This window comes from Phoca vitulina, unplaced genomic scaffold, assembly GCF_004348235.1.
Source record: "Phoca vitulina isolate PV1807 unplaced genomic scaffold, GSC_HSeal_1.0 scaffold62, whole genome shotgun sequence".
In the NCBI taxonomy this organism is placed as follows: domain Eukaryota; kingdom Metazoa; phylum Chordata; class Mammalia; order Carnivora; family Phocidae; genus Phoca; species Phoca vitulina.
In genome coordinates, this window is record NW_022589765.1 from 7,486,637 (window position 1) to 7,630,815 (window position 144,179).

At 39.6% G+C, this 144,179-nt stretch overlaps 1 protein-coding gene across 1 annotated transcript; it reads right to left on the minus strand.

The window, feature by feature from the left end:
- Positions 1 to 11,265: 11,265 nt before the first annotated feature.
- WDR44 (WD repeat domain 44) lies at positions 11,266 to 86,715 on the minus strand. The gene is made up of 20 exons (XM_032391394.1): positions 86,247 to 86,715; positions 58,067 to 58,100; positions 51,711 to 51,785; positions 45,983 to 46,619; positions 45,375 to 45,505; positions 44,155 to 44,250; positions 42,084 to 42,220; positions 41,180 to 41,263; positions 40,779 to 40,885; positions 39,867 to 40,018; positions 35,666 to 35,804; positions 34,341 to 34,405; positions 21,950 to 22,063; positions 20,074 to 20,196; positions 15,690 to 15,881; positions 15,407 to 15,508; positions 15,079 to 15,194; positions 13,829 to 13,956; positions 13,143 to 13,277; positions 11,266 to 11,982 (listed from the first exon to the last, which is right to left on the minus strand). The coding sequence occupies exons 1-20, from the start codon at positions 86,321 to 86,323 to the stop codon at positions 11,888 to 11,890; spliced, it is 2,739 nt and encodes a 912-aa protein (XP_032247285.1). The 5' UTR covers positions 86,324 to 86,715; the 3' UTR covers positions 11,266 to 11,887.
- Between the last annotated feature and the right edge of the window lie 57,464 nt (positions 86,716 to 144,179).

Genomic DNA, 144,179 nt, shown 5'->3' on the forward strand with positions numbered 1-144,179 from the left:
CTAAAATATATGTGAAATTTGTTTTGGGGTTCAGCAGATTAATACAGTTCCTTCCTGTATTTTTGGTTCCCTCTGTTTGGTCTGGTCCCAGGAGAAGCAAAGTACTGCCATCTGCCGCAATATTCCTCCCCACTCCCCCCGACTAGGGATGGTGAAAATCTAAGCCTTTGTTCTTCTAGGAATTTTAAGTCATGCTTTTGGTCTTCTTATCCAGATAATGAATAATATACACTGCAATGCTGAGTACCACCTAGGGAGACAATATTTATTGATCCTGCTGATGCACATGTTCGGGGAAAAAACATTAGAGAAAATGCTTCTCAATATCCTGATGTGGAGCACCATCAGTTGTAATTAGGAATTCTAGGGCTAGAACTCAGTCCCTGATTGGGCCATCCTGGTGCCCCAGGCCAGAAGTTACCATGTCAGCAGCAACATAAGGACATTAAGAACAAAAACAAATGAATAAACAAACAAACAAAAAGCAGAACCAGACCTATTAATACAGAGAACAAACTGATGGTTGCCAGAGGGGAGGGTTGGGCAAAATGGGTGAAAGGGGTGTGGGAGACACGGGCTTCCAGTTACGGAATGAATAAATCATGGGGACAGTAGGCACAGCATAAAGAATACAGTCAATGATATTGTTATAATGATGTAATGGGACAGATGGGAGCTACGCTTGTGGTGAGCAGAACATAAGGTGTAAATTTGTCAAATCACTAAGTTGTACTCCCGAAACTAATGGAACGTTGTGTATCACGTATATTAAAAAAAAAAAAAAAGACATTAATAGCACAATATAGCCTGACCTGTCCTGGCAGCTGGATGAGACAGGGGATGGCCTTGGCTCAGTTGGGGTTCCTAGTTGCTATGGGCCCGGCACAGCCAGCCCCAGAAGCAATTCCTATCTCCCAGAGCTGCTTCCCTTTCTTTCTTTTTTCTTTTTTTTTTTTGAAGATTTTATTTATTTATTTGACAGAGAGAGAGAGTGAGCGAGAGAGCACAAGCAGGGGGAGTGGGAGAGGGAGAGGGAGAAGCAGACTCCCTGCTGAGCCGAGCAGGGAGCCCGATGTGGGGCTCGATCCCAGAACCCTAGGATCATGACCGGAGCCGAAGGCAGACTCTTAACCGACGGAGCCACCCAGGCGCCCCTGTTTCCCTTTCTTTCTCTAATTAGAAATTCTGACAAAGATATTTATGTCTCTATCTCTCATTGTTACTCATAGTAATAAAATACAGGTGCATCCTGAATGTTCAATAGGTTGCTTAAACTGTGTCCACATGATGGAACTTTTATACACCATAAAAAAATATGGAAACTGCCCATATGTAGCATATTATTCAAATTACCTTGTATAACTGTATAAGATCTTAAAAATATATATGCATGAAGTTAAATACGCTAAAATATTAGTACTGGTTATCTCTGAATACGGTATTACGGGTGATTATTTATACTGTTTGGTATATGTCAGGTTTTCTATGATGAGCAACTATTAAAGTAAAATAAATAAAATCTCAAGTTAAAAGGGATTTCTTATGAATTTGTGTCGGCTTATAGATCTGGTATGCCAGCAACCGATGTCTCTAATGTCTAAGCCTTGCTACTAGTCCCAGCCAGCAATCAGCACACATAACTTTGCTCCCACAAATGCTGCCCCAAGTGTAATATTTTGCATGTAAATAATCCTTTTTTTTTTTTTTAAAGATTTTATTTATTTATTTGAGAGAGAGAGAATGAGAGAGAGAGAACACCTGAGAGGGGATAGGGTCAGAGGACGAAGCAGACTCCCTGCCGAGCAGGAAGCCCGATGCGGGACTCGATCCCGGGACTCCAGGATCATGACCTGAGCCGAAGGCAGTCGCTTAACCAACTGAGCCACCCAGGCGCCCTTGCATGTAAATAATCCTTAAAACATGGCTTCCCTATAGATTTTTACCAAATCCTCTTAAGATTTAGGTTTCTCACAAAACCGAAAGTTGAGTATACGTGTCACAGATCTTCATGTTGTTTATGTCCTTGCATTAATCTGAAGAGGCTTTATTACCAATTCTAATAGTGGGAAAGCTCTCTATTAATGAAGGGTATTCTGACTTTTGAAGGAAAGGGCGGTGCTTTATTATCTTTCTATCCTTTACAGTACCTAATAGAGTAGGAACTCAGAAAATATGCAATAAAATGATTGAAATAGTAATTGTAACTCTTTCATGAGTATCTAAGATCCAAAGCATACATATTATAAATGGTTCAAGGCAACCTAGGTGATTATCTGAAAATTATTTGCTTTGAAATTTTTCCTGTGTTGTTTTAGCCCCAACCAGCTGCTTCAAACTTGGTTCACACAGAGTTTTGAAATTCTGATGAGCTCTTCAGAAGTACATTAAAAATATATTTTGTCAGAGAAATTAGGGTTACTTTTCCCATTAAATACCAAAAGTTTTTGCAGAAATTGCTAAGCTGATCTTCAAATTCACATGGAAATGCAAGTGACCCAGAACAGCTAAAACAATTTTGAAAAGGAGAAACAAAGATGGAAGACTCATAGTTCCCAATTTCAAAAGTTATTACACAGGTGGAGTAATCAAGACAGTTTGGTACTGGAATATGGATAGGCATATAGATCAATGGAATAGAATTGAGACTCCAGAAATAAACCCTTACATTATGGTCAAGTGACTTTCAACAAGGATGCCAAAACAATTCAATAGGGAAAGAATCTTTTCAAGAAATGATGCCAGAACAATTGGATATCCACATGCAAAAGAATAAAGTTGGACCTGTTCCTTGCAACATACATAAAAATTAACTCAAAACGGATCATAGACCTAAATGTAAGAGGTAAAACCATAACTTTTATAAGAAAACTTTGGAATAAATCTCTAATTGAATTCCGCAGTGGTTTGCTAGATATGACATCAAAAGCAAAAATAACAAAAGAAAAAAATCAATAATAATGAAAATTAAAGACTTGTGCTTCAAAGGACACATCATGGTACATATATTTTCAAATCATATATCTGATAAGGGATTTGTATCCAGAATATATAAAGTACTCTTACAAGTCAATAAAAAAAGAAAAATAACTCAATTTAAAAATGGGCAAAAGATTTGAATAGACATTTTTCCAAAGACATACAAATGCTGAGCAAGCACATGAAAAGATGCTCAACATCATTAGTCATTAGAGAAATGCAGACCAAAACCATAATGAAAATGGATTTCACATTCACTAGGATACCTGTAATTAAAAAAATGGACGATAACCAGTGTTGATGAGGATGTGGAGAAACTGGAACCCTCACACACTGCTAGTGGAAGTGCAAAATGGTGTAGCCATTGAAGAAAACAGCTTGGCAGGCCCTCAAAAATTAAATGAAAAGTTACCATATGACCAGCAATTCTATTCCTAGGTTCATACCCAAGAGAATTGAAAACAAAAGTCTACACAGAAAGCTGTACACCAACGTTCAAAACGTTATTGCTCATAGTAGCCCAAGACAGGTAACAAGACAAATGTACAATGGAGTATTATTTGGAAATGAAATGGAATACTGATATATGATACAACATGGATGAAAATATTAACTAAGAAAAGCCAGAGACAAAAGAACACATATTTAATGATTCCATTTATATGAAATGTCCACAATAAGCAAATCCATGGAGACAGAAGTAGATTGGTGGGGTTGGGGCTGGATGAATGGAACTGGGAAGTGGAAAATGATTGCTATGGGTACAGGATTTCTTCTTGGGGTGATGAAAATATTCTAAACTCGGTGGTGATGGTTGCACAACCAAGACTTTTGAGTTGTACACTACATGGGTAAATTTTATGGTATGTGAATTATATATCAATAAAGATGTTTAAAAGTGCATGAGAAGGAATGACTTTGGATTTTAGACATTTGTTTTAGTATCTGCATCTGTCTAAACACCACACACACACACACACACACACACACACACACACACACAGTTGACCCTTCAACGATGCAGGGGTTAGCGGTGCTGACCCCTATGCAGTCAAAAATCCACTTATAACTTTGGACTCCCTAAAAACTTAACTACTAATAGCCTACTGTTGGCTGGAAGCCTTACTAATAACATAAACAGTTGATTAACATATATTTTCAATGTTACATGTATTATATACTGTATTGTTACAGTGACGTGAGCTAGGAAAAAGAAAACGTTAAGAAAATCATAAGGAAAATACATATATAGTACTGCATTTACTGGAAAAAAAGTCTTCTTACAGGGGCACCTGGCTGGTTTGGTTGGTAAAGTATGTGACTCTTGATCTCAGGGTTGTGAGTTTAAGCCCTACACTGGGTGTAGAGATTATGTAAAAAACAAAACAAAACACCTTTTAAGAAAAAAAAAAATCTGCTTATAAGTGGATCTACACAGTTCAAACTTGTGTTCCTATGTTGTTCAAGGGCCAACTGTGTGTGTGTGTATATATAAACTTGACATTCTATTTTACACTGTCACTTTCATATTTGAGATTTTTGTTTTAGATGGATTTCAAGTATAACTCTGAGTTCAGGGCCTGAAAAAACAGCCAGAGGCTGAGTAATTATTATTTCTAATTTCCTTGTGTTTCCTCTTCATTTTTTTAGATTCATTTTAAATAAAATGACTGTTGGGGCAGTGTTACGGACTGATTTATGTTGCCCCCCAAATTCATATGTTGAAGCCCTAATCCCTAAAACCTTAGAATGTGACTCTATTATATGGAGATAGGGCCTTTAAAGAGGTGATTAAGTTCAAGTGAGGCCTTCAGGTGAGACTTAATCCAATTTTACTCGTGTCCTTTTAAGAAGTGGAGATTAGGACATAAAGAGAGGCAGCAGGGCACACGTGCACAGAGGGATGGCCATGGGAAGAGGCAGCATGAGGGCGGCCATCTGCAAGCCAAGGAGAGAGGCCTCCGAAGAAACCAAAGCTGCCGGCATCTTGATCTTAAGACTTCTCACCTCCAGAACCGTGAGAAAACAAATTTGCGTTGTTTTTTTTTTTTTTATAAAGATTTTATTTATTTATTTGACAGAGAGAGAGATAGCGAGAGCAGGAACACAAGCAGGGGGTGTCGGAGAGGGAGAAGCAGGCTTCCCGCCGAGCAGGAAGCTCGATCCCAGGGCTCGGTGCGGGGCTCGATCCCAGGACCCTGGGATCATGACCTGAGCAGAAGGCAGATGCTTAACGACTGAGCCACCCAGGCGCTCCCAAATTTGCGTTGTTTAAGCCACTCAGGCTGTGATATTTTGTTATGACAGAACTAGCAAATGAATGCAGGCAACTCATCTGCAACTGAGTTACGGGCTGTCAGGCGAGCCTCCAGGAAGATCCACAGCATGAATCCCAACAACCGATGTACTCAACTTTAGAATGGCTGCACTTCAATGCCTTTTCATCAAGAGAGAGGATTAAGTTATGCATAACTAAGTTAGAAAGGACTTTCTTTGAAAGAATGGCTTTCCTATCTTCTAATGCATTACTAATTCTTCGTGTCACTAAATCGTGTATTCTCAAATGTTTGCTTTTTGACAACTCAGAATACTGCTTATATATAAGCAAAGTGTAATCAATACCTGCTTGCATGTTGAGTTAGAGAAGCGGGTTTCTAGTAACCTGACATTCTTTATACATATATAGAGACTTATATATTCTTTATAAATTCTTTTCTTTACATATAAATTATTTATATACACGAATATACACATATATATTCCCCTCTCCCCCCATAAATGGTTTGGCATTGAGGTAAGAAAACCAGAGATGACCCCTTTAATCATGCAAACCCAGTCTTACCAGAATTACACTCTAGTCTGTTTCTCCTATTCGACTCCCTCAAGATCCTGACACAGACTAAGCACTTGATGTTTGCTGAATGCGTGAAACCTCAGTGCAGTAACAGGACAGAACTGTAAAACTGCTTTAGGAAAATGCTAAGCATCTGAAAGCAAGGCAGGAAGTGCTCTACAGAAAAATGTCACAGCTGACATATTAAATAAGGATGGCTATGTACGTCATCAAATTCCAAATGATTTTATAAAGGGACAGATAACTTAATCTAATGATCGTGTGGGTGGGGAGAAAGGTGCTCACCTAAGTAACTTTAGAAAACAGTGCTGTGACCAGGAACTATGACACCAAAGATAAAGGACTGTATGTAAAAACTGTACTCCTGTTGGTAAAGTTGTTTCTCATGGGGGTCCTGATTACCAATTCTGAAACTGCCGAATGTGTTATGCTGGGATTGAATAAGTAAATGGACAGTAAATGGTGGGAGCCAGGTTTCTCACTGTTGGAGAAGGAGGTTACTGATAAGCAAGAAGAGGAAACTAGAATGATCTATGTATTAATGGATTAGTCCATTGGATTAGTCAGAGACATCGATAACTCATATTTAATTAAGTATCGATAGTTACAGATAAATATTTATAATTTGTATGTACAGATATTAGCATATACACATTTATTTCTTTGCTCTGCCAGCTGAGAAAGCCTAAGAGAAATGACACCTGGTAGCAATGAGCACATCTACCACCCAGATCGTGGTTTCTAATACCCTTCTCCAATAGAAGGAACCAGGGTTCCTTGATTAAATGGTTGGGGCAGAAAATATATAAGATGAGCCTGGAGCATCTTGGAGTTATAGAAGTAAAGAAATGCTCAAAAAAAAAAAAAAAAAAAGGGATGTCAACTGGACACAGAAGCCACCTTGAAAGATTCTTCATCGTTAGGGGCTGGAACAAATTGAACAACAAAATAATAGAGTATTGGTTTAAAACTCAAAGCATAAAATAAATACAAGCCCATGGTAACATAAATAAAGGGTTGAGTTAATAAATAAATGAGGGAGAAGACACCTATCTCCCGCACATAACAATGCCAAATAAGTTGCATAGCTACTTGCCCCTTGAGGAGGTGGGCCTTAACTCCTCTCCACCCTTTGAGTTTGGGCTGTGCTTAGTGATTCATTTCCAAAGAGCAGATTTATAGAAAGAAAGAAAAAAAATAACTCTATAGTGGAGAAACCTGACAAACACTAGATAGTACGTATCCTTAATGTGATGTAATGAAAAGAGCAATTCACCTCTGTGGTCTTTCTCCCAAAGTCCATAAACCCAGTCAAATCATGAGGAAAAACATCATCAGACAAACTCAAACCCAGGAACATTCAACAAAATACTTGACCAGTACTTCTCAAAACTATTGTGGTTATCAAAAGCATGAAAAATCTGAAAAACCGTAATGACTAAGAGGAGCCTAAGGAGACCTGACAACCACATGTAATATCATATCCTGGATGAGATCCCAGAACAGAAAAAGGACATTAGGTTAAAAACTAGTGAAATCTGAATAAAGTATACAGTTTAGTTAGTAGTAATGTACCAATGTTGGTTTTTTAATGTGAAAAATGTACCACAGTAATGTAAGACGTTAACAACAGAGAAAGTGGTACAGGAGATAGATGACCTCTTTGCAAAGTTTCCTGAAAATCTTAAACTATTCTTTTTCTTTAAAAAAGATTTATTTATTTGAGGGTGGGGAGAAGGGGCAGAGAGAGAATCTCTAGCAGACTCCACTCCAAGCACAGCGGAGCCCGATGGAAGGCTCGATCCCACGACCCCAAGATCATGACCTGAGCCAAAATCAAGTCAGGCGCTTAACCGACTGAGCCACCCAGGCGCCCCTTAATGTTCTAAAATAAAATGTTTATTTAAATTAAGAAAGCATAATATGACTAAATGCAATATGATATTCTGTATTGGATCTTAGAACTGAAAAAGGACACTAGTGGAAAAACTGGTGCAGTTTGAATAGTCTGGACTTTACTTAATAGTAATGTACCAGGGTTCGTTTCTTAGTTTTGACTAATGCACCAAGGTAATCTGTTAACATTAGGGGAAACTGAGAAAGGAGTATATGGGAATTCTGTATTATCTTGCAACTTTTTTGTAAATCTAAAGTTATTCCAAAATAAAAATTTTATTTAAAAGAAAGTAATGCAGGGTAGCCGGATTTATGAGCAAACTACCTGCTTGGACCACCCTAGGTAACTTACATGATGGCATTTGGGACTCTGCGATAGATCTTTCCCTTCATGTTTACACTTCCACCTCCCTCGACCCTGCTGCATCAACCTGAATGTATTTCATGTGCATAAATCTATGCCAGAAAAGTGCCTGTGGTTAACAAGGGGAGCCTGGGTTCCCCAGGAGCACAGATGACTCAAATCTAGAGAACAAAACAGAACAAAACAAAACAGGCAAAGCTTCAGAACCGAAGGGGAGAGGAGAGCAGTTGAGGGGAGGGGTCTATTAAGCTGGAGTTAGCTCAAAGCAAAAGACAGTTAAGATTTTGGGGGGAAATAAGACAAAGATTTCAGGCTGGGAGGAGAGGACCAGAGGCCAGGGAAAATGTTGCCACGGAGGGTACTCCATTTTCTCTGCCTTACCTCTGGCTTACTTATAAACTCTGCTGCCCATATTATGCTTGCTGCTGGTAATATCAGATGAACAAAGGTTGGCCTGAGATCAAGTGGCTGCCACGAGTTACTAGGAAGGGTGGAGCAGACAGGGGTTAGGGTGAGAAGGGGCATTTCTAGGGCCACAGCCACAAGACAGTTCCAAGCCTCTTACTTGTTTCTGTGAGCATCTTTCTCCGCCAGACTGTGAGCTCTTCTAGCACAGGAATGTTGCCTTATTCTTCTCTAGTCCCAGCAGCGCTCTGTATATAGTAGGTGTTCAATAAACATCTGCTTAATGAGTAAGTCAGAGAGCTAGAAACCAGTAAAACTGGAAAGGCTTTTCTTTTGAGAAGTTATGGGGAAACATTAAATCCCAAATAGGTCTTTACCTTGAATCCCCATAGTAATTGAAGTTATTTAAAAATATTCTAACCCTTGGAAAAGACTGTTTTTCTTTAATTAAAAATAACTGAAATGCTTAAAAAAATATTCTGATGATTTTTTTCCACGAGTGGGGATATCTGCCCTCTGATTCTCAAAATTACACAACTGAAATCGGGATCTGAGGGATAATATATTGTTAAACATATATTTCAAAGAATAAAAAGTCACTGCCCAGCTGTACCATTTGAAGATCAGAGAAAGTGGCATGATAAATTATGTTGAGTGATTAATATTTTAATTCCAGTTAAGGTAAATGAGAGGGAAAAAAAAGCTCAAAATGACTTTTCAAAGAGCTTTTAATACACAGAAGGAAAAATTGGAAAATAAGAGAATATGGTAATTTTTTTTTCAAAAGCTAGGTTTATTCACTTTGATTGTTCACTGCTCTAAGATGGTAAGATTGTACTTAACTTTTTTTTTTAACTATTAAAATGTTCTCTTTTCTGAAGAGGTGATGGTAGATGGTTTAAAGTGTCAAGTTGGCAAAAAAAAAAAAAAGGTTGGGGCCTTATGTCAATCCCTAAAAGGCTATTCATCCATGAAATCTCAGATGTCTAGAAAGCACTTCTATATACTTTTTTATGGGGGAAGAGGGTCTAGAGGACACCCAGGGATTTGGGAAAGGCAGTGAGAAATGTACATTTGTTGAGAACACCTACCTGCTAGGCACCAAGCTTTATACATACATGATTTCTCAGTAAATCTTTATAATTTCAGTTAGGTGTTCTCATATTATACATAAGGAAATGGAAATTAATATAGGATAAATAACTTATCCAAGGAATGTACTAATAGAGGGAGCGAAATCTAAGTTTATCTGATTCTACAATCTGTGCTTTTTTCCACACCACTTATTATAGTGAGTTTCTAATACTCATTTTAGGGAGAAATATTAATCAGTTTTTCTTAGTATACACCTTGATTCTATGTTTTCAAATTCACCTTCGGACTTGTAAATCTGCGTGATAGCAAACATTTTAAAAACTAAACTTAGAGGGGCGCCTGGGTGGCTCAGTTGGTTAAGCAACTGCCTTCGGCTCAGGTCATGATCCTGGAGTCCCGGGATCGAGTCCCACATCAGGCTCCCTGCTCAGCGGGGAGTCTGCTTCTCCCTCTGACCCTCCTCCCTCTCATGCTCTCTGTCTCTCATTCCCTCTCTCGCAAATAAATAAAAAATCTTAAAAAAAAAAAAAAAACAAACTAAACTTAGAAATGTTAGTATTATTCTCTCAAACTTGCATCCCAACTATTTTTTGCCTTTTGGTTCCAGAAAGCGCATAAAACCTATCAGGAAATATTCATATGGCAATGCCCCAATTATCCGCAATTGAAATGATTAGCACCACAGCAGACTGTAAGTCTTCAGGCAGAAGTCATTGAAAGCCAAGCTGCCTCAAAAAGTTGAAGACATCAAATTCTCTGAAACACTAGATCAATCCATTTGCCAGCCAGATCTTGAGACTAAAGAAACGGACTGGTTACAGAGCCAATGGCTTAACAACTCCATGTGTCAGGTAGAGTACAGAAGAGCGAACAGAGAGGGGGGAGAGCACAGCACTGGCAAGAGGAGGAAAGCAGCATAGGGGTGAAACCAAGGCAAACAATACGTAATGAACTAGAATATCCAGAACACTCCAAGACCATGCTGATTAATAAGGATATGATCATGGCTTCCCAGCTTCTCACTCAGATACCGAAAACAAATGCAGTAAAGAACACATAAGCACACAGATGAACTCTTAGCAGTGTTCATTTTAGAATTAGAAAAAAATTTTTTCTTAAAGGCATGTGGCTAATGCATTATAACTTAGGGGTCCAAAATCTGGTCTTCTGCTTGCTAAAAATCAAAGTATGAAACAAGACTTTGTTTTTCTTACATTCTTCAGTTTACCAAAGTCATGTGAAAATAAAGTCACATATTTAACAAGTGTTTGGCGACCAACTTTTAATAATACATATTCAATTTTCAGAAACATATGCTAACCATCAACAACATGATCAGGGTTCCATTGCCCCTGACGTTATTTCATTGGTACATTATATCAATATTTACAAAGGCTTTCAAATTCAACAACACAAAACAAAACAGCTTAATTTTTAAAACTACAATGCTTTAAAAAAATGTAAACAGTTCATTTTTACATTGTTGTAAAAAAGAAGACTCACTCCTTAATGTGGCTTAATTTTTTTAAGTGAGCAAAGCCTGGTGCTCATGGATAAAGAATGAAAAGAATTCTTTACATAGAAACATTGTGCTCCAGTGTGGCAAAAAAAAAAAAAAAAGAAAAAAAAGAAAAAAGAAAAGAAAAAAAAGAAAAGGGAGAAAGAAAAGAAAGAAAGAAAGATTATATATATACATACAAAGAAAAGAATCTTAAGTCCACAATTTAGACTACAAAAAAAAAAATCTTGTCCCCAAATTGAGAAATTTATAAAAACCATTTACACATGGTTGTTGACCTATTGAAAACCTGTATAACATTTTCAAAACAGTAACTCAGTCAATACCACTTTTCTGAAAAATGAAGTTTTGTGCAAAAGAAATCGTTTAAGCTAGAAACAAGACTCCCCCCCTCCCTGTAAGAGGCCAAAAGGGCCACTGAAATAATTTAACTCTGTTAGATTTAGTGCATGTAACCAAAAGGCACACACATGTGATTAATATATTAATATATTTTCATGCAGAAACCTGTGCATGTTCACAATTACATAACAAAAACACAAATATAACAAAACATAAAGCCTAACGTTTGGCAATGTTATTCTAGCCACATTTCTGTCTATCAGTCCAGGGTTTATAGATCATTAACACTGCCGCTCAAAAAATATATTATATTTGAACAATTTCCAGTAAAAATTAAAAAAAAAAAAAAAGGATGTTAGCCTGAAACACTATACTTTTTTCAGTTCTAATACATATAGAAACTTACTGATATTTTTATTTTAAATGTCATTTCAAATTAAGATACATTTTTCCTTTTGTTAATAAACACTTTGATTGCTCCAGTGAAGTCAGCAGAAAGAAGAACTTCTGTATTATCTGTCTTCATAATACCTTAAAAGCATAAAAAAAAGTTTTTAAGTTGAATAGAAAGCCTGCTGTTGTGTCACATGCCAATGATCCTACACCTTTTCCCCAGTTTTCAGTCCCCCCCCCAAGATTTTTTGTTTTTCTAAGTAATCTCTACACCCAAAGTGGGGCTCAAACTCACAACCCCAAGATCAAGAGTCGCACGCTCCCCTGACCGAGGCAGCCAGGTGCCCCTCAGTTTCTTTTTTCCAGCTTGCTCCTGTAATCCTTTCATTCTCCTGTACTCTCCTCCTCTCTGAGGCTTACTTCCACTTACCGTGTCTTAGCCGGTCTTTCCCTGGCTTGGGGAGTTTGTGGCAAGAAGAAAAGGACACTACTTTCATTTGGTTTAATTCATTTGTTCAACACATGCTTATTAGGACCAACTATATGCAGGCAAGCACTGGCATTACAACAATATATAGGACATAATAAGTCTCCGTCCTCAGAATGACAGTCTATGAGAAGACAGATAATAAAGAAATTTTGTATTTGTATGTCTTGTTTGCATTTCTCCAAGGGGAACAACTGCCCATAAAAAAAAAAAATGAACTTTTGGGGCGCCTGCGTGGCTCAGTCGATTTAAGCATCTGCCTCCAGCTCAGGTCATGATGGGATCAAGTCCCGCGCTGGGCTCCCTGCTCAGTGGGAGTCTGCTTCTCCCTCTACCCTTCCTCCCCTGCTCATGATCTCTCTCTCTCAAATAAAATCTTAAAAAAATAATAATAATAATGGGGGTACCTGGGTGGCTCAGTTGGTTAAGTGTCTGCCTTCGGCTCAGGTCATGATCCCAGGGTCCTGGGATGGAGCACTCATCAGGCTCCCTGCTCAGCGGGGAGTCTGTTTCTCCCTCTGCCTCCCCCCACCCCCGCTTGTGCTCTCTCTCAAATAAATAAATAAAATCTTAAAAAAAAAAAATGAACTTTCAAAATTTTCATTTTTAATTCGAAGGTAGATTTAAATGAAGTAAAACTTGCAAGAAATAGGTTACTGAAATGTTTAGAAAGGGATACTCACAACAATTATGTTGTAAACAAGAAATATTCTTCATACACATGAAAACCTCACAATACCCAATGTAGGTCAATGAGGCTACTAAGTGCTCACTAGAAAAAATGTAGGTCAAATAAAATATGAGTACCTACCAGAGGGCATGGTATCCAAAACTTCAGCATCTTCACCTTTTTCATTCCCTTCTGATTTTTCAGATTGTACATCCAAAGACAACATCAAACTTGGGTTTGGAGCAAAGATGGCTGATGTAACAACGGCATTATGTGCTGGGGAAAAAAAATTTTACTTCAGGATAACTAATAAATTCGATTCTAAACATCAACACAGAAAGTATCATATGCAAAAAATACAATAGTGTATGCTATAAGCTAATATCCTTTAAAATTAACACATAAGTAATTAAGAACTATTTAAAATCCAAAAATTTATGCTAAAAAAAATATACTACATACAGGCATACCTCAGAGATATTGCAGGTTTTGTTCCAGATCATTGTAAAAAAGCGGATATTGCAATAAAGTCAAATGAATTTTTGTTTCCCAGTGCATGTATAAAAATTATGTCTATGCTATGCTGTAGTCAATTAGTGTGCAATAGAATTAGGTCTACAAAAACAATGTACACACCTTAATTAAAATGAGGCATGCCTGTACAAGTTCTTCCTTGGTACAGAAAAATCAAAGCCAAATACAAAGCAAGAGTGGTTATAACTGCCAAACTGTCTGTCTGAAATAATGCCTATACAAATTTACTTGTAATACATCTCCACATTAACTTTATTCACTTAGAAGACACACAGAAGTGGGCATTTACTTACCTTTAATACCTTCCCAAAAATCATTACGATCTCTCCTGACTGAAGTAAACTTGCTGAGGTCATGGTAAGTACTCCAGATATAAACATACTTATCTTCTGAGCCACTAACGAGGTAACTAAAATCATGGCTAAATTTGGGAAAGAAAGAAAGAAAAAACTCAGTTTTGGGATTTTTTTTTTTTTTTAGGTTTCCCTCTTATCAGCGCTTCCTATTTTAAAATACATAAGGAAACACCCAAGAGAGCTTGTTGACATATAGACTCCTAGTCTCACTCCAGAGGTTCTGAACATGCAGGTCTGACATGGAGCCCAGAGGCACAAGGATTTTCATTAAAGCTGTAGATAACTGTGCTGCTAGTTAACCCACACAGGGAGAAACCGCCTACTTAAGAGATTAAACAGAGAAGGAGAACACGTTACCAATTAAATTTCTCAGTAATTACTGGGTAATTCAAGAAGAAAGGAGAACCGTTAAGAAAAGGGCTGAAGAAAGAGGGTTATAAGGAAGAAGAGGCAGTTATTTCAGGAGAGCCTCCAGACCCCAAATTAAGAGTTCAAATAATAGGGCGCCTGGGTGGCTCAGTTGGTTAAGCGTCTGCCTTCGGCTCAGGTCATGATCCTGGAGTCCCTGGATCGAGTCCCGCATCGGGCTCCCTGCTCGGCAGGGAGTCTGCTTCTCCCTCTGACCCTCCCCCCTCTCATGTGCTTGCTCTCTCTCATTCTCTCTCAAATAAAAAAAAAAAAAAAAAAAAATCTTAAAAAAAAAAAATAAATTAAAAAAAAAAGAGTTCAAATAATAATGTTATGTAAAGGTGTAAATACAGGATACTGAACTTTAGGGTGTTAAAATGCTTTATTAGCTTCAGTACCTAAAAGGATAAAGACCATGGGTGGGTGGCAGGTAAGTTTCCTCTTAGAAAGCTGACATAGAAGTACAAAAGCATGAATGCCAGAGAGCCGGGAGTGAGTCTTCTAATCCCAACTCTGCAACTACCAGTGATTTTAGACAAATTACTTCATTTTCTGAGTCTTGGTTTCTTTGTCTGCAGAATAGGGGCAATTCCAACTCTGTCTACTAAACAGGTGGATAAGGTAAGGACTGCATGATGATAACATAACATGAGCAATCAGTTGTAAAAGTGCAAAGAAACGAAAAACACCCTATAAACATAAGGCATAGATCAAAGAAAATATGGGAGTAGAGGAGAAATATTCTGATCTCTTTTGGGAATTTCTCATTGCCAATTTACCTGAAACTTGCTTTGATCTGGCTGCTACTGTTGACATAACCCTTATACTTCATGGACAGTGACAAATCTCTAAGATCATATAGTCTGATTCTGGAGTCATTTGAGGTTACCAGTATCTAAAAAGAAATCAAAAGAAAAGTTAAAAATACCATCTTTTTATCTAAGTTAAGGTATAATCAGAAAGGGTATTACACACACAGAGAGAATATACCTCAAAACTAGAAGGCTGTATTCCACATGAGAGAAAATATATTCTTAAGCCAAGACAGTAAGAATTTTCGGGAGTCTATATATAGCGTAAAGAGAGATGGTTTTGAATACTTAGTACCTTATTTTCTCCGGGTAAAGGTTCAATGCCAGTAATTTTTCTTCCAACTTTGTTGCGTCCTCTGGTAGATCGGACATGTATTTGTGTGTGGTATTTCAAATGCTAAAAAGAAATCACAAATTTAAAATATGAGAATTAGAAGGAACCTCAAAGATCATCTGATCCAACTTGCAGACAGGCATAGTATTATTTGCCCCAATTTGTAATGCCCAGAGAGGATACACTAACTTATATGAAACTGCTAAGTATTCCATTATGTAATTTACACTAGATAATCATTTACCTCTGTATCATAGAAAATACATCTGCCATCGTATGTCCCAATCACGGCGTATTTGCCATTCTGACAGAAATTTGCAGCTGTGATCAATTTTGTTTGACCATCTACTTCATTCCACAAAGCGACTTTTTTGTCAGGTATGTTCCAAAGACGGAGCTTTCCATCCAATGACCCACTTAGAAAATACCTGTCATCCTAAAAATGTTGCAAAAGAGAAAGCTCTCATTTTACCAAATCAAGAAAAATTCATTAGCAAATCAAAACATAAAGCCCATTAGAAATAATGTTTAAAATATGTAGATCCCATTTATGAAATATTCTTCTTCAAGATTTTATTTTTAAGTAATGTCTATACCCACCGTGGGGCCTGAACTCACAACCCCAAGGAGATCAAGAGTCACGTGCTCTACCGATGGAGCCAGCCAGGCGCCCCCAAGCAAGCAGTATTTTATTCATGAAAAATAACAATTGGAAACTTCAGTATTCACTTTGGAAAAATGACTTTCTAATTACTTTATCATATCCTTAAACTGCTTTTCCCAAGGTATGGATGTTAATGGATAATGTGTTGGAGAATGGTTGTGTAGGAGAATGGTTCAAGTAAGTTTGAGAGATTCTGGGTTACAGAAAGTTAAAGAGGATTCTCACTTAACATGCATTCTCAATCTCCAAAAGAGGAATAAAGTAGGTAGCATTTTCCAACTTATATAACCAGGGACCTTTTTGGGGGGTGGGTGGGTGGGTGCTGTGGTTGGGAGGGAATCGGTAAGAACACTTAGCAGGGCTAGCACCTTCAAGGAACATGCTTTGGGAAAAACTATCCTGTAATGATACATTTATCCATATCTTCCTCTGGGATCCACGTAATACTTGGATAAAAGACTAATGCCGATTAGCCCGCAGAACCAGTTATTTTGTGGGAATTTTGACATCATGTCAGTAGGAAATTGCTTCAATATTCAAATTCTCAATCCCAAAGCAGGGGTTTATCAACAGGGGGCAAGTTGGCCCCACAGGGGACATCTAGCAAAGTCTGGAGACATTTTTGACTGTCACAACTGGGGGTGGGATGTTACTGGCATCTAGTGGGTAGAGAACAAGAACCCTGTTAAACATTCTGCAATGCACAGGACAGACTTTATTCTCTTTACAACAAAGAATTATCCAGCTCAAAATGTCAACAGTACAAAGGGTGAGAAACCCTGCTATACACTAAACCACGCATACCACTAAGCTGGTCTAATTTTTTTTAATTGAGATATCATTGACAATGTTATATTAGTTTCAGGTATATAACATAATGATTCAATATTTGTATATGTTGCAAAAATGATCACCTAAGCTGGTCTAATTTTTGATAACATAAGAATTAAGAGTAAGGACGCCTGGGTGGCTCAGTTGGTTAAGCGACTATCTTCGGCTCAGGTCATGATCCTGGAGTACCGGGATCGAGCCCCGGGATCGAGCCCCGGGATCGAGCCCCACATCTGAGTCCTGCATGCATCCAAGTCCTACATGTCCCACATCCCAAATCTCCTGCATCCTGAATCTCCCACAGCAGGGAGCTTGCTTCTCCCTCTGACCCTCCCCCTTCTCATGCTCTCTCTCTCTCAAATAAATAAATAAAATCTTAAAAAAAAAGAAAGAATTAAAATAATTGGGGTGCCAAAACAAGAAGTATTCTCTTCTCTGCTCAAGACTATCATTCTTCCTCACCTCTGAAGCCTGTCAAGGACAGCCTACACAGAAAGGACATTCTTATGGCTATGGTGTAGTAGGTTCTACTTAATGATTACCAGAAGAAGAGCAGAACAAGTAAAAATAACTTCATGTTGGTCTTACAATTCAGAATTTTATTTACATACATGCATACGTGTGTGTGTATGTATTATCTTCATTTTGCTATTTCTTTTGTAATTCTGCTTCCTTCCTTCCAGATAACATTATTTAATAGAGTCATGTTTCCTAAGAAAACGTTAACACCACACCATCCTTTCCTAGCCCCTCTTAAAAATCCTTCGGATCTACAGAATTTTAGAATTAGGGCTTTTCAGTTTCCAAAATAAAACCAAATATAAGTATAGAAAAACTACTGACAAAACAGGAACCTTAATAATAAAGTACTACATAGATAACTATCACAACCTAATACCTCTCTCCACCCTGACACATTATAGTTAAAATAGAGGTGAGGGAAGGATTTTGCTCACAGTTGCTGACAGGAGTAAAGCCATTCTTTTGCTGCATCCTTGGCTGACAGGATGGGAGTGTTATTCAGAAAGAAGCCTCAAAAAGCTTGATGGTCAAAACTGATAAGGTATCAGCATAGATTAAGCATTTTTAATTTGCCAAAGTTCGTAACCAAAGTCTCCTAAGGGTTCAAAATTACTGTCTATATTATAAGCCTGCCCAGGGAGGAAAATTATATTGAGGGGGGAAAAATGTCATTCTTCTCTCTTAATCTGGGGAAAAAGAGGAAGAAATGTGAATATAACTAAAATGTTGCATTAACATGGCAGTGGGTGTTTAACATACAGAGATAAGGACATGAATAGAAATAGGATTTATACAACAACATGGGGGAGGGTAAGGTAGGTCAGCTCAAGTCCTCCACTTATTTCAACCTAGCTAGTGGAGCAGCACCAGCATGGGACTTCTCTTGCGCTTATAGTTACAAAGAGCAAAAATTAATTTAGCCTTACTCATTTGGTGGCTCTATCCTACAAGAACATAAGATAGGTCAGCAATTCCAAGATGAATTTTTATCCTTTGGTTGAAATTATATGAAACACTTCCTTTTCAGAGGAAAGATATTGAGGGATTTTCTACATTGAAAACTAATTAAGATGGATCTCACGATTAACAATATTTCCAGGGGTGCCTGGCTGGTTTAGTCAGTAGAGCGTGTGACTCTTGATCTTGGGGTTGTGAGTTCAAGCCCCACATTTGGTGCAGAGCTCACTAAAACAAAACAAAAAAAACCAAAACAAAACAAATAAAAAACCCACAACACCCCCCAAAACCAAAAAAACCCCCCAAAACAGTATTTCCATTTCCAGACATTAAATAGGAATTCAGTATACCTTGTAATGAATTTTGGTCTTTGCCTCTTTCAACCTTTCCATCTTTGTCTCTTCCCACCCCAACCCTCCCACTATTCTTGCCTATATGCTTCCCTATTTATCCACCTGCTGTCTCCTCTTCTTCCATCTCCAACCTCTCATCTTTACTATGATACATTATTTTATTTATACCCTGCACATCTTATTAAAGATTTGGGATGGCTTTTCATTCTTAGAGTTAGACTATAACATTTCCAGTTCTAATACAGATTAGCAGAATATTTCCTTTTCTCTTTAAGTAGGCTACACGCCTGTAGCCCAGTGTAGGGCTTAAACTCACAAACTGGAGATCAAGACCCAAGCTGAGATCAAGAGTCAGATGCTTAAGGGGCTCCTGGGTGGCTCAGTTGGTTGAGCATCTGACTCTTGGTTTCAGCTCAGGTCACAATCTCAGGGTTGTGAGATTGAGCTGCACATTGTCCGGCTCTGTGCTCAGTGGGGAGTCTGCTGGAGAGTCTCTCTCTCCCTCTCCCCTCCCCCCATTCGCGCTCATGTACCTCTCTCTCTCAAAATAAATAAATCACTCTTAAAAAAAAAAAAATGAGGGGCACCTGGGTGGCTCAGTCAGTTAAGATTTCAACTCTTTTTTTTTTTCCTTTTTTTAAAAGATTTTATTTATTTATTTGACAGAGAGAGAGACACAGCGAGAGAGGGAACACAAGCGGGAGGGTGGGAGAGGGAGAACCAAGCTCCCCGCTGAGCAGGGAGCCCGATGCAGGGCTCGATCCTAGGACTCTAGGATCATGATCTGAGGCGAAGGCAGGCGCTTAACGACTGAGCCACCCAGGCGCCCCAAGAGTCCAACTCTTGATCTCAGCTCAGGTCTTGATCTCAGGGTCATGAGTTCAAGCCCCGCACTGGGCTCCATGCTGGGTGTGGAGCCTACTTTAAAATAAATACATACATAAATACATACATAAGTAAAGCGAAAGACTAAATTAAGTTGTTCTTTTTTTTTTTTAAAGATTTTATTTATTTATTTGAGAGAGAGAATGAGAGAGAGAGCACATGAGGGGGGGAGGGTCAGAGGGAGAAGCAGACTCCCTGCCGAGCAGGGAGCCCGATGCGGGACTTGATCCAGGGACTCCAGGATCATGACCTGAGCCGAAGGCAGTCGCTTAACGAACTGAGCCACCCAGGCACCCTAAGTTGTGCTTAACTATGTGCTGTTAATTTTTTTTCCTGTAGTCCCATGGCCCTCCAGAGAAACCAGGTTCCTTCACCTTCCTTACAGTCTAATAAAAAATATATAAACAATTACTTACTCTTGGATGGAAAGCTATGGCAGTGACAAAATCTATATGTTGAAAACAGCAAAGGCATTCTCTTCTGGAAATGTGCCATAACCTGACCGTTTTATCCATCGAAGAAGAAAGCAGGAAGTAGTTCTATAGAGAAATTGACATTGATCATTTTATCACCCAATGAAAACACACTACTTGCACAATAAAAGCAAACTTTCAGTTCTTTCAGTATCTCAACAGTTTTGTTACTATTGTTATACCTAGCATCAGAAAGAACAAAAAGATTATCCAATTCACTTGGAAGACTGCATTTTTTCCCAGTTACATACCATATTTCTTCGATTCTAAGACTTCTTTTATATTACCTGTTCTAAATTTAGGATAATCTTATGATCTAGGTCAAAAGAAATCTGCTAAGCACCAAGAGAGGACTAAGGTGTGCCTTAGTTTTTATAGTCCCCATATACTGAAACTAGGCTATGAATATAAGGCATCCATTCATTTGATTGTCACTTCAGTTCAGTTATTCTGACGTTGGCAACACTGGTGAATTTTAACTCACACAAATTCCCTAATTGTCACTTAAAATGCCTTCAGAAAGATTATCCTATAATGCAGCATGGAAGTGAAAAGTTATTGTACACCTGTCACATCCAAGGCAAGAAAATGAGAGAAGAGAAATCATCAAACATCTCAGAATACATCATAGAATTTTCAAAAGCTAGAAGAGGGTAGTGTAACTGCTTTAGGCACTGTGATGGCCCATCACCCAGGAACCAAACATCTATCTGTCAAAAGTTTCCAGCTGGCAGAAGTTCTTTAACTTTTCAGCATAATCTATTTAAGGAGAACTATGAGTTACATTGAATGAGGAAACACAAATGAGACCCCAGTATTCTTTGTTATGCCTAAAGGTGATAAACAAATCAAAGCAATGATGACAGTTATTGAGTACTTGCAATGTGCTAAAAATTGTTCTTAATTTTTTGAAACCAAGAGTCAGCCCCACTATCCTATGAGGTAGGTACATTATTATCCCCTTTTACAAATGAGAACACTGAGGCACAAAGATGTTAAATACTAAGTGCAAATATTGATTTGGGTATGTTGCTGCACTGGTAAATATATGATATTTGGGGCTAGTTGTAAAAGCATGTTTTATGTGGTATACCTGCTTTTAATTAATTAATTAATTAGAGCGAGAGGGAGCACTCGTGTGTGCTGCCTGTGTACATGGGGGGAGGAGCAGAGGGAGAGGGAAAGAATCCTCAAGCAGACTCCCAGCTGACACAGGGCTCAATCCCAGGACCCTGATTACTGAAAAATGTTGACACAAAGGCAGTGTACGGTATTATGCAGGAATTTCAAACACTGCTTCATGCTTCAAATGCCTTAAATAAAATTTAAAGTATCTCTTTAAATTTCTGCAAAACTGCTAAGATATTTGTTCGGTGGCAAAACAGAAGTATTTCTACTTCTGAAATAATTTTGCTCTAAGGGGAAAAAAAACAAAGTGATGACTTATCAAAGAGTCATATATTGTTAAACTTAATGATTTAATAAATATAGGAGATTAGCCAAAGCAGTCTTGATTATATAGATCAGACTTCAGCATTGTAGCTGAAGTCATATCCATTATGCAAGAACAGTTACTCTGCAAAATTACTTTATAAAGAAGCAAAAAGTACAAGTATATAGACAGATCCAGACAGAAGCTGTTAATATAAACATTTTATTAGTCTAACTTGATGTTGCTCCTCTTTTAACCAATTACTTTGTAGCTAACTCCCATGAAGTATATATAACCATTCAAACACTTGAAAAACAAAACATTTGTTTTTATCCTAAAGTCATAGTTACGTAGAATTAATACACTCTTCAAGTAAGAATTTCTTACTTTAGACCATGAAAGATCAAGGAGATCAGCGGTGTGTCCTTTATATTTGCAAAACGGCCGCTGCCGAAATGGTGCATTTTTATCATCAGGGTCTTCATCAGCTCCACTGCATACCTATTTAGATATAAAGACAAATGTTAAAACTAGAAAAACAAAAGCTTCATACTCTTCCCACCCCATCAATTCTCTCATCATTTTGTATGCTGCCTGACTGAAATCTTGATCTACCAAAAATAAACTCCCCTTTACGATGAATGTACAACTTATCATCACTCATTCACCTCCTTGTTGCAATAAACCAGGATCATCCCTGAAGACTGTGCGATCACAATCTTTCCCTCGCTAACAAAGCTCCTACTTTGTCCTTTTCTGAGCATTTGCTCCTTCCGGAGGGGTGGGAGCCAGCACCAGGGGGTGAATCATGATTGGTCTGAGCTAATCAAAATGAGCTCATTCCCTTTCCCAGTGATGATTGGTTTAGGCAGGGGCATGTGCTATAATTTTTTTCAATTAGACATGACGGAAAGTTTATTGGGGCGTGGGGCGTGGAGACAGGGGAGAGGCTTCCAGAAAGATTTCCTCACTCTTAAAAAGGGGCATACTACAGGGATGTTCTTCTTTCCTTCCTCTGAACATTGCTGTCTGTGTGACACCTAAGATTAGTTGCCATCTTACTACCATGAGGGGAACAAACCTAAGAACAACAGACAAAGAAGAGCAAAGCAGGAGGCTGGCAGAACCCTGTGTCCCTGATGACACTACTGAGCTGCTGAATTAACCAACCCTGGAACCGCCTTACCTCCAGACTTGCTTCCTCATTGTTTAAGCCATTTTCAGTTGGATTTCTGTTATTTGAAGTCAAAAGCATCCTGACAGAGGTAGGTAGAAAATAATGCCATACGTGTGTGCCATGCATTTAGTTTACAACATGCTTTTGTATTCATTATCTGAATGAATCCTAACAACTCTGTCAGGTAGGTAGTAACATTATGGAGATGAAGAAATTAAGAAAAACACCTGAGACTCAAAGAGATCAAAATAACATATTAAAGCTCACACAGCCACCTGTAAACAGCAGAACCAAAGCAGAAACACAACTCTAAGTCCAAAGATTGTCCCTCAAACGTTTTAGAGAATGTAGCATGAGCAAAAATACGGAGCTGTTAGCTAATAAGCCCTGCATATTTAAGGAAGGATAGGTAGGATGATGGGGACCAGGAAAAAGGTGTATGGAGATATCCAGGGGATTAGGGCGGAAAGGTACTTTGAGACCAGATAAGGGGCCTCGCATTTGTGGCTTAAAAGTTCAGATATTCTAAGGCAATGGAGAGCCAGCACAGGCTTCTGAAAAGAAAGAACAACACTACGTGACTGGTGCTTTAGAAAAAGAAAGCTAGGCAGTAAGGTAAAAGATGGCAGGGAGAAAGAGTGGAGGCAGAAGAGCAGTCAGTAAGTGTAAATAAGAATAAGGAGGGCTTGAACTAGGCCAGGAGCATGGCACAGGTAAGAAATACCACTACTATTTGCCTAAAACTTTACAGTGTAGAAAAATATCTTCATATCCACTGTGGAGGCAGAGCAGCTACAAGATGCCCTGACCTTTTGCCAAGCACTCCTAATCCTAGAGGACTACGGCTCGGGCCTCTACTTGTACTCCCAGCCTAGTGAGCACAGCTGGAACACACAAAACTAAACAGGCTTGACCTATTGCATAAAATTCAACCTTTTAATAATCATTTACATTTCATGAAGTCCTCAGCATCATTCCTCTAGCAGTGATTCCAGATCTTATTTTTCTCCTCAAACATCCATGTTCTTGTCCTTGTACTCTATATTTTGTTTCAAAATACTTAAATACATCTTTTTGATTATAAATACATGGCCAGTGTAGATAATTCAGAAAGCACAGGAAGTAGAAAAACTAAAATTAAAACAATAATCTGCTAACATTATGACTGCCTTCATCTTTCACTTTTTTTTTTTAAAGATTTTATTTATTTGACAGAGAGAGACACAGTGAGAGAGGGAACACAAGCAGGGAGAGTGGGAGAGGGAGAAGCAGACTCCCTGCTGAGCAGGGAGCCCGATGCGGGGCTTGATCCCAGGACTCTGGGATCATGACCTGAGCCGAAGGCAGACGCTTAACGACTAAGCCATCTAGGCGCCCCTTATCTTTCATTTTTTAAGAAATATTAATTTAAATCACACACGATTCAGTATCTTCCTTTCTATTATACTATGAGCATTTTCAGTAATTCACTCTCTGAAAACATTTACTAGCTGCATATCAATATGCCATAATTTAATCATTCTCCAATTGATTGGTCATTTAGACACTTCCCATTTTTTGCTAGCATAAACAGCAATTCAATGAACATCCTGGAACATGAATCTTTATGTCTATTTTATTATTTATTTATCCTAATATAAAGGGTATTATGGTCAAAAGGTTTTAAACTTGGAGTCTTTGACAGTATCTTCTGTTATTTGTTTTAATAAAAGCAGGTATGTTTACTAAAGAAAATTTTAGGGGTGCCTTAATTGGTTAAGCATCTGCCTTTGGCTCAGGTCATGATCCTGGGGTCCTGAATCGAGACCCACATCAGGCTCCCTGCTCAGCGGGGAGCCTGCTTCTCCCTCTCTCTCTGCCTGCCGCTCCCCCTGCTTGTGCTCACCCTCTCTCAATCTCTCTCTGTCAAATACATAAGTAAAAATCTTAAAAGAAAAATAAAGAAAATTTTAGAAGTACAGAGAAGAGTAAAAAAAAAAAAAAAGACCTAAAATCCCACCACCTAGAGATGACTACTAGTAATAATTTAAGTATATTTCTTTTCTTTCCCAAAGATTTTATTTTTTTAGTAATCTCTACACCCATCGTGGGGCTTGAACTCAGAACCCCAAGATCAAGAGTCACATGTTCTACTGACTGAGCCAGCCAGGCACCCCAAATTTAGTGTATTTCTTTGAAATTTTAATCTATAAATATTTAGATATTTTTAGTCAAAACTGGGATAATATTGTATTCAATTTTTCCATTCTGATTTTTTCACTTCACATTTTATTTTGAATATTTTTAATGTCATTAAATAGTCTTTGAAAACAACTTAAGGACTGCATAGTATTCTACCTCAAGAATTATACCATAGTTTTTATTTTCCAACTATTAAAAATTTTAGTTGTTTAAATTTTAGCTATCGTTAGAATACTAAGATGAAAATCTTTTTATTTACTTCCTCAAGCCTATCTGATTATTTCCTTTTTTCTTCTAAAAGATTTTATTTATTTGAGAGAGAGCGCGTGCGTGCAGGCGCGAGCACGCAGGTGCTCGTGAGCACGAGTGTGGGGAAGGGCAGAGGCAGAGGGAGCAGCAGACTCCCGGCTGAGCAAGGAGCCTGACCTGGTGCTGGATCCCAAGGACCCTGGGATCACCACCTGAGCTAAAGGCAGCCACTTAACCAACTGAGGCACCCAGGCACCAGTCCTTTTTTCTTTTTAAAGTAAGCTCTACACCTAAGGTGGGGCTTCAACTCAGGATCCTGAGATCAAGTGTCCCTTGCTCTACTGACTGAGCCAGCCAGGTACCCCTATCTGATTACTTCTTTATGATAGATTTTTAAAGGTAGAATTATTAAAGGTAGAATCACCAAAATGTTATGCATTTTATCTATATGTATACATCTCTATAAACAGATACCTACATCTAGAGAGATCTAGTTCTATATAAAAATATATATTCATGTCTCTATATAAACATATATACAACTTTATTATGACCATTTCAAATATACACAGAAGTAGAATAATGTAATAAATGGTAGAACAAACCCAATACATCCATCACCTGCTTTAATGGTTATGAGTATTTTACTCATCTTGTTTTAGCAATCCTCCCACTTTTACGTATGTGCTTATTTTTGCTGGAGCACTTAAAGCAAGATCTAAACACCATTGATTTTACCAGTAAATACTCTTTATGTATTTCTAACTAATAAGCCCTCTTTTAAATATAACTACTATGCTATTAGCACACCTAAAAAAGTCATTTTACTTATTTATTTTTTTAAGATTTTATTTATTTATTTGACAGAGAGAGGCACAGCGAGAGAGGGAACACAAGCAGGGGGAGTGGGAGAGGGAGAAGCAGGCTCCTGCTGAGCAGGGAGCCTGACGTGGGACTCGATCCCAGGACCCTGGGATCATGACCTGAGCTGAAGGCAGACGCTTAACGACTGAGCCACCCAGGCACCCCTAAAAAAAGTCATTTTAAAGTTGGACTGCTATGAAAACTTGTAAGCCTTTTGATATTTATTAGCACTGACTATATACCAGATACTGTGTTAGTTGAGATAACAAAATAAATAAGACATTTCTTAGTTTCTAATTATCTAGTCTCAGTATTTAAAAGCCAGAATGAACCTTTTAAAATATGTCAGATTATGTCATTCTCTGTTCAAAGACCCTCCACTGGCTTCCATCTCTCTCAGAGTAAAAGCTGAAGTCCTTGTAATGGCTTACACATTGTTTGCCCCATCCACACCTCTGTGACTTCATTCTTTTTTTTTAGAGAAAGATGGGGGGCAGAGGGAGAGTGAGAGAGATAATCTTAAGTAAACTCTGCACTGAGCGCGGAGCCTGACACGGGGCTTGATCTCACGACCCTGATATCATGACCTGAACCAAAATCAAGAGTGGGAGGCTTAACCAACTGAGCCACCCACGTGCCCCTGTGACTTCACTTTCTACTTTCTCCTTTGCTCACCAGCACTGGCTACTAAGGCCTCAATGCTCTCTCTCTCTCTCTTTTTTTTGGCTTTTTAAGTTTTTATTTTAATTCTAGTTAGTTAACATACAGTGTTATATTAGTTTCAGGTGCACAATATAAGGATTCAACAATTCCATATATCACCCAGTAATCATCACAAGTGCACTCCTTAATCCCCATCACCTACTTCACCCATTCCCCCCCATAATGCCATTTCTTGAACACACCAGAACTCACTTGCCATTCCCTCTACCTGGAATGCATGTCTCCCTTCAGACAGCCATATGATCACTCCTTCACTTCTTTCAGATTTTGCTCAAATGACAACCTCTGGGTAAAGCTTTGCTTATCCACCTTTACTCCCTGTTAACCCACTTTATCTGCTTTATTTTTATCCATGTAACTTATCACCTTCTAATATATTACAAAACTTACTTTGCTTCTCTCCCACTACAAAAACTTAAGCTTCATAACAACAGATATTTTTGTCGCTTTTGTTCACTACTATGTATCCTCAATTTCCTAGAACAGCGATTAATACATAGTAGGCACTCAGTTAATATTTGTGGACTAAACGAAGACACCGTGCTAGACCTTACAATGCCAACTAGTGGAGCATAATGATTAACAGCGTAAGTTTTTCCAAAGACAGATCAGAGTTGGGTTCTAATTCTGACGCTGTATTTACCAACTGTGTGAAACTGGTGAGTTGCTTGACATTCCTAAGCCTTCTTCATCTGTAAAATAGGGCTCTTAACAGTACCACCTCACAACAGTATCAGGGCTATTGTGAGGTAAAATGAGATAAGATATAAGTTGTACTTAAGCAAAGTACATGACACAGAGTAAGGGCTCATAAAATGTTAGCTGTTGTTACATAAATTGATGTAGTATACTAAGTGCCTTTAGCAGAAATATGAGCAAAATACCATGGGGGCAGTGAGGGAGCATACGAATAATTACGCACTGGGTGAAGGAAGAAATGCTTCAGTGAGGAGACTTGAGTCTTAAACCAATTGGCCAGGCAAAGGGGAATAGTATATGTAAATACATGCAATCAACAAAGGGTCTGACATTTTTATTGGGGTAACAATAAACAACTGAGTGGCTCAGAATATAAGGTTTGTGAGAGGGAAGGGTGAAAAATAACAATGAGATCTCTGCAAGACTGAGCCATGCTAAGGAATTTGGACTAAATCTATAGGAAGGGCGCCTGGGTGGCAGTCAGTTAAGCATCTGCCTTCAGTTCAGGTCATGATCCCAGGGTCCTGGGATGAAGTCCCACATCGGGCTCCCTGCTCTGATGGGACCCTGCTTTTCCCTCTACCTCTGCTGCTCCCCCTGCTTGTGCTCTCTCTCTCTAATAAATAAAATCTTTTAAAAAAAAATAAATCTATAGGAAAAAGAGAGAAACAAAAACAGTGCTTAAACAGGAAAGGAACATGATTAGATGTGTTTTATAGGAAAGTAGTTCTGTTAGCAATGAAGATGAAAGATTGGAATCTGGGAGAATAGCTATCATGGTCCAAGTAAGATACAAAGGCCCAGATTACAGCAGTGGAAATGAAAGGAATGGCCAGATTCCAAAGACATTTCTAAGATCAAGTGGGCGGGATTTTGTAAGCAAATGCTGAAGGGAGAGGAGTAAAAAGTGATCAGTTTCTAACTCCGTATATGGTATGGGTGTTAACTGACATCAAGTACACTATCAAAGGAGGGGTTATCTAGGGAAAATGATACTTAATTCTGCTTTGGACATATATTATCATCATGGATGCCTGTTTTTCCCCATGCAGAGCTCCTTGCCATGAACTGTCCATTGCATCTTTATATTTTCAGTGCCTAACACATGGTAGAAATGTTCATAATTGTTGACTGACCCAAATCTAAATCAATGCATTTTTTTTTTTTTAAAGATTTTATTTATTTATTTGACAGAGAGAGACACAGCGAGAGAGGGAACACAAGCAGGGGGAGTGGGAGAGAGAGAAGCAGGCTTCCCGCGGAGCAGGGAGCCCGATGCGGAACTCGATCCCAGGACCCTGGAATCATGACCTGAGCCGAAGGCAGACGCTTAACAACTGAGCCACCCAGGCGCCCCTCAATGCATATTTTTTAAAGATCTATTTTAGAGACAGAGACAGAGAGTGCACACATGCATGAGGGGAGTAGCAGAGGTAGAGAATCTTCAAGCAGACTCCCCTCTAAGCACAGAGCCTGATCTCACCACCCATGAGATCATGACCTGAACTAAAACCAAGAATCAGACATTTAACCGACTGAGCCACCCAGGCGCCCCTGGAAGCATATTTTTTATTTATTTTTTAAAGATTTATTTATTTGAGAGAGAGAGAGAGAGAACACGTGTGTGCATGCGTGCGGGGTGGAGGGAAGGGCAGAGGGACAGGGAGAGAATCTCAAGCAGACTCCCCGCTGAGCACAGAACCTGATGCAGGGCTCGGTCTCACGACCCTGAGATCATGATGAGCTGAAGCCAACAGTTGGACGCTTAACCAACTGAGCCACCCAGGTGCCCCTCAATGCGTTTTTAATAAAATGCTGTACATGTACAATTTCACAAAAATTACCTCTCACCCCTTATAGTTAACTCCTTTCATCCAAGTTTTAGATTCTAATAATCTTGAAGGAGATCAGACTGTGTCACCCCAAAATATTCCCTTTACATAAAGATTATTTCGAGCTGAAGGCAACTGAGAAGAAACAGAACCAAGAAAAAGTCTCTGCCCTCCCTGCTTCTTCCTAAAAGCAGAAAATGAAATTCTCTTTGTGATAGTATCTCCCTTTCAGCTCTTCCTTGCCAGGAGGGGAAAATAAATCTTACCTCTGGAGATAGTACTAAGTAATCCTTATTCTCCATTAGTTTCCCCCAATGTTTTTACCTGGTCACAATTTACTGCCCCTAAAGCCCAACCCCACTCCTTTTTTTCTTGTCACTTCTCCACAAACTTACCACTCTTTGTTAAAATCATATATAAGGGGGCGCCTGGGTGGCTCAGTCGTTAAGCGTCTGCCTTCGGCTCAGGTCATGATCCCAGGGTCCTGGGATCGAGCCCCGCATCGGGCTCCCTGCTCTGCAGGAAGCCTGCTTCTCCCTCTCCCACTCCCCCTGCTTGTGTTCCCTCTCTCGCTGTGTCTCTCTCTGTCAAATAAATAAATAAAATCTTTAAAAAAAAAATCATATATAAGCCCCTGAGTCTAATGGCTTCTTTAGGTATTCAGTATTTTTCTATGAAGGCCTCATACACACACACACACACACACACACACACATACGGAAAATACTTGGCATGACCAATGAATAAGTTAGGGATCTTGGGTGTGTCACTCTATATGTCCAACTGTACTATAGGTACTTTTAGGTACTCTATTTTACATGAATGCTAACAAGACTGAGGATGTAGTTCAAAAGAGATAAATATATCACTATCATAAGAAAAGAAAAAAAGAACACACACATCAGGAAAATAAATAAATAAACTACACTGTATACACTGCCCCTCACTATAGCTAGCACTAGGTTCAAAGGTAATACCAGATACCATAATCCAAAGGCATATGAAACAGAGGCCGCTTCTAACCATCCCCAATCAAAATGACAAAAGCAAAAGAAATACCAATCTATTCTAGAAAACAACAGATATGATACTCAACTACTACAGGAAAAAAGCTCAGTACTCCAGGGGTCACTACTTTTTGTATCAAAGAACTGCTATGCTCCTCATTTAAAAGGCCTGTATTTGGGGCACCTGGGTGATGCAGTTGGTTGAGCGTCCAACTCTTGGTTTTGGCTCACATCGTGGTCTCAGGGTTGTGAGATCGAGACCCGCGTCGGGCTCCAGGCTCAGCATTCAGTCTGCTTGAGTTTCTTTCTCCCTCTCCCTCTGCCCCTTTCCACCCCACATACTCGCACGCTCGCTCTCTCAAATAAATAAATCCTTTTTTTTAAAGATTTTATTTATTTATTTGACAGAGAGAGACACAGTAAGAGAGGGAACACAAGCAGGGGGAGTGGGAGAAGCAGACTCCCTGCTGAGCAGGAAGCCTAATGAGTGCTTCATCCCAGGACCCTGGGATCATGACCTGAGCCAAAGGCAGATGCTAAATGACTGAGCCACCCAGGTGCCCCCCAAATAAATAAATAAATCTTAATAAATACATAAATAAAAGGCCTGTATTCAAACAAGATTGGGAGTTACTTAAGTTTTTTTGGGGATGAGGTGGGGTGGATAGACGTAGTTAAGAATCTGTCAGTAGAGGGGCGCCTGCGTGGCTTAGTCAGTTGAACTTCCAACTCTTGATTTCACCTCAGGTCATGATCTCAGGGTCCTGGGATTGAGGCCCGCATCAGGCTCTGAGCTCAGCTTGGAGTTGGCTTAGTATTCTCTCTCTCCCTGTACCTCCGCTCCTCCCCACCACTCGCACTCTCTAAAATAAATAAAATCTTTAAAAAATATATAAAACAATCTGTTAGTAGGACTGTTGAAATAAGCATAATACAAGATGGTACAAATAGTTCCTGTTTTTAATAATAATTAATGCCTGGAAGCTTTATGGTGAATTAAACTAATAAAAGCAAACCCTTTTCCCCAAAGCAAAGTGGTTAAAATTTTTACCGCTACATTAGTCAATGAAGGCTTTATGGAGGAAGTGGGCCTTGAAGAATGGGCAAGCTCTGAACAGGAAGAAGGGAGATTACAGGCATCCAGATAAGGAGGATAGGAACAAAGGCCCAGAAGCAGGAATTCAACACTGATTCAGGCCCACCATAGTCAGGCATGGGGTTAGGTTCCAAGGACACTAAAATCTGTGAAGTACTGTTTTTTGCTTTAAATCAGCCCAGAGTCTAGCCAATGAGATAAATTGCCAAAGAAGACATGGTAAGTAGTATCAGTGTCAAAATACCTGTAACGTTCTGTCGGAACATAAATGAGGAACAATTCTGCCTGCCTGATTCAGGGAAAATATTAAGAGAAAATAAGATATTTGAACTGAATCTTTTTTTCTTTTTGAACTGAATCTTGAAAGATGAATAGGGCTCTGCCCAGTGAGAAAAGGGGACAGGGAGGGCCATGTGGGCAAAGCAAACAGCACAAAGGCATGGAAGTGAAAGAATGGTTAGGGTACAGACCTATGTCCAGCATGGTGAGTGGGATGCATAGGCACCAGGGAATTAGAACTGAGTTAAAAAGGTAAGATGTGGGGACTCCTGGGTGGCTCAGTCAGGTTAAGCATCTGACTTCGGCTCAAGTCATGATCTCAGGGTCCTGGTATCTAGCCCTACCTCAGGCTCCCTGCTCAGCGGGGAGTCTGCTTCTCCCTCTGCCCCTCCCCCCCAATCGTGCTCTCTCTGTCTCTCTTTCTCACTCTCAAATAGGTAATATCTTTTTAAAAAAATTTGCATTTACTATCATAAAATTTTTTTTTTAAAAAAAGGGTAAGATGAGGCAATATCAGAAAGGGCCTTATTCTATAGGTGACAAGGAGCCAGCAAAAGACTTTAAACCACAAAATGGCATCAGATCTGGATTTTGGAAAAAAGCTGGTGGCAGCATAGAAAATAAATTGGGTAGAGACTGGAGACAGAAAAAGCAATTAGGAAGCTACAGCAAACATCTCAATGAATGTTGAGGGCCTAGATAATGTGAGTGACAATGGAGAATGACGGGACAGATTCCAAGGGCATTTGTAGGTGGAGGCAAGTGGACAGAAATTTATAACTCATTTGATATGTATGTAAGGAAAAAAAGTAATGGAGTATTTTCTGACAAAGTTAAAAAAGTAACTTATGGATGGTGATGCCATTAAAGGCTCAAAGAGAGAAGCAGGGTTGTGGGTAGGTAATAAAAATATTGCCATGAGTGAACATTAACATCTAACCAGTTACTCAAGCCAGACAGCTGTGGATTGTAGTAGGCTATTCACCTGCCACCCCAGCTAGTCAGTCACCAAGTGCCAGAGACCCTACCTCTTCCACGTCTCTCAAATTCAGCTCATCATTATGGTTTCTAGACCCACTGCTTCATATTCAAAGTACCGTTTCTCTCCTGGGTTAATAACCTCTTAAGTGGTCTCCCCGTCTCTAGTCTGGAGCCCCCATCTAATCGATCGTTTACAGTGTTTACCAGAATGCTCTTCCTGAAACAAAAATCTGAAATTTTAATTAAGCTTCTGATTGAAACCCCTCAAAGCCCCCTCCCCCCTCCCCTGCAGCTTACAGGACAAAGTCCAAATGTCTTGGTTTAACACAAAAGGCCATTTAAAATCCAAATCCTGCCTACCTCTCCTCCAACTCTCACACATGCCTGCTTTGCTCCAGCCACATGGAACTTCTGGCAGCACCATTAACATGCCATGCCGTTTCAGCTTCCAGGACTTTGCACTGGCTGTTCATTCTGATGAGCTCCTTCCTTCCTTGTCTCACACAGTTAACTCCTGGCTCACACACAAAGCCTCCAGGAACATTTTCTTCACGCTCTGATTTGTTGGGATAACTCCTATACTTGTGTAGTACCTACTGTAGAATATTACCATCCAGTACTAGAATTGTGGATATATCTATTCCACCAGTCAGCATAGTCCCTGAGGGCAAAGACTATGTCTCATCTGACTTTGCAGAAGCTAGCAGTATCTGGCACATGTGACAGGCACTCAAAAAACATTTGTTGAGGGAGTTCAGTTTTAGACTATTAGCCGATGTGCTTGAATACACTGATGGAGAGATTCTATATATACTGTTATGTGAAAAGGGTAGCATGCCCAATAAGATCTTATTCTTGTTTAAAAACCATTAAGCTATTCTCAAAGGAAACAAGAATTATGAAGGTAAAGCCAATTCAGGACTGGAGGCAACGAATGAGTATGTCAAATAAGGATGGTCAAGGACACAACTCTGAAAAACAGCACCATTTAAGTGGGAGAAAGAGGAAGAGACAGCAAAGGTGTAGGAAGAGAACAGGAAAAAGAGAACCACAGAAAGCTGAGAGGAATACGTTTAGAGTAGGGAAACATTAGTGTCAAATACTATAGAGACAATGAAATTTCAGGAAAATACTGTTGAGCAGGTGGACATTTTAGGTTCTTTGTTTACATCACCACTGTCTAGATCAATACACAAAAAGCACATGGGACAGCTTAGAATTATATTCTCCAGTTTGCTTTTTAGGTGTTAAATTATTTAACCTTCCAGCTATCAGACCAAAGGAAAACCATTCAGATATTTTAAACTACCTGAAACTGTGATAAAGCATTTATTAAACCAAGAAGATGGAAAAATTAAAATATTTCTGTATCTTTTCTTTCCTTCTTCACTCCTTATTCAGTATCCAGTATTTTTTTAAATTGTAACATGGATTTGAGGGGAAGGGATTTTGTTTTATTTAAGTTTACATTAGTAGTTTGGTAGCTGGAGTAGTATCATGCACTGTATGAGAGCTTTTAAATATCACAGTTTTTCATCTACCAATTCTAATAGAAGAACCTCTTGTTTGTAATGTATCTTAATTAACTGCTTTCATGTAACTGTAATTTCTGATAGACAATAAGGTATTTCATGGTAAATAAATCAAATTATAGTACTTAACAAGAGTAACTATAAAATACTGAACATACCCCTGTATCTGTATCAGACTTTGATGAATTCAGACTTTCCTGAGAAGGTGACGGGGACACACGTCCTAAAAACAAAATAATAATTATAAAAAAAAGCATGTATGTACACACACACAAAACATCAATCAGAAATAATGACACAGGAACACCTAATTAATAGTCATACAATGTAACATTCTGAAAAAAACACATTTTCTAAATAAGTAAGGCATTAACTCTTTGGGCACCAAAATAACGGTTTTTATCATTTTTATCGTAAAATCTTTATGATAAAAATGATAAAAAATAACCATATTGTCAATTTAATAAAATATTGTTAAAATCTTCATTATTCATAGTGAATACAAACAAGATGAACAATAAAGGGTCTGGGGTGGTAGAACTCTCAAGGGCCACTGAAAATAGTCTTTCTGCTCTAGGCAGGGCAATAAAAAAAAAGTACTGTAAACATAGTTTAAGTTTTTGCCAACCCATTATCATCTTCAGTTATGTATTATAACAAAATGCAAGCAATACCCACAGGGCCACTAAAGTATACAGGGCCTCATTTGCCAGTTTAGTGGATCTCCCCAGATTTCTATGTTCCTCAAATTGGTAATTCAAATATACTCTATACTCCAGCCCATGGCCACCTATTCTTTCTCCCATCCCTTAACTTCCTGGTTTCAGCCTTAGTTGGCTAGGGTGAGGATGGGAGTGGAAGGGAGGGGTTTGTGGAGAAAATTTATTACAGTTAAATAATTATAAGAGAAGAATCCCGTAAATATAAAGCTCTTATTTTTATCAATTCCACATGCTTTTCTGGTAAGTTACCAATATACAGAAATATTTTACATAGTTGTAATCATGGTGTACATACATCACATTCTGAGGTTTCTCTTTGCCATTTAACCTTTTTTCATATACCTCTGATGCACTGACAAATCACATTTCCTTTTCATGGCTGGGTCTCCTTTTTTCTTTACTTACTGGATGGATATTATTCTCCTCATTCTTTTTCTAAATTAATCAGGTTATTTCATTTAAACCCAAGAGAGACCTAAAGGTTGTCAGGGGAAACCAAGTGACTTTGTTCTCAACAGCTGATGAATTAAACTCTACACTATACTTCAAAAGGGATAAAGTCAAAAGCTCTATGGTAGCGTTTTCCATGGGATATAGATGCTTTTTTGGTGTTGACTTCTGTCCTACTTTTAGGTTTGTGGCCATTATTAAAAATAGTGGTTGCTGCAAATGGTTGCCAGAGAAGAGGGCATCATTATACCTAAAATGTAAAAATGCCAGATGTCTCTAGAGTTTTAAAGCCCACAAGTAAATCAAAATACCTTCGGTATTGTATTTCATTCGCATATTGTTGAAATAGTCAAAAGCATTTTTTAAAGCCCATATTCTCACTACATTGTCTTGTCCAGCTGAGGCAAGTAATCGGCCACAGTGAGAAAATTTCATGGTCCAAACAGCTCCCTATGAAAACAAAGGAAGGTTCAGAGTTACTACTTTAAAAGTTGAAACATTCTTTTTTAAGATTTTTTATTTATTTTTTTGACAGGGAGAGAGACAGCGAGAGAGGGAATACAAGCAGGGGGAGTGGGAGAGGGAGAAGCAGGCTCTCCGCTGAGCAGAGAGTCTGATGTGGGGCCGATCTCAGAACCCTGGGATCATGACCTGAGCCGAAGGCAGACGCTTAACGACTGAGCCACCCAGGCGCCCCTTAAGATTTTATTTTTAAGTAATCTCCACACCCAACGTAGGCCTCGAACTTACAAGCCCAAGATCAAGAGTCGCACGCTCTACCAATTGAGCCAGCCAGGCACCCCTAAGAGTTGAAACATTATTTTAAAGCCAAAGTAAAGAATTATTCCAAATTATACATACTAAGATAATGCTCATATTACTAACACCACTGAAGGCCAACAGTTCAATGATGTCACAACAGCACAAAGAGGAATTTTTAGGATAAAGGTAGGATAAGATAGCAGCAGTTTACCTTAATCTAAACTAACAAGTTCAAAGCCCCAAGCCTTGTCTACAAATTAATGGAAATGGAGTTCCAAGGTGGCCAGAAATCATTGTAAAAAAAAAATCCTAGTTGGGGATTTCAGTCTCCTAGCTAAACACAAGAGGGAGTGACACTGGAGGAGGCAGAGCCCTCAGGATACTACTAACACCCTTGATCAAGGCTGAGGGAAACATAGGCCCATGTTAGCAGTGACCCTCATAGCACTGGGCATTTACAAGTGTTGGAATGGTGTGGTCTCATCCTGTTTTTCCCCCCCGATACAAGATTTCACAGTGTATGGTTGGAATTCCCAGATACTGCTAATAATACGGAAGTGTGTGAGTATGTGTTGGGAGGTGGGGGTGGCATGATTTAACAACATGAACCCTTAAATTGGAAAAGCCAAATGCTACTACAACAAATACTGTCATAACTACTATTACAACACATATCTATGCAGATCAAAAAGATTATCTAACTTATGCGGTGCCTGCTTAGTTGGGAGACCATGCAACTCTTGGTCTCTAGGTCGTGAGTTTGAGCCCTATGTTGGGTGTAGAGATTACTTAAAAATAAACTTCAAAAAAAAAAAGATTATCCAAGTTAGAGGCAATAGCTCATTTACTGAAATAACATTCATTTCCATAAAATTCAAGTATATTAAGAAATTTGTTATTGGGAACCTACTACAATGAGACTTTACTTAAAACTGGAAATAACGAAAGTGAATCAAAACAGTACAAGGAAGTTCATCAGTTCCTTAAGGAAGTTACTATAATCAAGTCAAATATTTTATGTGGAGATTATAAGCACCAAAGTTTAAATTCCAATCGGGCTGCCATCTGATATGTTTATGGTTGCTTCCTTCCAGTTAAGCCACATTTTGGATTTAAAATCTAAATAGATACATAGATTCCCTGATCAAAGACCCACAGCATCATCTGCCCAGTCCAGGAGTTTATTACCAGCTTCCCTGTGTTCCCAGCATTTTCAAGGGTAACTGCAATATCACTTGGGCACTTTATACCCACTTTGGTACATTTTAACTCTGGTAGAAAACTTGTACCTCTCTCTCCTAGTTTTAGCTGCCATTTTACAAAATACACTGACCTACTGTAATATTTGTGTTAATTATTTAAAATATACCCAGGGAAGGGCGCCTGGGTGGCTCAGTCGGTTAAGCATCCAACTGTTGATTTCAGCTCAGGTCATGATCTTAGGGTCATGAGATCAAGTCCCACACTGGGCTCTGCGCTCAGCATGAAATCTGCTTGTTCCTCTCACTCTGCTCCTTCCCCTTCTCGCTCACTTTCTCTCTCTCTCAAATAAATAAATAAAACCTTTTAAAAATATACCCAGGGAACATTTTAAATGTCTTCCAAAGACACACACCACCCTGTAAATTTAACTGCTTTAAAGTCTGGTACCTTTACACCGCTTTCTTAATGATACGGGCCTAGACTTCACTTATTCAATAACTTTCACTTCTTGAGGGGCACCTAGGTGGCTCAGTTAGTTATGCATCTGACTTTGGCTCAGGTCATGATCTCAGGGTCCTGGGATTAAGCCCCGCATCGGACTCCACACTCAGCACGAGTCTGCTTCTCCCTCTCTCTCTGCCCCCTTCCCCTGCTCATGCCCTCTCTCTCTCAAATAAATAAAATCTTTAAAAACAAAAACAAAAACTTTCACTTCTTGGGGCGCCTGGGTGGCTCAGTCGTTAAGCGTCTGCCTTCGGCTCAGGTCATGATCCCAGAGTCCTGGGATCGAGCCCCGCATTGGGCTCCCTGCTCAGCGGGAAGCCTGCTTCTCCCTCTCTCACTCCCCCTGCTTGTATTCCTTCTCTCGCTGTGTCTCTCTCTGTCAAATAAATAAATAAAATCTTTAAAGAAAAGAAAAGAAAACCTTTCACTTCTTGATATTTGCAAGCAACATATCCGATAAAGGGTTAGCATCCAAAATAAATAAAGAACTTATCAAACTCAACACCCAAAAAAACAACACAGTTAAGAAATGAGCAAAAGACATGAACAGACATTTTTCCATAGAAGATATCCAGATGGCTAACGACCCATGAAAAGATGCTCAACGTCACTCATCATCAGGGAAATATAAATCAAACCCACGATGACATACCACCTCACACCTGTCAGAAAGGCTAAAATTAACAAAACAAGAAACAACAGGTGTTGGCAAGGATGTGGAGAAAGAGGAACCCTCTTGCACTGTTGGTGGGAATGCAAACTGGAGCCACTCTGGAGAACAGTATGGAGGTTCCTTAAAGAACTAAAAATAAAACTACCCTACGATCCAGCAATTGTACTACTAAGTATTTATCCAAAGGATATAAAAATAGAGATTCGAAGGGGTACATGCACCCCGATGTTTACAGCAGCATTATCAACAATAGCCAAACTATGGAGAGAGCCCAAATGTCCATTGACTGATGAATGGCTAAAGAAGATGTGGTACACACACACACACACACACACACACACACACACAATGGGATACTACTCAGCGTTCAGAAAGAATGCTATCTTGCCATTTGCAATGATGTGGATAGAGCTAGAATGTATTATGCTAAGCAAAATTAAGTCAATCTGAGAAAGACAAATACCATATGATTTCACTCATATGTGGAATTTATTTTTTTTAAGATTTTATTTTTATTTATTTGAGAGGGAGAGAGAGAGAACAGGTGAGAGCACAAGAGCAGGGGAGGGAGAAGCAGACTCCCCACTGAGCAAGGAGCCTGATGTGGGGCCCAATCCCAGGACTCTAGGATCATGACCTGAGCTGAAGGCAGCCACTTAAACGACTGAGCCACCCAGGTGTCCCCATATATAGAATTTAAAAAATGAACATAAGGGAAGTAATGGGGGGGAAGGAGAGGAAAACAAACCATAAGAGACTCTTTTTTTTTTTTTAAGGATTTATCCATTCATTTTAGAGAGAGAGAGCACATGAGCGTAGGGAGGGGCTGAGGGAGAGGGAAACAGAGAATCTCAGGCAGACTCCCCGCTGAGCACAAAGCCCTGAGAGGGACTCAATCCCAAAACCCCGAGATCATGACCTGAGCTGAAATCAAGAGTCAGACGCTCAACTGACTGAGCCACCCAGGTGCCCCAAACCATAAGAGACTCTTAACGATAGAGAACAAATTGAAGGTTGATGGAGGGAGGTAGAGGGGGGATGGGCTAGATGAGTGATGGGTATTAAGGAGGGCACTTGCTGTGATGAGCACTGGGTGTTGTATATAAGTGATGAATCAATGAATTTTACTCCTGAAACCAATATTGCACAGCATCTTAAATTTAAATAAAAATTTTAAAAACCTTTCAGTTCTTGAAAAATAATCCAGAGATAGACTCTGCATTACCTAGGCATTAAATCATTATTAATATTAATTTACTCTTCTTGAGTCAGGTTAGCAAAATTATATACATAAGAGATTGGCTTTGTACAAGCCAAAGTACTTCTCTCAATGAAAACAATCAATCCTGAAAAATATAAAGGTTGCTTACCATATGCTCACCACTAAGATCTTGCACCACTTTGATCTGATCAAAATCATAAGGTCCTTTGAAACCATGTGCTGCTTTGAATTTGACTGGTCTTGTATATGGCATTCCTTCATCATCACTTGATGAAGGATCATCTTGATCAGTATGAAACACTGAACAGAAAAGCAATATAGAAATCATCACTAGCTAATGTAGATAAAGCTACTATCAGATTTTCATTCTACTATTTACCAAGAAAATTTATTAAATGGAAAAGCAATAACTATTACTAAATAGCATATTGGTTAAGAGCATGGGATCTGGTGCCAGATTGTCTGGGTCCAAATCCAGCTCTGTCATTTATTGTCTGTGTGTCCATAGCCAAAGCACTGGACCTTTTTGTGCCTTGATTTTCTCATCTATAAAATGGAGATAATAACAGTACTTACCTCATAGGGTTTTTACGAAGGTTAAATGAATGAATACGGGTCCAAGTGCTTAGAAGAGTGTCTGGCACAAAATAACTACTGTATTAGTGCTTATTAAATAAAATAAATGAGTACAATTACAACAAAGGCACAGGAAGTTAAGATCTGTAAAATTTAGAAAATCTTCCAAATTTTGAAACTATTTATAAAAACTAAATAAACTTACAAAATTAATTTGCAATTGATTAATGAACACTCATCTCTTCCAGGTTGCCACAGTTACAAAGTATGTACAAATTCATGTTTAAGATGAACAAATTTATTTCTCTTTCTGCTCATAAAATTAAGTGATACCTAGAATAACATGATTTATTGAACTGCTAAAATGTTTGCTACAAAGGTTTCTTACTTTCAATAAAACAGAATGCTTCTTATAAATCATAGGCTAAATTTGGATGATTACAAATCAATTAAATATTCATTTGCAATATTCTATTTCACTTACCTTCGTCTCTAACACTTTTAACTTTATTCACAGCACGTTCACCATATTCTTCTGCAAGGTGCTTTGCTCTCTTTACTGATTTTCCTAAGAACTTCTTTAGTTGAGTCCTTACCAAAAATACAAAAAAACAAAATTATTATTATTTTTTAAAGATTTTATTTATTCATTTATTTGACAGAAAGAGAGACAGTGAGAGAGGGAACACAAGCAGGAGGAGTGGGAGATGGAGAAGCAGGCTTCCCGTGGAGCAGGGAGCCCAATGTGGGGCTCGATCCCAGGAGCTGGGATCATGACCTGAGCTGAAGGCAGATGCTTAACGACTGAGCCACCCAGGCGCCCCGAATTCTCGTATTTTTTAAATAAAAGCTTGAAATAAAGAAAGGAGATGTACTGTAACTCACGTTTTCTGTTTTAACCTTCCACCATCAGTATCTGTTGTCTGAGACTGTAACTTCTCTTCATCATCTGACTGTGCCGCGTCATTACTACAAGAAGGGGAAGAAGTCATTTTAAAAGAAGCCATTTCCCCTACACCTCTCAACAATCCATGTATACTATATACTCAGGTACTCAGAATAAAACTATGTTAACATACTTTATATAAGTTTAATTTTAATGATGATCCTCAGAATGTAAGACTTGAGAGATCAAAGAATAGAATCTTTAAGCACGGTTTAATGTACAAAATGCAAGTGAAAGCAATTTAGGAACTTATGGAAAACCTACTACCAACAAGGCTTTTTGTTGGACAAAACGTGCTGCACAGAAATGACAAATTAACTACCTCTTCACTCTTCAGGTACATCATGTATTACACTTTATTGAGATTTGCTTTCACAATAATCATTTCTTCGATCTACATACATCTCACAGTAAAGTCAATCACCTCTCTAAAGCCATTTTCCGACCTACAAAGGTAATACGTATTATAAGTAGATAATAAGTATTATAAGATAATACTTATGAAATCTGTGGTCCTTAAAGCAAGGTTTCAGAAACCAGATCTTCATTCCACATGGCTTTTTACCCTCAATGTTTCACTAATGTCTCTAGTATTATATAAATCATTTTAAAAGAAAAACAAAATACTATGAGATTTCAGATATATACTATTTTCCCAAAATAACTGTATGGTCTTAAGAGAGAATAATGTTGAAGAATACATACATTAACTAACTCTATTTTAATTCCATATTTAAAAAAAGACTGAATGAAACCAAATTAGGGACTATTATAGTTCGTAAACAGAGAAATCTTCACCACTCTGAAATACTACAAATGATAAATAATAACAATAGGCCATACCTTACATATTCCTTAGTCCTTCTCATGATGTGTAGAGTGAGAGGATTAATACCTGTTGGCAGTTTCTCTTCCGCAAGACTCAAAGGTATTTCTTCTCCAGTATCCAGGTTCTTAATCATGACACTGGCTAAAATTTCCTGAGGTAAAAAATAACACCAAGAGGACCTATAATTTAATTAACTTTTTGAGTCTGCAAAATCCTCATTTTAAGCTAAGGACTTTCTAGACACCTTCAGTACTCTGTACAGTAATTTTTATCTTTTTTCATGACATATAATTCATACATTGCAAAATGCACTCATTTAATTCAATGATTTTGAGTAAATTCAGAGTTGTGCAACAATCACCTTTATTTAAGTTTAGAATATTTCCACTACCTCAAAAAGAAACCCCATACCCATTAAATGTCATACCTCATTCCCCTCCCCTCCCAGCCCCTGGCAACGACTATTCTACTTTTTGTCTCTATGGTTTGCCTATTACAGACATTTCATATAAATCAAATCATCCTGTATGTGGTCTTTTGTGATTGGCTTCTTTCGCTTAGCACCATGTTTTCCAGGGTCATCCACACTGCAGCATGTGTCAGAACTTCATTCCTTTTAATTGCCAAAAAACAGTCCATGTGGATTGGATATACCACATTTTATTCATCCATTCATGGGAGATGAACATTTATGTTGTTTCCACACCTGGCTATTATGAATACTCGTGTACTTTTTTTTTTTTTTAAAGATTTTATTTATTTGAGAGAGAGACAGAGAGGAGAGAGAGCACACAAGCACCGGCAGGGGGAGGGGGAAGGGCAGAGGGAGAAGCAGACTCCCTGCTGAGCAGGGAGCCCCACGCAGGATCCTGAGACCATGAATTGAGCCAAAGGCAGACGCTTAACTGACTGAGCCAGCCTGGCGCCCCACTTGTGTACGTTTTTTGTGTGGACAGATATTTTCATTTCTATTTGGTGTATACATAGGAGTAGAATTGCTGGATCATGGTAACTCAATGTCTAATGTTTTGAGGAACTGCCATACTGTTTTCCAAAGTACAATAATTTTTTAAAATGTATCATTTAAAAGAAACGAAAACTGGGGCGCCTGGCTGGCTCAGTTGGTGGAGCATGCGGCTCATGATATTGGGGTGCAGTCTGAGCACCATGTTGGATGTAGAGATTACTTAAAAAAAAAAAATCTTTAAAAAAAAGACATGAAAACTAAGATTTTGCTTCAAAACTTTATTCAGAATAAACTGGTCAATCAATGTATACTAAATTTTAATGGTAAGTAAGCACTGAGTCTGCATACACTGTACATCACCTAACAAGTATGAAAACATATAAGATCAAGTTCTTTTTAAGCCCACCTTCTATTAAGTTTGGGCTTTGTTTTCAATACATTTGTTCTACCACATAATGGTATAAAAAGGTAATTTTAAGTTAGAGTGGCAAACTCCAACATATTAAAAAAACAAAAACTGGGGCGCCCGGGTGGCTCAGTCAGTTAAGCATCTGCCTTTGACTCAGGTCATGATCCCAGGGCCCTGGGATCCAGCCCTGAGTCGGGCTCCCTGCTCAGCGGGGAGCCTGCTTCTCTCTCTCTTCCCCACTTGTGTTCTCTGTCACTATCTCTGTCTCGCAAATAAATAAATAAATAAATAAAATCTTTAAAAACAAAAAAAACAAACAAAACCAAAAAACAAACAAAAAAACCCCCAAAACTGGGATGCCTGGCTGGCTCAGTCAGTACAGCATGTAACTCTTGATTTTGAGGTTGTGAGTTCGAGCCCCACATTGGGTGTAGTGTTTACTTAAAAAAAAATTAAATAAATAAATTTTTAAAAACTAAGAAAATCATCAATTTTCATTTTTTCTTCTACATTATTTTTTTTTTTGCTTAACAGCAATAAACTTAAATTTTTTTAATCATGGTAAAATATTTTTAGTTGTATAGTTCAGTGGTATTAAGCACATTCACAATGCTGTGCAACCATTACCACCATTCATCTTGGGAGCTTCTTCATCTTCTCATTATGATTTTTATATTTTATGTTAAGAACAAAAAGAATCTAACTATACCTCATCAGTAAGCTCTCTCCCAGAGTTGGATCTAGGTCTCTGAGGGCCCATCACTTCACCTGCTATGGTCTGCCCATCAGGTGCTTTTCCATTTTCCTAAAATTACAATTTTATAAACAGAAAGTAGACGGAGTCAATTGCTATAAACACTCAATTATTCATTACCACACACAGTTCTAAAGAATCCCATAATTCACATAATGGAGCCTACTGAAAATTTAAATGAAACACTCCATTTCGGTCCTTTATTATTCCCAGCATGCTGAAAAACATTAGGTATCAAAACCATTGCTGCCCATGAAATAATGTCTTAGTCTTGAAAGCAAATAGATGTTCTACTTGAACGTGACCCAAAAGCAGTTCTCTATTAGCAGAGTGCCGGCACTAAGAGTGCCATTAATCAGGGATATACTTGTGCTTATCTCGAAGGCAGGGGTTGGCAAACTTTTACTGTAAAGAGCCAGAGAGTAAATGTTTTAGGCTTTCTGCTTCACATATATTATCTGTCACATATTCTTTTTTTTTTTTTCTTCTCCTTACACTCCTTTAAAAATGTAAAGACCATTCTTAGCTCAGGGACTCTAGAACACAGGCTACTGCCAGTCTCTGCTCTAAGAATATGACAGGACTGAAGGGCCTTATCTCCCAGTCTGCTAACCTGTCCGTACCACTGCTACTGTGTAAGTAAGCCTTGAGTCCCAGAAACTGGGCTATGGTAAAAATTCATGCTATCACGTGCTTTCTATTGCCTCATATATGGATATATAGCCTAGTATATGAAGGGTTTTTTTCATGATTAGGTAAAGGAAATTGTAAATAAAAGTCCTCAGTTTTGACCACCATAGGTAAGGTAAATGAAGACTGTAGTTGATGTTTATTAACATTATAATAATATTACAAATAGTAGCAACTTTCATTTTTTTTGATTGCCTACTGCATGCCAGGTACTTGGCATACTTTAGCTCATTTCATCCTTGCAAGATACCTTCAAGGAAGGTTTTCCCCTCATTTTATCAATGGGACATCTGAAACTTAGATATTAAATAGTTTGTTAGAATCACCTAGCTATATAGTAGCAGAGCTAAAAAAGGGATATAAGAAGGCCAGGTTTTACGGACAAGGAAATATTCTGCCTGGAGAAGAAGGTTCAACAAGCAACATACCAGACAGCTACAGAAAGTTGTTAAAGCCTCTATCAAATATAACATGAATTCACCAACCTGGGCAGTAACTACTTTATCTCCACTGGTAGCACTTGCCAAGTCAAGAGAAGGCTGAGAATCCTTGACTGTATTCTCTGAAGCCATGTTCGTACTTAGGAGAGTATCAGATGTAATATTCTCTTTGGGAACTGCAATGACGATGATGATAATAATAATGATGATGATGATAATGGCAATAACTAGTATTTATATAGGACGTTATATAGAGCTTGAAAAGTGCTTTAACCTTTGTCTGATTCTTACAACAATCCCATAAGAAAGTGGTTTTATTACTCTCATTTTACATATGGAGAAACCAGGGCTCAAACAAGTTATTTCAATTCCTCAAAGCTATACAACTTATACACGAGGAGATCTACATCTTGAATTCAGATCTTAAGTCTCCAATGGTAACAGATTTGAAAGTTTGAAGTCTACTAAAATGTTCGAACACAGTAACTTACTACCAATATAAACATTTTCACTTTTTATTACTAAAATAACTTTTATAACTTGGTCATGGTCATCGATGTGGTTGTATATAGCATAAACTGAAACAAAACCAGAAAGTCAGTTTCAACTCCAAAATCTCTCCACAAAAAGTTATTTCTCAATTAAATACTTGCCGTCTAGATCAGGCGTTTTAAGGGCCTCAAACTCCAATTCACTTTTCTTTTTTCTTGGTGGTGGAGCAGGTCGAGATGGAGGCGGGGGCCTAGGAGGTGGGAAATTAGTTGGAGGGGGAGGGCGTGCTGGAACAGGCTTCTTTGTACTAGCCACAATGTCAGGTTCTGGAGTAAGCTGTCTTGGGGGTTTGGCGGGAGCCACTTCTTCCATGGCAGCAAAATCTTTAGTAGATGAAGAGTTTGAGGACACAGGTTCTAGAACATCACTTCCTTTGACTTCCATGGCTTCTTTGTTCAATACTTCTGTTTCAGTTTCAGGCACATTATGCTGCTCAGTTGAACTTATTTCAGTTAACTTAGTGATTTCATCTACTGACTTCTCATAGGTGTCATCAGAAGGAAAACATCTTTTTGATTCTAATTCAGTTTCTTCAATTGCATTCTGACTCTCTGCCTTTTTGGAATCTTCCTGTAGTACCTGATCTATGGCTAACAGTCCAGGTATATTGCTAAGATCTGTTCCAGCTACAAGAGAACTGCCAGTAGCCTGGTCAGAGTGTCCCTTTCCTTTGGAATCCGACGAGTCATCTTCCAGCTGTAGTACTTTCTGACTCTCCTCAATAATGCTTTCAATAATCTGATGAAAGGTTAAAAAGCAGTTTTTAAAAAATGAAGCTATTTACACGAACATAACAGCTAATCATTTACATAGTACTTACTATGTGCCAGGGAATGTTCTTAACACTTTACATTTTTAATCTTTACAATAACCATATGAGACAGCACTCTTAATATCATCATTACACAAATGAAGGAACAAAGGTACAGAGGGATCAAGTGATTTGTCCAAGGACAAAGAGCCAGTAAGTGATAAGTTGGCAAAAATCCTGGGAGTTTGGCTCCAGAGTCTGAACTCTTAACCATTATAATAGGGAATCTGTTAGTATGTATAATTACGAAAGTTCAACCAACCCTGTAAAATAAAGTTCAGACCTAAATTTACATTCAGACTCTTCATGTCATTGTTCATTTACATACTTATGTCAAGTTAGTTACAGTAACAACCTACTGCTTTAGGCCTAGTTAACATAACCATGAGAATCAAAACCACCTAGCACAAGAATTCGAATTGTTTAGTTCTGAACTCAAGCCTAAAACAGAAAAAGCCAGCAGATGCAGGGAGATTAACATTCTTAAACAAACTACACCTAATACTCCACTATTCAGAGAAATGGCAGGACCGCGAAAAGAGTTCAAACACTCAGCTCACCTTGCCTTTTCCCTGTTTTATTTCTTTTCTGTAGCTGAAAAATACAGATGGGGTTTCTATATCTTCTACTAACATTTAGAAGAAAAGATATTTTCTACCTAGTACTGTCATTATTACCACATAAAATCTCCCAGTCCACTTATCTTTCCACCATGCCCAACCATGGATGACTTCTGCTTTCTCAATTCCTTGGCTCCAGAAAGTTAACAGAACGTGTCACACAGCCATCCTGATCAGGCTTACCACAAATTCATGCTGACTTGAACTGGACATGACTGCTGCTCAGGGATACTCCTCCCTGATTTCCCAGCATAGTCCACATAATGATTTTTCTCAACCTTCAAATTTTTAGCCTAGTCTTTTTTTTAAGATTTAATTTATTTGGGGCGCCTGGGTGGCTCAGTCGTTAAGCGTCTGCCTTCGGCTCAGGTCGTGATCTCTGGGTCCTGGGATCGAGGCCCACATCAGGCTCCCTGCTCAGCGGGAAGCCTGCTTCTCCCTCTCCCACTCCCCCTGCTTGTGTTCCCTCTCTCGCTGTGTGTCTCTCTGTCAAATAAATAAATAAAATCTTAAAAAAAAAAAGATTTAATTTATTTATCTGAGAAAGAGAGAGAGCATAAGCGGGAGGGAGGGGGGTGGGGGGAGTGGCAGAGGGAGAGGGAGAAGCAGGCTCCCCACTGAGCAGGGAGCCCGACATGGGGCTGGATCCCAGGACCATCTGAGTGGAAAACAGATGCTTAATCAACTGAGCCACCCAGGCACCCCTTATCTTAGTTTTAATCACACTTTTAGCACAGGAATATTAACTAGAATCCACCTACTTTGTCAATTCGGTGGTTACTGAGCACTGAGAACCTTAGTGATAACAGAAGCCAGTGGGTTTAAGAATGAGTAAGAGGTGACAACATAGAGACAGCCAGCACAATCTATGTTTTCAAAAAGCTTGGCCATAAATGGAAGACGCTGTAAGAAAGTGATCCAGCATTTTTACAAGCTGAGGGGAAGGAGCCAATAGAAAGTAAGATAACAAAGTTCTGGAGAGGAAAAGAATTAGGCCAGTACACGTATTTTCTATTTAATCATCACACAGGCCTTGAGGCACCTAGATTATCTCCCTTCTACAGAAACAAGAATCTGAGGTAAAGGCATTAAGAATTTTGTCCAAGAAAAAAAAAAATTTTTGTCCAAGGTCCCACAGCTAGTAAACTACAAAGTCAAAACTGAAATCCAGGTTTTTCTCACAAATCCAGCGTTTTGTATATTACACCATGCTACTTTGGACAGGGAAAAAAAATAATACTAAGTTCTCAGACTTGAAAAAGAGGCAAAAGATGAAAACAAATTTGCAGGTAAGGGAAGTGAGAGCAGATGAAAAGGAGTAAATACAGGCTTCTTAGTCTCTAATGTCTACGTGCAGTCAGAAACAAGGTTATCTGCTGAAAGCAAGCAGGATACATGTGGGCACAGTGAGCATGAAGTGACTGTAAAGGTCTGAAATAATCACTATGCATAATGGAAAGGCTAATACCAGAAGAGGGATTAAAATGAGGTTAAAAATCACAAGTCTTCCCCAATCCCTTATCCTTTCACTGAACTCCTATCAGTCTTACCATTCACTACAGTATGAACTATAATATAAACACAAAGTAGTATATGGGCTAGCTCTATATAATACTTTCTCCATAGCAGATAATTAGCTTTTGAAACACAAGGCCCATATTCTCTCCCTCTTGATATGCCCTCATAGCACCTACGTATAGTACCTAACCCTGTATTTTTTTTTTTTCTGGGTTTCAGGAGGTAGCAAACAGGGAAAGACCAAGAAAACAGTGCGAATCAAGACCAACATAGAGATGAACATGGTAAAGCAACTGTTAGCTTCACATCGCCTCCCTGCTTCAAAAAACTCACTGATTTTCCAGTGACTGTAAAATAGAAACCAGATGTTTGAGTATGACATAAGAGGCATTCCCATAGTTTGGCCCTAACTTTGGACTCTAGTCTGATTTGCAACCATTCTGCACATCTCTCTTCTCCATGCCTTTGGTTATGCCTTTCAACTCTCATCTTTGCCTGTCCAAATCTTACCCATTCATCAAGAACCAGCTCAGATGTTACTTCCTCCATGAGGTCTTCCCCCTTCCTATCCTCAAGCAGTAAGTCAAGTCTCCCTTTCTGTTCTTATAATAGTTTGTAAGTATATGAACACTTTACATTCAGTTTTGTGTTTAACTAATTTCCTCTACTAAAACATAAGCTCCTGGGGACAGGGACTGTGTCCTGCCTGGAGTAGTGTATATCCCCACAGGCTTTATCTCATTCATATGTGATAACTTAAATCAACTGAAAAGACTAGAATTTAAAAAGTGAGACCTAGTCTTAAGCTTCAATCAATTGCTCCATAATGTTTACTATTTTTTCAGTTTCTAAAGTCTCCTTAAAAATCATTTTTAGCCACTATTACTTACCCTAAGAAAAATGTCTTAAAAAGGAAAAGAAAAACTCTAGTGGAAAAAATAGAAACATTTCAAGTTTTCAACAATAAAAATGGCTAGATGCATTGTAATATACTTGCTTGATAGAAACTGACACATCAAATGAAAACTGAGTATTGAAATTGTATAGAAATATGATGAAAACTAATAATGGTAAGAGAAAAAAGTAAAATATAGAACTCTATCTACACTACTATTAGGCAAAGAAAACCAAAACAAAACAAAAATGCATGCAAATGGGTGAGACCCAGAAAAGAATGCTAAAAAATTAAGACAGCTGTTTGTTACAGTGTAGAACTGTGGGCAACTTCTGATTTAAAAAGAAAAAAAAATGGTATTACTTTTGTTATCTTATTTATGCTGATACACAATACCATTTCTCCCCCAAAAATTCCTTCTGAGGGAAAAAAGTTGATCAATATTAAAATATAGAGTCCAGGGGCGCCTGGGTGGCTTAGTCGGTTAAGCGTTTGCCTTCAGCTCAGGTCAGGATCCCAGAGTCCTGGGATCAAGTCCTGCATGGGGCTCCTTGCTCAGCAGGAAGCCTGCTTCTCGCTCTGCCTGCTCCTCCTTCCCGCTGGTGCTCACTCATTCACTCTTTCTTTCAAATAAATAAATAAAATCTTTAAAAACATATATATAGAGAGAGCCCATTGGGGTGCCTGGGTTCAGCATTGGACTTTTTTTTTTTTTAAGATTTTATTTATTTATTTGTCAAAGAGGGAGAGAGAGAGAGCACAGAAGGGGGAGTGGCAGGCAGAGGGAGAAGCAGGCTCCCTGCCGAGCAAGGAGCCTGACGTGGGACCCGATCTGGGATCATGACCTGAGCCGAAGGCAGACGCTTAACCAACTGAGCCACCCAGGCGTCCCTTGGCATCGGACTCTTGATTTTGGCCCAGATCATGATCTCAGGGTTGTGGAATCGGGCTCCACACTTGGCGTGGAGTCTGCTTGATTCTCTCTCTTCTCTCTGCTCCTCCCCCCTCTTTCTCCCTCCCTCTCTAATAAAATAAAATAAAATAAAATAAAATAAAATAAAATAACACTTAAAATATGGAGTCCATTAAATTTATAAATTCTGTAAGGGTAGAACAATGGATCTTTATCGAGGGCAATTTTGCCCAGCACTCCTCCCCAGACATTTGGTGATGTCTGTAAGACATTTTTAGTTGTCATGATAGGGTGCGGGTAGGGAGGAATCTATTGACATCTAGTGGGTAGAAGCCTGGGACGCTGCTAAATATCCTACAATGCACAGAAAAGTCTCTCCTTCCCTCCACAACAAAAAAATTATTTAGCCCAAAGTGTCACTATTGAGAAACTCTGGGATAGAGAAAGTGTCATGTTGCTGGTCTCCAGAAACCCACTGGCTAGAACAGGGCCAAGGGCACAGAAAATACTCACAAGTAGTGTAACTGAATGAACACACAGCATCCTTTCTCCTTGGGTTTTATCCTGATACTGTCAACTATCCATTGTCAAAATTTTTATCTTGTGCTCAGTCTCTTCTAGTAAACCAAACTCTGAAGCTTTAAAGCATCAATTCTTTAAAAGGTATCAAAGGCACTATCAGAGTAATGACTTCTTGTAACCTCTAACTCCTAAAGACATCAGAATTTGCTGCACTGAGCTTTTCAATACCTTTAACTCTTGGTAGTAACTTCAAGAATAGCTACAGCTTATTCTAACAAAAATACAAGCATAAAAAATAAAAATACATCACAAAACATTTTTTCAAAATACTGTTTCAAGGAACAATTATGGATTAGTTTGCTTATGAAATGACCTCTAAAAAGCCTGATGTGTCTTCAATCTCAAACTCAAGATTCAAGGAACATTTATTGAACATACACCAAGTACAAAGCACTATACTAAAAGAACATAGAAAATTTTTCACTTTAAATACATGATATACATGTATATGACATCTGTTAAACTAATGCTGACATTATATCTTACCAACCTTTTTAGACACATCTTGTTTCAATTCTTGTACAGGAGACTCATTTCCAACTTTGTGTGCAGTATTCTCAGTTTCCTATATTAAAAAGAAAAGAAAAAGAGATCAAATGATGACCAATCTTTTCTTTAAAATTGTTTAAGATGGGTACAAATTAGAAAACACAGCATTAATAAAGCAAAGGCCCATAAAGGGCTTAGATGTTTGTCTAAGGAAAGATGCCCAGATATTTTATGCAAAGTGGGACAATGTGATTTGTATAAGGTTACCAGTCAGCAATTTTCTATATTTCTACAGCAATAGGTTATTTTCCTATAAATGTGCTCATCTTTTTAACATTAAAAACTGTATAGGAAGATAAAAACTACCAAGTACCTCTGTAGCTTAAAAAGATGAAGGATTTAAAGCAAAGGGTTGAATCAGAATTGCTATTTTTCCCAGAGTATTGCTCCATAAATATGCATAAATATAAAAGTACATAATGCAGAAAACCACATTCAGAGAATAGTTTTCTTAAAAATGCTACATGCTTTAGATGAAAGGAATCAAGACACCAGAAGTTAAAGTCCCCCAAACAGTAACAGAAGAAATTAAGCCCACCAAAAATACATATATATCTACGTATACATTCATATACACATACGTACATATATATATATATTTGGGAGGTTAGAGAAGGTAGAAACGAATACGGCTTTTCTGCTGGAAAAAAAATTCTGGTAAAATAAGACAATTATACATTTGCAAATGTAAACATAGTATTCACCTCCATCCTAAATTGTCATTATGTTTACAGAAGTATAACAATTTAAGTGGCTCTTTTTTTTTTTTTTCAGAAGTATAACAATTTGAATGCTAGTAATGATACTGAGAAAAAAAACTTTTCATAATTTTTAGTACACATCACAGAGTTAAAGAAGGTCACAATAACCACTTTTGACAGATAAGCAACCTAAGGCACATAACGATGTATGTAAGTATCAAGGTAGCACTTATACAAATACTAGGATATGATCATGATAGGTGCTGTGATAAAATTACTCCAGATCAATATAATGCTGAAGACTTAATGTGCTAGAGAAATTTCTGTAGAACTTCCAATCTCTTCAAGCTGAAAAGTTGTTTCATGGAATTTTAAGTGTCAGGTAAAATCCAAACTCTACCACAACCCATGAGGGCCTACATCTTTGACCTCCTCTATATTTCTCACCTCCCTTGTCCATCACAACCCCACAATCACACTTTGGCTAACTGGATGGTTCTTTACCATCCTTAGGGTGATAGCTCAAGTGTTATCACATTAGAAAAACCTTCCCTGACCACCTTAAAATAGCCTTACCTGCTTAACTGTCTATCACATTATCTGTTTCTTCATTGTACTTATCTCCATCTGAAACGACCTTGTTTACTTGCTTATATTTTTGTCTCTTCCCTGCCCCACTAGAATGTAAGCTCCATGAGAGCAAGGGCTTTGTTCTGTCTACCACTATGTACCCAGTACACCTAAAAGAGTGCCAGGCAAAAGTAATCATTTCTAAATGAATGTTGAATAATGCATGGCTCTGGCTTTTCTTCAGTAAATACACATATCTTAAGTTTATATATCTTTAATCAAATCCTGGTTTTAAACCAAAAGAAAAAGGACTCTAATCAAAACCAGTAGTAAGATAATCTTGACAAGATGAAGGACAGAGAATACTTGAAAGGCTGATGGTCATTAAGTACAGTTAATGCATATTAGAGAAACACCTTCAACTATCTTATGAATTAACTATATTTATCCAATTATCCTCCAATAACTGTTCATTAGTAGAAAAATCAGAAGCACTATACAATATTAATTCCATGGGTATGTTCCCAAAATTAACCTAAGCAAAAATACACACTAATAATTCCTGTACCTCAATTTAATTTGTTTGAATTAAGTACTTACAACCATCACAGATTAACATTCTCACACTGATCAAAACTGGAAGCAGTGGTTAGGCTTCTATTTTATTTAGCTTTAACAAAACTCTCTTGGACTTTGAACCTATCAACCTCTTAAGGTAAACTGTGGTTAAGTCACAAGCTTAATGGGGCGATATGGCACCTACCAGAGGATCTAATCTCTAGAGAAGTTAATCAGAAGGTTTCTTAGTAAAACCTGATTTAGTGCATATGTAGTCATCTATGATTCTCTCTCAGTGATGTCTAAGGTCCAGGTCCTTCCCCTAGCACCTTGATCAGGCTGTGGAGGTAAAGCAATGGAAGCCAAGAATGTGCCTGCAGACAACCAACACCAACTCAGACTTCAGACACTCCTCATTTATTACCTCCTTTTGGAGATGGGCTGCCGCATTACTAAAGCACAGGGCCTACCAAATCCCAGCTTCCCACCATCAGGCCATTTCTTTAACCCATGCCTATCACAACCTCAGAAATACACTTCCTTAAGAGGTATGGTAGCGGGGGGCGCCTGGGTGGCTCAGTCAGTTCAGCGTCCGCCTTCAGCTCAGGTCATAATCTCAGTGTCCTGGGATCGAGCCGCATTGGGCTCCCTGCTCAATGGGGAGTCTGCTTCTCCCTCACCCTCTGCCCCCTCTTCCTCCCCCTCTCCCCACTGCTCATGCACTCTCTCTCTCAAATAAATAAAACCTTTTTAAAAAAGAGAGAGATGGTAGGATCATTCAATTTCTAGCAATTCACTCCACTGTTTCCCTCCATCTCTGTTGGATATTAGAGAGCTGCTTATACCCTCCTCATAGTATTCAGTTCTACAGTTTGAGCTTTTTAATTTTAATAAGCACATCCAACAAAAAAAAATCATTTTCACAAATAATTTGTACAAAAGTAATCTACACTTGGGGTGCCTGGGTGGCTCAGTTGGTTAAGTATCTGCCTTCGGCTCAGGTCATGATCCCAGGGTCCACGGATCGAGTCCCGCATCCGGCTCCCTGCTCAGCAGAGAGCATGCTTCTCCCTCTCCCTTGGCTGCTCCCCCTGCTTGTACTCTCTCTGTCAAATAAATAAATGAGATCTTCAAAAAAAAAAAAAAAAGTAATCTACACTCTAGGAAATTTTCATTATTAACTACTAAAGCTACTAAAGCTAAAAATGCAGTTATTAAAAAATTCAGATCACTTCCAGTTTTTACTAGTGAGGAAGGGAAAGCTATTAACAGTGACTAAAGTGAAATTTTATGTATTTACTTATTTACTTTTTAAAGTTTATTTATTGTTTTTATTTTTTGGTAATCTCTACCCCCAACATGGGGCTCAAACTCATGACTCTTAGATCAAATAAGCGTCGCATGCTCTTCCGACTGAAGCAGCCAGGTGCCCCAAAAGTGAAATTTTAAAAAACGTTTTAGAGATGTGACCCCTACTCTCTTTTGCTGAGAAGAGGAAAAGAAAAAACCACCAAGAAACAACTTTTAAATAGTGGTCACGTCCGTCCATTGATTCCTATCAACACAATCCCGTTGTCCAAGTCTCAAGTCTTGACATTCTAACTGCCTCTTAACAGCTCTCTCTGCACTTAGTCTTTCTTCCAAACTATCTCCCACCCTTCCACCACTTAGCTTAGTTCCCCAGCAAAAAAACTGAAGAGCACAACTGTTAAGACATATAAAAATTGACTTTTAAAATGTCTTGCTTCATGGGATGCCTGGGTGGCTCAGTCGGTTAAGCATCTGCCTTCAGCTCAGGTCATGATCCCGGGGTCCTGGGATCGAGTCCAACATCGGGCTCCTTGCTCAGCGGGGAGCCTGCTTCTCTCCTCTGCCTGCCGCTCCCCCTGCTTGTGCATGCTCGCTCTCTCTCTCTCTCTCTCTCGCTCTGACAAATAAATAAAATCTTTTAAAAAAAATAAATAAAATGTTTTGCTTCAAAATTTTAAATCCCAGAGTTTTTTAAAAACTTTTATTTATTGATTTATAGGAAAGTGGGGGGCGGGGGAGAGAGAGGGACAAGATGACTCCATGCAGAGCCCGTGGGGCTCAATCCCACGACCCTAAGATCATGACCTGAACAGAAACCAAGTGTCAGAAGCTTAACCGACTGAGCCACCCAGGTGTCCCAAAGCCCAGAGTTCTTAAGCTGACATTCGAGGTTCATCGAAATCTGGCCCCACTTTACTTTTCCATCATTTCACTGCTAAAACATTTACATAGGTCACACAAGTCTTTCAATGCTCCCAGCAAATTCTATACCTTTGCATATTAATGAGGTCATACTATTGCCTAACATACAATGCTTTCCAGATTTTTTTCTGCCTATGCAGATCTCTCCCAATTTTCAAAGCCCAACACAAGTTCTACCTCTTCCCTGAAACTTTTCTCTGCTATTCCAGGTACCTACGCTCTCCTGTTGTTCTATCTCCCCCTTCCTCCTCCAAACTCCTTGGAGCACTTAAAGTCTATTCTGTTCTACAAACACCATACACATCCCTCTTCTGTGAGACTGTAAAATCATAAAAACTCAGGACAATACCAAACTTTTCTTTGGATTGCTTAATATCAATAGATACGCTGTTATACATGATATGCACTCAGTGGTCTGAGTACAGAGTCTGAATACCATAGACTACTATTTAATAATAAAAAGGAATAAACCATTGATACATGCAACAATTTGGATCTCAATCCTTTGGGCCAGTCTCAAAAGGTCACACACTATATGACTGCATTTATAGGATATTCTCAAATGACAACATTACAGAAATGGAAAACAGCTTAGTGGCTGCCTGGGGTTAGGGATGATGTGAGGGAGGGGGTGGGTGTGACTTTATAAAAGGGTAGCACAAGGGAGACCTTTGCGGTGATGAAAAAGATCTGCATCTTGTGGTGGTAGTTACACAAATACACATATGTAATAAACTGAAGCAAAACCATAAACTCATATTGTACCAATGTCAAATTTCTGGTTCTGATATTGTACTATAATTAAGATATAACCACTGAGTGAAATGGATGACAGAGACACGGGAGTTCTCTGTACTATGTTTGCAGCTTCTTGTAATCTGTAATTATTTCAAAATAAAAAGTAAAAAAGAACAATATCCAATTTTGTGTTTATTTACTAAATATGTATATTTTCTAATTTTATTCAAGTTAAGCACAATCTTTAATTACTGAGATAAGATAAATTTCACAAATCTATTTTCTTATAACCTATAAATATCTTAGAGCTAAGTGGCTTTTAAAACCTACAGGCATAAACAGCAATTGTCTCTGGATATGGGGACTGGGAGGTGGAGGATGAGGAACGAGAGAGAAGCTACATTTTCAACCATCTACTTTTTGTACTGAGCAAATTTTAACCATGTCCATGCATTATTTTTAAAAATTGTTTTTATCAAATAGAGTAAATACGAGAACTTTTATAAAATACAAGGAATGAAGAATTATGATATAACCTTTCTTAAGCACTCAGTTTAAGAAAAAGAACATTACCATTAGCTTTCAATCTCTTGCATAGCCTTCTCCATTTTCATTACATTCTTTCTCCCTCAGAGATGACGGATACCTTGAATATTGTGTTTATCATTCCCTTGCTATTCTTTATAGTTTTACTGTGTTTCTATCTCTAAACAACATATTCTTTCCTTTTTCATGTTTTTGAACTTAATATAAATGGCATCTTACTGTATGTATCTTACTGTGACGTTTCTCCTACTCAACACTTTGGTGCTGAAATTCATCTATGTCATTGCATATAACCAATTCATTCATATCTACTGCTGTAGACTATGCCATAAGAACATACCACAATTTAACAAAGAGATCAGTATCCAATGTGTATAAATAGAAGGTAGGAACACTGGTACTAAAAAAAAAAAATACAGCACGTTTGAGATTATACATACATTATATACAGATATACTCAAACATACACACAGTGTATACTCTATTTGATGTAAATAGTTCTGTTTGGTGAAATTCTTGGACTTAAAATAGCTCTCACTGGCATAATGTCTCAATACCAAACTCCTTTGCTTGGAGCTAAGGCTGGGATTGATTTTTATATAGAGTGGATGACACCAAAGCATGTGCCCATACAAGTGTTTTGGTTATTCCACATTTTTGTCATGCAAGTATTATTTTTTCAATTAACATACACATGTATTTTATAGTATTCTTCTATTCCAAAAATTACAAAATTAGTGGAAATCTAAAAAATTTACAGTCCCTTCCTTATAGCACAATATTTGTTATTTCTAGAGTACCCAATCACACCTAGTAAGATACAGGGACAATATTATTTAGCAAAAAATAAGTAACAGCAAAGGCAAGAAAATGAAGATTTACATAAAATAGTAAAATGAATGAGAAGTGTACACAACTTGTAGAAATATAACTCTCAGAAAACACAACTTACCTTTAATGTTGAAATCCCAACCTTTCCTGGAGACCTGTACAGAAATAAAAGGAAGGTGCTGAATAGTGGAAGCAAGAAGGGAAATATTTCTATACATTTATTAAAGAGAAGCCCACATTTAAAAAAACATTTATATAGTTTGTGATTGAAAAGTATTCTGTGCATATAGAAAGTGTAGAAAACATAAAAAAGTAGAGAAGAAAATACAAGTGACCCATAATCCTACAATCTAGAGATCTGAGTAGTACCTTTTGTCTTCCCAGATACTTATGATGTATACTATAATAAGCATCCTTGTAAATAAAATTTTGTGTTCTTCCAGGATAAATTTTTTTCTAAGATTTTTTTTAAGATTTATTTGACAGACAGAGACACAGTGAGAGAGGGAACACAAGCAGGGGGAGAAGCAGGAGAGGGAGAAGTAGGCTTCCCGCCGAGCAGAGAGCCCGATGCGGGGCTCGATCCCAGAACCCTGGGATCATGACTCGAGCAAAAGGCAGACGCTTAACAACTGAGCCACCCAGGCGCCCCCATGATAAATTTCTTTAAAATAAATTTTCTAGGGGCGCCTGGGGGCTCAGTCCGTTAAGCTTCCAACTCTTGACTTCAGCTCAGGTCATGATCTCAGGTTCCTGAGATCGAGCCCCCAGTAGGGCTTCACATTGGGCGTGGAGCCTGCTTAAGATTCTCTCTCTCCCTCTCCCTTCGCCCCTCCCCTCCCAGGTCATGTGCACTCTCTCTCTCTAAAAATAAGTAAATCTTAAAAACAAAACAAACAAAAAAAAACCCAGTAGCTATATAAAATAGTGCCCACTATTTAATTGTATCACCTGGACAATATTACTTCATGTTAACAAAGGACAATTTCCAGAAATGAAAAATATATTCCCAATTATTTGACTTCCCTGGCAAACCTATACTGCTATGTAACAAAATCCTCTTTATCCAGAGGTAATTAGAACCAACGCTATTCCGATTTTTAAAAAAAGGAAAAAAGAGGGGTGCTTGGTTGGCTCAGTAGGTTAAGCCTCAGACTCTTGATTTTATCTCAGGGTGGTGAAATCAAGTCTCGCATTGGGTTCCACCCTCAGGGGGAGTCTGCCTCTCTCCTTCTCCCTCTGTCCCTCCCCCTGCTCATTCAAGCACCCTCTCTCGCAAATAAATAAATCTTAAAAAAAAAAAAAAAAGATTCCACACAAAGGATGTCTAGAACAATATAAGTGCAATCAAAACAAAAATAAAAACAAAATACCTTGAAGGGGCTTGAATTTCTATGTGGCACATATTCTGAATGCCAATTAGGGAAAAAAAAAATTACCTGCCTCAGAGGTGTAGCAGCAAGATGAAATAAGATTAAAAAAAACTTAAGCCCCATATGAGGTAAAGAAGGGAAGAAAAAGAAAATCTACCTTCCCCATGACCCTAACTTTGAGAAATCTGACCAGGTTTTTTTAACTGTCAAAGAAAAAAAAAACAGAATGGGGAGCCACATTTATCTGTTATGTAACAGATTTCATAAAGAACACTTTCTGGCCGTTGATTCACAGGATCTAAATTACAGGCCAATTGTTGACACACATGGAAATATTCCAGATTGATTCTAACAGGACTTTACATATAGCCATGTACAAACTATAAAGAGTAATTTATTACTTCCTTTTGAGAGCCATGGGGACATAGTGAAAAGACCAAGAGCTTTCAAGCATATGGGCCCTGCTTAAATAGTCTTTATACCATTTACTCTACGTGTGACCTTGATCAAATCATTTAATTTCTCCAAGCCTCAATCTCCTCTGTAAAAGGGTAAAAGCACTCTACTTCACAGAACTTCTGTAAGGATTAAGTGAGCGCCATGGGGCACGCAGAGTAAGTGGGAGTTTCTTCAGCAGCATTAAATTGCTTCATCGAAACTCAAAAATGATGAGCTTCAGCAAGTTTCTCCAAGATACTTTGGCAGTTTGTCAGCGGTGGGGAGCCTGAGACCAATTTCTGAACACAGAAAAGATACCCTACAGGCTATCAAACTCCAGCCCACTTACCAACAGGGAATGTGAAAAAAGTCATATTATATTGAGCTGGTGATTAAAACGGGATCTGGCTTACGTTTTGTGATGCCATTAAACAAAAAACTAATAACAAAAGACACTAATGTTTGAAATATATTTTAAATGTTACGAAGTTGTTATGGTCTTGGTAGGCAGTAAAACGTTTCAGACTACTATACCTTCTAGGCTAATCAAGCCTAAAATTGTCTTTACCAGGGTAGCCTGTAACACCAGAATTCTTTTGTGATTCATTTTTTGAACCATTTATAGAACATTGGCATCTAATAAAAAGTGAAAGCCCATTTGTAATTTGTGAAGTTGGCTAAAATGATTTGTATCATGTGCCAAGATGAGAAAAGAACAATTCGTTTCACCCTAAGAAACAGTAAATCATTATTTAGTATTCCCACAGGAAGTGTTCCTAATGGGGCATTGTAATAATAATAAAACAATGGCCATCATTTATTAAGCATGTGACCAAAACCTTGCTAAGACTTGACTTGTTTTAGCTTCTTTTGTCCTCACAACTTTCCTATGAGGTAGTTTTATTACCTTCCCTATTTTACACAACAAAACAATTGAGGCTTGGGTCAGATTAGATCATTTAAATTGCACTGTTAATAAATAGTAGGGCCAGAATTAGACCCCAGGCAGTCTGATGCTAAGAGTCCACTCTCTAAAATACCTTGCAATATTGCCTCCTTTCTGGGTAAGGTCTTAAAAGATGATGATTATGAAAATATCCTACCTAATCGGCGCTATGAATGAACACCAAAGTAAAGGCAATTAGTGCTGCTTCTTGGGTTGGACTAGACTGATTAAGTCAAAAGCTCTGAATCCTGATCTGCCTTTTACCACTACAATTAACACCTAATTGATTTGGCACTGCTAGGAAATAAAACAATGAAATGTTTTATATATAAAATTTCAAGAGAGATGAAGCTTCTCTTTTAGTGTCAAACTTCTGAAAGTATTTTAATTATTTTTTAATTTCCATTTCAAAAGCTTCTTGTAAGTAAATACATTATAGGCTAAGCCTTGCCATTTCAGTGATCTTTCCCTTGAAAATACCTTCTTAAACAAAAGATATAAAATTTTCCCTTTCTTACTGACTCAGAGTAATTATGCTCAAATATAACACTACATTTTAATATAGTAATGCCCTGGAGGGACATTTATTTGCAGGGAATTTATTTGTCTTCACACTACAGGACCCTAGGCTATCATGCTTGGAATGTCTGTTTTACAGTTTGAATCTCTTTCTTCAATTTAAGTGGTCATTTTAATTGGTTACTTCTTACAGTTGGCCATGTGCCTGTCTTTAAAAGCTTCTCTCCTCATCCCCTTCTAATTTTTTTTTAAAGATTTCATTTATTTATTTATTTATTTATTTGAGAGAGAGCGCACGCACACACGTGCCAGCCCAAGAACAGGGAGTGCTCCGAGGGGAGCAGGAAGCCCAACACAAAGCTTGATCCCAGGACCGTGGGATCACGAGCTGAGCCCAAGGCAGATGCTTAACTGACTGAGCCACCCAGGCGCCCCATCCCCTTCTAATTTTTGCTTCTAATCTGCATTGAGCTGGGAAACCAGGTTTTCAAAAATGGAATAGTATGCTAAAGGAAGAATCCAGAGATTCTGAGTGAGGGTCTCCCCATGAGAAGTTTTGTACACGACTTTACTGTGGACTTTGTGGCACTGTTTTTGATTGGTCAGAGACTGTTTAAGTGATTATTTTTTATTTTCAGCTGTACTGGAGAATCCATTACCAAAGAAGTGGCTGCCAGGTAAGGGAGGGGTCCCTAATCTTTGGTATCCCTGGATAACAGCTCAACTCTTCTGTTTCTAAGTCTCTAACTTCAAAGTAGAGATAATAACATTATACTATTTCAGGGTGATTATGTGCTTAAAGAAAACAACTATTCATGTTCAAGTTTGGGGACAGGAGAAATGAGTGTCTAGAGATCAAGAAAATTAAATTCTACTCTAAGTTTTCCCAACAAACTAAGCTGCATGACCCAACAAACTAAGCCCCTTTTAAGCAGGAGTTTTTTAGAGTTCCCGTAATTTTAGGAAATTTTAAGACCCTTCATTAGTTCGGGAGTTGAAGATGTTAATTTATACCATGATTAATGATCTCAATTTTATACTCTCTGATTTCCCTTAAACTTTAGATATACTGTAGGAAACACTGACATAATCTAACACACACACATCCAGAAATGTCCACTATTACTTTGATGCATCTAGTTAACTAGAAAAATATTCCTTCAAAATTTCTGCAGATACTAAATATTGTAAATTAGATTCTTTCTTTTTACAGGTTAAGGTCAGTAATTTTTTCCCAGAAAAAGTCTAAATGCCTACATAAAATAACTTTCACTGTACTCCACACCAAGTGAAATCTTTAAGAACTTCTGAAGTGGGGCGCCTGGCTGACTTGGCTAGTAGAGCAAAGGACTCAATCTCAGGGTCCTAAGTCCAAGCCCCACATTGGGTATGGAGCCTGCTTTAAAAAATCAACAAAACCCTCTGAAGTAACGGTAGACATATTTAAGTATTGGTGGTATACCCCACTTAAATAAAACCTAACCAAAATGAGAGCTTCAAAAGTTCATTTTTTCATTTGAAAAATTTTATCATAGGGTATTTTTTAAAATTTTTTTCAAAGATATTATTTATTCTTTTGACAGAGAGAGCGCAAGTAGGCAGAGTGGCAGGCAGAGGGAGAGAGAGAAGCAGACTCCCCGCTGAGCAGAGGGCCTGATGCAGGGCTCAATACCAGGACCCTGGGATCATGACCTGAGCCGAAGGCAGATGCTTAACCAACTGAGCCACCCAGGCTCCCCAATAGGGTATTTTTAAATGAAATATTTTCAACACATTTAAATATCTGATTGACAAAGCTTAATTTAAATAATCAATGTGCAAAAAATAATAAATGTGCTTCTTATGAAATTGAACAAAAATATAATTAAAAGCTCAACTTCCTTGATTACCTAATAGCATAAGAAAAACTTCCAACATACTAATACTAGTTACAAACACAGAAAATCTTTGATTTTGCAAGTTTCTGAAATTGAAGACAATATACCAATGGCACTATTAAATTTAAACAGGAAAAACAAGCAATTTCTAAGACAGCTTCATAATAAAGTCTGCTGTAAAAAAAAGTATTGGTATTCTACTAAAAAAAAAAACCCCACAGGGCTTACAGATCAAACATTAAAATTATTTTTACTGTGCTGCCACTTAGGTTTTGAATATAAATGCAATTTTCAAACTAGTACTTCAGTAACTATCAATACAGATAGAATATCTTAATTCATTTTTTTTTTTTTAGATTTTATTTATTTGAGAGAGAGTGAGATCACAGAGGGAGAGGAGGAAGGAGAAGCAGACTCACTGCTGAGCAGGGAGCCCAATGCCGGGCTCGATCCTAGGACCCCGGGATCATGACCTGAGCCGAAGGCAGATGCTTAACGTAATGAGCCACCCAGGCGCCCCTCATCATATCCTGTTTTGTATTACAAAGTTATTTTCATGTACTCGCTATGTTGAGTTTATACTAACAAAGTTCATGTTTGAATATAAAATAATGTGTGACAGATGCTTTCTCAAAGTCCCTATCCATTTAGCATTTTAATTATAGTTTTCCTTTTGCAGCTAGGGCATTTGTGTTTAGAACAATTCATTTTAATGTCTGCACAATATTATTTTTTTAATTCACATGGCTTCAAAACATTGCTTTGTTATTATGCAAGACAGTATAGGAATTCTTTTTCTTTTATAAACTCTGACTTGATCCAGCAATAGCCTTTACATACCTCCAGCACAATTTCATTAGAATAATAAGGTCACTACTCCCTGGTAGGTGCCCAGTCACTAGACTTGGATCCAATGACAATAACTGCAACTTACCTAAAAATTGCTCACCAAGTTTCCATAGGAAGCACAATGTCCAATCCTTTATAAGCTCTGACATAATAATACTGCATTCAATACAATTTCAGTGAAAGCTTAACAAATACGCAAGCAACACGAAGCTGTATTAACCCTCTTAGATAGCTTGACTTTGGAACTTGCTAAACCTGACTCTCTAGTAATTTCAAGAACAGTACTCATTTAACTTTGGAAAAACAAAATCAATCTTACAGAAAATGCACAGCAGTAGGCTATTTTTTTAAAAGACTTTATTTATTTATTTGAGAGAGAGAATGAGATAGAGAGAGAGAGCATGAGGGGGGTAGGGTCAGAGGGAGAAGCAGACTCCCTGCTGAGCAGGGAGCCCGATGCGGGACTTGATTCCAGGACTCCAGGATCATGACCTGAGCCGAAGGCAGTCGCTTAACTAACTGAGCCACCCAGGCGCCCCAGTAGGCTATTTTTAAGAGATGTGGATGCATTATAACTGTGGATTTTCTGTCACAGGTGACAGAAGTGAGTATACCTATCTATTGATGTTACCTAGTGTTAAAGAAATTTACAGTAATTCTTTTCAAAATCCTAAAAGGTAAACAGAACAAAACCAAACCCCCAAATCCTAAAAGGATTTTTTAAAAATCACTCAAAAGGGAAGAATAATTTTTTTAAAAGATTTTATTTGAGAGAGAGAGAGTGCACGTTGGTGAGCTAGCAGGGGCTGGAACATAGGAAGGGGAAGAAGCAGACTCCCCACTGAGCATGGAGCCCAACGTGGGGCTAGGTATCCCAACCCTGGTATCATGACCTGAGCCAAAATCAGATGCTTAGCCAACTGAGCCACCCAGGTACCATGGGAAAAATAATTTTTTTTAAGTGTTTGAAGGAAGCTTAAGAACCATTTAGACCAATGATTTCATTTCACATGTGAGGAAAATGAGGCTAAAGAAGGTGACATTAATCCATTTACATACTGCTTACCATATACGAGCACAGTGCTAAGCACTGGGTGTAAAACAGTGAACAAAGCCAACATGATCCCGACCCTCCCAGAGCTTAAGCTAAGATCAAAGCCCCAGTTAGGACTAGGACACGAGTCTCTTGGCTGATTCTAACAACCCATGCAGCCTGTGAACTTACCCTAATAATTCTAAAAACGCTTCATGGTTTCACATGGGTATGTAGCCAATCAAGTAAAACTGGCCACTTATTAAAGCCTTGATAATCCAAAGGATCACCACAAATTGCCCAGGGAAGACCTGGGGGGCCCAGAGACTGAAAGGGCACCATGACATCAATTTGGAAGTAGAAGGGCTAGAAGTTTAGCTACATAGTAAAATAACATAAACTGGAATCAGGAGATATGAGTTTTAGTCCTGAATCTGCTAGTAACAATGAATGTGACCATAAAAATACATTTTGGGGGAGTTTTTCCAACTTTTAATTGTGGCCATTTCAAATGTATACAAAACTGGGAGAATATCATGAACCCACATGTACAACATATTGACCATGTTCAATAATGATATCAATACTCCTCCCCCACACCCCCGCCAGATTATTTTGAAGCAAATCCCAGCAATTGTTTTATTTTTACCCATAAAAATGTTACGTATCTAAAAAAGACTTCTATTTAAAACATAACCAGGGTGCCTGGGTGGTTCAGATGGTTGAGCATCTGCCTTCGGCTCAGGTCATGATCTCCAGGTGCTAGGATCGAGCCCCATGTGGAGCCCCATATCAGGTTCCCAGCTTAGCGGGGAGTCTGCTGCTCCCTTTCCCTCTGCCTCTCCCCCTGCTTGTGCTCTGTCTGTCTCAAATGAATAAATAAAAAATCTAAAATATATATATATAAAACATAACCACAATACTATTATCAAATTTAACAATACCCTATTATACACAGTCACAAATTCATATTGCCCAGATTGTCTCAATTACTTTTTACAGCTGGTTCCTTTCAATTAATATCCAGATAAGGTCCATGTGTACAATCAGTTGATATGTCTCTCTCAATCAGTAGGTTCCCCTCCAATCTCTTATTTCTTGCAGTTCGTGTATTGAAGAAATAGGTTATTCATCCTGAAGAGGATTTTTAGGGCAGTGAAACTACTCTTTATGATACTATAATGAGGGGTACACGTCATTCATTTGTCCAAACCCATAGAATGTCCAACACCAAGAGTGAACCCTCAGGTAAACTATGGACTTTGGGTGATAATGATGTGTCAGTGTAGACTCATCAATTGTAACACGTGTACCACTCTGGTGAGGGATGCTGATATTGTGGGAGGATATGCATGTGTGAGTGGGAGGAGGTAAATGGGGAATCTCTGTACCTTCCTCTCAATTTTGCTGCAAACCTATAACTGCTCGAAAAAAAAAAATTGTCTTAAAAAACCAACCAATCAAACAACAACAAAAGAAACTAGGTTGTTCATCCTGTAGAAATTCTCATGGCCTGAATTTTGGTGATTGCATCTCCACAATGCCATATCATAAAAAATATTTTAAAGGAAAACATGCAGAAGAAATTGGAGGGATGGGGGCGCCTGGGTGGCTCAGTCATTAAGCGTCTGCCTTCGGCTCAGGTCATGATCCCAGGGTCCTGGGATCGAGCCCCACATCAGGCTCCTTGCTCGAAAGCCTGCTTCTCCCTCTACCAGTCCCCTTGCTTGTGTTCCCCTTCTCGCTATGTCTCTCTCTGTCAAATAAATAAATAAAAAATCTTAAAAAAAAATTTTAGAAATTGGAGGGATGGAATGGGCACATATCCAAAGAAAACTGCAAAAACCTATAAGAACAATATCACAAAGACTAGTGCTCAGAATGTGCTAGGATTTAAAAAAACATCAGACACAGATTTTCTTTAATTTATATTCACAACAAGAACAACAAAAGGTACAGGTCTGCTTATATGTATAGACAAATAGTATAATGTAAAAGGCTGCCTCGAGGGGCGCCTGGGTGGCTCAGTCGTTAAGCGTCTGCCTTCGGCTCAGATCATGATCCCAGGATTCTGGGATCGAGCCCCACATCGGGCTCCCTGCTTCTCCCTCTCCAACTCCCCTTGCTTGTGTTCCCTCTCTCCCTGTGTCTCTCTCTGTCAAATAAATAAATAAATCTTTAAAAAAAAAAAAAAAGGCCGCCTCGATTCTTTTTTTTTCCCCAATTAAGATTACTGATGGTCAAACCAGAAAAGGAAAAACAAATTGTAGAGTGAGGAAACTGAATCCCAAAGCATTCAAGGAGGTAAAAGTACCTAGATAATCTAAATGAGTTCAGTTCTCTTGTCCAAGACAAATTATACCCCAGCATACCCTGAGAATTTATACAGCTTACTCCCTTATCTAAAACCTTTAAAGAATCAGAGTCTGGAAGAATAAACTGAGAAAACACTCGATAGTCAACACTGGAAAGCAGGTAAATGTTAAAAACTATAAGCAGATTCAATCCTAAGCAAAATTCTTAAGCACATTGTTAAATGGTTTAAGGGCCCTAGGTGTGGGTAAAAGATAATCATTAATAGTCAGTAAGCATTCACAGAAAGCCTATCATATGAGATTAACCTAATTTCCTTTTCTGATAGGGTTACTGGCCTGGAATATAAAGGGAATACTGTACACATGCAAAAAATCTGGATTTAAGCACTAAATTTTGTAATACTCACACAATATCCTTTTTTAAAAAAAAGATTTTATTTTTAAGTAATCTCTATACCCAATGTGGGGCTCAAACCCACAACCCCGAGATCAAAAGTCACATGCTTGACCGACTGAACAAGCCACGATATCCTTATAGACAACAAAGAGATGTAGGCTAGAATATACTTAGGTAGGTTTGTAACTGGTTGAACATTACTCAAAGTATGCTGATTAATGGATCAATGAAAAACCATAAGGAACTATTAAATAATTTCTCCTGCGCTCTATCCTTCCTTTTTTTTTAAGATTTTTTTTTTTTTAATAATCTTTACACCCAACGTGTGGCTTGAACTTACAATCCTGAGATCAAGAGTCTCATGCTCTACCGACTGAACCAGCCAGGCGCCCCTATTCTACTTATTCGTATTAACATCTTGAATATGGACACTGATGGCATATCTACCAAATTTGCAGACAACAGAAAGTGGGAGGGATAGGGAATATACTAGCTGACAAGACCCAAAAATATTTTAACACGTTAGAACAATAAGCCAAATCTTAACAGAATGCAATGTAGTAGGGATAATGGTAAAATACATGATTGGGGAGACATGACTTAACAACAAACCAGGTAAAAATATTTATTTTTGTTGATTGCTTAGACTCAGTAAAGGCTGTGATATGGCTGTCGAAAAAGTTAGTGTAATCTTAGGCTGAGTTAACAGAACTATTATGCCCAGGGCAAGGGGAGTGGTAAATTCTAATCTACTTCACACTGATAAGAGTACTGTGTACCAGGGATGCCTGGGTGGCTCAGTCAGTTCAGTGTCCGACTCTTGATTTCAGCTCAGGTCACAATCTTAGGGTCATGAGATGGAGCCCGGCGTCAGGCTCTGCACTAAGTGGGGAGTCTGCTTGAGATTCTCTCTCCCTCTCCCTCTGCCCCCCCGACCCTGCTCTCTCTCTCTCTCCCTCTGTAAAAAATATAAATAAGAATATTGTGTACCACTGGGATACCACATTTTTTTTTTTTTTAAGATTTTTATTTATTTAACAGAGGGAGACACAGCGAGAGAGGGAACACAAGCAGGGGGAGTGGGAGAGGGAGAAGCAGGCTCCCCGCTGAGCAGGGAGCCCGATGTGGGGCTCGATCCGAGGACCCTGGGATCATGACCTGAGCCGAAGGCAGACGCTTAACGACTGAGCCACCCAGGCGCCCCTGGGATACCACATTTTAAGAGAAGCTCTGATGAAACAGAACATATCTGAAAAAGAGAAACCAATTTAGTGAATGTTCTAGAAACCAAGTAGAATGATATATAGAACTAAGGATGCTAACCCGGAGAAGATAAGGAAGAAATGAATGCCTCTTTACTTTTTGGATTTGGGATTTATTTTAGAAAGTACAGGAAGTGAAACTTTGCATATAGTCTAATTTTCTCATTGAACATATTTTAATGTCCAAACTGTTACTTTATATTTGATATGTACAAAAAAGTATATGTAGCATATGCATGTAATTACGAAGCATAACAAATAAAATGAACAGTGATTCACCATGTCACCTGAGAATGAGAATAGCATCAAGACCAGTACGGCTACTGTGCTGCTCTATTCCATCTGCTGCCTTCCCCTTAGAGGAAACCACTAGCCCAGATTTGATTTATTGTTCCCTTACTTTATTATTTAAAAATGTAAGGTATCAGGGCATCTGAGTGGCTCAGTCAGTGAAGTGTCTGCCTTCGGCTCAGGTCATGATCCCAGGGTCCTGGGATCGAGTCCCGCATGGGGCTCCCTGCTCAGTGGGGAGCCTGCTTCTCCCTCTCCCTCTGCCTGCTGCCCTGCCTACTTGTGATCCCTAAATAAAATCTTTAAAAAAAAAATGCAAGGTATCCCTAAACAATACATTAAGTTTCTGAGCTTTGTTTTCACTGATGCACAAAGAAAAAAGTGTTGGACTCTAAAATAAACATTGCACTAAAATAAAAATTTTAATATTCCTGTCAGAGTAAAGGCTACCTTTATCATTGCACACTCTAGTATTTAAATCTCACAACTGTGCCCATAACCACCAGTTCTCCCCTACCTAGGGCTGCCAGACTTAGCAACTACAAATATAGGCTGTCCAGTTAAATTCCAATTTCAGATAAACAACAAATACATTTTCAGTATGTTTATCTAAAATTGGAATTTCACTGGCAGTCCTGTATTTTATCTGGCAACTCTACCCCACACCCAAGTTAATTAAGTGGACAATTAATCCTATGATCTGTTAGTGTGTGATAAAGGGAAAAAGTGGGAGGAACTGAATGGCCAATATCATTGCATAAATATTCATCTAAGTATTCAATAATGTTCACTGACCAGAAAAAAAAATTTGCGCACCTGTGAATTCAGTCAAAGCTTTCCCAGACAGTGCATTTAGTGTATATGCCCAAATGCAAATACTACTGTACATATGCAGTTAAGTACATTTTTCAAAAGCGCTCAGTGAAGAGTAGGAAGGTATATTAATCGCTTAAGTATTTTGGCTTAGATTGTCCCCTCACAAAAAAAAAAAAAAAAAAAAACAAGATGGCTACTGTGACAAATTGACAAAATCTCGATACGTAAATTGACTTATAATCATTATTTAAAAATATTTATATCATTTTGAAGCTGTCCTCAGTCAACATGTTCAAAATGAGGTTAACCTATATAGGTCAAATAAACATCAACAGCCAACTTTCTAGATCAATATCAATTAAAATTATGTTGTCATTATGGGGCGCCTGGGTGGCTCAGTCGTTAAGCATCTGCCTTCAGCTCAGGTCATGATCCCAGGGTCCTGGGATCAAGCCCCGCATCGGGCTCCCTGCTCCACAGGAAGCCTGCTTCTCCCTTACCCACTCCCCCTGCTTGTGTTCCCTCTCTCGCTGTGTCTCTCTCTGTCAAATAAATAAATAAAATCTTTAAAAAAAAAATTATGTTGTCATTAAAAAGGGATTCAAGTGGCACCTAGATGGCTAAGTAGGTGGAACATGTGACTCTTGATCTTGGGGTTGTGAGTTTGAGCCCCACACTGGGTACAGAGATTACTTTAAAAAACTAAAACCTTTAAAAATAAATAAATAAGGGGCGCCTGAGTGGCTCAGTTGGTTAAGCATCCGATTCTTGATTTTGGCTCAGGTCATGATCTCAGGGTTGTGAGATCAAGCCCTGCTTGGGCTCTGTGCTGGGCATGGAGCCTGCTTAAGATTCTTTCTCTCGGGGTGCCTGGGTGGCTCAGTGGGTTAGGCATCTGCCCTCAGCTTGGGTCATGATCCTGGAGTCCTGGGATTGAACCCCACGTTGGGCTCCCGGCTCGGTGCGGAGCTTGCTTCTCCCTCTGCCCTTCCCCCTGCTTGTGTTCCCTCTCTCTTTCACTCTCTCCACTCTCTCTCTCAAATAAATAAATAAAATCTTTAAAAAAAAAAAAAGATTCTCTCTCCCTTTCCCTCTGCCCCTCCCCCATTCCTGCTCTTGTGCCAAATAAATAAATAAATAAAAAGGGATTCAATTACTATATATATAAAACCTTTTCAGGACACTCTTCATTTTATAAAAAGGATACTAGAAATATTTCAGATACATTATTTGTCAACCAAAAAACTAATGAGTCTTCTGCAATATGAAGGATTTGCTTCCCAAGTCTGTCATTACATAATCTCAAAATCCTTCCACAACCAGAAGCACTAATAGCTTCTAGATTTGAATGGCAATCAATACAAGTGTGTATTAAGAACCTTTATAGATTAAATTCCCCAAATAGAAGTTAGTTGCATGCACTGTTTTGCCTGGCTTACTGCAAAACCCACGTTTTGAAATCAGGTATTGACATGTCTGACTATAGGTAGGAGTCTTGGTTTTTCAGAGTTTCAGCAAGTGGTTTCTCTCCAGGCAATCACTGGATCACCTTTTCCAATTGTTTTTTTAAAGATTTTATTTATTTATTTATTTAGATTTTATTTTTTGACAGAGAAAGAGACAATGAGAGAACACAAGCAGGGGGAGTGGGAGAGGGAGAAGCAGGCCCCGCGCCAAGCAGGGAGCCCGACGCGGGGCTTGATCCCAGGATCCCAGGATCATGACCTCAGCCGAAGGCAGACGCTTAACCACTGAGCCACCCAGGCGCCCCACCTTTTCCAATTTTAAACTTAAATCTTCATCACTCATGTGCTATGGCTTTAGGGTAATCAGGCCTTAAAATCATGGTGGAAGCGCTTAAGTCTGCTTTTGAAAAGAACACTGCATTTCTGTGGTTTCAAAGAGCCAGATCCCTTAAACCACTCTACCTCTAGTTTCTCACCCTTTAGCTAAAGACAGATCCTTCTGCCTTTTGGGCTTGGTGTTTACCTCTTACCTGAGAGTTATCTGAAAAGCAAACAAACACAATCTGTAAGCCTTCTGAGAATAGGGAGGAAAGAGAGTGCAAACTAAACTTATATTTGCCACCTGCTTCATAGTCAACTAAACAACTAGGAACTCAAAGACCCCCCTCCTAAAATACACACAAAAAAATATTAAGAGCAATCTCACACTTAACATTCACATTTCCAGACTTTATACTATACTGGATGAAAAGAATATACCAAAACAATTTGGCAACACGAAAAATGGACGAACAAAGTCTTCTTTTTCTGTCAGTAAGAGGACATACCTTTTTCTAGGCTCTGAGAAAAAAAAAAAGGTGGTTGGCTCTGAAGAAGCCTCTTGTCAGGTTGCAAAATTCCTGACAGACTCCTAAAGAGGTAAGAAGGAGCAATGACATGGAAGGAGGAGTATAGAGTGAGTCAGCTGGAATAAAGCTGGGAAAACATTTTTCTTATAGGAAGGTGACTACCAAGGGCTTAACAGAGAATTACCCTATAGCTTGATTTTGTTTTTATCCTCCTCTTCTGGCCTTTGCCATCAGGAAAATATAAAAGTAAAATGAGCTTAAGCAGTTTGTCAGGGAACTGAATCAAGCAGAACAAAGAACAGCTTGCCTGTACAAAAGAAGGTGCTGGGATTCTAAGGTCCTTGAGGTGAATAGGATATGAGCATAGATAAGGCCTTACCAAGTCATTAAAGTAAGCAGGTAATTAAAGAGTTTTTATTTCTAAAGCCCAGTAAGCTGAAACAGGAAGATCTGATGGTAAACTAAGACCAACACGCAAATGGCTAGGTCTAAATTAGGAATCAGAGGGGTTCTGGTGATCAGAAAACCCTGACATGAAGATTTTCTCCCCACTTAGGTCAGGCAGGAAAATAACATCAAACACAAAGCCAAAAACAAAAACAAAAAAACCCTAGGGTTGAATAAAAATTGAAAATAGTTCAAATTTAGATAAGATACTGTTTTATCTTTTAAATCTTGCTCTATAAATAAAATCTTAAAAAAAAAAAAGGCGGGGGGGCGGCGCCTGGGTGGCTCAGTTGGTTAAGCATCTGTCTTCGGCTCAGGTCATGATCCCAGGATCCTGGGATGGAGTCCCACAACAGGCTCCCTGCTTAACGGGGTGTCTGCTTCTCCCTCTGCCCCTCTCTACCGCTTGTGCTCTCTCTCAAAAATAAATAAAATCTTTTTAAAAAATTAAAAATAAATAAATCTTGCTCTAAGTGTATTGTTTTTAAAATTTGGTATGCAGTATTATTCATTAGAATTGAAGTGTATATACTGATTTTATTACATTCTTCTAAGATTTTATTTATTTATTTGAAAGAGAGAGCATGCACGCAAGCATGCTCAGGGAGGAGCAGAGAGAGAGGAACAAGCAGATTCCACGTTGAGTGTGGAGCCTGATACGGGGCCCAATCCTACTACCCTGAGATCATGACCCAAGCCAAAATCAAGAGTCAGGCATCCAACCTACTGAGCCACCCAGGTGCCCCAGGTACATTCTTATGGTAAGTTTTACTAATCATATATGAAGCAATAAAATCACCCATAGAAAGTGGTAAGTCAGGGGCGCCTGGGTGGCTCAGTCGTTAAGCATCTGCCTTTGGCTCAGATCATGATCCCAGGGTCCTGGGATCGAGTCCCGCATCAGGCTCTCTGCTCAGTGGGAAGCCTGCTTCTCCCTCTCTCACTCCCCCTGCTTGTGTTCCCTCTCGCTATCTCTCTCTGTCAAATAAATAAATAAAATCTTAAAAAAAAAAAGTGGTAAGTCAAATAACACCTTCAACTAATAACAGTACTCAAATTAAAGAAATGAGATCTAAGAGAAAATCATTTGCTGGACTTCTAAAATCAAATCATTTGTAAAAATCAATCAATCAAATCATTTGTGACAGTACCACACCCATTCTCACAACTCTATTTTAAGTTGGCTGGTACCAAAAGTGACAATCCCAACTAAACCTGAAAAGTCTAGGAACAGCAGGAAAAAAAGTGTTAGGCAATCACAAATGAGTCTTATTTTCCTAGTATAACCCATAATGTCATGTTTTAACTAAGCAGTTGAAAATAGGACTCATTCATATTTCCCTAGATACATGGCAATGCTGATTTATTAACAAGATTAACAAAAAGCCAAGAATATAGTTATAATTATCAAATAAGGAATTAACTGAATCCTCAAGATGTGAATTACTACTTCGATTACTCTTTGAAAGGCCATTTTAAGTTTTAAATACTATGAAAGCCAAGAAGTAGAATATATCTAAAATACCTAATAACTATTTTATCCATGATATTAATGGGAATAGATGGTGAAGAAAATTTGGCACAATAGCTCTGTTTTTTGAAAGTAGGTTTTGTGGCAATATTTATAAATAATCTGCAATAAAATCAAAGAAAACTTCATAAAGAAATATAATTCTAGTCACATATAAAGTAATTACAAACAAAGTAGATCCTTAAGCAAGGATGTGTATTTTGTCTAAAATGATAACCGGATTTTTCAAAACTCATTTACATAATTCATGTAGTTTTATGCCATATTCCTGAAAGAACATCTTGATAATCTATTTACTGACAAAAATAACAGAAAAATATATCCGTTCCCTGGGCCTACTCAAGAATTCTAAACTAAAAACATTCTCTTTTGCATATTTACAGACTTTCAATAAATACCCACATTAAAACAATAACTCCAGGAGAGGGCATCTATCTCACAATGCCCCAATTTGTCAAAGTGGGTTAGATAAAAGTCACATCTCTTAATGATTTAAAGTAATTTTTAGTAAAATCATAAAGAAACAGGTAACTAAATTTATGACTTCCCTAGTCAATACTAATGCAGTCATGCTAAATCACTTTGTAACTTACTTTTTAAAAAGTAAACAAACAAGAGGTTGGTCTACAGGCCATATTAGAAGCTTTAGCAAGTTAATGTGCTAATATGATTTTGCAAGTTATCTAAAACATCCAATGGTGTACTAATCTTAAAAAGTAAATGCCAGGGGCCCCTCTCTGGCTCCATCGGTGGAGCATGCGACTCTTGATCCTGGGTTCTGAGTTCAAGTCCCATGTTGGGCAGAGAGCTTACTTTAAAAAAAAGGAGGGCTGCGGCGCCTGGGTGGCTCAGTCGTTAAGCGTCTGCCTTCTGCTCAGGTCATGATTGCAGGGTCCTGGGATCGAGTCCCACATCGGGCTCCCTGCTCAGCCAGGAGCCTGCTTCTCCCTCTCCCACTCCCCCTGCTTGTGTTCCCTGTCTCTCTCTCTGTGTCAAATAAATAAAATCTTCAAAAAAGAAAAAGAAAGTAAATGCCAATAACTTCTAAGGTCATCCTATATAAAAATTAGAGCTTTAAAGAATCTGTCACAACCCCCCCTTAAAAAATTTTTTTTATTTTTAAAGATTTTATTCATTCATTTGACACAGAGAGAGAGACAGCGAGAGAGGGAACACAAGCAGGGGGAGTAGGAGAGGGAGAAACAGGCCTCCTACTGAGCAGGGAGCCCGATGTGGGCTGATCCCAGGACCCTGGGATCATGACCTGAGCGGAAGGCAGATGCTCAACGACTGAGCCACCCAGGCACCTCTAAAAATTTTTATATAAATCAATTCTATGATCAGTGAACTTATTCAGACTTTGAGATTCTTTACTTTTCTGAGTTTACTGCTCATTACCAAAGATGGGCAGAAGAACAAAAATCAAACCAAACCATTTATTTTGTTTTTAAGGTTTTTTTTAATTTACTGCTATCTGTGACAAAAGGCTTGATGGGAAAGGAGGTTGTAAACTAATGACTGAACTAAGGTTTTGGTGTACTGATAGCTTTTAATTATTCATGTTCTCCTTCCATATCATGAATAATAGAAAAATGAGTATATTTCAGTACATTTAATATTAAGCATTTTATTTTATAAATTTGATTACTGTGCTTTATGTATTTGAATTTCTACTTCTGCATTCTTTAATGAAACGTGTTAAAGACTTGATAATACTCTAGAAAAATCTCAAATTACCTAGAATGCTTACCCACATAAAACATTCTGAGTGGCAAGTGTATTATTTATTATAAAAAAGGTTATTCAATCTTATTTAGATCTTAAATAGTAATTATTGATAATGTTATTTTTCTAATTACTTAGCTACAAGGAATGCATTTTTCCCATTAATTTGACAGCCCACAGAGGTTTGATTAGGTGGAAAATATTAATAACTACCACATGCATTCATTGTGACTGCTAGAAAACACCTTTGAAGCGGAAGGGAAAAAAAAAAAAGAAGCATTGTGTTTCCAATTAGTGGCTTGTAGCCAAAAATATGAATCAGTTATACTAAAACAAAAACAAAAACAGAAAAAAAACCCCACAAAACTGTGGCCTAAGTGAACAACTGACAACAATCTACAAAACAAATAAAGGAAAAAAAATCTAGGATCAAGACTTTTTAATGTGGTACAGAAGCCCAATCAGCAGTGGCTTACATCTTGAGCGGTTTTCGCTTAGGAACAAAGAACATACCCTAAGAAATGTAGTTAGCAGTATCTGGGATTCCAGCTCTTGCAGTAGCAAGGTCATTTTCTGACCTAGCTACTGTACCATAATCAATTCCATCAACGCTTAAAAAGAACATTAAAAATACTGTTTAGGGGCATCTGGGTGGCTCAGTTGGTTAAGTGGCTGCCTTTGGCTCAGGTCTTGCCACATCGGACTCCCTCAGCCGGGAGCCTGCCACTCCCCCTGCTTGTGTGTGCATGTGCACTCGCGCTGTCTCTCTCTTTCTCTGTCAAAATAAATAAATAAAATCTTTTTAAAAAATACTGCTTTTTATTGTTTTAAACAAATTATACATACGCAAATGGCAGGAGAGTAAATCTCATCATTCTAATAATTCACATTTAAAATATAACATCACAAATGTTTATAGTTTAGAAAAGGAAAGTAGGGAGAGACCTAATGTTTTGTTTTTTTAAAGATTTTATTTATTTATTCATGAGAGACAGAGACAGGCAGAGGCAGAAGCAGAAGCAGGCTCCCAGGGAGCCGGATGCAACACTCGATCCCAGGACCCTGGGATCACGACCTGAGCAGAAGGCAGACGCTTAACCGACTGAGCCACCCAGGTGCCCCGAGACCTAATGTTTTATATCTTCATTCAAAGCCATCACCTAATTACCACAAATTAGTGAAGTTCCACTTCTGCTGGCTGGCCTTTATCTACCCTGAGCTGAGTTTTATTTGCAAAATTAGGATAATAATTGTCCTACCTATCTCACAAAAATTGTCTTGTCTCACAGAGCTGCAGGATAATTAGAAGAGATAATGTGACTAAAAAAGTACCTTGAAAACTAATGCCCAACATTGGCTGACGGTATGTCATTACCATCCTTTATATGTAACAACATGTAGGACTATAGTATTTCTTTCTTATTATGAACCCATTCATCCCTGGAAGAAAAAGTTGATAACAAGAAATTGATATGACTACGGGATAACTGGCAACGCCTCCCAAGGCTTCACTGTTAACACTTAATATTTGCTGAGTACAAGATGTCCTCAAGTTACAAAGGTTCCATAGATCCAAACCACTGTCCTTGCCTCAGCCCCCTCCATTTCCTCCCTCTTTGCTCTTATAGGAACTGGGGTGGGGGTGCAGATTTGAGAGAAGTAGGAAGTCCAAAAGTAGAAGAAAATGTGAAGAGAAGTGGAACACCACAGAGCATGCCTACTCACCATCCCTATCATCATCTAAACCTTTTGTTGCTACTACATAGCAGCTGTAGACATCTCTCTGTGCTGGGAAATAAGGCAAAGGTTAAAAGTCAACAGCCAAGAGCTATGACCTGAAACAAAATAGGGATAGTAAAGTTCACCTAAAGGAAAAGACTGATCTCAGTCATCAGCCTTAATCTCTAAAGCCAACCCAATAAAGATAAAATACCAATTGCAAAATATTGACAAACCTGCTCACTTTCACTCACAAATGTACTAGTTTTATCGAGCTACCTATTCATTCTTTCTGCTCACCTATCTTCCACTAACCCAATAAATCTACCCCCACCTGTGATGCTAACCAATCCCACTTACCAACACATTCACTATACCCTATTTAACCAATCTTTCCCTAACTCTTCCCAAAGACCCACCCATTGTATTTCAGCCATCAGGGTCCCTTCTCAGTCCTAAGGGACAATAAGTTATTATATGCTAGTGAATCTCTGTACTAATGACATCGGGTAAGCAAAGGACAAAGATGGGCGTAAATGGGGTGGAACTGGGGCTGGAGAAATGTTCAAACAACCTGCCATTTCAGTTTGACATGAGTAGATGAGCACATTTTAAAAGATTTTTTTTTTTAAAACACACAAATTATTAATAGTACTGCTAATAACCAGAAAGATGACTCCCTCAGTCTCCCAATTTAAACAGACTTTCAGGAACAAATTTGAAAGAGAACTATGGATATTAAGTTCATCCATGGCTCGTTTTTCCAGTTCGAGAGCAATGCCAGAAAAAAACACTCCCACCTCTTCTCTTGAGCCTACTTAGTAACCAGGATGCTTGCTTCTGAGAAAGTGGGTTTGAATACAGCTCTACATTCTATTTATTGGTTCTCTAGAAAGTCTGACCTGTGGTTCCTAAGAATGCCCACATTCAGTGAGTTTGTAATGAAACAGTCTATGACAATTAGTAGTGCTCAAGTAGGTTTTACACAAGTATGGCTTGCTCTGTACAGGCTGCCTACTGGAAAATATTGTTAAGGTTTTCTGTCAGAAGTTTCCAAAAATATTATGCTGCACGCTTTCAAAAACAAAACTATTTATCCCCCCCCCCCCCCCCGCTTTCTATATAAAAATGTTCAGGATTAGGGCCCTGTGGACAAAGTAAAACTTTTACTGCCCCTAAATCTATTTGTGCAACTAAAATAAAGTTCTCCCTACAGCATTATCAGACTTTAACCACAGTTTTGATTAGGATATACTAGTCTTAAAATGAAGCCATTCAAATCATGATTTCAACAAAAATTCAAACCAGGAAGATTTAATCATTTCACAAACTTATCTTACTACATAATTTTCTAGTTCAACAAGATAAACATGTTTTGAAAAGTAAAAAAATCTTAAGACTGAAATTCTACTTTGATTTTTAAAAAGACATTACTTATCCATGGAAACAGATACCAATATTGGCTAAATCATTACCAGATTAATCATGTCCAATTCAGTTAACCCAAGAGATTAATCGTGTGTATTTAGAAGTCACTACTACACCATACAGTATTAACAAGCATGAGCACCAAAGACAAACAGTAACACAAACACTAATACATAAACAAACAGTTTATCAATCCTAAATATTTCCTCAATCTTTTTTTAACTCTATCCAACATGGGGCTCGAACTCATGACCCCGAGATCAAGAGTCACCAGATGCCCCTTCAATATCCTTATTTTTAGCAAGACAAGTAAACATTTATAATTCAAAACTATTTTATTTATATGAATTCTGAGGTTTTTAAGAGATAAAGAATGCACTTAAGTAAATAGAAAGGCTTATAATAATGACCCACACTATTCAGTCTTTACCTTTCCTTTCCTATTTATTCGAAGGCTGCAAAAGAAAGATAACCTTTCCTATTAAATTTCTAAACAATTTTCTCAAATTAAAATGAATTAATCTAAGGGCCATTCTTTCTATAACCTACAGAAATCATTTTTGTTAGAAGCCAGATTACTTATTTGGTAGCTGCTGATGAATCAAGGTGCTTTTAAGTCACTTCAGCTAGTTTCTAATGATACTGAGTCTAAAATCACATTTGCAAATATTATTTCTTAAATGGTCACTCTTGATCTTGAAATTTATTCTGGCTGATATTACAAAAGGATAGCCATTGGATGTCAGTGATGCCATGTATTCAATCCTCAAGACAATGACTAACAATGGAACTGGGAACATTAGTGTGAGGAACTGTGGCCTAAAGGCATTCTTGTTAAATTCTGTATGCTTAAAATGTTTGGAGACAAAAAGGTTTTGCGGACTTAAAACTAATTGACCCTGATGGAATGCCAAACTGTAAACCGCCCGACAGCTGCAGCTGGTAATAAAATGCTAAAACCTGAAGAGCTTTAGCAAAACCTGATTATATGGTAATCCTAGTATCTGAGACAAGGCAAAGGAGCTAGAAGAATAACTGATAGGCTGGTTGCTATGGTAACCAAGATAAATTTGTATACTGACTGGGGAAAAACATTGGGGTTGCCATCAGGTATGAGGCCCACATTATGTTTCATGTGCTTTTTCCTCAATTTTGAATCATGAGATGACAAACTAACACAAAGAGCACTCGGTTTGAAATAAGAGAATGGGGTTCTGCTTGAAGAGTAAGGAAAGCACCCAATTAAAGGTTTAGCTGTTTAGCTGAATAATATCCCACAGCTAAAAGAGAACAGACCTTGTGAAAGTTTGTAGAAATTAGTTTAGCTCTGGGTAGAAAAAAAGAAATGTAGGTTATTTATCAATTCAAGTTAGTTATCAGGAGGACATCATAAAGTACCTATAATTTTTGTTACTCTAAATTTTGTTTGCCCCCAAATTGCCATACTAAAACGGACTGCCCTACCTCCATGAATCACCAATTGACAGTTGGAGGACACTAAATTTAGAGCCTGAATTTACCTTATATGTAGGTTTCCCAACTTCAACATGTTACGTGGGTGTGATAAACAGCTTTTACAAATACATTTCTATCAATCCACAAAGCCAAAAGCAATCAACAATAATCCAGGATTTATAAATATAATCTGATTAAATGCCAACCCATGAACAGCCATTTTAAGGAATTTTTTCTAAAGTAACCCATATGGCAAAAACTTTTTTTATTGAAACTTGTATCAATTTTCACTTCAGAGGGAAATGTTTCTAATGCCTACATAAAGGGGCACCTGGGTAGCTCAGCTGGTTAAGCGACTGCCTTCCGCTCAGGTCATCCCAGGGTCCTGGGATCGAGCCCCACATCAGGCTCCTTGTTCATCAGGGAGCCTGCTTCTCCCTCTCTCTCTACTGTTCCCCCTGCTTGTGCTCTCTTGCTCTGTCAAATAAATAAATAAAATCTTTAAAAAATAATAATAATGCCTAAATAAAGTGAGAAGCTATGTTTTCAACAAAGGCGGCTATGCAACTTTTTGTTTTCAGACTGAACAATTCTTCAGGACAGTTTGATCTCAGTTCTCATGACTTAAAAATCAAGATTTCACCATTACTCCAATCTAAAATGATAGACTATTGGGGCAGCTGGCTGTCTCAGTCAGTGGAGCATGCAACTCTTGATCTCAGGGTCATGAGTTCAAGCCCCATGTTGGGCATGGAGCCCATTTAAAAAAAAAATGACAGACTGGGGTTCATACTAACTAGACTAAAACTGAACTAAATAACAATCACTATTCTTAGATCAACTATTCTGCCACCAGTTTTCATCCTCATTTGGAGAAAATTAGTGGGCAGAAGTTAGAATCCTAGACAGAACTGTCCATGTCCTCTGACAGCAACAAAATAGAATCACAGTAGATAGAAGACCATCTTAAGATCCCCACTAACAGAAGGAGGGGGGGGAAGATCCCCACCAAAAGGGTAAGTGTCAGTAACCTAGAGCAGGGATAGCTAGCAATACTTTCCCTCCTTCCAGAGAAAAGGCAGCATGGTATAAATGAGGAATCAGGAGACTTGGGTTCTAGTTTCAAGTCTGCCACTAATCAGCAATGTGTTGACTTCCCCCCTCTGAGCCTAGGTTTCTCTTTCAGTTAAATGGGAGGGCTGGGCTGAATGATCTCTGATCCTTTCCTAAAAATGTCACCATTCTATCCATCCTTTCAAGGCCTCAAAAATATTTTGGCTGCCACTAAAAAAATAAAGAATGCTCAAAATGTCACATTTATTTTTATAACATGTTCTCACTGCCAACCTTTAGTATGTGTATGTATAATCCACACAAACTAGCAAGAGCATTCATCTCATATATAATTTACCCAGTAAACATTTAATTTAAAATCTATGGGTCTACGGGTACCTGGGTGGTTAAGCATCTGACTTTTGCTCAGGTCTCTATCTCAGGGTCCTGGGATTGGGTCCCTGCATCGAAATCCCTGCTCAGCGGGGAGTCTGCTTCTCTCTCTCCCCCTCTGCCCCTCCCCCCTCTTGTGCATGCATGCACGCACTCACTCTCTCAAATAAAATCTTTAAAAAATTTTTAAAAATAAAATCTATGGACCTTAAAAAATAAATAAATAAATAAAATCTATGGGTCCTGAATCATGTACCAAATACCATCATTTGTTAAACTAAAAACTAAAAAAAAGGGCGCCTGGGTGGCTCAGTTGGTTAAGTGTCTGCCTTCGGCTCAGGTCATGATCCCATGGGTCTCCTTGCTCAGCGGGAAGCCTGCTTCTCTCTCTCTCCTTCTGCCGCTCCCCCTGCTTGTGCGAGCGCTCTCTCTCAAATAAATATTTAAAAAAACTTTTTAAATAAAAAATAAAAACTAAAAAAAAATATCATGGCAAGATTTCCCAAGAACAAAAACTTACCAATAAAAGGACTATTAAAGCTCAACACGATGAGAGACTTTTAGAGTTGGAAGAGTTCTCAGAGTGTAATCTCAATTTAAAGATGAGGAAATGAAATGACTCAGAGTCCAAGGCTTTTTTCTACTATACCACACTTCCTCCTCCCTTTCCTGCTTTATCAAAAGACAGCATAGTAGCAAAAAGAACACTAGACTGTGAAACTGACCTGGATTCTAGTCCTAATTGCCATTAATTTGCTGTGGCACCTTGGACAAGTCGCTTTCCCTCTTTAGGCTTTGGTTTTCACAATAATTTATATGCAGAAATTTAACTAGATGCCCCTTCTAGCTGTAACATGCTATGATCTTATTAAATTCCTATCTGTCAGGGCAACCCTCTTGGGTCCTCTCCCTCTTGGGAGCTTTGTACTCTCACTCAATATCGCTCAATAAACTTTGTTTTGCTGCCCACACAAAAAAAAAAAAATTCCTATCTGACAAAACAAAATAAACATTCCTGAAAGAGAAAAATGGGAATTTCTAGCCAAGAGAACTGAAAAGTGGGCTGCTAGTTTTAAATAGATGCATCAGTTCAATTCAGCAAGCTGGTCCTAAAGCATTTTACTCCAGAATCTCTACACACAAATGCATACACACAATGCGGGACAGCTATGATGTACTGGAAAAAAAATACTAGACTTGGAGTCTGAAGAACTGGCTTCAAATCCCAGTTCTGTCATTTACAAGCTGTGTCTCATAGGCCAATTCATTAACCTCTCTGAGCCAAAGGTTCCTCATATGTTAAAATGGAGAAAACAAGGAAATCTGACCTAATATATCAATCAAAAGAAAGCATTATAAATGTGGTATAAGGGACACCTGGGTGGCTCAGTCGGTGAAGCGTCTACCTTCAAGCTCAGGTCATGATTGCAGGGTCCTGGGATCTTGTCCCGCATTTGCTCCCTGCTCTGCAGGAAGCCTGCTTCTCCCTCTCCCTCTGCTTGTGCTCTCTTGCTCTCTTGTTCTCTCTCAAATAAATAATAAAAAATCTTTTAAAAAATTAAAAAAAATAAACGTGGTAATATTGCAAAGCTGGGCGATTGGAGAAGATCTGCCACTGTGGAAAAGTAGGCTGTACTGGAATCAAGTCCTTCTATTTAAAAACTGGGCTGAGTTTGAACTTTCAAAGAGCAGAACAACAAAGCTGAAGACACCACTGGAGGGGAACAGAAGAAATAAATCAATTTTAGGAGACAGATTGTGTACTTGGATTCTGATTAACAAAACATATGAGATAACTTTCACCGCCTATCAGTTTACTACAATTTGATGAAAATGGTCTGTGTACTGTGGCACACCCAACAGCAAGGAACATTTCTTAAAGTTTGCAAACGCAGTCTGTTAACCTCTTAGAGTTTGTATGGTGTGCCACTCCGATTCATATCAAGGGACAGAAGATATTTCTGATGACCAGATATCTAGTGATAGCATCTGTTTCCATAAATCAAGATTTCTCACTGCATTTCTCTTCACGGTACCTTATGCAAAAGACAAAACCAGTCACAAAGAACATAGGAAATGTTAATGATACCAACCTTTATCAGTCCTCCCAGTACTGCTAGTTCTTTTCAGATGCAATTCTCCAGATGAATCTAATTCTCTTCCAAATCCGCTCCCCCCCTCCCCACTAATACAGAATGGAGCCATGAAATTCACAGACTGACACTATAGCTTTACCCACAGAGTTCAACAGGATTAGTATTTGGAGAGGCTGGAGAGGTCACAGTTAAAATTAGAAGGCAGGGTCCCAAGAGACGTTTTTACTTTTTCACCTACTATCAAAGGATCAAAGTGCTTGAGAAGCTCTATTATTCCACGAGCCAAGAAATGATTCTATCAATTCTATCAAAATGACTCATTGGGTTTAAATAAGTTAAATAGCTCCAAGTTCTGCATACTTCCTCCCAAAGTAACCATGGTGTGAAGTTAAATTTGTTAATTCCAAGAAAGGAAGAAGGGAATAGACATTTGGGTTCTTTCTCTGTGCCAGGTACTAGGCTGGCTAGACAATATACACTCCTGATATAACTGTCCTTCAAAAGTAAATGTTTCATTCATTGAAAGAAATAATATTCACATATTTCTAAACTGATTCCGATCATATACATAGATTGTTATTTCCTTCCCCCACTCCACATACACGTATACACTCAAAAGCACTAAAAGATTAGGTCTGTCATTTAACCTAAATCGACAGTTCACTACTTTGAGGGGAAAACCACAAAAACAAAATGTAATTTCAAGGGAATCCAATCTATTTGGAAATCCAAAAGTATTTTCAATCCTCTAACATCTAGCTATGAACTTGCTGAACTTGAAGGAGACTCAATGCCACCTCAAGATTGGCCACTGCCACCCAAAAATCTCATAATAGTGATAGGAAGGTTGGTGGAAACACATCTGCCATCTACCAACGTACATTTCTTTCTGATTTTGCTGCTATAACTTTTTTGGTATATTTTATATATAAAATATATTAGGTTTTAGAATGACTTCTAGAAAGTACAGATACTTTTCTTTGCATCAAACACGGTCTTTCTTCCAGGGGGTAAGTTTGGGAATTGTAGGCAGTTGAACTCCTGTAACCCTATTAGTGTCTACTTCCATTAGCATACAAATTCTACCAACTCTCAAGTTCTTACAGCATGAAAATATATTTCACTGCCTCTACTTCCACACAAGTCCGTAGAAGAGTTCAGCAAAATAGCTTCAAACCCTGTTTCAACTTTGAAAAGTGGAGGAGTGGGTAAGTAGAAGTCCAAGTCAAGCGAAGCATTCCAACTACTGCACTTCCTTACTCAGAATCTCATACTAATCATCACTAAAACATCTTGCAGAATTAGATAAATAACACAAAGCTGTGGCTCTCCTTCCAACCACCAGATTACTCAGCACTTGTTTGTATCTCTGTAGTTGGTTATGTACAACTGAGTCCGGCTACCCTTTTAGGATGGCATTCTCCCTAATGGTAAGGACCTTGTCTCCGGTTTCCTTTGCCTCACCGTAAGGTGCTATTTTAATAAAACACTGTTGATCTAGAGTACATCAGCTAGAGCACTTTCCTAAGTAAAATACCCAACCATTCCCCCGCTCCTTTTCTTTCTGTGCAACGAAGAGGACGGCACATAGTTACAGCTACCTCTGAAACGAATAGGTAAGTTAGCGGCAAAAGAAAAAGCCAATGGGAAACGCAATTTCTCCTGTTACTGCTCCTTTAATCTGTGGTCCACAGGGCCAAAACGGATGTTTCGAAGATAAAGCGCTGAACCCCACAAATACAAATCGCCAGCTCTCGGGCACGTAAGCTGTCCCACCTCGAAGAAAGCTGGACAGGACGAGAAAGGGGCTCCTTAGCCCCAGGGGCCGCTCACCAGGGAAAGGAGGGGGTTTGGCCCAGGTGGGCGATTCCCCCTCCCCCGACTGCCTCTGAAGTGCCCGAGTGAGACACAGAGGAGCAGCGGTGGCGGACACAGCGGGACCTGGGAGGGGTGCCGGGGGAAGGCACAGGGGAAGCCGGGGGACTGGAGCGCCCGGCTTCTGGGCCAGAGCTCCAGTTACTTACCCTACAGGGTAGCCGCCCCCTAGGTGCACATCTTCAGGGGCATCAAAGAATTCCTCGGTGTCGCTTTCCGACGCCATTTATAGGACACACCCGCGGGTGAGGGGGCCGGCGCCGCCTGCAGGGAGGGTGACTTTCGTCTCCTCCTCGTCGTCTTCCACCCCGGCGAGACCGTGGGGAGGTGGGTCCCAGGCGAGGAGAGGGACGGGGGAGACGATCTAGAGTGAGGAGCCGGTGAGGGGCAGGGGGCCGCCGTCAGCTGCCGGGCTGTGGGAATGACCGGCCGAGCGGCAGCCTGAGGAGCCGGCGGTGGGTCCAGCGACTGTTGCAGCCGCCGCTCCGGGCGATAGGTGTACAAGGAGAGCGAGAGAAGAGGCGGCGGCTCTCTGTGGGGGAGGGCGGGCGCGCAGACGACAGCAGCTCCAATTTCTCCCGCAGCAGCAATTACAGCAGCTGGGAGAGTCAGTTGCCCGCAAAATACCGACGCGCACTTAACCTCGCGAGATTTCGGGAGGGGCCGGTTAAAGCGTGGGCGGGGCGACGAGGAGGCGGGGGCGGTTCCAGAGCGGCAGCGCTCAGATTTCTTCTACCCGAGAGGCCTATCAAAACGGCGCAAGCGCGTTGAGGGCGTTCGGTGAAGGCCGGAAGTAGCCCAGGAGGGTGGAGCCTACAACCTGCGCAGGAGCGGCGTGGTGCCTTAGATCTGAGCGAGCGAGCCCGACGTAGGTGGGGTCTGGCTGATTGTCTTACCTCTAGTTCTGCTGCTCCAAAGAGAGGCATCTTCAGAGGGATGGTTTTGAGTCTGCTTTTTTCCCTTGAGAGGAAATGCTGTCGGGAAGCATTGGCGCTGTGGTTTACATTTACTTACGTCGTCTTAATTTATCCAAGCCCGGAATATCCCACCCTAGGGCAGAGGCAGGTCCACCTCCTCGAGTGTTACGGGAATAACTCGTCCTATTTACTACAGGATCTCTAATTGAGATCCCTAAATACGCTCCTGCCGGCCAGAGGGTGGGGTCCATGAGAGATACGTGGGCAGTATGCCAGTTCCATGAAGTAATGATGGATTTATTGCCGGAGCGGAGCCAGCATAAGGCCTCCAGTTACTCTTTCTCTACAAATATTTGTTGCTGCCCACACTTAATGTGAGAGAAATTCTTACAGACTGGCCAAGATGCGGATCAGTCCATGGTAAATATATATTGAACAGATAACGTTGCAAAACTAAGAGCTAGTAACTTAATTCTGACCCTTGATTGCCCTATGTCCAGTGATGAAAATACAAAAGTACTTTTTTTTTAAAGATTTTATTTATTTGACAGAGACACAGCGAGAGAGGGATCACAAGCAGGGGGAGTGGGAGAGGGAGAACCATGCTTCCCGCTGAGCAAGGAGCCCGACGTGGGGCTCGATGTGGGGCTCGATCCCAGGACTCTGGGATCATGACCTGAGCTGAAGGCGATGCTTAACGACTGAGCCACCCAGGCGCCCCACAAAAGTACTTTTTGAAAGACCAAGATGTTCTTTCTTACCGGATCATTCACCACCAGGGTGTTAACATTGACTTTCTGTATGATCGCTGAATCACATTTGTTTCCCATTGAAGTCATGACAGGAAGGCTCTCAGAACTGTTTGCTCAGCCTCAACTACTGCTCAGGATGGCAGCAGGAAAGACTGGATCGGGTCTGGGCACTTGGCCTCAGAGGCTAAAATGAAGTTCTAAATTTCTCCTTGTAAAGCAACCAGGAAAAGACCTGGCGTTGTCTGGTGTACCTGAGTAAAACCAAATGCCATATACTGTAACTTCTGTAACATCCCAGGGAATTAAGGGGAAACACTGCATGTTCAAATATGGTAATATTTTTTTTGCAGCAAACCATATAATTATTCATATGGAGTAAATGAATAGCAGTGAATAGCCTCATTCAGTTCAGGTCAGATAGTACTGCCAAATAAGTTTAGGTTAGGTCAATTTGACTGGCAAATAAGTTACTAAAAATACAAAACAAAATTTTTAGTTTCCAGAGCCTTTTGGATTTCAAAATTGCAGACAAGTGATTTCTGGGTCCTTGTGTCCTTTTGTCACAATCTAGTAATTATTAGCTTTTATGTATTTTAACCATGTTAATTTCCCAGGTATAAAACTGTATCTCCAATACTAACTTTTTATTTTTGTTGATCACTAGAAAAGATATGCTTTTTTTCCTTATGGATTATGAAAAGATAAAAGTAGACAAACTACCTGAATTTATTCTCTTCCTAGTCATCTAATAGTGAATTTATGTTTGCCTTAAAAATTAAGTTTGGTGTTGGGGTGCCTGACTGGTTCAGTTGGTAGAGCATGTGGCTCTTGATCTTGGGGTCCTGAGTTTGAGCCTCACGTTGGGCATAGAGATTATTTTTAAAAAAAAAGAAAGAAAGATGAATAAGATAATTTAGTTCCTGTCTTCCAGGAGCTCACAATCTAGCAACAGATCCAAATATGGATTCCTAATTTGGTGCCTTTTTTTCACTATACCATATCACCTTTCTTGAATCTTTTTTTTTTTTTTCTCTCTTGGACCTTTTAAGGTACCTTAAACGTTATGCTTAGAAAAAATCAAAGTGGAGAAATGATAAGCAGAAAACATTTTAGAGCTATTAAAGTTGTCTGTTTAAATGCTTTTATCAGTTATGTGAGGAAGTGAGTTTCTGGTAACATCAAAACACATGTGTACTGAGTGTCGTAATTTTTTTTTAAGATTTTATTTATTTATTTGCCAGAGAGAGAGCCAGGTGCCCCTACACACGTGACAGTCTTGTCACTGATGTTCCCAGTGATTACCCTTGAGGTTGGAGCACAATTGGCTCCGAGTATACTGCCAGTTTGTATTATTCCTGCCAAGTGAAGAGAGCAAGCATCCCACAGACAAATTGTTCCATACACTGACTGTGACTTGTCGCCTTTGTAACTCCTAAGTAGAGTTTATGCTGTGCAGATAAGGAGACAGAAAAAGTTTCCCGAAACCCACTTTAGCCTTAGACCTGGGTAGTTTTTGAAGCCACTAGGAATGAGCCGGGTGGGAAACGGTTTTATCCTCATTCTTATCTAGATGTATGATTTTGTGGCATTATACAATTCTGTTGTGAAACTAATTCAAATAACCATTTAATATGCATGTACTTTCAGTTCTGGGGTACCCTAGAAAGTAGTATCCTATGGACCAAACATCGGCAAAATTTTCTGTAAAGAGCCTGGTAGTAAACATTTTAGGCTTTGTGGGCCATACAGTCTCTGTCCTAATTGCTCAACTCTGCCCTAAAAGCAGACATACAATACATAGACAGCTAGGCCTGGCTGTATTCCAATAAGACTTTACAGTAGCCCTCCTTTATCCATGGGGAATATGTCCCAGGACCCCCACTGAAACTGAACCCCGCAGTGCCTGAAACTACAGAGAGTACCAAACCCTATATATACTATGTTTTTTCCTCTACACACATACCTATGATAAAGTTTAATTTATAAATTAGGCTCAGTAGAAGATTAACAATAACAATACAGTAGTATAATTATAACAACATACTGGTAATAAAAGTTATGTGAATGTGGTCTATCTCAAAATATCTTATTGCTCTGTACTCACCCTTCTTCTTGTGGTGATATGAAATGATAAAATGCCTATGTGATGAGATAAAGGGAGGTAAATGATGTAGGTGTTCTGATGTACTGTTAGATGACACGTCAGAAGGAGGAGCATCTGCTTCTGAACCACAGTTGATCTTGGGCAACTGAAACTGCAGAAAGCGAAACCATAGATAAGGGGGAATTGTATTTACAAAAACAGACAGTGGGACGGATTTGTCCAGTGAACCATAATTTGCCTACCCCGGCTTTGGACCAATAGCCTCCAATTTTTTTTAACGGTGTCTTGGGGCAGTCTCTGGACCCTCAGGGACCTGAACTATTCCTGCTTCAGCTGCAGCAGTTATTCTTTTAATGATAAGTAGACTTTTGCCGGAAATTAGGTTTGATTAAAAAGTTTCATTTCTAATAAGGAGAAAAGCTTTAAAACTACTCCCTTGGACTAAACCTAAAACCTGCTGCTTTAAAAATTTAGATGATTCGGGCAAAGCATCTTTTAAAATGATGACACGGGGTGGAGAGAGGTGGCTGGCTTACTTAGTGGAGTATGTGACTCTTGATCTCAGGGTTGTGAGTTCAAGCCCCACACTGGGTGTAGAGATTACTTAAAAATAAAATCTTAAAAAATTTATGAGGGGCGCCTGGGTGGCTCAGTGGGTTGAGCATCCAACTCTTGGTTTGGGCTCAGGTCATGATCTCAGGCTTATGGGATCAAGTCACATGTCAAGCCCCTGCCCTTCCCCCAACTCGTGCTCTCTTTCTCTCTCTAAATACATAAATCTTTTTAAAAAATATTATGACATGTTGGGACGCCTGGGTGGCTCAGTCGGTTAAGCGTCTGCCTTCGGCTCGGGTCATGATCCCAGGGTCCTGGGATCGAGTCCCACATCGGGCTCCTGGCTCAGCGGGGAGCCTGCTTCTCCCTCTCCCTCTGCCTCTCTCCCTGCTCATGCTCTCTCTCTCTCTATCTCTGTGTCTCAAATGAATAAATAAAATCTTTAAAAAAAAAAAAAAAAGACTGTCACGTGTGTAGGCTTTTGTTACAAACAACAGCTAAAGTGATAACTCAGGGAAAAACTTTTTATATACGAAGTCAGAGGATTTGAGATACAATATTGACATGAACTGATTTAATATTGCAATCTCTGGGAGAGTTTTTATAGATTTTGAAGTATCAGAATCCATAAAAGAAAATCATTCTGAACTGGCCAAAATTTCTCAGGACCAAGCTAAAATTCTGTAATCATCAACCTTCAATTATGTTTGAAAGGTCAGCTGTGTTCCAGATTATGATGGTAAATATTTAAAAACTCATTTCTATTTGGCTTTGGAATCTTTATATCTTTTTTAGGTCCATACCACCTTCTTAATGATGTTTTCTCGATATTAATATTAAAATGAATTTTCAATCTCTGAGCACACAAGAACTGAAAGTAGAGAAAGAGAGTCTAGAAATTTGTTAAGAGAGGCAGAAAAAAAAAAAAAAGATGCAGAAAAGCCAGCTTGGGATTTAAATTGTCTTACTATTATGTAGTAGAATACTAAGTAGCCATGTATTACTGTTCAGGACTCTGGAATAAAACTAACTGGGATTATCTTAAACAAAACAAAACAAAACAAAAAAAAGGAATTTATTCATTTGCATAATCAAATATAGACTGCTATAACACTTGTCTGTTCCTTTGTGATTAATGTATTGGAGAAGAATTTGAGCATAAAGCGAATTTTGCATTCGCTTAAGTGTGATTTTTGTCAGCCAGAAGCACTAGGTGAAAGCAGAAAAGTACACCCAGCTGAATCAAGTCACATAGGAATGCACAAAATACACACATATCTGCCTCAGACAACCACCAGCTACCTCAGTTCATTGTGTGTGTTTTGAGTCACACCCATCCATATCTAAGCGTTAGAACTTTCCTTCAGAATCTGATTTCAGATAACCCTCCTTCTACCACTTCACAATAACTCACAAGCTACAAGTCCTCTGATACCCATTTCCACAAGCAAACTTCAGGTCTTTTTCAAAATAAAGTGCTCTATGTGTTTCATTATTTATGTATTTATTTCATAACCATTTAATAGGTATAAAACTCGGCCACTACCGTTTTTATTAGGTTTGTATGTTTTTGTGTATGTGTCACCGACAAAGGTTTTGGTTTGGGTTTTTTGGGGGTTTTTTAGAGCAGTTAGGTGTTATTCAGTTTTCAGAGCACATGTTTTCTTGGTATGTTTTTTTAAAAATTGTTTTATTTGAGTGTTACGTTAGTTTAAGGTGTACAATATAGTGACTTCACATCTCTATATACAAAGTTTTTTTAAAAATGTTTTTTATTTATTTACTTAAGAGAGAGAGAGCGCTAGAGAGAAAGAGAATGAGCAGGGGGGAGGAGCAGAGGGAGAGGGAGAAGCAGACTCCCTGCTGAGCAGGGAGCCCGACTGATGTGGGGCTCGGTCCCAGGACCCCGAGATCATGACCTGAACTGAAGGCAGACGCTTCACCAACTGAGCCACCCAGGTGCCCTGTCTATACACAAAGTTTTTGAATGGTGTACTCCTAGCCACATTTTCCACATAAACCCTGGGGTTTTTACTGAACAACTTTGTGTAGTGGAGTGATTTTTAGGAAAGCAAATGTTACCACATGGCAGCTCTGACTGTAGTCCAGATGAAGTAGCTTTAGGTATGGCTGGATCCAGGGTCCAATATATCAGTACTCTCTCTTTCCTTGCCATCTCTCATCTTTGCTTATCTCTGCTTCTTTTTGTGATGTGGCTTCAATTTTCCTATCACAGACAGCTTCCTTCTTGAAGTCAGTGAAGAGGGCTGCAGGCATTAGTTTATAATGTCCTAATAATTCTCAATCCCAAAGGAAGTGAGACTTTTTTTGTCCCAGTAGTGGTATATTAAGTCTTAGAGATGATGTTGATTGGCCTTAGGAAATTCCTCTAGCTAAGGGCATAGAGAACTCTTGTCAGGCCTAGGCCAGCTGATTCCCTGCTACACACCAAGGAGGGAGAGACTACTGTGAGTATCTTTCTCACTAGGACCACATGGAATATGCAATGGCTGTTTTTTCCAAAAGAGGGCTACTAGCAGACAGGAACAATGTGCTAACCACAGTTAATAATGGTTCAGTCTCTGTATTCATTGACATGACAAAAGCTCACGATGTGTTAAATGAAAACAGATGTTATGAAATACTGCATGTGGAATAATCCCATTTATGTAAAATCATTTATCTATGTATATGTGTATATAAGCATAGAGAATTCTGGAAGAATGTTTAGAAATGATTGATGATGATGGTCTTTGGCTGCTGATTAAAATAATAAGAAATGTGTACCTTATTTATACCTTCATATAATGATTGAGTTTTCTACAGTGAGTGTATATTACTTTTTGTTTTTATTTTTTTATTTTTTAAGATTTTACTTTTAAGTAATCTCTACACCCAAAGCAGGGCTTGAATTCACAACCTCGAGATCAAGAGTCATATGCTCCCCTGACTGAGGCAGCCAGGTGCTCCATATTACTTTTTAAATGAGGGAAAATAGGGGCTCCTGGGTGGCTCAGTCAGTTGGGCATCTGCCTTCAGCTCGGGTCATGACCCCAGGGTCCTGGGATCGAGCCCCACGTTGGGCTCCCTGCTCAGCAGTGGAGTCTGCTTCTCCCTTTCTCTCTCCCTGCTCATGCTCTCTCTCTCTCTCTCAAATAAATAAATAAATAAATAATCTTTTAAAAAATTTAAAGAAATAAAATAAATGAGGGAAAATAGTAAAAGAAAATATATAGCCAGTAGACTTAAATACAAAATAAAGAGCTGAGATTTGTTGCCCATATAGTACACGACTGTGAGTCCTGGGCCTATTGCAGGTGTCACACTTAGCTTCTAGACCAGTTCAATAAGTGCCACTAAGAAGCTGAACTTGGAAAAAATACCCACAAAGCAAATCTTGGAATGTAGTTAGTTTACCAGTATAAAGTACTATTTTTTTGCACTACAGGCACTACACACAGAGAATGGTAATGGGAATTTCCAAAGCAGCTATGAAATGATGGATTGATGTGAAGCTTCTAGAGGCAAAGTATAATATTAGAGATTCACGTCTAATAATATGAACTAATCATAATTTTGTTTTTCAGAACAATAAGCAATGTATATGGCCTGATCTAAGCAGGGGTAAACTAAAACATATGAACTTTATGCTTCAAAATATTACTTAAGGTCAAAAACTGGAGAAGATTTTTTTTCCCTGTGACATTTACATATATTTTTAATTGCTAAAACTGAATCAAATGGCAAACATTTATATAGAAATATCCATAATCAGGCTAATACACACATGTGCATATACACTCAACGGCAACAACTAGAATTTCATGGACTCTTACAACTGGAAGGGACTTTTAAAATCACTAGTCCAGAACTCATATCTGAAGTATGAATTCCTTTTACAAGCCTCCCTGATAAATGGTCATTCAGGGACATGGAGTTTACTGTTTACCCAATCCACTTTTTTTTAAACTATGGGGTTGTTTTTTTTTTTTAAGATTTTATTTATTATTTATTTGAGAGAGAGAGAGAGCACCAGTGAGGAGATGGGCAGAGTGAGAGGGGCAGAGGCAGAGAGAAGCAGACTCCCCACTGGGCAGGGAGCCTGATGCGGGGCTCCATTTCAGGACCCCAGGACCATGACTGAAGGCAGACACTTAAATGACTGAGCCACCCAGGAGCCCCAGTATTGTTTTTATTTTATTTTTTAAATTTTTAAATTCTTTTTCTTTTTTTTTGCATTTTTTTATTTTATTATGTTATGTTAATCACCATACATTACATCATTAATTTTCGATGTAGTGTTCCATGATTCATTGTTTGCGTATAACACCCAGTGCTCCATGCAGAACGTGCCCTCTTTAATACCCATCACCAGGCTAACCCATCCCCCCATCTCCCTCCCCTCTAGAACCCTCAGTTTGTTTCTTAGAATCCATAGTCTCTCATGGTTCGTCTCCCCCTCCGATTTCCCCCCCTTCATTCTTTCCCTCCTGCTATCTTCTTCTTCTTTTTTTTTTTTTAACATATAATGTATTATTTGTTTCAGAGGTACAGGTCTGTGATTCATCAGTCTTACACAATTCACAGCACTCACCATAGCACATACCCTCCCCAACGTCTATCACCCAGCCACCCCATCCCTCCCACCCCCCACCACTCCAGCAACCCTCAGTTTCTTTCCTGAGATTAAGAATTCCTCATATCAGTGAGGTCATATGATACATGTCTTTCTCTGTTTGACTTATTTCACTCGGCATAATACCCTCCAGTTCCATCCACATCGTTGCAAATGGCAAGATTTCATTCCTTTTGATGGCTGCATAATATTCCATTGTATATATATACCACATCTTCTTTATCCATTCATCTGTCCCTGGACAGCTTGGCTCTTTCCACAGTTTGGCTATTGTGGACATTGCTGCTATAAACATCAGGGTACATGTACCCCTTTGGATCCCTACCTTTGTATCTTTGGGGTAAATACCCAGTAGTGCAATTGCTGGATCATATGGTAGCTCTATTTTCAACTTTTTGAGGAACCTCCATACTGTTTTCCAGAGTGGCTGCACCAGCTTGCATTCCTACCAACAGTGTAGGAGGGTTCCCCTTTCTCCGTATCCCTGCCAACATCTGTCGTTTCTTGACTTACTAATTTTAGCCATTCTGACTGGTGTGAGGTGGTATCTCATTGAGGTTTTGATTTGGATTTCCCTGATGCCGAGCGCTGTTGAGCACTTTTTCATGTGTCTGTTGGCCATCTGGATGTCTTCTTTGGAAAAATGTCTGTTCATGTCTTCTGCCCATTTCTTGACTGGATCATTTGTTCTTTGGGTGTTGAGTTTAATAAGTTCTTTATAGATTTTGGATACTAGCCCTTTATCTGATATGTCATTTGCAAATATCTTCTCCCATTCTGTCGGTTGTCTTTTGGTTTTGTTGACTGTTTCTTTTGCTGTGCAAAAGCTTTTTATCTTGATGAAGTCCCAGTAGTTCATTTTTGCCCTTGTTTCCCTTGCCTTTGGCAATGTTTCTAGGAAGAAGTTGCTGCGGCTGAGGTCAAAGAGGTTGCTGCCTGTGTTCTCCTTTAGGATTTTGATGGACTCCTGTCTCACATTTAGGTCTTTCAACCATTTTGAGTCTATTTTTGTGTGTGGTGTAAAGAAATGGTCCGGTTTCATTGTTCTGCATGTGGCTGTCCAATTTTCCCAACACCATTTGTTGAAGAGACTGTCTTTTTTCCATTGGACATTCTTTCCTGCTTTGTCGAAGATTAGTTGACCATGGAGTTGAGGGTCCATTTCTGGGCTCTCTATTCTGTTGCATTGATCCTAGAGATGTATCAACTACCAAAACTGAACCAGGACGAAATAGAAAACCTGAATAGACCTAATTTTTAAATTTTTTAAAAAGATTTTATTTATTCATTTTGAGAGAGAGAAAGAGAGAATGAGTGAGGGGGAAGGACAGAGAAAGAGGGAAAAGCAGGCTCCTCACCATGCAGGGAGCCCGATGCGGGGCTCGATCCCAGGACCCCGGGACCATGACCTGAGCCAAAAGCAGATGCTTAACCGACTGAGCCACCCAGGCGCCCCTTATTTTATTTTATTTTATTTTTTTAAGTAATCTCTCCACCCAATGTGGGGCTTGAGATCGTGACCTGAAGATCAAGAGTCACATGCTTTACTGACTAAGCCAGCCAGGGCACCCTGACCCAATCCACTTTTGATAAATGTTAACAGATTTCTTCATTGTATTTAGCCCAAATCTGTGTTTCTAATTTACATCTACTGGTTATAATTCTGGTTACTAAGTCTATACAAAACCTTTAATCTATTTAAAGGTGGTTATCAGTCCTCTTTATTATTTTTTATTTTGAGAATATACACTGATGTGTTTACACTAAATGTGTTCAGAGACGAAGACAAATGGGAATTTCAAATGCACAAATGTATATTAAATAAGTATGGGATATGTGTACATACTAAACATGTCTACCTATGTATAGGGAACCTGCCTAATGGTATGCTCTCTGTGTATACCTAGTAATGATATATTACTTTTTTATATTACATTAGAATAACTATACTTTTACATTAGAATAACTCTATATTACATTAGAATAACTCTATACTTTCTGAGATAGTTTCACATCTCTTACGTCATTCAATGATAATAAAATAATAATTGCTCTCATTAAGTTAGTTCTAAGTACTTTATTAAGTACTTTGCATATATTATTTCACTTAATCCATATAATATATGAGGAATATGCTATTTTATAAGTAGGGAAACAGATTTAGAACAGTTAAGTAACGTGCCCAAAGTTTCACAGCTAGCATTTAGTGGTTAAGATTTGAGCCTAAGGTCACACTTTTATTTTATTTTATTCATTATCTCCCCAGAGTTTGCTTTAGTTTTACTAGCCTGTCGCAACTGAGCCATGTTAACGAGTGAAGTGTCAGAAATTATAATCTTACCAAAAAAAAAATTAAAGCAAGTAGTTGATATTTCTTTCTTTTTTTTTTTTTTCCATTTTGTAACGGTATTCTTAATCTAAATGGGTACATCTCAACGTTGGGAGTTGTGGTAGGCAGAATTTTAAGATAGACCCCAAGATTTCCTAGCTCCTAGTATACTCACCCTTCCCCCCCGTTATTCAATTCAACACTAATCTAGGTGCTGCCAGGAAGGGATTTTGCAGATGTCATTAAAGTCCCAAATCAGTTGACTTTAAGATAGAGAGATTATACAGGTGGATTTGACCTAATCACATGAGCCCTACAAAAGCCGAGTTTTCTCTGGCTGGTGGGGAAGAGGAAGTCAGAGCAATGCACTCTGGTTGGCTTGGAAGAAAGCAAACATGCTGTGAACTGCTGATGAGGTGTGGAATGTGGCCTCTAGGAACTGAGAATGGCCCCTTGCTGATAGGAAGGAATTGGAGCCCTCTGTCTTGTGGTTGCAAGGAACTGAATTCAGCCAACAGTCTGAACAAGCGGGAAAAGGGACCCCAAGCTCCATGTGAGAATGCAGACTGGCCAACACCTTTATTTCAGCCTTGCAAGATCCTGAGCAGACCCTGGCCACAACTGTCCCCAGACTTCTGATTTACAGAACTGCTAGATAACAAATTTGTATTTTTTTAAAGCCACTAACTTTTGGGTGATTTGTTACAAAGCAATAAAAACTATTACAGGGAGGGCCACCTGACTGGCTCAGTCGGTAGAGCATGTGACTCTTGATCTCAGGGTCATGAGCTTAAGCCCCATGTTGGGCGTAGATTTCTTAAAAAAAGAAAAACAAAACAAAACCAAAAAATTATTACAGGGATAAATATCCCTATCCTCCTTCTGTCAGTTAAGAACGACAGATCTAAGGGCGCTTAGCTGGCTCAGTCAGCAGGGCATGCAACTCTTGATCTCCGGGTTGTAAATTCAAGCCCCACACTGGGTGCAGAGATTACTTAAAAATAAAATCTTAAAAAAAAAAAAAGGACGACAGATCTAAGTAGGTCATGGTAAAACAAGTGTAATAGGTCAACAGATGCTGTTTGCTTTCTGAAGTCCTTGAGTGCACTTGGGAATAAATGTAACACTGGAGTGAACGTTAAGGTATAATGTAACAGAAAAGAAAAACAGTGAATTTAGAAAAAATAACCTAACATACATTTACAATATGAAAGCAGTATCTTGCTTCACATACACTCACACACAGAAGGCACCCCAAATTCAACTCCATTTGCAAAATCTCCTATGAAGCCTAGTAATCCTGCTACCCATGTGGTATTAGGAACTGTCTGATCCCCTGCTTCTGTGATCTTTTACTCTTGAGGGAACCTGCTTGCATTCAGAATTTGGGTTCAGTTTCAATGTTAATCTTACTACCGACCTTCCAGTATTGTTATCTGGCTTCACTGTGGTTGCTTGATAATCCATCCATTCATTCATTCTACAGATGTTTATTAAGGGCTTACTATGCGCCAGGCATTGTGCCATGTAGTGGGTTGACAGTGGTATGGCCTAGTCCTTCTGAGACTTAGTCAAGCAACTGCACTAATTGTCCTTTCCTCCTTTTGGGGATGAGACATGACTGGGTACCTCATGTGGGCAAGTGAAAGGTTGTCATTAGCCTAATAAGTTTAGTAGACAGAGTAAGGCTGCTACCTAAATGTGGCCTAAATCTGAGGATTTTTTTTTTATTTCACTACTTTTGGAACATCCTCAGCCATTATCTTTAGATATTGTCTCTCTCTTCTTCTCTTTTTTTAATTAAAAAAAAAAAATCTCAAAAAAAATAATCTCCACACCCAATGTGGGGCTCGAACTCACAACCCCAAGATCAAGAGTCGCATGCTCTACTGACTGAGCCAGCTGGGTGCCGCATCTCTCTTATTTTCTTTAATATTTCCTTCTAGAATTCCCATTAGGTGCATGTTGGTCCTTCTCATTATATCCTTTATATGTTTTAACCTGTCCTTCATATTTTTCCTTGTGTGTATGTGATATTTATTTGTGAGCACACCTTCATTGGACCCTTCTCTTTGGAGATTCTTTGAGATCTGGGTTTGAAGTGAATTCTCCTGGAAAAGAGTTGCACTTATTCCTACGAGTCACCTGGAAATCCAGTTGGCCCTTGAACAACTTGGGAGTTAGGGGTACCAAGCCCCCATGCAGTCAAAATCTGTTAACATGCGACATACTAATAGAGTCCCCCTGTTTGTGCTCTCTTTGTCAAATAAATAAATAAAATCTTAAAAAAAAAAGGAAATCATAAGAGGGGCGCCTGGCTGGCTCAGACAGTAGAGCATGTGACTCTTGGTCTCAGCATTGTGAGTTCAAAGCCCCACGCTGGGTGTAGAGCTTACTTAAAAAAAATCATAAGGAAGAGAAAATGCATTTACAGTACTATATTGTATTTATTGAAAAAAATCTTCATATAAGTGGACCCATGCAGTTCAAACCTGTGTTGTTCAAGGATCAATTGCATTGCCAATACAGACCTATTTTAAGCTAAATTTCTGGTGTGCGGTGTTTTGACCATATAGGTAATGTGAATTCTGGACCCAAACATGCCTGAGTACAGGTTTGGGGTTATGGTGTCTAAAGGGAATTTCTCTCTCTCTCTCCTCTTTTTTTATTCTATCCAGAGACAAAACCAAGACAAGGACATATCTCTACCATCTGCCTCTAGGTAGTGTATTTTTGTTGTTGTTGGTTTTTTGTTTTTTGTTTTTCCCCTGTTCATCCATTAAGGGCATCATCTTTGGGGATGTGACTTTAAGCAGAGAAGGAGGGAGAGGCTGTGTGCCTGATCCAACTTGTAACCTTGCCTGGGCCCCCGGATTTGTTCCTTTTGTCCCTTGCACTTGATTGGCCCATTAAAACTACTCTCTGGGGTTGCTAAGAAGCAATAGCTATCCCAAGGTAAATGCCAGCTTTATAGCTTCCTTTTTTTCCTCTGGATTAGTGCTGACATCTTCTTACTGGCTCTTATTTTCCCACCATCTCAACCATCAGCCTGCATTTAAAAGGACATGGTCTGGGGTGTCCGGGTGGCACAGGTGGTTGGAGCCTACAACTCTTTTTTTTTTTTTTTAAAGATTTTATTTATTTATTTGACAGAGAGAGAGAGAGACAGCGAGAGAGGGAACACAAGAAGGGGGAATGGAGGAGGGAGAAGCAGGCTTCCCGCTGAGCAGGGAGCCCGATGCGGGGCTCGATCCCAGGACCCTGGGATCGTGACTCGAGCCAAAGGTAGACGCCCAACGACTGAGCCACCCAGGCGCCCCTCAGCCTCCAACTCTTGATTTCGGCTCAGGTCATGATCTCAGGGTCTTGAGCTCAAGCCCTGCGTGGGGCTCTGTCCTGAGCGTGGAGCCTGCTTAGGATTCTCTCTCTCTCTCTCTGCCTCTGCCCCTCCCCCTGCATGCGTGCTCTCTCTCTGTCTCTCAAAATAAATAAAATCTTTAAAAGGACATAGTCTATCTGTCCTCTCTCTCTGTCTCATCTATCATTTTAAGATGTGCTATACTAGAGGTATTTCTTCAGCCAACTCTGTTGCTGTATTACCTCAACTCAGTTCTGCTCCACAGAAAGACAGGGCTTTGGATAGGTGGGCTAAGTCCTGGGAGAATTGTCATGGAGGCAGTGGGTAGGCAAAGAGTAAAACTCACTCTACAGAAGCTCTGCCTTTGGGTTTATATTGATCAGGCTATGACATAGTTGTGGTGGTGGATACGTTGTCATCAGATTTTATAGTGTCTTTGAAAAAATAAGGATGTTTGAGGTCCTGGATCAGGTAGTGTGTTAACTACTTCTACCAGCAGCAGATCCTGAAGAGGACACTTTCTGGACTGGAGAATTGCAGAAGGGGGATCAAGCACTGTTTGGGTAGAAAGGGAGACTCCATTCTTTCCGGAAGAGTATAAGGGTATCTAGTCTGCCTAGGAAGTATGGAGGTTCAATCTGTTTGAAACTGATTTTAAAAAGAAAATCTTAAAAAAAAATAAAAACTAAAAAAATAAGTAAAAAAATAAAATAAAAATTAAAAAAATAAAAACTCTGGGCACCTGGGTGGCTCGGTTGGTTAAGCGTCCAACTCTTGATTTTGGCTCAGGTTATGCTCTCAGGGATGTGAGATCGAGCCTACATCAGGCTCTGTGCTGGGCGTGGAGCCTGCTTAAGGTTCTGCCTCTCCCTCTCCTTCTGCCCCCCCTCCGCCGCTCACGCTCTCTCTCTCTCTCTCTAACAAAGAAAGAAACAAACCTCTCCACATCCTGTTAATGGGTTCCTCATCTGATGACCACAGTCAAGATCCTGACACCTAAAGTAAACAAAGCTATGTAAGCAGCATGTCTTACTGCAATGATTTTCAAACTATACACTCATGTGGGGAGCCTGTTAAAATATAGATTCTGGGACTTTACCCTAGACCTATTGAATTCTGATCTCTGAGAGGGCTCTGAGATCAGCATTTTATTTATTTATTTTTCAAAAGTAAAAAAAAAATTATTTCAGTAATCTCTACACCCAATGTGGGGCTCAAACTCACAACCCCGAGATCAAGAGCTACGTGCTCTACCTACTGAGCCGGCCAGGTGTCCCTGAAGTCGGCATTTTAAGAAGCTTCTCCCAGGGCGCCTGGGTGGCTCAGTTGGTTAAGCGACTGCCTTCGGCTCAGGTCATGATCCTGGAGTCCCGGGATCGAGTCCCGCATCGGGCTCCCTGCTCAGCAGGGAGTCTGCTTCTCCCTCTGACCCTCCTCCCTCTCATGCTCTCTGTCTCTCATTCTCTCTCTCAAATAAATAAATAAAATCTTTAAAAAAAAAAAAAAAAAAAAAAAGAAGCTTCTCCCAAGTGACTGTGATGCAGGTGGCGCTTTGGCAACACTTTAAACAAGGTTGATTTGAAGAAGCTTCACATTATGTTTTCATACCTAAGAATTGCCATTTGGCCATTGAACTGAAGAGTCCAGCCATAAATACTCAGAGACATTTATAGAAAAAATGCCTTCCTTTCTTAAAGTGACTGTGACATTGGGGAGGGGAGGTCTAAAAGTGGGACTATTAAAAAATATATATATTTTAGTGTATATTTATACTTATATATGTTATATATAACATATATATACTTATATAGAAGTGTACTTACATACTTATAAATGTACTTATTTTATATATATTAATATAAATATATGTATACATATTAGTAATAAATAAACATATATATATATTAGTAATCTCTACACCCACTGTGGGGCTCAAACTCCTGACCCGGAGATCAGGAGTCACATGCTCCTCCAAATGAGCCAGCAGGGCACCCCAGGACTATTAAAATATAAATATAAGAATTTGAAGTCTTTGTAAATGCTTGATGGCAGTTAGTGTATGTATGTGGGGTGGTTCTGAAGATACATGTCATTCAAGCCTGAATGAGGGGGAAAACTGAACTAGAGTGAGGTAAGGAAATGCAGCCCTATATGTTGGGGGAGGTGGGTGTGATACCTTGGGGTAGATTTGTAAAAAAACGGATCCAAAATTCTAAAGTGTTTATTGAAAAAGAGAGAAGAGACAGAAAATGTGTGGGACAACCAGAGTCCGGGACAGCAAGAAGCTTTAGAAAGCTGGGTACAGAATATATGATGGAAGTTGGAAGGTGCAGCAGCCAAGGAGCCTGGAGAGAGACAACAGAGAGAGAGACTGCAGACCATTCAGGATGCTATAAGCCTAGGGGCAGGGATAGGAACAGTGTGGGTTCAGGGCCTCAGGGAGGAGGAGATAGAAACAGGACATCCTGGGAGCAGCCAGAGGGAAAGTAGCCCTGTGGGTGTTGAGAGGTGGTCAGAAAGTTAGTGCTGTTTCCATCCAAAGCCCAAAACCATGTCTGCTGAAGGCGAGATAAGAAAAGACTTTGTTCCTCAAAAGACCAAAAGGCTTGTATCGTAATCTGGGATTAGAAGGTGCAAGTAGGGAAAATTAATTAGAAAAACTGGTCTTCCAGGTCAGGGTCTACTCACTCTGGGGAGTCCTCTGTACTCTAAGGAATTAGTTAGCACGATTACCGGAAGGACCTAGTTAGTAGCTCAAGCTGTGCCAAGTTGAGTGATACTTTGCCATTACTACAAATGTAAATAGCTTTCCCCCTCGATTTTCCTCTTAGTGCTTTAAATTTACTTGCATCTGGAATAGACCAAGGGAGCTGGTCAATAGAGAAACAAGGAGGACCCCAGCTAGAGGGTATCCAGGCCCATCTCTTTCTTTCTTTCTTTCTTTCTTTCTTCTTTCTTTCTTTCTTCTTTCTTTCTTTCTTTCTTTCTTTCTTTCTTTCTTTCTTTCTTTCTTTCTTTTTCTTTCTTTCTTTCTTTCCTTTCCTTTTCTTTCTTTTCTTTCAAGATCTTTACGTATTTATTTGTTTGAGAGAGAGAGAGAGCACGAGTGGGGTGGGGGGGCACAGGGGCAGAGCGCAGGGGAGAAGCAGGCTCCCTGCTGAGCAGGGAGCCCGATGGAGGCTCAATCCCAGGACCCTGGGATCATGACCTGAGTCGAAGGCAGACGCTTAACCGACTGAGCCACCCAGACACCCCTCCAGGCCCATTTCATTCCATCAACAACCCCCACAGACCTTTCATTTGAAGAACAAGATGCTCACCCTTTAAGTTCTGAAAAGAGGAAGAATGTTTTTATATCCAAACAGCCCTCCTTAGACCAGGGCGGAGACCAATAACTAGCATCCTGGCTGTCTGTAGCTTTAGCTTATGCTTCTGTGTGAGTTTGTTGATATGTATTCCAACTACTTCTGAACCCAGGCTTTCTTGTTCTGACTACACATGCACCAAGGCACTTTCTTGCTGCCAGTTCGTGGCCTTGTCGAATATTCAGGGATCTGTTCTTTTATTTTTTTTTTAAAGATTTTTATTTATTTATTTGACAGAGAGAGACACAGCGAGAGAGGGAACACAAGCAGGGGGAGTGGGAGAGGGAGAAGCAGGCTTCCTGCCGAGCAGGGAGCCCGATGCGGGGCTCGATCCCAGGACCCTGGGATCATGACCTGAGCCGAAGGCAGACGCTTAACGACTGAGCCACCCAGGCGCCCCTGGGATCTGTTCTTTTAGAAAGGGGTAATGGTCCCGGTCCACAAATACCCTATGTGTGTCTAGGTAAATGGGGTGAAAGGATTTGAGAGGACCCTTTAATGGGACACCCCTGCCAAAGCAGGATGCAGATTAGCGTCTCAGACCCAGCCCAGGTGAGGCCTTCACATTTCCCCGTGGCTAGAGACCTCCAAATCATGGTTAGGCACTCCTACCTAGGAGAAAGGCTCAAGTTTTCTGGTGTCTTCTTTGTTGTGGAATGACAACAACAGATGTCCTCTATTTCCATGGTCTCTCAACTATCTCTCTTCTAATCCCAGAAATACCTTCGGGTTCCTTGGGCTAGGCTGGCTGAGCTGTCCTCGGGACTTTTTAGCTAAGCAGCTGTTGATAAGAATGTGATGGTGTAGTGAAGGCATCTAGGGAAGCTGCTCTGGGGATAAATTGTCCTCGGTGCCAGGATCAAGTTCTATCTAAAAAAGAAAATTTTAGGTGGCTTCATTGCACTCTGTGTCTACTACCAGGCCCTGGAATGTTGCTGCATGCCAATAGTAAATCTATCCCCCACAAAATAGGATGAGCTAGAATTATAAATAGCTTCTGAAGAGATTTATTAATTTACCTACAATGGTTTTATGACAAATTATTACAGGAAGCTAGAATTATTATGGCTGTATCTTTGAGCAGATTGAGGTAGTTGTCAGTGAGGACAATCGTGTTCTTTATACTATTAGTGACAATATTTAGTTTAAATCAGCAAGACAATTTTTACATTCTTACACGATAATATTGTATCGTATTTTTACAAAAGAGAACTTTATGTGGTTATAACAAAAATATTAATGGAGGGGCACCTGGCTGGCTCAGTCGGTAGAGCATGGAACTCTTGATCTCGGGGTTGAGTCCAAGCCCCACGTTTGGTGTAAAGCCTACTTAAAAATAAATATTAATGGAAACTTGTGTTTTTATATCACTTATAAGGTTTATTCATTCATTCATTTATTTATTCTCCATAGGATTACAAAATTGAGTAAGACTTTATTTCCTCAAAGACCTCAGAGTTTAGAAAGGAGGACAAATATGCTAAAAAGTGATTGAAATGCAGTGTAGTGTTAGAGATATATGGTGGCAGTGGTTCTCAAGCTTGGATACACAGCAGAATTACCTGGAGAGCTGGGAAAAATTCTGATGCCCAGATGGCACCAGAGGGATGGCCTTTGCCTGGAAAGAGAAGGAAACTCTGTAGCTGAATTTTGAAGGATGAATAGTTCACCAGGTTGAAAAGAAGAGGAAGGGCCTTATAGGCAGAAGAAATTGTACTTGCAAAGGCACAGATGGGGGAACTGCAAGGCTGGAGACATCAGATCCTAGTATGCAAAAGAAGGGGCTATGAAAGATGTATTTGAGGGCGCCTGGGTGGCTCAGTCGGTTAAGTGTCTGCTTTTGGCTCAGGTCATGATCCCAAGGTCCTGGGATGAAGCCCCGCATCAGGCTCCCTGCTCAGTGGGGAGTCCGCTTCTCCCTCTACCCCTCCTCCAACTCGTGCTCACTCTCTCTCTTTCTCAAATAAATAAAAATAAAAATCTTTTAAAAAAGAAAAAAGAAAGTTGTATTTGGAGAAGTAGGCAGGGGCCAGGTCTTTAAAGGCCCTAAAGAGATATGTACTTTATTATGTATGGAGCCACTGAAGGGTTTTAAGCAGGGGATTGCCATGATCATGGTCAGCTTTTCAGTTTTATTTTATTTATTTTTAAAAAAAGATTTTATTTTTTCAGGGAGAGAGAGCGAGCAGGGGGAGGGGCTGAGGGACAGGGAGAGAGGGAATCTCAAGCAGACTCCCCGCTTAGCGTGAGCCTGATGCTAGGCTCGATGTGGGGCTCGGTGGAGGGCTTGATGGGGGGCTCGATCCCAGAATCCTGAGATCATGACCTGAGCTGAAATCAAGAGTCAGATGCTTAACCAACTGAGCTCCGCAGGTGCCCCAGCTTTTCGATTTTAAAAGCTTATTCTGGTGGAAGTTTTAAGGAAGGAGTAGATGACCCAAACTGTGTCAGAGAGACTTGTTAGGCAGTTATTACAGAAATCCAAGTGAGAAGTCCTGTGGGTCTAGACTAAGGCTGTGGCAGTGGGGATAAAGTAGAAGAAATGGATGTGAGAAATACTTAGGAGGTAAAATTACCTTGGAGCACAGAGGGAGGGGATAAATGGAAAAAGGAGGCATGGGACTGCAGAGTTTCTCATTAGGGTGACTAGGAGAATAAAAACATCATTGACAGAAACAGAAGTCAGTGTGGGGAGGCACATGTTTGATTTCAGTGAGTAAATGTGAAGGGACGGACGAGCAAGAAGACATCGCCAGAACACACTTGAATGTACAGGACCGGACATTTGAAAAGTGGTTGATCCAAGCAATAGAAAGTTTAGATTTGTACTCATCCAAATGATAGGAATCAGGAGTAAACAGAGTCTCTGAAGTTTGAAAATTTTGTTTTTTTCACTTTTGCTTACCTTACCTGACAGCCCTCTAGTGACATTAAGCACATACTACATTTCATAAAAGTGCCTCACCTTAGTTACTGTGATCATGAAATGGATATTCAGAACCCTGGTTTGGTCAAAATATTATTGTAGTAATATTCCAGTATTCATGTGTGGTGGCACATCTATGCAGAAAGGATCTTAGATGGAGCCTGAAGTTGTTGTTTATACTAATTCTGGGAGAGTCAAGAGGATTTGAAATTGAGCTATCAGGAATCTATTTATATGAGAAATCAGGGAGTCCTCCATGGAAGAATTTATTCTACAGCTGTGGGTGTCACCTTCAGCTACACACCAGAATCACTTGGAGAGCTTAAAAAAAGTTCTGATGCCCACAATGCATCCCAGACCAATTAATCAGAATTAATTGGCCAGGCATTAATATTTATTAAACTTCCCCAGGTAATTCTTTGTACAGCCAAGATTGGACTGGATTGATTGAGGAGAGTGGCATAAGATGAAGCTCTAGCAGTAGTCGCGAGCCAGATCATGTGCAGTCTAGTAAGTCATGGTGAAGTCTGAATTTTATTTTGTTGTTGTTGTTGTTGTTAAGTTTGAATTTTAATCTAAGCGTGATGGAGAGTCATTGAATGGTTTTGAGCAAGGAAATGATAAAACCTAATTTATATTTTAAAGGACCATTCTTACTACTATTGTGGGAAATGGATTGGATTGGAGAAAGAATGGAAATGGGGAGAACACTTAGTAGGGTATTTGCGATAGCACAAATAAGATATGGTAGTGGCTTGGGTTAGGATGTTAATAGTGGACTTGGAAAAAAGTTGGCATATATATATATATATACATATATATATATTTTAAAGATTTTATTTATTTATTTGAGAGAGAGAGAGAAAGAGGTTGAGAGAACCAGTGTGAGGAGGGGCAGAGGGAGAAGCAAACTCCCCACTGAGCCGGGAGCCTGATGTGAGGCTCGATCCCAGGACCCCGAGATCATGACCTGAGCCAAAGGCAGATGCTTAACCGACTGAGCCACCCAGGCACCCGAATCCATACAACTTATAGATAAATGGGACATGGGGGCTTGGGAGAGGTATCAAGATGAAGGTGATGGTGACAACAACATTAGCAGTGTCGTTGTTGAGGACAGTAGCTCTTTCAGTAATGGGACCTTCAGTGTCTTTGACAACCAGTATCAGTGGCTTCAGCTCAGCATGAGCTCATGTGGCCTTCACGGGCCTTGTTAGCATACAAGGCACTCTTGGTCATGAAACGAACAGGAGACATCATTGCTGGAGAAAAATGGCAGGCACCACATAGCAGCAAAGCAGACTCATTTACGGAGCATATGTGAGATAGCCTCTGAGGCCGTACTGCCAGAAATATCTGAGAAAAACTTAAGAAGGGTTATTTATAACTTCTGCAGAGCAGAGGAAGTGGCGTCAGAGATATGCCCTTTTGTGATTGTGATCGCATATTATCCATAAGCTGCTTTGACAAAACTGATCTGGATTACTCTTAAAAGAGGTCCCAGTTGGGGCGCCTGGGTGGCTCAGTCGGTTAAGCGTCTGCCTTTGATCTCAGGGTCCTGGGATCGAGCCCCGTGTCAGGCTCCCTGCTCCGTGGGGTGCCTGCTTCTCCCTTTCCCTGTGCCCCTCCCCTCGCTCATTCTCTCTCTCTCTAAATAAGTAAATAAGGGGCGCCTGGGTGGCTCAGTTGGTTAAGCGACTGCCTTCGGCTCAGGTCATGATCCTGGAGTCCCGGGATCAAGTCCCACATCGGGCTCCCTGCTCAGCAGGGAGTCTGCTTCTCCCTCTGACCCTCCCCCCTCTCATGCTCTCTGTATCTCATTCTCTCTCTCAAATAAATAAATAAAATTTTTTAAAAAATAAATAAATAAATAAATAAATAAATAAGTAAATAAAATCTTAAAAAAAAAGAAGTCCCAGTTGAAGCTATACTAAATTAAGCATTATCAAACATATTTTTTTGTAAAAATTTCCCTACCAACTATGCAAACATTGATATTTTATATTAAATTATACAAGAAATCTTCAGGTACATGCTTATGAAGATTCAAATAATACAGAAGTTAAATGTTGTATTTGTTAGTCTTCCCCCAGCTGTTGCCCAGTCACATTCCCCAACACGAGGTAACCATAAGAGTTTAGTGAGTTGCCTTCAAAATGTTCTATGCTTTTATATATATGTGTGTACATATGTATATGCTTTTTTGATATGCTTTTAAATACATATATAGTATATATTTTTATTGTATATTAGTGTATGTTTTTATATATTTATACATATATAAAAGCATATTGAAAAAAACATATATATACACATATATAAAACATAGTAAAATATTTTGAGGGAAAAGCATATAGAAAAAAGCATAAAAATAGCATATATATAACATTTATGTATGTTATTTATGTATATAACACACAGATATAGGTTTTTTACTTTCATTTATTTTTTAAGATTTTATTGTTAAGGAAAAAATTAAAAATAATAAAATAATAATAAAAAAGGTTTTTATTTTTTTAAGGTTTTTTTAAAAGATTTTATTTATTTATTTGAGAGAGAGAGAGAAAGAGCACAAGCAGGGGGAGTGGCAGGCAGAGGGAGAGAGGGAAAAGCAGACTCCCCACTGAGTGGAGAGCACGATGTGGGGCTCAATCCCTGGACCCAGAGATCGTGACCTGAGCCAAAGGCAGCTGCTTAACTGACTGAGACACTCAGGCACCCCAATTTTTTTAAAGATTTTTAAAGATTTTTAGGTTTTACTATTTATTTAAGATTTTTAAAAAGATTTTATTTATTTATTTTAAAGATTTTATTTACTGAGAGAGAGTGAGTGAGAGAGCTCGCAAGTGCACAAGTGGGGGGGGAGGGGCAGAGAGAAAGGGAGAAGCAGACCTCCTGCTGAGCAGGGAGCCAGACACTGGGCTCCAACCCAGTTCCTTGGATTGGACCTGACCTGAGCTGAAGGCAGATGCTTAACCGACTGAGCCACCCAGGCACCCCAATATTTTATTTATTTATTTGAGAGAGAAAAAGAGAGAGAGAGCACAAGTGGGAGAAAGAGCAGAGGGGGAGGGAGAAGCAGACTCCCCACTGAGCAGGGAGCCAGACACGGGGCTCGATCCCAGGACCCTGGGATCATGACCTGAGCTGAAGGCAGACGCTTAACTGACTGAGTCACCCAGGCATCCAGGCTGCCCTATATTTTTTAAGCTCACCATTGTCAACCTCCAGCTCTTAAGGTCAAAACGTAACACTTACCTGGGTGGCTCAGTCGGTTAAGTGTCTGCCTGCGGCTCGGGTCATGATCTCAGGGTCCTGGGATCAAGCCCCACAAGGGACGGTCTCTGCTCAGGGAGAGCCTGCTTCTCCCTCTCCCTCTGCCTGCCACTCCTTCTGCTTTTGCGTGCACCTGCACACTCTCTCTCTCTGTCAAATGGATAGATAAAATCTTTAAAAGCAAACAAAACAAAACAAAAGAAAAACAAACGTAACACTTCTGTGTGTGTGCACGTTGGGAGAAGGGGGATGAGAATCTTCATCTGATGGGGCATCAGAGGTTATTTGAGATCTTGCCTGTTTGAAATGTTTTTAATTTACCGTGTCACTTGATTAATGGTTTAGCCACGTATAGAATTTTAGTTTGGATGTAGTTTTCCTTCAAGTTTTGAAGGCATTGCTCTATTGTGTTTCAGTTTCCAGTGTTACATGGAGAGGTGGTTCAGGTAAAGTCATTACAAGGTTTAGGTTATGGCAGAAGAAGTGGGCAGCTGAGGTAGCCTGGAGAAAAACATCGCTGGATGTGACCAGGTCAAGGAACTGATTGACTAGAGGCATTCAGTGATCATCCATGTGAATATCATGGTCGTGTGAATATCAAAGTCACCACGAATGACAGCAGTGGCTTTGGAGAGCAAGATGTCAGACTGATGGCAAAGTCATCGTGACTGAGGGCTAGATGACAGCAACAATGTGTGGGATGGGTGATTTTGAACGAGGAACGAACTGGAGATGGCCGTGAGGACAATGGGCAACAAGGAGAGCACTTTATGTCCAAGTCCAGTCATGTGACTTCTGTGGAAGAGAAACAGCCTCCGCTTGACAGGGCTTTGGGGAAAGCAGTGTGCTCAGGGAAGTGTGAGATTTTATTCATTCATTCATTCATTCATTCATTTATTAAGATTTATTTATTTATTTATTTGACAGAGAGGGAGACACAGCGAGAGAGGGAACACAAGCAGGGGGAGTGGGAGAGGGAGAAGCAGTCTTTCTGCTGAGCAGGGAGCCCGATGTGGGGCTCGATCTCAGGACCCTGGGATCATGACCTGAGCCGAAGGCAGACACTTAACGACTGAGCCACCCAGGCGCCCCAAGTGTGAGATTTTAGTGAGAACAACAAGGGGAAGGAAACATTTAGGGAAGAGGCTGAGGTTTAGCAAAGTTTAATGTTGATAATAATTGAGTTTCGGAGGACACAGTAGAAGAATTTGGGAGGGTAAGGAGAGTGAGAGCTTTGGTTATCTTAGAAGAGGAAGAGTGCAGTATGCGAATTAAGATATAAATTATGATAAACAAGAGGTTTGGATCGCTGTTGTGACTAAAGGAAATAGGACCCTGAAGGCACACTATGCAACTGCTGGATGAGTGGGTATACATACGAAAAATTGAAATAGATAACTTAATATATAATGAACATTTTATTTGTGTTTTTTTAAAGATTATTTATTTTAGAAAAAGAGAGAGCAGCATGGGGGGTGGGGAAGGGCAGAGAGAGAGGGAGAGAGAAACTTTAGCAGACTCCATGCTGAGCGCAGAGCCCAACATGGGGCTCGATCCCATGACCCCGAAATCAGGACCTGAGCTGCAGTCAGGAGTCGGATGTGACGCTTAACTGACTACGCCACCCAGCTGCCCCTATAATGAACATTTCAACAGAATTTATTGTAGGGCTTTAATAGTCAGTAATTTGCCTTCTGATAAGTTTGAAGCAATTTACAGTCACTCTCATCAATAGGGTTTAGAAGAGTCCATTTCTCCACACCTTTGTAAGTACCACTGGATATTAGCAAGCCCATGATTGTTGTTTTCTTTCTTTTCTTTTTTCTTTCCTTTTTTTTAGTTTTTATTTAAATTCCAGTTAGTTTACATGATTGTTTTCGTTTTTGCCAATGTGATGGTAAAGAGGCCTCATTGTTTCTATTTGCATGTTTTCATTATTAGTGAGGCTGAACATTTAAAAATGCTTACCACAATACCCAGCACATAATACACTCTAAATAATGTTATTTACAAGTATCCCACAGTGAATAATAATAAAATGGGTTTTCAAAGATGAAAAAAAAATGCTTTATTGGATGGGTTGGCTCAGTGAGAGAAACATGTGACTCTTGATTCGGGGTCATGAGTTCGAGCCCCATGTTGGGTATAGAGATTACTTAAATAAAATTTAAAAAAATGTCTTATTGGTGGGGTGCCTGGGTGGCTCAGTTAGTTAAGCAACTGACTTCAGCTCAGGTCATGATTTCAGAGTCCTGGAATCGAGCCCCACATCGGGCTCCTTGCTCAGCACAGAGTCTGCTGGTCTCTCTCCCTCTATCCCCCCAACTCACACACGCATGCACCTGTTCTCTCTCACTCTTTCTTGCTCTCAAACAAATAAATAAAATCTTAAAAAAAAAAAATAATTAAAAAAAAATGTCTTATTGGAAATTCCTACTTTTCATCTTTGAATTACCTGTTTGCCTATTTTTTCGTTGGATGGTTTCCTATTGATTTGAGGAAATTCTATTTTTTTTTAAAGATTGTATTTATTTATTTGATAGAGAGAGACACAGCAAGAGAGGGAACACAAGCAGGGGAAGTGGGAGAGGGAGAAGCAGGCTTCCCACAGCCCTGTGTCGGGCTCCCTGCTCAGTGGGGAGTCTACTTCCCCCTCTCCCTCTGCTGCTTTCCCTGCTTGTGTTTGTTCTCTCTCTCTCTCTCTCTCTCTCTCTTTCTCTCTCCCTCGCTGTCAAATAAATAAATAAATAAATAAAATCTTAAAAAAAATTTCTGGGATATGCTCTTCCAGGTGAATTCTACAATTAACTTTAGCATTTCCAAAAATTTCTTTAGGCTTCTTTTTTTGTTTTGTTTCAGGTAAACTCTATGCCCAGTGTGGGACTCAAACTCATGACCCCAAGATCAAGAGTTGCATGCTCTACTGACTGAGCCATCCTGGCCCCCCTGTTTTTCCATTTTTTTTTTTTTTAAGATTTTATTTATTTATTCGTCAGAGAGAGAGAGAACAGGAGCGCGGGAGTGGCAGGCAGAGGGAGAAGCAGGTTCCCCGTTGAGCAAGGAGCCTGATGGGCGGGACTCCATCCCAGGACTCTGGGATCATGACCTGAGCTCATGAGCTGATGGCAGACGCTTAACTGACTGAGCCCCCAGGCGTCCCTGTTTTTCCACCTTTAAAGATATTCTTTTATGTGCTTCAGTGACGTTTTATAGTTTTCTTGATATCGATTTTACACAGTTTTTCTAGGTATTTTATAGTTTTGCTGTTGTCATGAATATGTTTTTTTCATTGCGTTTTCAGTTAGTTATTATCATTATACTGCAAGCAATTGATTTTGTGTATTCATGTTTTATCTTGACGTCTATAATTTTATTAGTTTTTATTTTATTTTATACCTTTTCAAGTTAGGCCATCATATTACCAGCAAATAAGTTGTCTCTTACTTTCCAATATTTAGCACTCAATTTTCTTCCTTCTTTTAATTTTTTTACTAAGATCAATGTGGTGAAAGTGGATATTTTTTCTTGTCACTTAATCCTGATAGCTCCAATCATAGATGACTCTTTCATTGTATTTTTAAAATTTATTTTATTATTATTATTATTATTTTTAAATAAGCTCTAGGCTCAACATGGGGCTTGAACTCAAGACCCTGAGATCAAGGGTTGCATACTCTACTGACTGAGCCACCCAGGCGCCCCTCTCTTGCATTTTATTTTACTTGATTTATTTTTTTATTTAAAAAATTTATTCATTTATTTTAGAGAGAAAGAAAGAGAGCGCAGGGGGGCAGGCAGAGGGAGAGAAGCAGACTCCCCGCTGAGCACAGAACCCAACATGTAGGGCTCGATCTCACAACGCTGAGATCATGACCTGAACCGAAATCAAGAGTCAGAGGCTTGGGGCGCCTGTGTGGCTCAGTCGGTTAAGCATTGGACTCCTGGTTTTGGCTCAGGTCATGATCTCCATGTCTGGACATCAAGCCCTGCGTTGAACCTAGAGTGGGGCTCTGCGCTCAATGGGGAGTCTGCTTCCCCTCTGCCCCTTCCCCACCCCCTCTCTCTGAAATAAATAAATCTTAAAAAAAAAAAAGAAAAAATAGAATGGAAGCTTAAATGACTGAGCCACCCAGGCACCCTGCCTCTCTTGCATTTTAAATTAAGATTTAGGTTTTAAATGTTGGCTGGATATTTCCTGGAACCTTAAACTCAGCATGTCCAAAATTGAATGTAAAGTCCAATTTGCCTACACCTGCCCAAACCTATCCGTGGTACTCATTTCCTTATTTCTGTTATTTGGGTTCAAATGACTCAATTGTTCTAGCCCTTCAGGTTCAAACCCTTAATCATCCTTGATTTTCTCCATACTTCTTTCTTCCCTCTCCCTACTTTTTTTTTACCCCCTCTCACTACTTTTGTTTAAAAATTTCTCTTGATTTGGTCTTTACCAGTTGTTATAACACATATCTCCTCCTTTCTATTCTTACTGTTACCCCCCTTTCAATCTAATTTAACAGACTATTAATTAGGGCCTTCAATTTTTAGGTATCTACACGGAGATACAAATGTAAATAAGATAAAGTTCCTGCTCTTGAGGAATTCACAAATAGTGGGTGATGGTTCTTAAATTTAACTAACTACAGTACCATGTAGTAGATGCTACAAGTACTGTAAGTATAGGGGTGCCTGGCTGGCTCAGTCAGAGGAGTATGTGACTTCTGATCTCGAGGTTGTGGTTTCGAGCCCCACATTGGGGTTAGAGATTACTTAAAAAAAGAGAACTATATGTATAAAGAACTACAGCAGTTCTGAGGAGGAAATGATTATTTCCGCTTTTTGCTGAGTCAGAAAGGTAGACATTTGAGCTGAACCCTGAAGGACAGATATAATTTGTTTAGGTAGAAAAGGAGAGGGAGAAAGGGCATTTCTGGTAGAGGAGACAGAATGAGTATATGTCTTATATATTTATTCAACAAACATTTATTGAGTGCTTACTCTTTGTCAAGGGTTGTTGACAACCTTGAGACACGTATGAACAGATAATCACAATAAAGCATTATGTAAAATACAAATGGTTCTTTATCAGAACACTCCGTTCACTCAATGAAGATGTCCTCTTGGCCAAATATTTGGGTAGAGAAGCTATATACGCACGATGCTAAAGAGTCTTAACCAAATTTGAAAGGTTTCTCAAAATGTGTTTGTGACTGAGTTTGTAGCCGATTTTTCACCTTTCCCAAGGCATTTCTTCAGTTTTGTATTGGGGCAGAGAGATTGGTTTGGCAAGCAATTGAGAGGACACAGTCTATTTGTTAATTTAATAAATAAGCATTTATTGTAGGCCTATTGGGTGCCACATAGTGTTAGACTTTGGGGATACACGGGGGTGAGACACAGTGTCTCCCTTTAGAGAAAACTACAATCACGTGGGCTCACTGGCGCACAAAAATATAATTATAATACAATGAACGACAAACTGTGATAGGACTTTACATTCTGTATTCTAGGAGGAGGTAGGAGAGATGCTTGAGAAGGTACCAGGGAAGATTTCCTGGAGGGAATGGTATCTGAGCTGAGTGTTAAGGAACCTGTAGGAATTAGGCAGATGAAGGGGGTGGAGGGGGGTGCTGAGGCATTCTTAAAGGCAAGAGCACCAGCGAGTCAGAGAGAAAAATATAAGTGGAGAACTATAAGCAGTTTGAGTTGCCAGAGCATGAAATACCTGGCAGAGAGTGGTGGGGAATTAGGGAAGTCAGAGGAGGCTGGATCATGGATGGCAAGTTAAAAATTTTGAATTTTATCCTGCACATGCAGGGGAACCACTGGGAAATTACATGGTCAGATGTGCATTTACAGCATCATGTTCATTGTGTTGAGGATAGATTTGAATGGAAAAAGTAAAACAACAGCAGCAATGACCAATCCCCACCACCAGCAAGATAGGATTGGCTGGAAACATAAAAGTACATGGTATTGAAGAGGTGCAGGGTGAGACAGCCCAGAAGGTGCCACTTTGGACGAGATCGGGCGCGTTCAGGGTGGTATGGCCGTAGACAAGGTGCCACTTTGGCTTAAGGATTATTTTGAGTTAAAAGTGATCAAAGCCCAGCTGATTCAGGAAAAGCTCTCCCCCCCCCCCCCCCCAGATGCCTAAATTTACATTGGAAAGGAGCCTGTATCAGGAAGTGAGCTATTAACTGAGACTGCCCTTTACCTAAGGAACTTATCTGCATGATAGAGCAAACCTGGTTTTTCCAAGTATTTCCTTTCGCCTTCTTACAGTCCTCAGGGCCTTACCCCTCTCCTCAGCTCAGATAAGCTTCATGTTTTGCCTAAAATTGTTTTTGGAATTTCCAAGTGTTTGTGGACTCCCCCGTAGGTATGCCTATTAAATTTGATTTTTTCCTGGTACTTTGTCTCATGTCACTATGATTCCAAGTCGAGCTAGAAGAACCATAGGGCAGAGGAAGGTCTTACTCCCTGACAGTATCTTTGGGGAGTAGTTTAGTGTGGGCTAGCATGGTGGATTGAGAGAGATCTGGTGCTAAACGGCAGAACATGAAAATAAAATAGATTGTGGCCAAATTGTGAAGGTCGTTGGTTGTCAAGCTAACCAAAGAATATATTTGGTAGGCACCAAAGAATTTGAAATAAATTTGTATCATGACCAGATTTGTGTTTTAGGAAGATGATTCTGCTAACAGCAAGATGAATCATAGCTTTAAGGAGAGCTACATGATATTATCAATAGAGACAATTTTCTGGAACATTTGGAAATTAAGAATAAGTAGGGGAACTATGATATTGTGATTTATAAGAAATATAGGGGTGCCTGGCTTGCTCAGCTGGTGGAGCATATGACTCTTGATCTTGGGGTTGGAAGTTTAAGCCCCATGTTGGGTGTAGAGATTAGTTAAAAATAAAATTGTAAAAAAAAAAAAAAGGAAACACATATTTGGTCATACAGATGACCAAAATATAATTCTCATAAATACTTGGTTTTTGTTCCGGGTTCCTAGCTTACAGCTGTCAAAACCCTTGGAATTTCCTGAACATAAGGGTAATGGGAGCATCTTTTATTATAATATTTGGTCTCTTTCCTCAGTTCCTGAAATCTTTTCAGAGCCATAAAGGTGAAATGGGTGTTTTGTTGTTTGGAACAAGTCCCTTTCTACTACCACTAGGCTTATGTTAAGGAGGTGAGTTTTGGAATGCACCTAGGATGGGGGCTGGTTGCCGGGGGAATCAACCTGGAATAGGAGATTGGAATTTTCAGTCCCACCCCCTGATTTCCAGGGAGAGGAGAGGAGCTGGAGGTTGAATCCATCACCAATGGCCAATGATTTAATTGGCCTATGTAATAATTACATAGTCATGCCTATGTAAAGAAGCCTCTATAAAAACCCAGAAGGACAGGGTTTAGAGAGCTTCTGGGGTCTTGAATTTGTGGAGAACTGGGGAGAGCGGCACACGGGGAGTGCATGGAAGGCTCCCTGCCCTCTCCCCATACCTTGCCCTGTGCATCCATTCCATGTGGCCGTTTCTGAATTTAATTCCTTCATACTAAACCAATAATCTAGGAGTAATGGGTTTTGTAGAGGCTGCTTTTAGACAACAGGCTTGAGCAATGGAATATAGAAAGGACCCACAGCCAAGTCCTGGCTGAATCCAGACAGGCCCATCAGGTGACCCACCTCAAAATATCCAGCCCGAACTGACCAATGGGCTACTTACAACCAGGCACAGTTGCCAGACAAGGGAAGATTGCATATGGCGCCATACCTCCTCCTCACCTTCCCACTTTCAATACAGCCCCCACCCACTTCCTTGTTGCAGACAGTTTTTCCTTTGCTGTCCTGCCAGTGGCTCCTTTCCGGTGTATTCAATAAACTTCCATCTCCTTTGTTCTGTTTTGGGTGAATTCTTTCACCGCCCGTGCCACAGGCTTCCACCTGATCGTTGCCCCACGTTCGGGGGCCCCCATCCCATCGGGAGAGATACCACAGGTTTCCTGAGTTCTGAGAGCTGCTCTATCAAATTAAAGGGACCGAAGGAGCAGGTCAGGGGAATTTCTGATTTATAGCTATCAGATATACAGGTAAGAACCTGGACTTGTAATTGGCATCCTGAGTTGGTGGGGCTTGTTCTATCCTGCTGGTCAGAAGCACAGATAACAACCTGTGCTCACTTCTGCTGTCTGAAGAGTGTGTGTGTGTGTGTGTGTGTGTGTGTGGTGCAGTCTTGTGGGACTGAACCCTTAACCTGGGAGACCTGATGTCATCTCTGGCTAGATAGTATCAGAATTGAGTTGAGTGGTAGGACACCCAGCTGATGTCCGGAGCATTGCCTGTTGGTGGTGTGGAGGAACATCCCCCACCCCCAACACACACATTAGAATTGGGAGCAGAATCCCAAATAGGAACCCTTTGGGCCTTCTGGGTCTGTCCTATACTTTCTGAATCATAGTAGTGTGATCAACTCTATTGTAATTATGTGTTTAATATCTTCTTACCTTCACTATCCCCTAAACTGTGAGGACTGGAACCATGATTGTTTGGTTCATCACTGCATCCTCACCCTCTCTCCTGGTATATGGCACATAAACAATGCGCAGGAAGTGTTTGTTGAATTAACGCATTCTTGATCTGGGTACATGTTTCACAAGTGTGGGTACGTGGGAAGGTATTTGCGGAGGATATTTTTGCAGATAATGGAGAGTTACTTGTGGCAGGTGTACATCAGTTATGTATGGGCTTCTCTCAGACCTATAGAAAGTCCTTAGGAAAGAGTATCTATCCTCCCATCCTTCTGTTTGCTTTCATCTCAACAAATGATGCCCTGGCTAGCTCTGTACCTCAGCCATGCATCGGTCTACTTAATATTCTTCTGCTTTCCCTATTGTATTGTAATTCCACATGATGCTAGGTAGATATAATTTTTTAGGCCAGGGCATCATTGGGGGTGGAGTGATCTCTGAGACTCCCTGGTATTCTGGCTTATGTGATAGGGCATCTGGTGAGTGGTCCTGCCTATATTGGATGGGAAACAAATATATCTACAAATACTGCCCTCCTTATTTGTCAAAACAGTTTTCTGATTTGCCTAGTTACTTGAGCCAATGGTGTTCTAACCTTAGGATCACAAGGACCTGAGGACTTTGAAGTAGTAGTAGGTCTACAGCTAAAAGACTGGAATTCCTGTTTTCATACTATCTTCTTAATTTCAGCCAAAGCCAGATTCTTTAAGATGTAGGTACAAGAGTAAGGTAGTACATTTTGGAGGAAACCTGTGATTAATGCATCTCTCCATAGAATTGGAGGTTGGTTTTATTATTTAAAAAAATTTTTTTAAAGATTTATTTATTTGGCGGGGGGGGGGGGGGGGGAGAAAAGGAGAGAAGGATTGAGAGAGGAAGTGCAGGAAGGAGGGGCAGAAGGAGAGGTAGAGACAGAATCCCAAGCAGACTCCCCTCTGAGTGTGGAGCCTGATGCAGAGGCTCAATCTCACGACCCTGAGATCATGACCTGAGCCAAGATCAAGAGTCTGATGCTTAACCGAATGAGCCACCCAGGCGTCCCTTTGATTTTTTTTTTAAAGTTTGTTTTTTAAGTGATTTCTACACCCAACATGGAGCTCAAACTCATGACCTCGAGATCAAGAGTGGCATGCTCTTCTGACTGAGCCAGTCAGGTACCCTGAATTGGAGTTTGTTTTTAATAACTTAGGAGCATGTTGGGGTATGGGAGGCAAGGGTAAAGGCAGAGGAAAACAAAGATTTCAGTTGCTGGCATGTGGTGACTGCAGCCACGGATTAGGTAGAAGCTTTCCTTCTCAAGGTCTGCTAGTAAGGTTACTAGGGTGGTGATGGAAAACTGGGGGAACTCCAGTAATTGTTTGATGTCCTTAAGAGTTTAGGGGGGTTTCCGCTCCCAAGATAATGATACTTTGTCCAGCATCCTGAAGATATCTCAGCCCTAAAGAACTTGTGCTTTATACCTCTAAGCCTTGTAGAAGAAACATTTCTGGGTTGGCTCAGGAATGATACATTGTGACAGAAATAGAGAGAGTTCTTCAAGATTTGTGAGACTCTGGCCAGGACATTGTGAGAAATCCCAGCGATTGGTCTTTGGAAAAAGGTCAGGGCGGAGGGCATTATCAGATATTCTACCTCTCTAAGATACATCTGGAAGGTCACTTTGTATTTACCACATTCACTCAAGTCCAGATGATCATGTGCCTTAGGAGATTGAAGTTAGGTTAGACCTAGATGCCTCAGAGTGGGTATCATGTCAGAAAATAAGTTTATGGTGGTCACTTACAGTTAATACATTGAAGACACAGTGCCCTGGAAAATCAAGAGCACTATATTTTTCTTCTTTACAAAGAGCACCAAGACATTATGACAACTTGTTAATCATTTGGTGAAACAAAGAGCCTTACCTTACATCTTGCACCAAAATATACACTTAAATGAAAACAGTAGAACACAAGAGTACAGAATGAAATGTAGATATGTATTCATATAATCAGTGTGTAGAGGCCCTTCTAAACACAAAGAAAATGTAAAAGGAAAAAAATGATAGATTTGACGTCATAAAATTTTTAAAAATTTTGAAAAGCAAAACATACCATAAATGAAATTGAAAGACAAATGGCAAACTTGTTAATATTTTTATATAGAAGTGTTAGCGAACCAACATGAGTTTGCTCCTTGGTGAGTCCAATGGCACCAGGTTGAGTCGTCCCACAGAGGAAACCTTATTTGCAGCAAATGAGATCATGGGGAATGGCTTCCAAAGCCCTGACTTCCTGAGAGAGGGTGAATGGGTTCCTTTTGTTTAGTGTTAGGATGAATATTTAGATAGGGAAGCCTTGTCATCCTGTGTAGAGGCCGGCAGAAAGTCACACTTGCACCTTAAGGAAACATGCTTATATATACATTGTATGTTATGGAAATGAGGCTGAGGCTCCTCCTTGGGCAGAGATTTTAGTATTATAATGAGGTAAAGGTAATTGGAGGTCATTCCAGGGGTCACTTCATGGTCCATCTGCACAAGTGCATGTCAGGTTTAGCTCAAAAAGTCTGGGTGGAAAGATACAAATGTAGTGATCCGAAGGGGCACGTGTACCCCAATGTTTATAGCAGCAATGTCCACAATAGCCAAACTATGGAAAGAGCCTAGATGTCCATCAACAGATGAATGGATAAAGAAGATGTGGTATATATATATATATATATATATATATATATATATATACACACACACATGGAATATTATGCAGCCATCAAAAAAAAAATGAAATCTTGCCAATTGCAACGACATGGATGGACCTAGAGGGTATTATGCTAAGCGAAATAAGTCAATCAGAGAAAGACAATTATGATCTCACTGATATGAGGAATTTGAGAAACAAGACGGAGGATCATAGGGGAAGGGAGGGAAAAATGAAACAAGACGAAACCAGAGAGGGAGACAAACCATAAGAGACTCTTCATCTCAGGAAACAAACTGAGGGTTGCTGGAGTGGTAGGGGGTGGAGGGATAGGGTGGCTGGGTGATGGACATTGGGGAGGGTATGTGCTATGGTGAGTGCTGTGAATTGTGTAAGACTGGTGAATCACAGACTTGTACCCCTGAAACAAATAATACATTATATGTTAATAAAAAGAAAAAAAAAGGTCTGGGTGGTCTGGGCTGGTGAGGTATTGTCAGGCAGTTGCCATTACCCTGGGGGTCGTTTTGGGTTTCATTTGCCCAAGTCAAGAGGAAAGCCGGAAAGAAGAGCTTAGAGGAAAATGTAAGACAAAGATTAGTGGGTACAAGCAGGTGGGCAGTAAAGGCCAGGTCTTGGGGTCTAGTTGGTAACATAAGGAGCTCTCATAAATCAATAAAAACATAAAAAAATGAGTAGAATAATAGGAAAAGATCTAGAGCAGGAAATTCACAAAAGAACAAATAAACATAACACAGTTTGTCAACTTCACTAATACTTGAAGAAATGCAAACTAAAAGATTGAAATAACTAGATTTTGCACATTGTGGCCAAGTTTAGTGTCCACTGTTCAAGGACTATGAGAAAGGGCACCTCATATATTGCTACTGGCAGTTTAAATTAGTACTATATTTTGTAGGGTAATCTGGTAATAAGTCTTAAGGCCTTTAAATGTATGTGACATGGATAGTGTTTGAAATACCTCTCAATGTGTTTCCTTTTGGATAATGTGATACCTTGCCATCACTAAGTGCCCAGGGAATGGAGAGAGTGGAGTGAATGCCACTTTGAGAAGGGACATTTTGTTTTGTCCAGATAGGAAGGAGTAAAATATAACCCTTTCGGGTTCCTATAGGAGGTGGCCTAGGAAGGAGAGTGGAGTGGTCCCAAATAAGTTTGAGAGATTCTTAGAGCAGCAGAGCAGCCTGCACCCTAAATGCAGGTGGGGGAAATGGTAGGCTCCCCTAGAGAAGTATCCTGTCCAACAAGATGCTACTGAGATAAAAGGTTAAAAAGAGCATGATGGTATGGTGAATTGAAAGAAAGAAAAAAACCATCCCCTAGTTTCCCATGACACTAAGATCGACGTAGCTGAGATCTGGAGAAGGCTCTGGAAAGTTACTGGAACATGAGCCAGCTCACTCTCCAAACAACACTGGAATGAGATGCCAACACATTAAAGTGTTTAGCTCTGGATCTTGGGATTTGCAATGATCTTTGTATATTTTTCTTTTCTTTTCTTTTCTTTAAAGGTTTTATTTATTTATTTATTTGTCAGAGAGAGCGAGAGCACGAGCTTGGTGGGGGGGCGGGGAGCGGCAGGCAGAGGGAGAGGCAGACTCACTGCTGAGCAAGGAGCCCGATGCCGGACTTAATCCCAGGACTCTGGGATCATGACCTGAGCTGAAGGTAGACCCTTAACTGACTGAGCCACCCATTCATCCCTATATTTTTCTTTTTGATGAAACATATTTTCTAATTTCCTTCTAATAAATGTATTTTGTGAAATGAAGGGGAATAAAAAAGCAAAAAGTGTCCTAAAGTTCCAGGTTCCTTGCAGCAGAGCTAGGGTATCTGGTTGGCAGATTTGTGGTAGTTGCTGATGTCTTTCAGGAAAAATGGGGTAGTCATGCAGGACTGGCTACCTCTTTGGCCAAGCCCAGTACAAAATGAAAATGCTTTTTTTCAAGAGCAAGAAAAAAAAGCTGTTAAAAGTACTAAAATACAGGGGTGCCTGGGTGGCTCAGTCGGTTAAGCATCTGCCTTCGGCTCGGGTCGTGAGCCCAGGGTCCTGGGATAGAGTCCTGCATCAGGCTACCTGCTCAGCGGGGAGTCTGCTTCTCCCTCTCCCTGTGCCCTGCTGCTCCCCCTGCTTGTGCTCTCTCTCTCTCTCTCTGTCAAATAAAGAAATAAAATCTTTAAAAAAAAGTACTAAAATACAAAGCTTTTTTCTTCCATATTATCTTCTTGGCTCCCATGAATGGTCCATTGTCCCGTTGAACTTAACTTACAACACATAAATTCAAAGATAAAAATATTAAGAATTTCAAGATGACAATAGCAGAGCCTTAAATCAAGCACTGGCCCTTGTGAATGGGAGCTCCCTGTGACCGCACAGATTGTACTCCCTTGAACTTGGCTTTGTGGTCACAAAGGGAGGAAGCCTGGTTCTAGATACCGCTGGCCCAAGCAACTCATGAAACTATAGCAGTATCTCTTCTACCAGCTGCAGAACAGTTGGGAGTGACATACATCATTGGGACTCAGATCGGTCCTCTCTGCTCTGGTGTGCAAAGCTGCTAGTTTACTCCGTGTGTATCTGGAATCCACTCCGACCTATTCTGACTTCTACTAAGGACTAGTATTTGTTAGTGGTACCGCGTTGAGCCAACCTATGGTCTCTTTCTTTGTGGGCTACATGTTTCCTGACAGTGACCGTGATTGTGTTCTGGACAGAAAAGAAAAAGGGGGGGGGACCTGTCCTACCAATGTGTAGTGAGAACTTTAGCCAGATCTACCAACGTTTTCCTCCCCCCTCTGGAGGTAGTTCCTAAGCTTTGACTTCAGCCTCATGCAAAAGTATGTTCTCAAAATCTTGCTACCTTGCTAAGGTGGCACTCCTTACCCCAGTTCTACAGTCCGTATCGATTCCTGACAAGCGGGATTGGAAATGGCCCAAGTCCAAGCAGCTAGTGACAGCTTCCCTGGTCTGTAGTTCTGTCTCAATAAGATGAAGGCAGGCTGAGTAGGGGTAGAGGGAGGTAGAAATGACAGGTTCCTGAGTTGAGGACCCCTAGCCTGAGGATTCTGTAGAAAGAAATGGGGTGGTGGTAATAGAAAGGTGAAAAATTAGAACAAAATTTGGGGGAAAGGGAAAGGTGGTTGAAGGGGGATGTGTGACGAGGAGCAAGGACTCTTGGGTAGAGAGAAGCCTGGACAATTTTATTCTTAGGGATATATTAAAAAATAAATGTTAAATGAAGGTTAAAATTGTGGTATATTTCAAATGCATGCATTTAACAGATTAATGCTTTTTCTTAAGACAGACAATATTGTGCAGTGTAATTGTTCAGAATAATTGCTGGGTTTGTATAAAATAAGGATTTATCTTATGTACACTATATAGGCAGTTTTGGAAATGAGAAAAAAGTTATATGACCTACATATCTTTTTTCTTTCTTTCTTTTTTTTTTTTTTTTAAGATTTTATTTATTTGACAGAGAGAGACACAGCGAGAGAGGGAACACAAGCAGGGGGAGTGGGAGAGGGAGAAGCAGGCTTCCCGCCGAGCAGGGAGCCCGATGCGGGGCTCGATCCGAGGACCCTGGGATCATGACCTGAGCCGAAGGCAGACGCTTAACGACTGAGCCACCCAGGCGCCCCTCTTTTTTCTTTTTTAAGTAGGCTCCACACCCAGCGTGGAGTCCAACATGGGACTTGAACTCACAACCCTGAGATCAAGACATGAACTGAAATCAAGAGTCGGACACTTAACTGACTGATCCACCCAGGTACCTCTGACATATATATCTTTAAAAAAATTTTTTTAAGTAGGCTCTACTCACAACATGGGGCTTGAACTCATGACCCTGAGATCAAGAGTCACTTACTCTACCGACTGAGCCACCCAAGCACCCCTAAAACTTTTTTTCATTTTATGTATGTATGTATGTATTTTTTAAAGATCTTATTTATGAGAGAGAGAGAGAGAGCGCAAACATGAGTTGGGGGAGGGGCAGAGGGATAATCACACTCCCCACTGGTGGGGAGCTGGATGCAGGGCTCTATCCCTGGACCCTGAGATCACAACCTGAGCCCAAGTCAGATGCTTAACCAACTGAGCCACCCAGGTGTCCCTAAAATTTTTTAAAATTAAGTTCTTGGCCCAATGTGGGCCTTGAACTCACAACCCCGAGATCAAGAGTCACTCACTCCACTGACTGAGCAGTCAGGCACCCTTCTTCTGGTTTTTCTTGTTACTGCTGAGATGCCTGTTGTCAGCTTATCTTTATAATAATCTATTTTTCCCTGTGGCTGCTCTAAGATATATATATATCTATATTACATATACATATATGTATTTTTAAGTAGGCTCCATGCCCAACGTGGGGCTTGAACTCACAACCCTGAGATCAAGAATCACACACTCTAAGAACTGAGCCAGCCAGGCACCCTGATATTTTGCTTTGATATTTGACAGCAATGTGTTTAGATTTTTTTTTTTAAGATTTTTTTTATTTATTTGACAGAGAGAGACAGTGAGAGAGGGAACACAAGCAGGGGCAGTGGGAGAGGGAGAAGCAGGCTTTCCGCTGAGCAGGGAGCCCGATGTGGGGCTTGATCCCAGGACCCTGGGATCATGACCTGAGCAGAAGGCAGACACTTAATGACTGAGCCACCCAGGCGCCCCAGCATTGTGTTTAGATTTGTGTGAGATAATAAAAAATATATATATTGGCCTCTGCCCCTGGTTCCTGGCATAGAGCTCCTAAAACCCTTGTATTTTCCTAAGTTATAAGAATACTAGGAGCATCTTTTGTGCTATTGGAGTGACTGTGAGTGGGTTCCTGGATGGCTCTTGGATGGGGGCTGGTCACCAGAAAGACCAAGCCGTGATGATTAGTAGCTTGAAATTTTCAGCCTCAACCCCATCCTCCAGAGAGGGGGGAAAGGGGCTGGGAATGGAGTTAATAATGGAGCTGTATCTTTTGTCATAAATAAACTGGTAAATGTGTTTCTTTAAGTTCCGTGAGCCACTCTAGCAAATTAATTGAACCTGAGGAGGGAGTCATGGCAACCTCCCATTTGCAGCCAAATTGGTTGGAAGTTGTGGGTAATCTGGGCACCTACTACTTGCATTGGCATATGAAGTAGGCAGTGGGAGGGTGAGCGGTTTTGTGGGACCTGAGCCCTTAACCTGTGCAGTCTGGCACTATCTCAAAGATAGTGTTAGAACTGAGTCAGATAGGGGCGCCTGGGTGGCTCAGTCGTTTAGCATCTGCCTTCGGCTCAGGTCATGATCCCAGGGTCCTGGGATCGAGTCCTGCATCGGGCTCCTTGCTCAGCGGGGAGCCTGCTTCTCCCTCTCCCTCTGCCCCTCCCCCTGCTTGTGTTCCCTCTCTTGCTGTCTCTCTCTCTGTCAAATAAATAAATAAAATCTTTAAAAATTAAAAAAAAAAAGAATTGAGTCAGATTATGGGACACCAAGCTGGTGTCACAGAGAATTGCTTGGTGTGGGGAAAAACCTCCACACATTTGGGGACCAGGAGTGTCAGAAGGGAGGAGTCCTGTGTGAGGATAGCGTCTTTGTAAAAGTAAAGAAGAAACACAGGTGGGAAGAACTGGGTTTTTCCCAACACACAAGGTAGACTAGACAGGTTTTTCCCTACATAGGAAGGACAAATCTGAGTTTTTCCTTTACAATTTGGAATTTCTCCTTTTTTTTTTTTAAATCCTGTTTATGGTTTGTGCTTTCTGAATCTGATGATTTATGACTTTCCTAAATTCAGAAAATTTCTGTTAATATCTCTTTGAATATTAGTTACAGACAAGTGTAAAAACACCAGGGCTGTTGAAGCATTAACATCTGCTTACTGTTCTGGTATCAGCATCTTTTTTGCGTTTGACCTTTGGAGATTTCCTCCTCTTTCTTGATGGCTGAGTTATGTTACACATCGAAAAAATTAAAAATAAACCTACAGGGGTGCCTGGGTGGCTCAGTCGGTGAAGCGTCTGCCTTCGGCTCAGGTCATGATCCTGGGGTCCTGGGATGCAGTCCTGCATTGGGCTCCCTGCTCGGTGGGGAGTCTGCTTCTCCCTTTGCCTGCTTCTCTGACTACTTGTGCTCTCTCTCTATCTCTCTGTCAAATAAATAAATAAAATCTTTAAAAAAAAATAAACCTACAGAATTTCTAGTTATTTTTTAGGAGGAGATTTTTTTTTAAAGATTTTATTTATTTATTTATTAGAGAGCAAGAGAGAGAGAAACAGCATGAGAAGGGAGAGGGTCAGCGGGAGAAGCAGGCTCCCTGCTGAGCCAGGAGCCTGATGTGGGACTCGATCCCAGGACTCCGGGATCATGACCTGAGCGGAAGGCCCTCACTTAACCAACTGAGCCACGTAGGTGCCCCGAGGAGATTTTTTTTTTTTTTTTTAGGAGATTTAGTCTTCCATATTTCTGGAAATGGAAGTCCAAAGACCTTTCCATCCCTTCATTTGTCTCTGAGGCTGTATGTACGGCTTTATTGTCGGTAACATATAAGAGTTAACTTTAAGAGACTATTAAGAGTTCCAGGTGAAGGCTCATTGAGAACATTAGGCTGGAGACAACCGGTCCTCCTAGTCCCACAGAGATGAGCCCCGGGGTTGAGGGCTGGAGAGATGTAGTAAGGAGTCAGGTGGGCAGAATTTGCCTTCCTTTCAGTTTTTTTAAAAAATATTTTCTTTATTTATTTTAGAGAGAGAGAGCACACGCATGCAAGTGGGGGAAGGAGGAGCAGAGGGAGAGGGAGAGAGAGAATCCCAAGCAGACTCCCCACTGAGCGTGGAGCCCAACACGGGGCTCCATCTCACAACCCTGAGATCATGACCTGAGCTGAAATTGAGAGTCGGATGCCCAACTGACTAAGCCACCCAGGCGTCCCTTCCTTTTAGTTTTTTGATTGCCCTTGTTTCCTTTATGACCTTGGTTAGCTGTGTTAAGTGTCAGGCACATTTCTTAAAGGTTCCATTTGGCCTCAGTTGCATCACCTGTCCAATGAGGCTAATAGCTCCGATTTCGCAGGGCTGATACAGAATTAAGTGGAGTGACATGTAAAAATGCTTGGCCCAGCTCCTGGCACCAAAAAGTATTCAAGGAACATTAGTAGCATCCCTTTCTTTTTCCTGTCTGCATTTGCCTGCCAGCACTTAGGCAAGATGGGACCAGGGCTGGGTGGAAGAGGCCCTCTTAGCCACAGGACAAAGAGGGGCTGGTAAAAGGGGGGGGATGTCCTGTGATAGAACAGAGAGGAAATGGTGACTGCCACCCCAATGCGGCAGCCATTCATACATAATTTCGGGACACAGAATCAAAGACCACCTACCCTTGCCTCCTCTGAAGTAGTGTGGTAATTTTTCTTTTTATAAGCAATAGTTTTCAATCTTATACCATTTAGCTAATCCATGATTCTTAGAAAGCCATCATCAAAGGGAAAAAAGGAGAGGATGGGAAAGAGTCTAGACTTAAATCACAATTAAGAGAAAAGAGGATATAATTTCTTTTACTTAGAATAAGTGGAGTGTAGATTTGATGACATAAAAATGCTTTCTGGAATTTCATTAATTGGAAAAATAGGTTTTCAGAGGAATAACTTGTCAGCTGCAAATTGCTGGCTTTTAGTTAAGATCAAAAGGCCTTACTCTATATAACAGGCAATGTAAATGAAAACAAAATATACATCTATTTAACATGTTATGTATTGCAGTATTAAGGTATAATACTCAGAATTAAAAGCAGAGTTTTAATCTTGTGTCTTAATTTATGAGTTTCTGGGTGATAGCGTTAGATTTTATAATAATTTATATACGCTTGCTTCATGGTTTAATTTTAACCATATATTACTGTTCCTAATTCAAATGTCAGAGGCTTAGATTAAGAATTTAAAGAGGATTTAAATTATGGGCTTCTGCTGTTTTTCACTTGCCTGATTTACCAATTGCAGTAAAGCATGAATTATAGCCTTGCTATTCTCTGGAAACCATGACTAATACTAGAAATAATAATAATTGTTACCTCTCCTAAATCAAGGGACACAGCATAAAAGCAGTTACTGATTTGGGATGTGGACAGGAGATTTATTTTAGAGCGAGAATGAAAGATCGGTGATTTGCATATGCTTTAGGGGAAAAGATGTAAGACTGGTTTTGTTTTAGTCAGGCAGTTGTTATTCAAGAGGGACTTTGAGAGACTTTATGGAGAAGAGAGGTTATTTTGGAAACTGGGGGGTTGGAAGAAGGACGTGTATATAATTCAGAGGTCAGGATGCAGCTCAATTGGGGAGTGTGTGTGTGTGTTTATAGCTATATAGATTTTTTTTTTTTTTGAGAGGGAGAGAAGGGGAGGGGCAGAGGGAGAGGGAGAGAGAGAATCTTAAACAGGCTCCATGCCCAGTGTGGAACCTGATGCAGGGCTCGATCTCATGACCCTGAGATCATGATCTGAGCTGAAATCAAGAGTCAGACTGAGCCACCCAGGCGCCCAAGTTAGTATATATATTTTTAAGTACATCACTCAAAAAAAAGAATCATTGTTTTAGAATCCCTATTTTCTTTCTTTCTTTTTTTAAGATTTTATTTATTTATTAGAGAGAGAGAGAGAGAGAGAGCATGCACACACAGCAGGGGTATTGGCAGGCAGAGGGAGAGGGAGAAGCAGGCTCCCCGCTGAGCAGAGAACCTGATGTGGGACTCCATCCCAGGACTCTGGGATCATGACCAGAGCCAAAGGCAGATGCTTAACTGACTGAGCCACCCAGGCGCCCTAGAATCCCTATTTTCTAATATGACTATTTAACTATAAAACAATAATCTAAAATATCAGTATTAGGTATATTAACATATTTAGTTAGAATTGTGTTCTATTGAATATAGTGTAGAGGGAGGACTGTTATTCTTAGCTGTGTAAGGATTTTCTTTTCTTTTTTTTAAAGATATTATTTATTTGAGAGAGAGAGAGCAAGCACACGAGCGGGGGGAGGGGCAGAGGGAGAGGGAGAAGCAGATTTCCTGCTGAGCAGGGACCCTGACTCCGGGCTCCATCCCAGGACCCTGGGACCATGACCCAAGTTGAAGACAGACACCTAACCGACTGAGCCACCCAGGCGCCCCAGATTTTCAATAATTTATATCCAAAAGAGAGTTGTGTCTTAAGAGCACTGAACTAATGTGGTCCTGGTAAATGTACATCCAGGCCTTTCCTGGCATACCCCTCAGTCAGGCTTCAGGAAAACAGTTTTTCCCATTTCTCTTCATAGCCCTTGTCAAAAAATGCGCTGTCGATCACTTATCCTAAAGACATCAAAACTACAATACTGGAGTGGAGGTGCTAGAGTTCAGTTGTAATCTAATTAAAAGCCCTTTACAGATACATTGACAGAGTCCAACTGAAGTAGATGGGCGTCTCTCATTTGTCGTTGAATGATTTAGAGAAACTCCGAAATCAAGAAATTCATTTAGTAAATACAAACAGCAACCTCATTTTTGTGCCTGTGTATTTTCTGCAACCTCATTTAAAAAAAAAAAAACAAAACAGAGTTGCTGCTGTTATATCTATTCCCCCAGCCATCATCAACAAAAGTGCCCAATTCGGAGAGGCGTGGCTGGCTCAGTCGGTAGAGCATGCGACTCTTGGTCTCAGGGTTGTGAGTTCGAGCCCCATGTGGGGTCTACGTAGAGATTACTCAAAACTGAGATCTTAAAAAAAAAAAAAGAGAGAGAAAGAAAGAAAGAAAGGCCCCATTCTTTTCCTAGGGTAGTGGTTGAGTTCAGGCTCTGAAATTAGTGTGGCTTCATATGAAACTCTACCACTTACTATGTGATCTTTGTTAAATTGCTTAGCCCCTCTGTGCCTCGGTTTCTTCTATAAAATGGGGATAACAATGCTTTCTATTTTATAGGGTTGTTATCAGCCCTAAATGTGAAAATACACGTAAAACACTTCCCACAGTATCTGGGATATAGTATATAGTGAATGCTCAGTAAAAGTTAGCTATCATTATTCTATCCCGGAATGATAAATGACAGGAAAGAGTAACTTTGATCGGCATTTTGCCAGTCTCAACAGCCACTGTTTTGATACATTAACATGGCTTAGTGAGCAATACAACCATTTTAACCATTAGGTTGGGAATAGTAGAGTCACAGTTTAGTTTACTAATCATTTTTGGGACATTAAGCAGCTGCCAGTCAACTGCATATTTAAACAGACCTACTTTATTTTATTTTTTTATTTTTATTTTATTTATTTTTTTAAAGATTTTATTTACTTGTCAGAGAGAGAGAGCACAAGCAGGGGGAACGGCAGGCAGAGGGAGAAGCAGGCTCCCCGCTGAGCAGGGAGCCCCATGCAGGACTGGATCCCAGGACCCTGGGATCATGACCCCAACCGAAGGTGGCCGCCCAACGGACTGAGCCACCCAGGCATCCCTAAACAGACCTATTTTATACATTGTTATCTTCCATCAAAGCAAATAATGTTTAAAAAAAATATTTTATTTCAGACAGAGAGCAAGAGAGACAGAGTGCAGAGGGAGAAGATGACTCCCTGCTAAGCAGGGAGCCCGACTTGGGGCTGGATCCCAGAACCCTGGGATCACGACCTGAGCCAAAGGCAGAGGCTTAACCGACTGAGCCACCCAGGTGCCCTGCAAATCATTTTTTTTTTAAAGATTTTATTTATTTATTTGACAGAGAGAGACACAGCGAGAGAGGGAACACAAGCAGGGGAAGTGGGAGAGGGAGAAGCAGGCTTCCCGCCGAGCAGGGAGCCTGATGCGGGGCTTGATCCCAGGACCCTGGGACCATGACCTGAGCTGAAGGCAGATGCTTAATGACTGAGCCACCCAGGCGCTCCACAAATCATTTTTTTAAAAGATTTTATTTATTTATTTGAGAGAGAGAGTGTGTGCACGTATGCGCGTGCTTGCGCACAAGGGTGGGGAGGGGCAGAGGGAGAGGCAGACCCCCCGCTGAGCCGGGAGCCCATTGACTTGATTCCAGGACCCTGAAACTACAACCGGGGCCAAAGGCAGACACCTAACCGACTAAGCCACCCAGGCGCCCCTAAAGCAAATCCTTTAACAAACGATACGGACTTCATCTGGTGACGAGGTCCCAGAAGGGGATGGCAAATCTAAAATGGGGAAAATATTAGAAATGGTGCAAAACTGAGCTTTCATAGTGGAACAACATGTGAGACAATATTAGCTAAGTCATCCTATGACTAGAATCTCTGACATTTTACTGTGTTTTAGCTTTTAGTCATTCTATTCTGTGACATTTTGAGTAAAACATGTTATTTATTATTTTAGTGTTAATCACGTTGTTTTTCTCTAAAATATGTAATTGAAGGGGCGCCTGGGTGGCTCAGTCGTTAAGCGTCTGCCTTCGGCTCAGGTCATGATCCCAGGGTCCTGGGATGGAGCCCCGCATCGGGCTCCCTGCTCAGTAGGAAGCCTGCTTCTCCCTCTCCCACTCCCCCTGCTTGTGTCCCCTCTCTCGCTGTGTCTCTGTCAAATAAATAAATAAAATCTTTAAAAAAATAAAATAAAATAAAATATGTAATTGAAAATTCTGCTGCATTTGTAAGTGTAATTTTTTTTTTTTTTAATCATCAGGGGACAAAATTCTTTGCAGGGCAGTGTGACTCCAATTTGGTGGGCAAGTCAAGGAAAAAATGAATTCCTTAAATTCTGCTTTACAGTAAACTTTTCAGAAACTTAGCAGTTGTGTTCAGTTAAGGTTACCCATGTACATTCAGTGCCATAGTGTGTGATTAGAGGGGAAGGCAGAAACTATGGTCTTCCTCAACACTTTGACTATAGCCTGTGTGTTATAGCTAGAAATAGAGCAAGGGGTTGTTGCAGAGAGCATTTCTCCCTTAGTGTGCATTTAGCTCCCTTCCCCCCATGACTAGAGACGGCTGTCCTTTCGCCAGCTGTTGTGTTCAGTTGTCTGGGTTATTTTGGGTGGCAGTGGGTTGATTCCAGTGGGGAAACAGTTGTATATCTCTGCTTTTTAAAATGTTCTGTTCAAATGTGTTATGAGAAATTTGGGGGTGGAGATCAGTCTTCCTGAAACTGTCTGAGTTCTAGGGGATTGGCTAGGTTGTAAACTTCAGAAGCCTGCAGAACATAATAAAGAAACCAATCATTTATTAATTTTAAATCCCCACCATAAAAGAGGTTTCAGAATAGCTCACTGAGCAAGGGAATGCTATGGACACTTTGCAGTAAAACATTTGGCTCTTCAGATAACCTTTGGGCAAGGGTAAATGGGGGAATGTGAGTGGAATTGATAGATGGTACAATCAGTTGGATTGGTAGCTACCTCATTACCCAAAGAGATGGATTGATGAGATCCTGGAGGGATCCTAGTCTCACCAGCAGAGCTCTGCTAAAGCCTTGTCATGTGTTAAACATTTTCATCAATAATGTGGGTGGAAACTTGGAAAGCATGCTTGCCAGATTTAAGGGTATCATAAAGATGAATGCAATGGATCCAGAATCATGATACAAAAAGAGCCTGGCCAACTGGTCCTATGGATATGAATGATGAAATTTAACAGGGATATGTTCAAAGGTCTGTACTTAGAAACAGCAATGTATTATTGATTGGCTGAATAGTTCCTACTTGTGTACTATTAGTTTCATTACTACCTGTGTAACCTTGGGCAAGTTACTTAACCTTGTTTGAGCCTCAGTTTCCTCATTGGTAAATATATGCTCATGGTAAAAAAGAAAAAAAATCCAATAGTGCAAAGGGACATACAATGAAAAAGTAAGTTCCTCAGGCTCCCAGTCCTTTCCTCCAGACATTTAAAATGCATTCTTCCAGGGGCGTCTGGGTGGCTCAGTCTGTTAAGCATCTGACTTGGGCTCAGGGCATTATCTCAGGGTCCTGGGATAGAGAGTCCCAGGTTGGGTTCTGCGCTCAGCGGGGAGTCTGCTTCTCCCTCTCCTCCTCTCTCTGCCCCTCCCCCTGCTTGTGCACTCTCACTCAAAAAAAAAAAAAAAAATTCTTCCAGACATAGTGTGTGTGTGGAAAACTTCTTTTTACAAAACATATTATATACACTATTTTCCTCCATGATTTTTTTCACTTAATTTGTCTTTAGGTAATTCCATGTCAATATATATACTACATAATTTCCCCCCTGTGATTTGCTTTCTTTATCTAGCATACAGATTAAAAGCACAGATTCTGAAACCACACTACCTGGATTCAAATTCCAGATTTACCACTTACTGGCTGTGTGACCTTGGGTTAAGTTACTTAACTTCTCTGTTGCCTACAGGAGACACCTTGCCTACGACTTTTTATACTTTTAGGAGCCTATGAAATGTTTTAATTTCTTTTAAAATCAGAAGTAGGGGTGCATGGGTGGCTCAGTTGGTTAAGCATCCGACTTTTGATTTCAGCTCAAGTCATGATCTCAGGGTCCTGGGATCGAGCCCCGCATGGGGCTCCACGCTCAGCGGGAAGTCCACTGGAGATTCTCTGTCTCTTTCTCCTGTCCCTCCCCAGCTGTGTGTGCACGTGTACACGCTCTCTCTCTCTCAAATAAATAAATCTTTAAAAAAAACAGACGTAAAAATGAATATAAAACTAATGAGTATATAATAATGAATCCAGCCTGATATTATATCTGTTATATATAAAAACAGTTTTAAAATATAATTTTCAATATTTGTTTATGATGGAAGTGTCCCACAACAACCAAAATATCTAGGGCCCACGGAAGTCATAATGGGATCCCATGTGCCTGGGTTTTATCATCTGTGAAGTGGAGATAACAATAGTACCTACCTCATAAGGTTGTTATGAAAAATAGCTGAAATTAGTATTTAGAAAGCTGATAGTGTTTGGCACACGCCAATTTCTTTTTTCTTTTTCTTTTCTTTTTTTTTTTTTGAGAGAGAGAGAGCCTGGTTGGGGGAGGCGGGCAGAGGGAGAGAGAGAGAGAGAAGCAGACTCCGTGCTGAGTGTGGAGCCCACCATGGGGCTCAGTCTCAAGACCCTGAGATCATGATCTGAGCCAAAATCAACCTGAGCCAAAATCAAGAGTCAGATGCTTAAACACTGAGCCACCCAGGCGCCCGGGCACATGCCAATTTCTAATTGGTTATTAAATACATAAAAAATGGTTTCAAAAATAGGTAAATTATGGACATAGTAAAAAACTCAAGGAGTATTTTGAAAAATGTATGCTAAAGGAAGTAAATCCCTTTGTAGTTACTGAAACCTAGTCCATCAGTTTCCTTCCTCAGAAATAGCCACTTTTACCATTTTTCATGTGTCCTCTAGAGATCGCTTATATAATCATATAGATCTTTTATTATATTTTTATTTTTTTAAAGACTTATTTATTCTAGAGAGAGTGAGAGAATGAGTACAGGGAAAAGGGCAGAAGGAGAGGGAGAGAGAGAATCTCAAGCAGACTCCCCGCTGAGCAGGGAACCCAATGTGGGGCTTGATCCCAGGACCCCAGATCATGACCTGAGCTGACCTCAGATCATGACTGAGCTGAAATCCAGTCGGATGCTTAACCGACTGAGCCACCCAGGTGCCCCTATTTATTTATTATTATTATTTTTTAAGTAAGCTGTATGCTCAATGTGGGGGCATGAACTCATGACCCTGAGATCAAGAGTTGCATGCTTTACTGACTGAACCAGCAAGTGCCCTGATCTTTTATTTATTTACACTGTCCTCTATTTGATGGGCATTTGGTTGTTTCCAACCCTTGCTGTTGCAAACAGTGCTGCAATAAATAACACCATACATACATCATTTCATAAGTGTGGGAATATAACAGTAGTATAAATTCTCTGAAATATAATTGCCAGGTCAATTATTTAAAAATTTTTTTTAAAGATTTTATTTATTTATTTGACAGAGAGAGACACAGCGAGAGAGGGAATACAAGCAGGGGGAGTGGGAGAGGGAGAAGCAGGCTTCCCGCCGAGCAGGGAGCCAGATGCGGGGCTTGATCCCAGGACCCTGGGATCATGACCTGAGCCAAAGGCAGACGCTTAACAACTGAGCCACCCAGGTGCCCCTTAAGTCTTGATAGGTACTGCTAAATTGTTCTCTATTCTGGTTGTACCAATTTCCACTCCCATCAGAAATAAAAGACTGGGGTGCCTGGGTGGCTCAGGTAGTTAGGTGTCTGACTTCAGCTCCGGTCATGATCTTGAGGTCCTGGGATAGAGCCCTGCGTTGGGCTCCGTGCTCAACCAGCAGGGAATCTGGTTGTCCCTCTTCCTCTCCCTCTGCCCCTCCCCCCGCTCATGCTCTCTCTTTCTCTCTCTCTCAAATAAATAAAATCTTAAAAAAAAGATATTTAGGGTGTGATATGCAAACAATGAATCATGGAACACTGCATCAAAAACTAATGATGTAATGTATGGTGATTAACATAACATAATAAAAAAAAGATATTTAGGAGTGCCTGTTTTTCTTACTCCCTCATAAAAAATAGTGTTATTAAACTTTTGGATCTTTCACAGTTTAATAGGGGAAAATGGTATCTCATTGTAAAGCTTGCATCTTCTTAATATGAGTGAACTTCAGTAATTTTGACATTCTAAAAGCAATTTCCTTTTTTGTGAACTGTCAGTTTATATCCTTTGTCTTTTTATTGATCTTTTCCTTTTTGAATTGTAGGGCTTCTTTATATATTGAGGAAACTAGTGCTGTCTGTGATATGAATTGCTAATATTTGTCAAGCCTGTCTTAAGTTTGGTTATAGTGTTTTTTTCTAGGCAGACCTTTAAATTTTTATGCATGCAAATTTCTCAGTGTTTTCTTGATGGCTTCTAGATTTTATGCACGGTTAAGAAAGTTCTTCCCCACTTTGGAATTATTTTTAAGAAATTCTTTATTTTGGGGGCACCTGGGTGGCTCAGTTGTTAAGCATCTGCCTTCGGCTCAGGTCATGATCCCAGGGTCCTGGGATCGAGCCCCACATCAGGCTCCTTGCTCAACAGGAAGCCCGCTTCTCCCTCTCCCACTCGCCCTGCTTGTGTTCCCTCTCTAGCTGTGTTTCTCTCTGTCAAATAAATAAGCAGAACCTTTAAAAAAATTGTTTTTTATGATTTTTTAAAATGTTTAATCTTTGATCCATCTGGAATCATTGTGAGGTAAGGAGTATTTTTTCCTGCAGAAAATTATAATATTTATTGTTGTGAAGTATATAAAAATTTTCCTTAGGGCTTTTGTATTTTATGCTTTGTTTAAATGGACTTTTCTTATTCCAAAATCATAAACATATCCAGTTAATTTTTCCTAATATATTTTAGTTTCTTCAGAACTAATCCCATCTGTAAATTATTTTGGTGCAAGGAATGTGGTAGGGATCTAGTGTATGTCTAGCCAGTTGTCACTATGCCATTTGTTGAATATAACCATTTCCTCCACTGATTGGAAATGTGGCTTTTATTCCTAAAGTCCCATATATGTTTGTCTCTATTTCTGGACTGTATTCTGTTCTGTTGGTATGTCTGTCTGTTTATGCATCAGTATCCAACAGTTTTAAATACCGTGTTAAGCAAGTCTCTATCTATCCCGAGTTTATTAAGAGCATTTGAAATACGCAGTCAATGTTGAATTTTGTCAGATAGCTTTTTGGCATCTATGAAGATGATCATAATATTTTTCTTCCTTGATCTATTAATATAGTGAATTATATTAGTGGATTTCCTGGCATTAAAAATTTTTTTCTTTCATAAATAGACCACTTGGTGATTGGTGGTGTAATTCTTTCGGTAGGCTAAGTAATTCCTTTTGCTTATGTCTGGTATAATCTGTTTGCATTGATCCTCATAAGTGAGATTGAGCTCAAGCTTTCCTTGAAATTTGAAGAAGATAATTTGGATTCTTCCCTGCCATGAAATGGGTGAGATCCTATCAGAGTTATTCAGTACTTGAAGATTTGGTAAAATTTATCTGACATTTCTGGGCCTCCTTGATTGTTAGGGTATTCTTTGACAACATTTCCAATTTCTTTCATAGTAATTAGTTTATTTTTCATCTCTTCTTGGGCTAATTTTGGTGATTCAAATTTTCCTAGGAAATAATCCATTTCACCTAAGTTTTCAAATTTATTTGTATAGAACTGAGTAAATTATTGTACAGTAATTCTTTTGATTTCATTTCTATGCTTACTTTTCTATTTTCAGTTTTGTGATTTTGGTCTAGGTCTGTAAAATGAGTTTTTATTTATTTATTTATTTATTTATTTATTTATTTGTTTTTAAGATTTTATTTATTTATTTGACAGAGACATAGCGAGAGAGGGAACAGAAGCAAGGGAGGGGAGTGGGAGAGGGAGAAGCAGGGAGCCTGCTGAGGGGCTCAATCCCAGGACCCCGGGATCATGACCTGAGCTGAAGGCAGACGCCCAACCAACTGAACCACCCAGGCGTCCCTAAAATGAGTTTTTAAAAACAGTTTTCATGGGTCACCTGGGTGGCTCAGTCAGTTGGGTGTCTGCCTTCGGCTCAGGTCATGATCCCAGGGTCCTGGGATCGAGTCCCGTGTGGAGCTCCCTGCTTGGCGGGGAGCCTGCTTCTCCCTCTCCCTTTGCTGCTCCCCCTGCTTGTTCTCTCTCTCTCTCTATTAAATAAATAAAATCTTTAAAACAAACAAAGAACAGTTTTCATGAGATATGGTTCACAATGCAATTTATCCATTGTATTGTGTATCCAAATGTATCCAAAGTGTACACTTTAATTGTTTCAGTGTGTTCACAGAGATTTATAGCCAGCACCACAGTCAATTTTTGGACACATTTTAGGACACAAAGGACAATTTTAAGGACACACACCCAGGAGAAACCCTGTGGTCATTAGGGGTCATTCCTAATTTCTCTCCAAGGCCCTCAGGTTTAGGCAAGTACTAATATCTGTATAGATTTGCCTATTCTGGACATTTCATATAAATGGAATCATAGTGTGTAGTCTTTGTGATTGGCTTCTTTCACTTAGCACGTTTCCAAGGGTCATCCCTGATGCTTTAAAGTAGGTTTTAAAATGTAGATCTATGGTGGTTTTTACGATTTCCCTTATCAGTTTACCGTCCATATTAGTCTGATAGGGCTGCCATAACAAAATATCACAGACTGAGTGGTATTTTAAACAACAGACATTTATTTTCTTACAATTCTGGCGGCTAGAAGTCAAAGATTAAGGTGTCAGCAGGGTTGGGTTTCTTCCGAGGCATTTCTCCTTGGCTTGGAGATGACCACTTTCTTGCTGTGTCCATATATGGTCTTTGCTTGGTGTATCTGTGTCATAATCTCCTGTTATAAAGACACCAATCATTGGATTATGACCCACCCTAATGACCTCATTTTAACCTAATTAGCTCTTTAAAGGCCGGGTCTCCAAATATAGTCACATTCTGAGTTATTGGGGATTAGGTCTTCAAAATAAGAATTTTTTTTTTTAAGATTTTATTATTTATTTGACAGAGAAAGAGAGAGATCACAAGCAGGGGGAGCGGCAGGCAGAGGAAGAGGGAGAAGCAGGCTCCCTGCTGAGCAAGGAGCCCGATGCGGGGCTCGATCCCAACACCTTGGGATCATGACCTGCACCGAAGGCAGACGCTTCACTGACTAAGCCACCCAGGTGTCCCAAGAATTTTTTTTCAAAATAAGAATTTTGACACAACAGATTTCAGTCCATCACACCATCTTACTATTTTTTTTTTCAAGATTTTATTTTTAAGCAATCTCTACACCCAGCATGGGGCTTCAACTCACAACCCCAAGATTAAGAGTTTCATGCTCCACCAACTGAGCCAGCCCAGGTGCCCTAGTTCATAACACCACCTTAAAGAGAAAAAAAAAAATCAAGATTGTATGGCCTGGTCTGTTTATAGACACACACACACACACATTTTTTTTTTTTAACGCAGGGCTTGAACTCATAACCCTGAGATCAAGACCTGAGCTGAGATCAAAAGTCAGATGCTTAACTGACTGAGCCACCCAGGTGTCCCATGTTTCTACATATATTTTTGATTAATTTGACTAAGTCAAAATGCTCAAGCTAGTTTGTGTGTATGTATGTGTGTGTGTATAAAATCTCAGTCTCTTAAAAAATTATTTTTCAATTATTTTTTCTGGTTACAAAATTAATATATGTACATTGTATAAGATTCAAGTGCTACAGAAATACATAAACTGAAAAGTGAATCTTCCATAGCCTCCACTGTCAACAGTATACAGCTTATTTCCCTAATCTTTCTTCCTTACCTACAGATACCAACAATGAATATGCAATTATATTCAAGATAGCATTTTACAGTGTATTTTTTCACTTAATATAGCATGTATAGGGCACTTGGGTGGCTCAGTCAGTTAGGGATCTGCCTTCAGTTCAGGTCATGATCTCAGGGTCCTGGGATTGAGCCCCACATCAGGCTCCGTGCTCAGTGGAGAGTCTGTTCTCCCTCTCCCTCTGCTACTCCCCCTGCTTGTTTTTTCTCTCTGTCAAATAAATAAATAAAATCTTAAAAAAAACATATAGCATGTGTATCTTTCCCCATGATGGTACTGATGAATCTGTGTCATTAAAAAAAATATATGTGTGTATATATATATATATATATATATATATATATATATTGCATTTTGTTGTGTGCATATACCATGATTTATTTAAATATCTCCTTATTGACGAACGTTTGGATCGCTATCAACATTTTAGTTATTGCAAAAAACGACGAACAATACTGCAGTGAATATCCTTATGCATTCATCTTTGTGCTCTTATGGGATTCTGTAAAATAATTTCCTAGAAGTCAAAAGACTTTATTCAAAGGTTATAAACATTTAAAATTTTTAACAAATGCTGCTAAATTTCACAGCACTTTTTAACTTGAAGGTAGTTTCTGCAGAAGGTGAAGCATGTTGGCAGAGACTACTTTTCCTCCAGGTAATTTAGAGGTACATGTGGACCTTTTTCTGTCCTGTCTTTTTGGGAGCCCCATTTGGGGAAATTTCCATATCCATTTTTTGGAAATGCTGATATAAAATTATCTTTTAAAATTTGCCCATTACGCTTAGCAAAATTTAATGAGAACTACGCTACCTGTGTTGGAAAACCTACGTATATGACATTGCATTGTTTGATTCACATACCTTTTTTCCTTTTAGTTTTCTCTTCCAATAGCTACCATATGACTTATTTCCATCTCAGCAATAGGATTATGAATTATGATTATGGCAATTCTCCTTTTCCATTAAAGATAATGAACTAACTCATGGGTACATTTTATAAAATATGTTCATAATGATGCTGCCACATAATCCTGAAAGAGTGTCATTATCCTATATCTCTGTTATGTGTGATATGTTTCTGTTCAAGATATGCTCACACGGCTCCAAGTTTACATCTCAGAACTATGATTTCTGGTTAAAATTAGCCCTCATACACAAAATGCATGTTATTGCATTCATGATACAATATGTTCATGATCTATGCTAAGATTTTTATACTTGCAAATATACAATATTTATATGGAATATAAACATACTTGAAACCCAATGTACAATGAATGATACCTGCCACTCTCTCATTACATTTTGTTTTTTTCTTTTCCTGTTACCGTGCCAGCAATCTTAACAGTTTCCTTGTCACTGTAAACTGCCGAGATTAGCCTTCTACTTCAAATCAACAAGGCCAGCATTATCCAATTACAGCCTGAGAATGACCTAATCTTCAAGACCAGCTGCCATAGGATAACATAGGCATCCCTTTAATCAAAATTATAACATTTTATTCTTTCATATTTGCCCCTTGCAATGATGGAAATGCTGAGCGAGAATATAAGAAAATATCTACATTTTGCACTGATCTGTTTATCGCTTCTCTCAGCATTTTGACATAATGTAGCAGAACAATAAATTCAGAGGGCGTTTGCTTGGAAATAGCATTTCTCCAGAAGGTTTTTTGTTTTCTTTTGTCTTAACTGTTGTTACTTTGAGTTTTCCTAAAGAAAACTAAAGTTGTGTTCAGACTACCTTGATTTCTTTTTTATTGTCCCTTCTTCTTAAAAAAAATTATTTTTACTGCTTACCATAGTAATGCATGCTCACTGTAAAACAAAATAAAAAATTACAATATATAACAGTGAAAGTAGGTTGCAATGCAATCCTCTAGAGGCAGTCTTAAGAGTTAAGTGTGTATTTTTTGTATGCTTATCCTAACATCTATGTTATTTTAACTATTCATATAAAATATGTACATATACATGACTTTTTATGCCTCGTTCTTCTTCTTTAACTTATTTTTTAAAATAGGAATTATTTCATACAGAGAGACAAGAATGGGAAGTAAAATAATGAATGCCTGGGTACCCACCACCTATCTTCATTAAATCTTTTTTTTTTTTTAAGATTTATTTATACATTTTAGTGAGAGAGAGCAAGCGGGGGGAAGGTCAGAGGGAAAAGGAGAGAAGCAGACTCCCTGCTGAGTGGGGAGCCTGACAAAGGGCTCGATCCCACGACCCCAAGATCACAACCTGAGCCAGAAATCAAGAGCGGGACACTCAATGGACTGAGCCACCCAGGCGCCCCTCTATATTTCATGAAGAGTGTCCGGTTGTGATCTTGGGGTCGTGGGATTGAGCCCTTTGTCAGGCTCCCCACTCAGCCCGGAGTCTGCTTCTCTCTCTCCTTCTCCCTCTGACCAGACCTGTACCTCTGAAACAAATAATACATTATATGTTTAAAAAAAAAAAAAAGAAGCTAGCAGGAAGGGAAAAATGAAGGGGGCGAAATCGGAGGGGGAGACGAACCATGAGCGACTATGGACTCTGGGAAACAAACTGAGGGTTCTGGGGGGGGATGGGTTAGCCTGGTGATGGGTATTAAAGAGGGCACGTACTGCATGGAGCACTGGGTGTTATACGGAAACAATGAATTATGGAACACTACATCAAAAACTAATGATGTGATGTATGGTGATTAACATAACATAATAAAATGAAAAAAATAAAAAAAGATTTAGAAAATAGAAATGAACATGTTCAGAGTTCAGATACTCTGTATATTCTTCCTTCATCTCATTCTCCTTTCTTTCCATAGATAACTGCTGTCACAAATTTTGTGTTTATCATTTAGGTACCCATAAACATTAGGTAGCTTTGTCCTCTGGGCCTTTTTGAATTTCATGTGAATTGTGTCATTATATATATATATATATATATATATATATATATATATGTATGTATTTCTGCGGCTTACATCTTTTCCCTTAGTTTTCATTGCACTTATCAACCATTTTTCCTTGCTTCTTCCCCTCCCCACCCCACCCCTGCTCTCCAACCTTCGGGTGGATTAATAAAGCTTTCTATGTTCCCTTTATTTCTTCTGCTGGTTGAGAAGCTATATATTGTATTTTTATCTGTTTATCCCTTCACATTTAATGATGTATACTTAAATATACTTTTTCTAATAAAGTCAATAAGTTATGCACTGGTCTTGTCATTTTGATCACCGCCACAAGGATCTGCACGCACTTTATTCATTTAATATTTTCCCTATATTGTTATTTGAACTGTTCTCCACGCGTGCACAGCCTCCCCCATGGTCAACATCCC

Excerpts from the sequence above, each read along its gene's own strand:
- WDR44 (XM_032391394.1), bottom strand. The coding sequence starts at position 86,323 with ATGGCGTCGGAAAGCGACACCGAGGAATTCTTTGATGCCCCTGAAGAT. Across the intron at positions 44,251-45,374 it reads ATAAAGTAGTTACTGCCCAG|GAAAATGGAAAAGCACCTGA; the intron begins GTTGGTGAATTC and ends TTGTAATTTTAG. Across the intron at positions 15,509-15,689 it reads GTATTTTCTATGATACAGAG|CATTTGAAATACCACACACA; the intron begins GTAAATGATTAT and ends ATTTCTTTTTAG.